Genomic DNA, 144,179 nt, shown 5'->3' on the forward strand with positions numbered 1-144,179 from the left:
GCATGTCATGTGCCTCCTTCTTCTTTTTGACCAGGGCCTCAATAGCCCAAGTCATCCAGGGTTCCCTACTCCCGCCAGCCTTGCCTTTCACTCCAAGAGGAATGTGCTTACCCTGGTTAACACACTTTTGAAAACATGATGCAATTCCATTAAATATTCAGCAAATAAGTCCCATTTTTCAATATTTTTGAAAGCACCATGGGATTTAATTCAATCCCAAAATAATCCACTAACTGTCTGGAGAGATTGGGTGCTTGGATACTGGATAATATTAATGGATGTATTAATTGACACTCAACTGCATGATGAGAAAATCGGCTGGTGCAAATAGCTGTTCAGTAACTCAGTCCAGTGAGAACTGTGCAGATAAAGTTAATCCTGTTTAGGGCTGTATGAAATGTAACATCTCCCTGAGAAAGAACTGCAAACAGATAGTTTAATATAGTTTTTTTAGTTCTACTTTATAATATGTGGTGGTAAAAGAACAATTAGCCTGATTAAAGAACAGTTGGGAAATATTTGTATAAATAAACACAATATGATACGAGGATTTATTTCACATGTGACTTGGTTCATTTTATAAGCTAGGAGAAATAACTTTAAGTGCTTTGACTAGGAATAGCTTGTTATTTTGGAAATCTATTGTACAAAATGGATCTGTGCAGCATGCATCTAAGAAAAAAGGATATCATGCCCCTATTAATTCAGTGTATTATTTAATATGATAAACAGATCAATGAACGTAGCTTAAATTGGGGAAATTTCTGTTGCATGGTAGATGAAGAATGACAGACTTTGTCACTGATAATCCAAAGGGGTTGTGTTAAAATGTCACAGTGTAAACAAACTATCGACAGAAGAAAAATAAGTTGCATCACCAAATATAGTCGCTTGCATAATCCTTATTTCTACAATTCTGATCATTCTTCCATCAAAGATTCAATCGAGCATGGTTTCAAGTATATTAACAATGCTTCACTCAGTAACCATTCAAACTCTGCGAGACGACATAGCAGGCATTGCAAATCTATTTGATTTTAGAAGGCCATTGCAGCCATTTATAATTCAGCCCACACCCAAAGTCCACATGCACTTCTTTTCAAAGATGACTTGTGGAATCAGCTATGGGAGCTCAGACTGATATTCTTTTCCTTTTGAAAGCAGTGGCGTTAAAGTGCATATTTCAGGGCTGCACTCAACTACAAAGAATTGGGCTGAAACATACAGAGATGTATTGTGGTCCTTCCCCCCAACATCCGTCCCCACCTCTCCCCAAACCCAACAATAAACTTAACCTACCCTCCCTGTGATCAGCTAATCCAGCTCAGACAGTTGACTCAGGGTGAAATCTACCAGGACTATGCAACTCATTGACCAGTTGGTGGAGTTGGAATTGGGTTCAGGAAAGAGAAATGTCTACTGTGGGGGCAATCAAATAGATTGATAATTTGATCATGTCGTAGAGGTTTACAGCCTGGAAACAGGCCCTTTGGCCCAACTTGTCCATGCCACCCAGTTTTTAACCACTAAGCTAGCCCCAGTTGCCGCTGTTTGGCCCATATCCACCTATACCAAGTTAACCCACGTAACTATCTATTTTTTTAAGATAAAATTGTACCTGTCTTTACTACTGCCTCTGGCAGCTCATTCCAGACACTCACCACCATTTGTGTGAAATAATTGCCTTTCTGGACCCTTTTGTATCTCTCCTCTCTCACCTTAAACCTATGCCCTCTAGTTTCAGACTCTCTTAACCTTTCTGAAAAAAACTCCCCTACCTTTGGAATTTGTTACTTTGAATATGGAAACAGGCCAACAGGCATGGCATGGTGGCACAGCAGTTAGCATTGATGTCTCACAGTGCCAGGGTCCTGGGTTCAATTCTAGACTTGGGTCAGTGCGCATTGTCCCTTGTTTGTGTGGGTTTTCTTTGGGTGCTCTGGTTTCACCTCCCACAATCCAAAGATGTGCTGGTTAGGTGGATTGGCCATGCAAATTGCCCCTTAGTGCCAGGGGTTCAAGCTGGGGTAAATGCATGGGGTTATGGGGATATGCCCTGTGTGGGATTATGTTTGGTGCAGACCCAATGGGCTGAATGGCCTCCTTCTGCACTGTATGATTTTTATTAGCCCAGAAAATCAATGCTAGTCTTTATGATCTACTTAAGCCTCCTCCCATTTTACTCCATTCTAGTTTATCAACTCATCCTTTCACTTATTTGTGCTTATCAAACTTCTCTTCAAATGTATCCATATCCCAGCCACTCCACTCTTCTCTGGAGCTTCTTATTGGATTTGTCAGTGACTGTTTTTTATTTATGGCCCCTGGTTTTAGATTTCCTCCCCACCAACGTAGAAACAGTTTAACTATGTTTATTCGATCCAACAGCTCCATCGTTTTAGAAAGCCTTATCAGATCACTATTTCCTATGCAAGAGGCCACAGCCAGTTCAGTCTTTCTGGGTAGTTATAGTCTTTCAGTTCTGGTATCATGCTTAGAAAACAAAGCATGCATTAAGTGTTTACGTGACAAATTTGTTAATTTCCAGGCCTTTTCATCTGCTTCCAAACAAGATTGGCTGAATTAAAATTGTTTCTTGTTAACTGCTTGGATGAACATTTCCAGAGAAAGAATATTTACTGTGAAAAACCATGTTTATCTTTCAGGAGAGACAGCCAGTTTCAAAAGTACATTGAAGATCTGATGGGGAAGATTCAGAAACTACAAAACCTTTACCAGAACAGCTCCAAGGATGAGATGTTTCAGTTATGTAGATACGGTAAGAAGTCTCACAACACTAGGTTAACGTCCAACAGGTTTAATTGGAGCCATGAACTTTCGGAGCGCTACTCCTTCATCAGGTTAGTGACTCACCTGATGAAGGAGCAGCGCTCCGAAGGCTCATGATTCCAAATAAACCTGTTGGACTTTAACCTGGTGTTGTGAAAATTCTTACTGTACCCAGTTCAGTGCTGGCATCTCCACATCATGGTTATGTAGATAGTTTGGAAAAACTGGAGCTGTTCTTCTTCAGAGAAGATTGAGAGGAGATTTGATAGATATGCTCAAAATCAGAAGGGTATTGGGCAGAGTAGCTATGGTCAAACTGTTCCCATTGGTGGAAGGATCCAGAATCAGAAGGCACATATTTAACATATATACATTCGGAGCAGAAGTAGTCCACTTGGCTCCTTGAGCTTGTTCTGCCATTCAAAAAGATCAGGGCTAATCTGATTGTAAAGACACAATCCTACCAGCCCCCAATAACCTTTCAACCCTTGCTGATCCAAAGTCTATCTAGCTGTTCCTGAAAAATATTCAAAGATTCTGCTTCCACTGCCTTTTGAGGAAGAAAATTCCAGAGAACAGCATTTTCTGGCTTTGAAAAGGGAATTGGATTAAGATCTGAAGAGGAAGAATGTGAAGGGCTTTACGGAAAAGGCAGTGGTGATGGACAGGGAGGGGGTTAGTAAAACGTAGCAAAAGGTGTAGGAGTAGGCCGTTCGGTCCTTTGAGCCTACACCACCATTTAATGTGATCATGGCTGATCACGCACTTTCAGTACCCCACTCTCACGTTCTGTCCATACCCCTTGATCCCTATTGCCACAAGGGCCACATCCAGCTCCCTCTTGAACAATTCTAATGAACTGGCTCTAACAGCTCTCTGTAGTAGAGAATTCCACAGGTTCACAACTGAGTGAAAAAATTCTTCCTAATCTCAGTCCTGCATGGCTTATCCCTTTTTATTAAACTGTGACCCCTAGTTCTGCACTTCCGCAACATTGGAAATATTCTTCCCGCATCTAGCCTGTCCAGTCCCATCAGGATTTTGTATATTTCTATGAGATCTACGGTGAGTACAAGTGGCGGCATCAGATGAATTGCTCCCTCAAAGAAACTGACAGGCGTGACTGAATGTATTTTAATTGTTTCAGTAAGAAAAGTGGAGCATGTTGGCAATCGGAAAGTAGCCAGCACACTATTTATCTTTAAAGCCCTCTGAACTTTGTGGGGTTAGATGTCTGGGTTTTAGCCAGGTCTCACATACACTCAATACAGCTAGGAGGAGGGAAATACTGATAGGGTCAGTCTTGCTTTGTAAAATCACTTCCTTCCCCTGGAGCTGGGTTCGGAACGCTGTTGGATCAGCAGGATTCCGCAGAGTGTCTGCAGCTTGGACACTGCAAACAGAAGATGGAAATCCAATTGTAACGATGATTGTTTTCTTCCCCACAGTTAATAAGAGTCAGAAACGAAGGGGGTGACTCTCCCAACTCTCTGCACTGCTTTAGCCACACAATGGGCTGGAAGACTCAAATGGAGACTGATTAGTGGGCTTCCCAATGGGCGCCATGGTCTCCATGCATCTCCAGGCACCGGATTACCGGCATCGCCAGCTCCGTGCCTGAAATAGGCATGGAGCTGCATAGATCATGTAGAACAAAGAACAAAGAACGACACAGCACGGGAAACAGGCCCTTCGGCCCAACGAGCCCATGCTGCCATTTTAACACTGTGAGTGCCCTCTTCTACCTATGACCTTTGTCTATGCCTATTGGACTCCACAATAAAGGAACAATAACCAGATTGAGGGACGACTAATTTAGGGACAATTTGTTAACACCAATCAGTCTAAGATGTAGATACTGCTTTCAATACAATTTGAATATTATTAGTGGGAATGGCACTGCAGTCTCTGGGCCCGCTAGCCTTCCCTCCCCCGCCCACCCACCACCCTTCCAGGAGTGCTTCATTTCAGCAGGGTTTACTTGCAGAGATCTAGCAGCCCAAACCCACTGAAGTGAAGGGAGAATACGGAGACTGCCCAGGAGGTCAGAGGTACGGGGATGCCCCCTTGACATTGCCAGCTTGGCATGTCAGCTTGGCCTGCTGCCCAAGGGTCAAAGTGATAATGCTCAGAGGGCATCTTGGCACTGCCCACCAGGCATCGGCCAGTGCCAAGGGGTGGGGCCAGAGGGGGCATAGCCTAATGGGAGTGGGGCCTATGGGTGGGGAGAGCGGTGGGAGTCCTCGCTCTCAGCCGTCAGTGTGTGTGGGGGGGAGGGGTGGGGGTCAGTTGCAGGGAGGGGCTGAGACTGCGGAGGAGGGGTTGTGATTGTGGGGGGGACTCAAGGGGTCAGGGCTGCCAGTGCGGGGAGGGAGGGGTGGATTGGGAGAGCAGGGCTGCCATGGGGGGCGGGGGATTGGGGGTGGGGGGGAGAGAATGAGATAGGCTGGGGATGGGTCAAGGCTGACATGTTCAAGGAGGCCAGTCCATCGGGCCATGGGGGTGGGGGGGGAGGGGGTTTGCATGGCCAGCGATGCCGGGTCACAGAACTGGTCAGCGATGAAGATGGGCAGCGATTAGGAGACCAGCAACGTGGGACTACTGTGCATGCGCCAGTCTCAGCACCGACAGATTGGTGCATGCGCAGTGGCCCACTCAGCGCTATGCTGCCGGCCTCTCCAGTGGGAACAGGCCTCACCCCCTCAATTTCCAGCGTGATTCACACTTAGCACAGAGTGTGGGAGATTCATTTTGAAAATCCAGCCGAAATAAAAGGCAGGATTTACTCCAGTTTTTACGTGAATTAGAATTTTTTGGGGGGAGAATCACCCCTCCCCCCCCAAATGTTGGAGGTGGGCCATTTATTTCTCTTAACAAACACACTGGAAGAATAGGTGGTCCCACCACTTTCCATAATGAAATCGTTTCTCGAGATGCAGAAGCTGCTTGGCATTTAGAATCGCTTTCACAAACCTCCCCACCTTTTTCGAGAGTGTGGTGAAAGAAATGTTGATGTTCAAACCGCCCCCACCTCCCCCTCTCTCACACACTGGAGCTGCTGTTTCAGGGTGTTTGCACTTCACAGCCACAGTGTGTACATTTCGCAGCGTGTACAATTCACATAGTGGACATTTCGCAGTGTGCACATTTCACAGCCTCAGCGTGTACATTTCAGCGTGTACATTTCAGTATATACATTTCAGAACCACAGCGTGTAGGTTTCATAGTGCGTACATTTCATAGTGTGCACATTTCACAGTGTGTACATTTCACAGCTACAGCGTGTACATTTCATAGTGTGTGTGTGTGCATTTCACAGCGTGTACATTTCAGTGTGTACATTTCACAGTGTGCACATTTCGCAGCGCGTACAATTCATGGCGCGCAGTTTTCATAGTGTGCACATTTCACAGCTACAGTGTGTACATTTCATAGTGTGTGCATTTCACAACGTGTAACATTTCAGTGTGTGCATGTCATAGTGAGCACATTTCACAGCGTGTACATTTCACTGTGTACCTTTCCTCTGAAGCAGTGTCCAAATATCTGGGTCTCTGGCGGGTTCCAAGAAAAACTTGCAACAAGTGAACTGCCCGAAGTGAAACCTGCCGCCTACATTCGGGAAGCTGAGGGTGGGACGAATGAAGTTGTTAAAAATCTCCATTCACAATCCGCAAAGCCGTTCATTCTTAAAATAAAAACAGCAGCAACAAAACAACGTGTGAAACATATCGGAGTGGTGGTGTGTGTGTATGTGTGCCGGGGGTGATTTCTGAATTCTCCGAACCAGAAAGCGAAATATTGCGGATGTGAGAGATCTGAATTAGAAACGGAAAGTGCTGGGAGATGATCGGAGAGGGAACTAATTGGCTTTTCCTCCAAGCTGCCAAATGAAGCCGAAGCTGGTCCGGGAGATGGATGCTGGTGACTGGGTTGAAGAACAGAAAGGACGACGTGAAATCTTAACCCTTTCCGCACTGGCTATAGCAAAACAGAAACGTTTAATCGCCCTCGGGAATGAGAGAGGGAGAAAATAAAACAACGCGAAAACTTGGCAGATTTTCCCTTCCGGAGCGTTACAATTCTCGTGGACGTTGTATCTGAGTCTCTGCCCCATCCCCATATGTGTAACCAAGACTAATTTCAGCAAATAAATTGTATTAAAGCAATAAAAAACGCTTGCATCTTATAGCAGTGCGTACATTTCATAGTGTGTACACTTCACAGTGTGTACTGTTTGTGGTATAGACATTTCATAGAATACACATTTCATAGCGTATACATTTCATGGTGTATATATATATTTCTCAGCGTGTACATTTCACAGTGTATACATTTATTCTGGTCCAGTCCCCTGCATACAGTGTGTCACTTTCGGATGAAAGGTACTTGTGTGTGTGTGTGGGGGCGAGGGGAGACCCAGGTATAAAAAGCGCTGCCTTCCCTCCACAACAGTCAGTGCGTCTTAGTGACTGGATCACACTGAGAGCTCAGCCTTGTCCAAGATTTCTCCCGACAGCCATCTCAAAGTAAATCTTTCTCTCTCTTAGAGGTAAAATGAGCCTTATCCTGAACTCCAGTTTGGAGAGGAGCGATGCTTTAACCGGGCTGTCTGCTGACAGTGGGCACGAATTTGCAGCCAGCAATCTCACCCACGGGGGGCTACCCGGCGCTGAGAGCGACCTGGACGTGAACACTGATGTTTATTCCAAGGTGGTGGTCACCCTCATCTACATCGGTCTCTTCCTCCTGGGCTCGCTGGGAAACTTCATCACCGTGCACACCCTGGTACAGAAGAAGTCCCTGCAGAACTTGCAGAGCACCGTGCATTACCACTTGGCCAGCCTGGCTCTCTCCGACCTCCTGATCCTGCTCCTGTGCATGCCCATCGAGCTGTACAACTTCATCTGGGTGCACCACCCCTGGGCGTTCGGGGACGCGGTGTGCCGGGGTTATTACTTCCTCCGGGACGCCTGCACCTACGCCACCGCTTTTAACATCGCCAGCCTGAGCATCGAGCGCTACCTGGCCATCTGCCACCCCTTCAAAGCCAAAACCTTGATGTCGACCAGCCGCACCAAGAAGCTGATCTCCCTCATCTGGATCCTCTCCTTCCTGCTGGCCACTCCCATGATATTCACCATGGGGGAAATGTACGCCAACACCATCCCCAACCCAGATGATCTGATCTGCACCACCATAGTGGAGGAACCGACTGTCAAAACTGTGGTCCAGGTGAGAAATTTGACTCTGTGCTTGTCTGTGCTGGAGGGGATTGAAGGGAAAACAAACCTGTTTTAATTCCGTCCAAACAGAGGAATGACAATCTTGCCCAGGCCCCACAGTGGTTAGCATTGCTGCCTCACAGCGCTAAAGACCCGTATTCAATTCCTCGGGTCACTGTCTGTGCGGAGTTTGCATGTTGTCTGTGTAGGTTTCCACCGAGTGCTCCGGTTTCCTCCCACAGTCTGAAAGACTTGCTGGTTAGGTGCATTGGCCACGCTAATTTCACAGTAACTTCATTGCAATGTTGATGTAAGGCTTACTTGTGACAAATAAATAAACTTTACACAGAACATAGAAAAGCTACAGCTCAAACAGGCCCTTCAGCCCACAAGTTGCCCCGATGATATCCATACCTACTAGGCTTACCTGTAACCCTCAATTTTATTAAGTTCCATGTACTCATCCTATCGAATTTGCCTCCACCACCACAATTCCACTCACCCACCACCCCCTGAGTGAAAAACTTAACCCCTGATATCTCCTGTGTACCTACTCCCCAGCACCTTAAACCTGTGCCCTCTCGTAGCAACCATTCCAGCCCTTGGAAAAAGCCTCTGAGAATCCACCTGATTTATACATCTCAACATCTTTTACTTTTAAAAAAAAATTCTCTCTGTGTACCTGAGCAGGTGCTCCAGTATGGCAACTAGTGGATTTTCACAGTGACTTCATTGCAGTGTTAATGTAAGCCCACTTGTGACTAATAAATAAACTTTATCTTTACTTTTATCCTAGCTAGTCCCCCTGACACTAAGGGTCAATTTAGCATGGCCAATCCATCTCACCTGTACATCTTTGGGCTGTGGGAGGAAACCAGAGCAGTCGGAGGAAACCCATGCAGACACAGGGAGAATGTGCAGACTCCACACAGACAAGTGACCGAAGGCCGGAATTGAACTCGGATCCCTGGGATCTGAGTTCTATCCCTGGCTTGGGTCACTGTGCAGAGTCTGCATGTTTTTCCCGTGTCTGTATGGGTTTCCTCCGAGTGCTCCAGTTTCCTCCCACAGTTCAAAAGATGTGCTGGTTAGGTGCATTGGCCATGCTAAATCCTCCCTCAGTGTACCCAGACAGACATCGTAGTGTGGCAACAGGATATTTTTACAGTAACTTCATTGCAGTGTTCATGTAAGCCTACTCATGACACTAATAAATAAATTTTAAACCTCCTCCCTACCACCAAAACAAAATGAATGAAATAGCTGACTGTAAAAGCTAGTGCTATGTAGAATATAGTCAACATTGCTCCTGCCACAGGATGTCATCATTCATTCTTTTGGACTTCCATTGTATTAAAAAAACTCAAGAACAGCAGCTTCCCTGCTGCCATCAGACTTTTGAATGGACCTACCATGTATTACGCTTTCTCTTCACCCTAGCTATGACTGTCATACTATATTCTGCACCCTCTCCTTTCCTTCTCCCCTATGTACACAATGATGGTATGCGTTGTCTGTACAGCATGCAACAAACAATATTTTTCACTGTATCCCAATACATGACAATAATAAACCAAAATTTAAAAAAAAACAATCGGTGTTGTTGGGGGTTTGAGAAATAATCAGCATTATATGGGATGAGTTATACTTTTGGATTTAGTATCAGACACTCCTAGGTACGGTAAAACCCATGGCTAAGGACGCTCTCTATTCTGTCTCAACAATGTATCTCAGCTCCCATTTCACAAGAATACCTCTCAGTATTCATCCCATTCTTTGCATGACCGACCCTTTTGCTTTCTAAGAATAAGTGAGATATTTTGCTGTAAATTTGGGCCACATTTTATATAGATTTATACTTTGAAATTTTCCAAGCAGTTTAGTGCTGTTATTCATACAACAGACACTCTGAAATAATTAGTAAACTTTAGAATAAATCTCCAAAATGTTCACCCTCAGGCTTTGAACCAGAGAGGAAGAAATCCTGCCTTTGTCAGTCCTTTTCAAATACACGAAATCTCACTGGCATTCGGAATTGAATGAGTCAACTCCTGTCCGTGAGCCTTAGCTCAATTGCACAGAACTGTGATCAGAGCAATGCCCTCAATACAACTCGGTTCTTCCTGTCTACATGGCTTTGAAAACACGTACATGTCTCAATCATTTTCAGTTCCAGTTACTTATAACAACTGTGCCATTTGCCACTCTAAGAAATATATAAGGTAAAAGTTAAATTGCTTAGCAATCAAGCAATTCAAAGAAAACTTAGCAAAATGAGAATTTTGTGCAGAAGATTTGAATTGTTAGAAATAATTTGAATGAGGCAACTTCGAAGTGCAAGAAATAGATTTTGAATATGCTCACCATATAACCATTGAATCATTGAGTCCCTATAATGCAGATATGGTCATTCAACCCATCGATTTTGCTCCGACTCTGACAGAGTATCTTACCCTCTCCTCCGCCTAACTCTGTAACCCTACACGTTTACTATGGCTAATCCATCTAACCTACACATCTTTGGACTGTGGGAGGAAACCGGAGCACCAGACAAAACCCATGCAGACACAGGGAGAATGTGCAAACTCCACAGTGACTCAAAGCTAGAATTAAACCCGGGTCGCTATGAGGCAGTAATGCCAACCACTGTGCCACCATGCTGCCCTATTGTTAAAGTTTATCCCTGATTGTGTTTTGTTTTCTTTAAGATGAATCTGAGTTTGTTTCCGACACTCAGTAACAGGAATAAATCACATTATTTTCATAATAAAGTACTTATATGTCTGTGAGGAGTATGCATCAGAATACAGGTCCTTTCGTTTCTACCAAAGAACCTTCCATCAAATGTATTCATAAATTATGCTGTTCTGGAGTGATTACTTCAAGTTTGCTTTCCTCTATTGAAATTGAATGTTTGATTAATAGATCTTGCTGAATCTTCAATAACTCTTTAGGAATATAACCTGCACAGCTAATTATGAAGATTGGTGAGGAGCATAAGAATGAAAGGTTGCATGAATAACTGAAGAGCTTTCTCTATTATACCTTTATACTGTTTTGGTCTTTGATCTTTGATGCTTAAAGATGAAATGGAATGAAAAGCAGGCAGATTCTGTAAAGGGCAGCCAGTCCACCCAACTGGGTTACTGTCCAGCTGACGAAGATTAAAAACAATCTACTACACAGAGTGCAATGTCCATAATAAAATGAACTGGAGAGATTAATGGTTTTGCCAATCTAGCTGAAAGTAGTCCAGGTGTCTCTCATCATCTGTGTGTACAGCCTTATCCCCTTTAGTTTTATGCCTGCATTTTCTCCTTTTATTTAGTTTTACTGACCAAATAGGATCGTAGAATCCTTAAAGTGCAGAAGGAGAATCTGCGCCAGCGACAATCCTACTCAGGCCCTAAGGGACAATTCAGCATGGCCAATCAACCTAATCTCCCCACATCTTTGGACTGTGGGAGGAAACCGGAGCACTTGGACAAAACCCGTGCAGACAGAGAGAGAACGCACAGTTACACAAGGCCAGAATCGAACCTGGGTCCCAGGCGCTCTGAGGCAGCAGCGCTAACTGCTATGCCACTGTCCCACCCACATACACCTTCTTTTCTCTCATATCCATTTCTTATGCAGTTTATTTAAGCACTTTCACAGCAAATGTGACCATCAAAACCCTAATTTAATTTTCTGTAAGCCTTTTATTCCATAGAACAAAGAAGGCAAATGCAGCAGGTTATATATTTTCGTCTTCCTTGGTGCAAAAGAAAGTTGATAATTGCAGAGTTAACTTGTGTTGTTGACAGACACCGATCAAGCTGCCTGTGCAGTGTAACTCAGAGATGGAGATAGATAACCGAGTAACTCTTCAGTTTTATATCTGCAATGCATTAGCTACTTGTCTTGTAATTAAGTTTAAGCAATTGCACTTGATTGATTGGGAATGGGGTGGAGTGGGAGGGTTGGGGGACGGTGGTGGCATGTACGATGCGAGGGGACAGGAGCTTGACATATGCTGAGTGTTTAGGATGGCCGTGATGCTTTGATCAATGCACATGACGTCATTAAGGAGATTGCTGAGACATTAATGCCTGATGTCATGATGCACTCATCAGAACATAAAGGGGATAAAAATGCTGCGCTCACTATTTGGGCACCATGAAACCCTTTAAGATGCTGAAATCTGTGATATGCATGCAAAAGTCCAATGCAAAATGCTTCAAGAGGCTCGCTTTTATGTGCCAAAAGTCTGTCAGAAATATGTAGTGCAGCAAATCATGATACCAGCCAGTGTGCAATGCTGATTTGACACCAGCACTGTCATTCTGCAGTTCTATACTCCAGTCTGTATTCTCCATTCTATCTGGATGTCTCAGAGCTGATGTGTTCAGTAGCATGAAGAACTCCCACACCCACCACCCACTGCATGACGTGGTATCATTTGTATGGAGTCAGTGTCATGTAAATACAGATTAAGTTAAATAGCGAAATACTGTGTATTCTGGAAATCTGAAATGGAAACTGAAAATGCCGGAAATGCTCAGCAGGTCAGTCAGCATCAGTGGAGAATGGAACAGAACTATCAGGAACATAAATGGCATTTATTAATAAGGAAAAAACACACAGCAGCATACCCCCTCCCCCCATATCAACAACAGCAGTAACATTTAAAGGAATGATCAACTACTGACAAATTGTTTTCTGATTTCTGACTGTTGCTCAATTTTGTGCCTTTTGGGTGCTTTTCCATACTTGTTAAAAGTTTTAACAGTCTATAGGGAAAGGTTTGGTTAGTGTGGAGAATATTTGTAGTAGGCTTACCTCCCCTCTTAAGAATCAAGCATGTCTGGGAGAGTGAACAGAGTCCTCTCTGAGGCAGAAGACATGTAGAAGGCATGTAGGGACTGGGAAGCCACTGGGCAGGTGGACAGCCCTCAGGCAGCCTGGGAATGTTGTTGGGGGATGGTAGGAGAGGAGGTTGCTGCTGCAGTGTTTTTATCATTATTACTAAATGCCTTTTATGTTACTGATGTGGAGAAGCCGGCGTTGGACTAAGGTGGACACAGTAAGAAGTCTCACAACATCAGGTTAAAATCCAACATGTTTACTTGGTACCATGAGCATTTGGAGCTCTGCTCCTTCATCAGGGTGACTGACTCACCCGATGAAGAAGCAGCACCCTGAAAGCTCGTGATCCAAAGTAAACCTGTTGCACTTTAACCTGGTGTTGTGAGACTTCTTACTTTATATTTCTGACAAAGGCTGTGATTGTGCATCATTTCATTGGCCACAGGGATGGCATAGATTATGGGAACACTGTCTGCGGCCCGACATGTGTGAGTATCCTGTTTTAATCAAAGTCTGAAGGAAAAGGATACTCACCCGAATGCCTGTCTTTGAATGAGATGCTGAGATATTGCCACACGCTGGGGGATAATGAGGAACAAATCTAAATTGGCTGCAGTCAGAGGTTTGGAAATATATACAAGGAGGATAAAAGAAAATAATACCTCAGAAGCATGAGCTGTGATTTTGAGTATAAAAAAAAGTTAAAATAAAAAAAAACAAAAAGTTGCTGCAAAGGTTTTTAGAAAGCACAGAGTACAGTATTTTAGGTGAAGAGGGAAGAATCCCTACAGTATGGAAGGAGGCCATTTGGCCTATTGAGTCTGTACCAACCACAACCACATCCCACCCAGGCCCTAGTCCCGTAACCCCACCGATTTATGTTGCTAAATCCCCTAACACTAAAGTCAATTCAGCACGCCAATCAACCTAATCCTGAGAGGAAAATGGAGCACCCAGAGGAAACCCACGCAGACACTGGAAGAACATGCAGACTCCACAAGGACAATTATCTGATGCTGTGAGGCAGCAGTGCTAACCACTATACCACTGTGCCACCCAAGTATCTCAGGGAATTGCAGGACCTGTCCCGAAATTGCAGGAAAATGAAGAGCCTGAGACTCTGGGCTTCCAATCAGAGCTTCCAATCCATGTTAGCAATCCTGGCACCGATAGACTGCGGGCAGCAAAATTCTGGAGCTTTAGTGAGAAACTAAAGTTCCCATTCTTTTTGAAAAAAAAGTTAACAAGTTTTTAAAATTTGTCCCTTAGACCTCGGGAATGTGGAATCTTGCAATGAAATCAACAAAAGAAATGGACACATCAAAAGCAGGGGGAAATGGACTCTCCAGATGGCCAGGAGGAAAGAAGAGCTGTGGGGACTGCTAGCAGGACTTTCTATCTTCTACCAGTAGAAGTGAAATTTTAAAAGTTTAAAAAATGCTTCAAGGAGTAGCAGTCAGGTTCACACCAAGTCTTCAAAGGCGCGAGGTAAACAGAGAGCTAGCAGCTGCTGACAGCATTAACAAACAAGATAACAGCCTGAAAGTGGTGATGCACTTAAATGCTAATACATTTAATGTGGCAATGCACTTAAAGCAGCATCCACAAGAAGATGCAAATGGCAATGGACAGAAAATTGGAGAAGACCCCATGATCAAGGGCAACTCTCAACAAAGGTCCATAAGCAACAAAGATATCAAGAAAGAGGCAAAGCTGGACCTGAGAGAAGGCAATGAAGTCCTCAAGGAAGAGGCAATGAAAGGTGTCAGAGATGAGACAATAGAAAGACCCCAGAAGGAGGGCACTGAAATTCCCCAAAAGGAGGGCAACAAAATACCCCAGGAGGCTTAAGAAAGGCCAAATGGAGGGCAATGAGAGAATTGTCGAATGGAAACAAGTCAATACTTCGTCAGGACAAAGCCAACCAACAGTGAAGGCAAAATGGTTTATCTGAAGTTCAGACAAGTAGAAATGAAAATTCAATTTGTGAAATATATATGTCAAGTAAGAACATGATGGATTCGCCTCGGAAGAAATGCAGAAGCTAAAGACTTAAGAAGAAACTAAGAATTATTGAACATACAGAGGAATCAGCAAAATGAATTAAAGCTCTAGAGAAGACATTCAAACGGGAGAAGGTCACCTCGCTGGAGGGAATAATTGGGACTGAGAGTGGGTAAACACCCCAGGGGAATGGAGTCTTTTCTCAGGCAGAAAGCAGCCTGGAAGCATGTAGAAGATGGACTGGGATAGCTGACGCTCTGCTCTAGGGCTGCCAGCCTCTGTGCAGTTTCCCTTTTTAATAAATACTCATTGTGTCCCTGACAAAGTCTGAGCGTGCATCATTGCGGTAACAGGTTGTTAAATTGCTGTGATATTTGGAAGACCCTCTGGACACCAGTACCCAGAGCCATGATGGCAGAACTCAGAGCTTTCACTGCAGAACTGAGACTTTGGGTGGCTGCTGCTTGCGCATTTTCTAAAGGCATCCAGCAGATGCTGCATCATGATTGCGTCCACAGATGTGCTGCAGGAGTTGGCCAGCTGTTCTCACTTGGAAAGGACAGGCTCCAAGCTTGGAAAAAAAACCTTTTCCAAGTTGGTGCTGACCTCCTGCAGGATTTCCTGGTAGGCTTCCCAATGCACCAAGGCTGAATGGATGCTAATCTGACCCAGTGTTAAAGCATCTGAAGAAACCAGACTCTGGAAATTATAATCTTGTCAGTTTCATGTCAATTGCAGTGAAGGTGCTGAGACACTATTGTAAAGTTGATGAATTGTGATTATTTGGAGAACTTCTCAATTCCGCCAGGTTAACTTTAGGAATCGGATGCACTGCTTTACTAACCCGATTGAATAATTTGATGGAATGACCAATTAATGAATGTTTATCGTCCAGTAGTTTTATATTATATCAGAAGGGAAAGTTGTTATAATCTCATAGATCAAAAGTTACTAATGTTTCTAAGTTATTCCAATCTATTTTACATCAAGCTCCGGTTGTATGTATATATATATATATATATATGGGCTGGGATTCTCCGGTTTCGCATGCCCCAAGACCACTGCCGTCAAGAACGGACAATTCGCCGCTCAGCCAAATCTCCAGTCACAGCAGCGAGACCGGAGAATTCCAGCCGCGGCAAGGTCGGAGAATCCTGGCAATGTCACAAAATTTATGGCAATGATTTTTGCCCTTATTGGTGTTTGCAGTGTTAAATTGCATGTTGTGGCATCATTTATGTGGAGTCAGTTTTGTGTAAATACAAATACTTGTAAGTTATATAGCAAAACGGTGTGTATTCTTGAAATCTGAAATGGAAACAGAAAATGCCAGAAATGCTCAACAGGTCAGTCAGTGTCTGTGGAGAATGGAACAGAACTTTCGTTTCTGTTCGATGACCTTCCATCGGACTGCTTTCTATGCTTTCAGAACTGGAAAACGTTGGAGATGTGACAAGTTTTAACAACTATGGAGGCAAGGAAAGAACAAAGACAGAAACAAACATAAAAGTTCTGTGATAAAGTAGAGGGCAAGAGATATCCAATGACAAAACAGATATTAGCTCGAGGCAGAAGTGAGGCAATTACTGGTGTAAATGAAATGTTGACATAAAATGTATCCTTGAAGGTTACTTGCTTATTAAAATCTGATTAAATAAAACAACATTTTCCGTGCATGAATATTAGTTCTCAATATCAAGAGACTTCTGTTTACCTCTGTCATTCACACACTTTATGTGTACTCATTTAATTCAGTATCCAATTGGTATTTCTTCAGCTTTGCCAGAGGCATGTCAATAAACTAAATTCAATAAAGTCCATTAAACTAAAAGGCTACGTTTAATGATCTGTTAGGTGTCCAGTAGAAAAGGTACAGAGACTAAAAAGGCTCTTTTGACAGCACCATGATTTTTACCATGTAGAGGAACAAGGGCAGTGGATGCATGAGTACACCATTGCCTCCAAGTCAAACATCATCCGAACTTGAAATTAGATCACTGGTCAGAATTTTCTAGTCCCCTGCGGAGGGTTTTCCTGCAGCAGAGGCGGCTCATCATTGGTTGGTTGTTGGTGGGATCTCCTGGTCCCTGTTGATGGCAAAGTTGAGGGCCTGTTTGCCCCACTGGTGGGGAACCTGTGGCGGGGGTCAACTTTGGCAGGAACTGAAGATCCCACTGGCAGCACAGAGACAACTATGCTGCCCAAAAGCAGGTCAGGGTTCTCACGGTCCAGGACCCCACAACAGGACATGGATGTCAGCATGCCTCCCCAACCTCAGCTGCAGATCCTGGGGAAGCACCTGGATGTACTGGGAGGGTGAGGAAGAGTAAGAAGTGATGGGCACCTAGTTGGCATGGGTGAAAAAAGGTACTAATGTAGAGAGATCACCACTGCATATCGTTACAAATAAGCAATCACTCTGTTCACTCACAGAGCCTCCACCATGTCATTTCATGCTGCCAAGCTCGGTGAACTCAAGCATACACCTAACACTGCATCCCTGTGGAGTGTGAGAATGGCTGTGCTATCTGTCTCCCATACTGAGGACTGAGAAAGGAAACTCTGTTCCAGGTAACATCACCCTCCCCTCCCCCCGCCAAACCCAATGTGGCCCAACCCCTGGCTGCCTTTCCCAAGACCTCTTTCATGAAAGGAGCAAACCATCGCCTCACCACCCCCCCTCCCCACCAGGACCAGAGCATTTCAACTTTACATCTCTTCACCTGAGCGGCAGTGGCCAAAGGACTGTCAAGGTGCTGATTGCTGGCCCACCTCAGGGGTAAGATGAACCACCACCACTCAGAGGGTGGTGGGTGAGTGGAATCGGCTGCCGTCGATGGTGGTGGGGTCTTTTTAAGAGACTTCTGGGTGAGTACATGGGACTTAATGGGATTGAGGGTTATAGATAGGCCTAGTAGGTCGGGATATGATCAGCGCAACTTGTGGGCCGTAGGGCCTGTTTGTGCTGCAGTGTTCTATGTTCTATGAAAGCGAAATCCTGGTCACATACTAAGAAGAGTTTGCAGTGCCAGAGACTCCAGTAATTCCAACTTTGATGAACCCCATGATGTGCCTGTTCATTGGCAGAGCACATACAGCTCTCTGTTAGGCAGCAGTCAGACATATCGCTGAGGATGAGAAAAGCATCGCTTTGTCCTCAGTACAAGTCATCATCATTCCCCTGTAGAGTCAGACCAATGGTTGCAGCCCTCTGCCGTTGAAAATATGCAACTAAACGCTTAGATAGTGGAGGCAGAAGAATGTTAGCTTGACCGTACATCCATTGTGGGAAACCTCACCACTTGCGACTCCTGTCCATCCCCGAAACGAGAGGCGATCAGGGCAGCCCTTGGTAGAAGGCAAATTCTGGCTCTGTCCAGTACCCAGCATTCCCCCTCCTCCTCCTCCTCCTCCTCCTCCTCCTCCTCCTCCTCAGTATTGTTAGGCCCACTGCCCTCTTCAATATCCACCTCTTGTGAGGAGACCTGGCACTCACCCATCTTCTCCAGGTCTAGCTTGTCTCTCTTCTGCAGCACTATGTGCGGAGAACAGACTACAATAATTCAGGACAGTGCTGACGTGAGCTCAAGCAGACAGACACCAGTTGAATATTGGGTGCGGGCTCATAATGCGGAGTGAGCGCTTGCAATGAGATGTAGATGCATTCAAATTAGGTTTGTGGCCTTCCCCGGCGCATTCCACATCACTCCGCCAGCGAGGGCAGCTCAAAATCTGAAAACACAATCCTTCTGGTAAGAATCATGCTTTTCCAACCTCTCCGCATTCTGAGCCAGTGGCTCAAGATCCTGCCCATTGTACATCTGTTCTGTTGGAGCGTGATTTGACTGTACATTGGCACACAGGCTACAGAATTCAGGCTACCAAATTATAAGCAGAGAGCAATGTTTAACAAACTGATATGATATTCTTGTCACCAACATTTTAATGGAGCAATTAGCTTGTTTGAAGTCAATAGTTTAGCACTGCTGTTATAATAACAGAGAAATTAGTTATGAACATGCATGCTTCTATGATAACATTATTTAACCAATTTCTGGTTGTACATAGCTTTCCGGGCTGAAAATGAATCCATTTTGAGCTGTTCTTTATTGCTCACTTTGAACGCATAACTCAGTTACAAATATGCAAATAAAATGTCTTGATGTAATTCCAGGAGCAGAGTAATTGGTGAGTAATTTTGTAATTGCATCCTTGCCACCAGATGGCATTATTTAAAATGGCATTGCTTACAACAGGGTTGTAAATTAGATTCCTCCGCCTTCAGATACCCTGCCTTAAGAGGATGTTAGTGACCACGGACTTCCATTGGATTGGTCAATAAAGGTGGCACGGTGGCCTATGCTGCTGCCTCACAGCACTAGGTATGTGAGTTCAGTCCCAGCCTTGGATCGCTGTCTGTGAGGAGTATGCACACTCTTCCCGTGTCTGTGTGGATTTCCTTCCTCTGGTTTCCTCACACAGGCTAAAGATGTGTAGGTTAGGCAGGTTGGCCATGCTAAATTGCCCTTTAGTGTTCCAAGGTCGGGGGGGGGATCAGTTGGGTAAATATGTGGGGATATGGGAATAGATCTGGGGTGATTTTGATTTGATTTGATCTATTATTGTCATATGTATACAGTGTATACATTATATTAATTATTGTCACATGTACACAGCGAAAAGTATTGTTTCTTGTGCACTATACAAAGCATACCATTCATAGAGAAGGAAAGAGGGTAGCATTACAGCCATAGCAAGGGTGGAGAGAAAGATCAACTTAATGCAAGGGTTTCAAAAGTCTAATGGCAGCTGATTGTGGGATGCTCTATCAGAGAATCAGTACAGACTTGATAGATCGAATTGCCTCCTTTTACACTGTAGGGTTTGTATGATGATTGATCTCCAATGGTGCTTAGCAAAGTACTGAGTACTAAGACCTTTCAGTTGTAGTAGACTGAGGAGCTGGACATTATATTGAGCCCCTCATGCTGCATCCTCACATTGAATGTATACAGTAAATAGTACATGCATCACGATTGTAGTGAAGGGCCTTGTAGTCTGACATAACCTATGTGGAAAATGTGAATAGCATTGTGCCTTTTCATGACCATTTTGAAATGCTTGTATAACGCTCATTTAGATATTTTATGAACAAAGTATATTTTTGCAAAAAGAAAATGTATGGCTTCTGCTCTTTGTCACCTGGCATTAGGCTCATTGGACAGATTTACTGATAATTAACCTGCTTGGCCCTCTCAGACACACACCTTCCGTAGCTATCAAGTCCTGAAGTGGAACTTGAATCTTGGAAATCCAGTCCAGAGTTAGGGGCTGTGCCCTCTGCACCACAAAACCTCCTTAAAAATTATAACTTTTCTAAATCAGGGAGCCACTGAAGTGAGATTTGATTGGTATTTCCAGAAAGGCTTTTAGAATGACGGTTCATACACGCTTTGATTTTTGACTTTTAGGTGTGATTTTCTAAATGTTGAATTTGCCTAAAAACTGGAATAAATCACACTTTTTTATGAGGGAGTTTCGAAATGAATCTCCCATACTCTCTGCACTGCAGAGTGCGCTAGCGTGAATCGCACTAAAATTCAGTGAGCAAGGCCTATTCCCACTGGAGAAGCCGGCAGCATAGCACTGAGTGCACCATTGCACATGCACCAATCTGTTAGCGCCGAGATCTGCGCATGCGCAATGGCCCCTGCCTGTTGGCCTTCTGATTGCTGGCTAGCTTGATTATTAGCCAGCCCCGTGATGCAGCAATGCTGGCCCCCCACGCCGCTGTCTACCTCCAAAAAAATGCCCAGGCCCTGCCTCAGCCCACCAACCCCCCCAACCACCCGCAGCCCCAGTCTCCCACACACCCTCCCGATCCCCATTGCAGCTCTGACCCCCTTCACCAAGCAGGCTGCCCAACCCCCCTCCCCACACCCTGATTGGCTAGCCCCTGGTGTTGTGAGACTTCTTATTGTTCTCATCTTGAGGATGTACAATTTGAGAGTTTGAGACAGCCAGGGTACTTGTGTTTGAATGAACCATTCAGCTGATAACATCCTTTTGAATTAGTTTGAAGAAAAGGCATCGATCAGTCTTGAATTTTATTCTTTTTGTTCCCTCTTGAGACAGGGGAGCGGATTCAATTGATAAAATAAGTCAAGTGACCTTTACAGCCTCAGTTTTAAAATATAAAAGTTAGTCTGAAAGTCAGAATATACTAGAGTACAACACTGTCAAAACCCTTGATGATTTTCAACACGTCCATAAAATCTCCTCTCACACACTCTGCTCTAAGGAGAGCGACCCTAGTTTTTCTCTTCAGTCTGCAGCACTCTGGTGTTTTTTTATTCCTGATGCCATTCCAAGAAAGTTCTATATCCTCTCTGAGGCATTGGCATCCTTCCTAAAGTGTGGTGCCCAGAATTGAACATTCATTTGCAAAGTTTAGCATAAATTCCACTGTTTGGTGTACTATATTTTATTATCCTCCTCAATATTTATTTCAGATTGAACATGGACCTTTATAAACCTCTATCATAAAAGGACGGCACGGCACGGTGGTTAGCATAGCTGGCTCACAGTGCCAGAGACCTGAGTTCGATTCTCGGCATGGGTCACTGTCTATGTGGAGTTTGCACATTCTCCCTGTGTCTGCGTGGGTTTCCTCTGGGTTCTCCGGTTTCCTCGCACAGTGCGAAAGACATGCTGGTTAGGTGCATTGGTAATGCTAAATTCTCCCTCACTGTACCCGAATGGGCACCGGAGTGTGGTGACTAGGGGATTTTCACAGTAACTTCATTGCAGTTTTCATGTAAGCTGACTTGTGAAACTAATAAGTAAACTTTAAAACAATGCAGCCATACAAAACAGTGAAAATAATGGCTTCCTAATCACAAACTGAGTGCTGGCTATGATCTGAGGAAGATGTAAGGAAGTTTACCTGCTGTGAGAAGTTGCTTAATTGCATTTGATGCTGTCAATTGTACTGCTAATCTGTCAAAGGGTATACCCACCCATTCAATTAGCTTTATAAGAATTGTTACTTCAGGATGTGTTGTTTGCTGTGGCCTAATGTTTGCTGTCAACTCCCATAGAATTACAACTGGGGGGAGCATGGAATGTTTTCAATTTTGGCTCCTTTTCACATGTTTCTTCATAAGGAACTCTTCAAATGCAGACAATAAAAGGGTAATCTGAGCAATATTCAAAGGGGCACTCATCAGCTGAAAGTGATAACAGTTCACCACTTTCCCGAGGAGCACAGGCCACGCCAATGGGAATGACTCCAATCAGGGGAAGAAGCCTGGACCCCAAAGTGGCAGGCACATCTTTCATAAAACAATATTTGGATCAGTCCCTTACACTTAGATCTCAGTGGAGAGCTCTTGAGACGAGGGTCTGGGTGCCGAGCAACTCCTCAGATGGCGTTCAGCTGTTAGATATGTACCCCAGTGGCAAGCGATGCACCCCAGGGCACATTCTCAGTCACTTGAGATCACCTAAAGCTCTGCTGCCTGTGTCTGAACTCTCAGAGTCCCATTCCCCGACCACTGCTGCACTCGCTGACCAACATTGATTCCCAGCCAAATTGATTTTAAAATTCTCATCCTTGTTTTCAAATCCCTCCACGCCCTCATCCCTCCCTACCTCCGTAACCATCTTTGACCCCACAAGTCTCTGATTTTCCTGCGCTCCCCTTGGGCGGCACGGTGGCACAGTGGTTAGCACTGCTGCCTCATAGCACCAGCAATCCAGGTTCGATTCCTGGCTTGGGTCACGGTCTGTGTGGAGTGTGCATGTCCTCCCTGTGTCTGCATGGGTTTACTCTGGGTGCTCCAGTTTCCTTCCACAATCCAAAAGATGTGCTGGTTAGGTGCATTGGTCATGTTAAATTCTCCCTCAGTGTACCCGGACAGGCACCGGAGTGTGGCAACTAGGAGATATTCACAGTAACTTCTTTGCAGTGTTAATGTATGCCTACTTGTGACACTAATAAAAATAATAATTCTGGCGGTTTGTACATTGCAAGTTGTAATTGGTCCATGATCGGCTGGCAGCCTTGCCTTCAGCTCCTTGAGCGCTCCAATTCCCTTCTTAAAGACCTCTGCCTGTCTACCTCGCTGAAGGGCACATCTTAAGACATGCCTGTAAGACTGGATGGTCACATGTATCAAATCCTATAGTGCCAAAGGAGGCCATTTGGCCCATCAGGTCTGTACTGACTACAATCACAACCAGGCCGTGTCCTCATAATTCCATGCTTTAACCCTAGCAAGTTGCCCTGACACTAAGGAGCAATTTAGCATGGCCAGTCCACCTAACCCACACATCTTTGGACTGTGGGAGGAACCTAGAGGACCCGGAGGAAACCCACGCAGACAGAGGGAGAATGTGCAAACTCCACACAGTCCCCGGGGGACTGTGCCATACTGACCTATACATGTACATCAGGATGACACGAACACAGTAAATGACCTGGCAGTAGCATGGGAACTCCCTTGCAAAACACGCAGAAAAACAGCTGGTAAAAGCTGTTCATATTCTTAAAGAAAACTACTGCTTGTGAGTCCCTTATTGCCAATCTATACAACCCAACAACATCTACACAGTGTCAGGAGCTGGCTGAGATGGCACAATGACTTCACCAGATCGACCCACGCATCTTTGATGAAAACATCGCAGATAACTAGATTAAATTTGAAAAAGAATGGGGCAGCTACTGTGATGCTGGCCTCTCTGATAAATCATACAAGGTACAAGCGCCCATGCTGTTAAACCCACTGCGTCCCAAGGCAGCTGAAAGATTTAAATCCTTTGCCTTCCATGGGGAAAATGAGAAAGAGAACCTGGAGGTATTATTAAATCAATTCAACCAGATATGTTTGCCAGTGAAAAGTATCATATTAGACAGACATGTGTTTAATAGAACTAACCAAAAACTTGATCCATTGACTCTGTCTACACTTCCTGCTGCCTCGGCAAAGCAGCCAGCATAATTAAGAACCCTACGCACCCCGGACATTCTCTCTTCCACCTTCTTCTGTCGGGAAAAAGATACAAAAGTCTAAGGTCACATACCAACTGACTCAAGAACAGCTTCTTCCTTGCTGCCATCAGATTTTTGAATGAACCTACTTCACCTTAAGTTGATCTTTCTCTACACCCTCGCTATGACTGTAACACTACATTCTGCACTCTCCCTTTTCCTTCTCTATGAACGGTTTGCTTTGCCTGTGTACCCGCAAGAAACAATACTTTTCACTGTCTGCTAATACCTGTGGCAGTGATAAATCAGATCAAATCAAATCATATGTTTACTGAAAGCTTGTAAGAGGTTGCATTGTCACAGAAAAGAAACCCTACAGTGCAGAAAGAGGCCATTTGGCCCATCATATCTGCACTGACCACAATCCTACCCAGGCCCTACCCCCATATCCCTACATATTTTACCCGCTAATCCCTCAAAGCTACCCATCTCAGGACACTAAGGGGCGTATTTAGCATGGCCAATCAACCTAACCCGCACATCTTTGGACTGTGTCTGTGGAACCCATAGCGATTACAGCGTAAACAGTCGTTTGAGAGAAAAGTCTATTGCTAGAGTTTACCATCAATATCTGCATGTTAATTAGCAATCAGAAAAAAAGCATTAAAGAGTTAAGGCCACAAAAAGAGGTTTTCACTGTACAGAACATGCCTTGCAGCAGCCATCACTCAGAACAGAAGTGCATACTTCACAACTGATAAGCACTGCAAAAAGTGCAGCAAGTGGAATCATTTTGCTGAATGATGCAGGTCCAGGTTGCAGCAACCTCTTTCTGCCACTAGTCATGGGTCAGCCGTTACTCACGCAGGATTCAGAACATGGACAAGGTGAATGAATGGCAGCTCAATCAGAGAAGCCAAGGCACTGAGTGTCTCCACACACTCCATTGCAAGAATGTCGACCCCCCCCCCCCCCCCCCCCCCCCCCCACCACCCCAACGGAAAAAGTGAAATCTTCGCCATGTTAAACATTGCCCTCAGCAATACGAAACTCAGAGTCAGGGCTGATATTGGAGCGAACTCAGATGTCTTACCCAAGCAGCTGGTATGGGACATTGACCCACACGCTGCACCAGATTCCACCACCAAGGTAAATCTTGCGGCATACAGCAGACAAACCATCCGTGCGGAAGGTGTGGCCACTCTCCATTACATGCAGGGTAAATTCCAGTTTCATGTGGTCAACCAAGATGTAAAGCCGTTGTTGGGTTTCCAGGACAGCATCTCACTAGGATTAATCCACCTTGGTATGGACGTACACACTCTGCAGCACCAGGCCCCAGAGATGCTAGAATACAAAGAGCAGTTTAATTGCAGCATCATTAGGAAGCTGCCCTTCATATTTTTGATTTGATTTGATTTATTATTATCACATGTATTAGTATACAGTGAAAGGTATTGCTTCTTGCATGTTTTACAAACAAAGCATACCGTTCATAGAGAAGGAAAGGAGAGAGTGCAGAATATAGTATTACAGTCATAGCTAGGGTGTAGAAAAAGATCAACTTAATGCAAGGTTGGTCCATTCAAAAGTTTGATGGCAGCTGGGAAGAAGCTGTTTTTGAGTCAGTTGGTACATGACCTCAGACTTTTGTACCTTTTTCCCAATGGAAGGAGGTGGAAGAAAGTAGATCCTGGGTGTGTGGGGTCCTTGATTATGCTGGCTGCATTTCCGAGGCAGCAGGAAGTGTCGAGAATGTCAATGGGTAGGAAGCTGGTTTGCGTGATGGATAGGGCTACATTCACAACCTTTTGGAGTATTTTTGCGGTCTTGGGCAGAGCAGAAGTCATGCCAAGCTGTGATGCAATCAGAAAGAATGCTTTCTATCTGTAAAAGTTAGTGAGAGTCATAATGGCATGCCAAATTTCCTGAGAAAGTAGAGGCATTGATGGGCTTTCTGAACTATAGTGTCGGCATGAGGGGACCAGGACAGGTTGTTGGTGATCTGGACATCTAAAAACTTGAAGTTCTCGACCATTTCTACTTTGTCCCCATTGATATAGAAAGGGGTATGCCCTCCACCACCCTACCTGAAGCCGATGATAATCTCCTCCATTTTGTTGACATTGAAGGAGAGATTATTGTCGTCACACCAATTCACCAGATTCGCTATCTCTTTCTTGTACTCGTCATTGTTTGAGATCCGACCCACTATGGTGGTGTTGTCAGCAAACTTGAAAATCAAGTTGGAGGGAAATTTGACCACGCAGTCACACATATATCATATGATGATTGGATAACTCAACAAAATCCACTGTCTGTGCTCCAAGAAGTGTCACTTGTGATAAAACAGAAAGTAGCCACTGAACTGGATTGGATGACAAGACTCGGTGTCATCGCCCCCATAGACAAAGCCACAGAGTGGGTTTCAGCAATGGTAGCTGCAGTAAAGAAAGACGTTGTGACGTTATTATGAAAGGCTGACCTGAGTCATCAGAAGAGCTTCCCCATGAACTCCACACCTTCTTCGCTTTGAGACAGGAGTCAACCATACGAGACGGACTGTAACTGAGTGGTCAACGATTCGTCACCCCCACCTCTCTGTAGGGGTACTACACTCAGCAACTCCACCAAGGACACCCAGGGTTAGGACGGGTAAGGTGGGGCAAAGAGATGCCAGTACTGGCCTTCCATGTATGCAGATATAGAGAGGGAAATGTCCAGGTGTGCATCATACAAACACGCCCAAGCTTCATCAAACCAAAGCACCACTGCACCTTCCTGAGCTCCCAGATTTGCCATGGTCACTGACGATCGAATACATATTTGAATGGAATGGAAGGCAATACTTGATCCAGACTGACTTGTACTCTGGTCGTTGTGAAATGGACTATCTGCCTAATCTGGAATGCAACACAGTCATCGGCAAACTGAAGAGACAGTTTGCCACACACAACATTCCCCAGAGGGTAAGGACGGACAGTGCTGTGCAGTTCATCCCCAGGGCTTTCAAGGAGTTTGAATACGGGGCTTTGAGCACATCACAAGAAGCCCCCCACTGCTCACAATGGACCAGTCTGTCACAACAGGGGACTCGCTCAGCAAAGCATCTCCTTGAGAAATGTAATGGAGATAAGATGGACTTTTATGCTGCACTACTTAATCTGGGAAACATGCTGAGACAGCACCTGCCTTTAGTGGCACAGAGAATGTTCTCCAACTGTACCAGAACCATGACCTCTGTCACAAAAGCTGTTCCACAACCAAAGGTGGAGACAAAGGTGGGTGTCACCCTCATGAAGCAGCGCCATAGAAGGAAAAGGCACTATGACTGCAATGCCTACAGACTCTGCAATCTAGAACCAGGCCAAATGGTCAGGATCCAAATCACATGTGACCATGGCAAACTGGTGGTGGTACCAGCCATGCCCCATAACCAAACAGCTACGTGGTTACCTTGGGCAGTGCTCTCTATGTCAGGATCTGCATCACCTGCTGCAGTTACCTGAACAAGCACCACCAACCACCACAAAGTGGAGGACCTTCCCAAAGCCAATGCAGCAAGCCTTGCAGTCACTGGGCACACCACAAGGACACCTGATACCATCCATACTAAGACAACAACCTGAGGACACCCCAGAGTCACAATCACACACTTAGGGCACCTGAGCATGTCAAATTTAAAGTTCAAGGACAATGTACTGATCTAGTTTACTGTGTTTCTTAAAAAAGGATGGGTAAGAGACGTGATGAACTGTGCACCAGGTTTTACAGCCCAAGTCAGAACTTTGTATCTTGCAAATAGTTTAAATTATGTTGCTCAAGTTTGCGCTCTGACATTGGAAATAATTTATAATGTTGTCATATGCTTGTATTATCAACTCTCCCAACTTAAAGGGGAAAGCTGTAAACCGGGTGGTCATGTGTTAATTGGGATGACATGAACACATGAAGTGACGTGTCAGTAGCGCAAGGGTTCTCCATGGGCAGACACACAGCAGACAGGAGTTGCTAAGATTGTTGAGTAAACCCTGCTGCTTGTTCGTTCCTTGTCGTCTGTCTACACAACCCAGCAACCTGTGCAATACCTCTTTAACCAAGCTTTTGGTCTTCTGACTTTAATATCTCCTTATGTGACTCAGTATCACAACTTGTTTTGTAATGTTTCTGTGAAGCATTCTGTGAAGCATGTTTCATTACACTGAAGGTGCCGTTTCAATATATAAGTGGTTGTATCTATTGTAATTGCAAGGAGCACAACCCAGGGATTTGCTGATAATTACAGCCATTTTTCTATTTTCTAATTGCACTCATTTGTCTTATTTGTAGGTGAATGCGTTTCTCTCCTTTGTTATACCCATGATAATCATTTCAGTCCTGAATACAATCATCGCCAATCAACTCATAGCGATGTTCAAGCAGGCAGCTCAAGACAGTCGGGTGTGCACGATTGAGGGACAGCAGACCACGCTGAGCATTTCAGTGGAGCCAAGCCGTATTCAGTCTCTCCGACACGGAGTCAAGGTCCTCAGTATGTATCACTCTTTACTTACATACAGAAAAGACTTTGTACAAGTGTCCATTTGTAGAAGTCAAGCATTCTTCCTTTATCAAAAACAAAAAATGCTGGAAAATCTCAGCAGGTCTGACAGCCCCTGTGGAGAGAGAATTGAGCCAACATTTACGCCGGAATTCTACTGCCCTGCCCGCCACAAAATCGGAGCGGGTGGGGGGCAGACAATGGAAATGTCCTTTGTCCTTGGGCAGGAATATCCAGTCTCGCTTGAGTGAGGCCATGAAATCCCACCCTTAGGGTTTGTATGACCCTGGGTAGCTCTATTCTCTTCCCACAGATGCTGTCAGACCTGCTGAGATTTTCCAGCGTTTTCTGTTTTTGTTTCAGAATCCAGCATGTGGAGTAATTTGCTTTTATCCTTCCTTTTATTTGGAGAGGCTTACCAGGATGCCACCTGGATTTGAGGGTATGAGCTATAAGGAGAGGCCGGACAAACTAGGGTTGTTTTTTCTGGAGCGGTAGAGGCTGAGGGGAGACCTGATAGAAGCCTATAAAATTGTGAGAGGCAGAGATAGGGTTGACAGTCTTTTTCCCAGAGTTGAGATTTCTGATACTGGGCCGCATGCACTTAAATGAGAGGGAGGGGGGGGGTGATGTTTAAAGGAGATGTGAGCGGCAAGGTTTTTACACAGAGAGTGGTGCGCATCTGGAATTTGCTGCCAGGGGAGGCGGTGGAGGCCTATACAATAGGGGCATTTAACGGGCTTTTATTTAAGCATATGAATATGCAAAGAATAAAGGGATATGGACCAAGGGCCGGCAGAAGGGATTAGTTTAATTTGGCGTCATTTTTGGCACAACATCATGGGTTAAAGGGCCTCTTTTGCACTGTTCTATATCACTCTGGCAGTTTCGTGGCCCATATGGTGTGTGTTTATATCTAGTTAATGTTAGCTATGTGCCACACTTACCAGATGGGACATTGGGATCTTCTCCTGTTTGGCTACTGTACATCAGAGCAGAGGTCAGTGGAATCTTCAGAAACACCGCATAAACCCAAGATACACCATCTGAACAGGTTTCCACCAATCCTCTGCTGAAGTTGTAACATCTGATTGGGGGAAACAGGAGAACTTCCTGCCAATGTAGAAATGAATAAAAATGGAAGACTCTTAAAAGCAGTGAACAAGAATTGAATTATTCCCTTAAAGCACAGTACAAACATAGATTGGAATGTGTAGCACTGTTGCCAATTCAAGTTTACAGAAGTGTCAGCTGAGTCAGTTTTGGGGAAAGAGCATAATCTAAATAGAGAGGGAGCCACAATCCTAAGAATTCTGTTAATAGTAGAAGCCGATTAACTTCTTTAATTAAGTGGAGAAAGTTATAGAATGGAGAAAAGCCCTGTTAGACAAAGGGCGGAATTTTCCCATCCCGCCCGCCATGGGAATCGTAGCGGGCAGGGCACGGACTGTGCAAATGTTCGTTGCCCTCGGGCGGGATTTTCTGGTCTTGGGGCAAGTGTGACCAGAAAATCCCACCCAAAGAGTGCAACATTCTCATGGTGACGGATGGAGCAGGCAAGTAGGGAAGCTGAGGGTGAAGTGGAAGATGAATATTTGGCAAGTTACTTGGACGATTTACTGTTAGGCCTCATTCAAACTGGGAACAAATTTAAAGCAGTGGATCAAGTTGGAATGCTTGCCATAAGAAAGAGGGAAACATAGATGACACTGAACTTCAAGTTCCTTAAACTGAAGTCATTATTTAAAATGTTACAATCATTTTTCAGCTGAAGAGCTAATTATAAAATATATTTGTATTTAACCTCCATTAGTAACAATGGGAGACATTTAAAGAAACAATTCAAAGTGTTCGACAAAAATACATTCCATTGACGAAAATGAAAACTCAGCAAGAAAGACCCACTTGTGGCTCCCTCAGGAAGTTAAGGATAGTATTAGATTGGGAGAAGAGGCTTACAATCTTCAAAAATAACAGTAAGTCTAAGGTTTGAGAGTGCTTTAGACACCAGCAAAGAGCCAGCAAAAAGTTGATAAATAGGGCAGAAAATAGAAACATAAAAACAGATTGTAAGAGGTTTTATAACTTTGTGAAATGGAAAAAGAGTGCTAGGGTAAACATTGGTCCCTTAAGAAGGAGAGGCAGGAAAAATTATCATGGAGAATGAGGAAATGGCGGAGTCATTGAATAAATATTTTGTATATGTCTTCACAATAGAAGATGCAAGTTTCATATCAGAAATTGATAATGACCTGGAGGCTAAAAAGAGCGAGGAAATTAATATCAATATTAATATGAATGCTGGGGCATGCCCCTTTAAGAGAATGGGTCAGGTGACCTGGCACTCAATTTCCATCCTGGGTGGAGTTTGACTAACTAGTCATGCGCTGACTGTGCTAGAGAATAGATGTATTAATAAATAGTCTCCATATTTAAGAAAAGATATACCTGCATTGGAAGTGGTATAGAAAATGTTCACTAAAGTGTTCCCTGGGATAAGGGGGTTGTGCTATAATGAGAGGCTGAGTAGCTTGGACTTATATTCTCTGGAATTCGGAAGAATGAAGGCAATATCATTCAGATATGCAACATTCTGAAAGGGCTTAATAGGTGAATGCTCAGATGTCTCAACTGGGCTAAAACCTGGGTGCACACTCTCAGGATAAAGAGGCCAATCATTTAGAATCATAGAATCCTACAGTGCAGAAAAAGACCATTCCGCCCATCGAATTTGCACTGATCACAGTCCCACCCAAGCCCTATCCACATAACCCCATGCATTTATCCTAGCTAGTCCACCTGACACTAAAGGGCAATTTAGCATGGCCAATCCACCTAACCTGCACACCTTTGGAGGAAATCAGAGCAGCCAGAGAATACCCACGCAGACATGGGGAGAATGTGCAAACTCTCAAGTTACCCGAGCAGGGAATCGAACCCAGATCTCTGGTGCTGTGAGGCAGCAATGCTTAGGACCAAGATGAAGTTAGGTTCCTTCAGTGAAAGGGTGCTGAGTCTCTGGAATTCCCTATCCCAGAGGATTGTGAGTGCTCCATCATTGAATACGGTTCAAGTCTCTAGGACGGGCAGATTTTTGGCCTCTCAGGGAATCAAGGAATGTCGGGGATGGGCCAGGAATGGAGCTGAAAGACAAGATCAGCCATGATTGTATTGACTGGTAGGACAGGCTCAATGGGCCATGCGGTCTACCCCTGCTTCTATTTCTAGTGTTCCCATGTTGATAGACTCCATTTGAAAACCCTGACCATTGGCTCAGCTATTATCACCTGATTTAAAAAAAATAATTCTGGGTCAACCTTACACCACTGAGTGTCAAGTCTTTAAACTGCTGCAGAATTTAATTAAATACCCACAAAAATACTTTGTTCTGAAACACTGGTCCCAATTGTAAGGTGACTCCTGGTTTGATATTTCTACCTAGTTCATGGAGGAAATGAAGGAGTCATTGAACAAATATTTTGTATATCCTTTTTAGTTCAATCTGTGAGCACATTCAGGCATCTGGACAGCACGTCTGTCTCTGTATTTCACTGATGCACAAGGGAAATGACTGACAATTTACTTATCAACAGAAATACTTCCATCACTTTTTCAGTGTGAAGAAGCAAAAACATGAGTGTGTCTTTAACAGGATTCACACATGCAGAGCTACATCGATAACACACAGCCTCCAAACAGTAACACCATTGCACATACAATTAGGAAAGGTTTTTGTTCCATTAATGTGTGGATGGCATCAGTCCACAAGAACAGAATTACGCGATGCACAGGAAGCTGCCAATCTATAGTGAAGGCTGTCAGCCAATTGGAGAGTCGACAGCACTTGAGTCTCAGCAGTGCCACAGGCAGCAATGGCCACCGCTGGCACTGCACCCAGCCAGGTGCAGTCACAATGGAGGAGGCCCTTGAATCCAGGTAAGTGTAACTCCACAGAGTTAGACACACAGGCCCCAGGAAGGTGGAAATGGGTGATGGGGGTCATTGCTGAGGCTGGGGGAGTGTTTCAGTGGGGCTAGCCCTTGCTGCAAAAGGAGGGGCGGGGAAGACCCCCATGGGCCACAAGGTGTCCGATTGTGTGGCAACCCTTGACCTGAGCACGAAAGAAGGCTGCCAGCCTTCACCAGGCAACCTCCCCACTTGGCAAAGAGCCACCCTGCCAAAGGTAGACAATCAGTGACAGTGGGATGATGCCCTTAATTGGCAACTTAAGGGCCTGAATTGGTCTAAGGATGACCTTTCCCATCCCTAACTTGATCACCAGGAAAATGATGGGTACTCCATCCTTCACATTCCCATCTGATCCTTCACATCTCCACCTGGCCTTTAGTCTCACCCAGAGTGTGAATCACGCACTATTGGTAAAGAGCCACTGCGTGCACAAAATGGCTGCCAGGTGCTTGTTTTAATACTGTAATTGCCTTTTACCTCAGGTACATGAGCTTTGGACTTTAATTCCAACCCACCCTGGCAAAGACTGAAACAGGCAAGAAGATGTTGTGATACCAGTCCTAAAACATATTTTATGATTATCCTGGCCTTCTCCCAAACCTGCCTTCACTGTCTTGAGATCATTCCACACCTTGAAGCTAATGCTTCTACTTAAGGTCTAATGGAACCTAGAACTGGAGCTTCTGATAAAAGCAAATTACTGCGGATGCTGGAATCTGAAACCGAAAGAGAAAATGCTGGAAAATCTCAGCAGGTCTGGCAGCATCTGTAAGGAGAGAAAAGAGCTGACATTTTGAGTCCAGATGACCCTTTGTCAAAGCTCTCATCTGAACTTGAAACGTCAGCTCTTTCCTCTCCTTACAGATCCTGCCAGATGTGCTGAATTTTTCCAGCATTTTCTCTTTTGGTTTCAGAGCTCTTGATGTTTGGATAATTGTGGAAGGAAAAGACAGTTCTACCACCCCGACAACATATCTGAAATGATTTATATTGTGCAAATTGGAGTCCTATTAAATAGTTGCATTAACATGAATGAGAGAAGCTGTACCTGGTATTGGTCCTGTGCATATGGCTATTTTTTCTCAGTTATTCATTCATGAGATGTGGGGATTGCTGGCAAGGCCAACATTTATTGCCCATATCCAATTGCCCTTGAACCAAGTGGTTTGCTAGGTCAGTTCAGAGGGCAATTAAGAGTCAACCACATTGCTGTAGATCTGGAATCACATGTAGGCCAGACCAGGGAGGAATGGCAGACTTCCTTCTCTCATGGGCATTAGTGAACTAGATGGGTTGTTATGACAATCAGTGAGGTTTGTCGTCAACATTACTCAGACAAGCTTCATATTCCAGATCTTTTAAATTGAATAAAATTCCAGCAGCTGTCATAGTGAGATTCAAGCTCACGTCCCCATTACCCTGGGCACTTGAATTCAGTGGCATTAGCCTGCCATCTCCCCTGCCATTTGCTTTATTGTGGATTACATATTTCCTAATCATTCTCACAGTCTCCGATGCAGGGAGTTCTTAAAATTCCCAAAGCACTGCATGAAGAACTCTACACATTAATGAAATCCACAGTTTAGACAGCTGTTAAGACAGAAGTGCGCAAAAACTCGATCGTGGTTGAAAAGGAATTTGTCCGCAATTGACTGCACATTTTCTGTGCTTGGCATGCTAGGTGCACGCACAATGGGCACTTGCTGCACTCTGCACGGGGTCGGCACGTGCACCGTGCACACTTGCTGTGTATTCATTCTCTGTGGAAAAAGCAAGAGTAGCCTTTACATAATTACACTATAGAAATATAAAGTGTATATGATGGTGCAATAGCAACTAAATTAGATATTTAACTGTTTTGCCCAGGCTGATGAAATGTAACTCCCTGCCTTAAGATAAGGATCCAAGTATCTGGCAGCAAAGGGAACAACTGATTGTCATAAAAACCCATCTGGTTCACTAATGTTCTTTAGGGAAGGAAATCCTTACCTGGTCCAGATCCATCTATTTCTACACATTGTTGCTGCTCTTACCCTGCCACCTTTTTAAAAATTCATTCATGGGATGTGGGCGTCATTGGCTACACCACTATTTATTGCCATTCCTAATTGCCCTTGAGAGGGTGAATTGCCTTTTTGAACCGCTGCAGTTCATGTGGTGTAGGTACACCCACACTGCTGTTAAAGACTCATTGTTGAGAACTCCCTCCTGACTGTATGCCATTGTGCCACCACCTCTACTGATGATGGTGGTGGCTGGGACATTGTGAGGTACGATTCCATCAGTATGACTATGCTATGCTATTGCTTGGTTCTCCAGGTTTTGGCACAAGCTCGCTGATGTTAATAAGGAGGACTTTGCAGGGTCAATAGGGCAGAGTTTGCAGTTGCCATTTCTAGTGCCTATGCTTGGTGGTCTGTCCAGTTTCATTCCTTTTTAGAGGCTTGATAGTGGTTTGATAGGTCAGTTCAGCAGGGATTTAAGAGTCAACCACATTGCTGTGGCTCTGGAGTCACATGTAGGCCAGATCAGGTCAGGACAACAGATTTCCTTCCTTAAAGGGCATCAATGAACCAAGTGTGTTTTGATAACTATTGACAATGATCACATGAGTTTAATTCCAGACATTTTATTAATTTCACACTCCACCATGTGCCATGGTGGGATTCAAAGCCAAATCCCCAGAGAATTACCCTGCGTCTCTGGATGACTAGCCTTGTGACAATACCACAATGACATCACCTTCCCCTGAGCTTCCTTCTCCTCATGTGTAAAGTGTTCTTTCCTGAAACTTTATGTTTTCACCGAGGAGAAATGATCAGATCCACCTTGGAAGATATGCAGATGCACTTGCACATGTTTATGTGTGTGTATGTTTGTGTGCATGCACATGTGTGTCTGTGTGTGTGTGTGTGTGTGTGTGTGTGTGTGCACGTGTGTTCTTATCTTTAGTGGCAGTAATTTAGTTCATAAAGCCCAATAAATAAAGGTGAATGGAGCTCAACATGCTAAATGCTTATTTTTTTCTGGATGTTGTTGCAATGTCAATAAACTATGTGACACCTTCCTGCAGGGAGGACAGGTGTCATGGAAGTTATCAAAAAGGTAATTTTGGAAAGGAAGAGATAGGGCTGTCACTGCACTATTCTGCTCCACCTGGCTTTTACCATCAAAACTACATGAAGAGCTACTGTCTTCCTGTCAGTTCACAATTCAAGGATTGTCAAACATGTCACCATTACAGCTTCTTTCTCTGCGACTGAGTGAAATTTCTCCACTATCTCCTTCTTGAAACCATTCAATGATTCAGACTCCGCTGTGCTATGGGGCAGCGAGTTGCACAAATTCATCTCTGTCTGCAAGAAGTAGTTCCTCCCCATCCCAATTTTAAATCTGCCGCCTCTCAAACTATACCTGTGACCTCTTGTTCTAGATTTCCCCACAAGAGGAAACATTTTACTTTATCGATCCCTTTTAAAGATGTTATTTATCTTGATCAGATGCCCTCTCATTCTTCTAAACTTCAGCGAGTACAAGTCCAAACTGTTTAATCTGTCCTCATATGTCAACCTTTCATCTCTGGAATCATTCTGGTGAACCTCCTCTGAACTGCCTCCAATGCTACCACATCCTCCCTCAGATAAGGAGTCTGCAATGCTCCAAATGTGGTCTCACCAACACCTTACACAATTGCAACAACACTTCTGTACTTTTATATTCCAGTTCTTTTGTAATTAATGCCAACATCTCATTTGCCTTTTTTATTACATGCTGTACCTGCATACCGACTTTCTTCAATTCATGAAAAAAGACACCCAGATCCCTCTGCCTGGATGCATTTTGATCTAATTGGATGATTAATTGGACATACGTACTAAACAATTATACCAAGACTAATGACCAATTTACGATTGTCAGCCGGGCTCACAGTGTGGCTCACTTATATGTATTGCAAGTTATATATATTGACACACACAGCCCTGTCCTTTAGAGAAAGAAGGTGTCCACATAGTGTGCCTTTTTTAACTAAACAAAAGTTTGACAGACATCTATTTACTGATTCATTCCTCATGACAATGCATTGCCATTCACAGTGGTTTGAATTTAAATGAAGGCATTCCAGTTGACTGCTCGGTGGTGAATTCGCCATGGTAATGCCTCTACCAATCAGAATCCACTTTGTAACCAATTAGCACTCCATTCTCATGCTGTATAAATTATTGTTCCCTCTGAGGAATGTGGCCTCGGGGGCATGGCCTCAAAATAAGGGGGTGCAAATTTAGGACTGAGTTGAGGGGGCACTTCTTCTCCCAAAGGGTTGTGAATCTGTGGAATTCCCTGCCCAATGAAGGCTACCTCGTTGAATGATTTTAAGGCAACGATAGATAGATTTTTGAACAGTAAAGGAATTAGGAGTTATGGTGAGTGGGCAGGTGAATGAAGCTGAGATCACAAAAAGATCAGCCATGATGTTATTGAATGGTGGAGCAGGCTGAAGGGCCAGATGGCCTATTCCTGCTCCTAGTTCTTATGTTATTGTGTTCTTATGTTGAGATTTGGTGTTCTTGTGTTACTGTCTTGAGGAGTGCAAGACGAAAAGCTTCAACAGCATGCCTTTTGTTTTATTGAATATCAATAAGCCACTATGATGGGCATTTGTTAGGCTCAATCCATTCACTTTCCAACACTAGACAAACTATTAATCGTTGTTAGCAGTAGTGGGATTCCTTTTGCACCCTCCCTGGCTCAGATTTGCTAAAGCTGCTATACTGTCGCTGTTGCCACCCTGGAAGGTATGTGTCTGTATGGGGAGCATCCAATTATATAAAAGGAAGAAGGCATGAAAAATATCAAACCGGAAAGATGTCAGAATGTTTTGCAGGCTGTGGGATGTGACTTTTCAGCTGGTTGCTATGAGGGAGATGTTTGAAATTCCAAATAAGGGTTGAATGCGTGAGGAGTGGGGTGAGAGGGACAATGAACGTTGATATCCATGCTGTACTGGAATAATTTCTCCAATTATTTTGTGTGCGCGATTGCGATGAAAAGAAGGCCACGTCATAATACCGCCTGCATTGTTGCATTCTGCCTTGATCTAAGTTCAAAGTAGATTAAAAATGAAGAGTTTTTAGAGACTTTAGCCATGGGAATCCTTTCATCCAGGCGCTTGCTGGACTACTAGTAATTGTTGCTTTGCATTAACAAAGCAGAGAAAGGACAAAGGGTGGTGATCACTCGTGTAGGCCAAGCCTTTGAAACCGAAGCAGATCATGCATTATTGATGCTTAAGGCTACTGGCAAGTACAAATGACTTTTCACCTGACTTCTTAGTGCCCGTTGTCTTGTCCAGTGGGCTGAATGACATTAATTCTAATGTGAGGTTTTTATCCTGGCTGAAGCTGATGGCTTTTAAAAATCACTAGTGTATTTCCTGCTGTGTTCCTCACAGTAATTCAGAAGATGAGCCATTTCGTAATGACAGAAGCAATATGGCACGTGACGCACAGCCCCTCACACAAGGAGCACATTCATTGAAGTGGCTGCTGCGAATGTGTTATTTTGCATCTTTTAGTCTCGCTCTGTGCTTTCCCACTTCTCAGTAGTCTCTGCAGGGCCACTCAACAAATAGTCATGAAGACACATGGCATCAGCCTCCCTCCCTCGCATTTTAGTCCTCCCTCTGTAGGGATGACTGCCCATGCTTGCCGGCAGTCGTAGTAACAGAGTACAACTGTGAGTCTCACCATTTAGGGAATTGTGAATGTAAACCTACCAAATGACACCGTTGGGAGTTCCAGCACTATTCCATAAGGCTTACAGATAGCACTCTCTGCATTGCCAATGTTTAAAATGTTTATCTTGATACTAAACTAGCTCTTATTTCAAAGGTCTACAATAAATTGAATTTCTGTCCTCAGCATTCACGTGACTTTATTTATATGTGTAGTTGAATTCGAAAATACACCATCTCGCGTTAAACGGACGGAATTGATTGCGGCAGATATTAAATTTGTATGAATTTGAATGCTGGATTTTCTCGAGTAGTTAATGATGGAAACATAGGAATATATGGGGTCAGAAAAGTTCACTGTAACCATCTAACTGGATCCTATACGCTATCAAATCTTTTTCTTTGACAGATTTATACGCAGTAACCCTAATCAGCCTGTACCATCTGCCTTAAGAGTCTGTTCCAGACATTTCCCACACTTGTTAAAGCAATCAAATTTAAAACTGTTTTCAACATTATCTCAATGATAATATCTCTATCAGAGATTGACAGGTTATCCTCTTCCTGTGGAAGTATTACAACAGTATATCATTAATTTTACTGTGGGTACCACTGTGACACAGTGGTTAGCACTGCTGCCTCACAGCACCAGGGACCCGGGCATGATTCCCAGCTTAGTCTCTGTCTGTGCAGAGTTTGATCCCTATGATCATGTGGGTTTCCTCTTGGCGCTCCAGGTTCCTCCCACACTCTAAAGATGTGCGGGTTAGGTTGATTGGCCAAGCTAAATCATCCCTTAGCGCCAAGTAGATTAGCATGTTAAATACATGGGATTACGGTGATAGGGCCTGGGTGGGATTGTTGTCGGTGCAAACTCGATGGGCCAAATGGCCTCCTTCTGCAATGTAGGGATTCTATAATTCTATGGCTAAGAGCAGATCTTTAGCATTTGCTGTCGGAAACAGCATCTGCAATCTTGCTTCAACGGTCAGGCAGCAGACAGCGGGGGCCTTGTTTCGACTTCCATTTAATGAAAGTCGCAGGGAGATATAGGAAGGGACTTTCAGAGCTCAAGATCTAGACAGCTGAAAACACAGACTCAGCGAGGTAGCAATTAAACTCAGCAACAATCAAAAAGTGAGAAATCAAAGGGAAAATTCTCCAATCCCACATTTGTGGCTAGGAATACGGCTCAAATGGAGTGTGCTTAAGGGAATCACTGTTGTCGATCCCTCTATAGCTCACGATCTCTTAGGTATTTTAATGGAATGTAAATATTTGTAAGTGTGTGCAACTATGACAGATGATCAATAAATATTTATGTGCGATCTATTCTCTGGCAATGAGGTGGTGGTTTTTGTTAGGTAATTGGTTTTGGTTGCAATTGGACATCTGTTGTGTTTCAAGATCCTGTAATACACTCTGCTTTTCACATGATGGTGACCGAATGAAAAAGATGGTCATGCGCCATGTTCATTGGGCTACAAATCAATAGTCTTTTGCTTCAAGGAGATATCTTCCTTTAGAAATAGGTGGTTCTACACAGGACCAGAGTCAGTTCACAGTTAGATTCCCTACAGTGCAGAAGGAAGTCATTCAGCCCATCAAGTCTGCAACGACCATACCCCTCCCAGGCCCTATCCCCATAACCCCATGCATTTACTCTAGCTAGTCCCCCTGACACTAAGGGGCAATTTAGCATGGCCAATCCACATAACCTGCACAGCTTTGGACTGTGGGAGGAAACCCACACAGAGAACGTGCAGGCTCTGCACAATCAGTGACCCAAGCCGGGAATCGAACCCTGTCCTGGCACTGAGAAACAGCAGTGGTAACCACTGTGATACCGTGCCACCTGGTTCTACGTTAGGTAAAAACAGGAAGTGTTGGTAGAACTCAGCAGGCTTTGCAGCATCAATGGTGAAAGGAACAGTGGGGTGGGATTTTCCGGCCACACTCACCCCAAAACTGGAAAATCCCACCCGAGATCAATGGACCTTTGCATGGACCATCTCCTGCCCACTACGATTCCTGTGGCAGGTGGGAAAGGGATGTTCCGGTGAGAGTTGGAGTCCAATATTCTTTCACAGGACGTGGATGCCACTGGCAAGGTCAGCATTTGGTGCCCATCGCTAATTGCCCTTGAACTGAGTGCCTCACTCAGCCATTTCAGAGGGTAGTTGAGAGTCAACCACATTGCCATGGGCCTGGAGTCACATGTAGGCCAGGCCAGGGCGTTAACGAACCAGATGGATTTTTATAACAATCGATGGTAATTTCATGGTCACCATTCCCGAGAGAGTGCTCAGTTCCCGATCTTGTTAATGGAATTTAAATTCCACCAGCTGCCATTCTGGGGATTTGAACACATTTCTCCAAAGCATTAGCCCGGGCCTCTCTAACAATACTACCACTACACCAACATCACCCCATAGACATGACTCTTCTTCCATATCAGGGTCCGTTCCCTGTGTTGTGGTCCCAACACTGAACCCTGTGGAACACCACTAGTCACCAGTTGCCATCCCCATTCTCCACCTTCTGTCATCAGCCAATCTTCAATCATGCCACTACCTTGCCTCTAACACCTTTGCCTCATAGCTTATTTGGCAACCTCCCGAAAGGCACCTTGTCAGATGCTTTCTGGAAATCCAGACACATCACATCTACTGGATCACCTTGTCTAATTTCTTTGTTACCTCCTCAAAGCATTCCAACAGCTTTGTCAGACCACCCTTTGACGAAGCCATGCTGACTCAGCCCTATTTTGTTGTGCATTTTCAAGTACTCTGCAATTTCATCATTAATAATGGACTCCAAGGTCTTAGCCACAACTGAGGTCAGGCTATAATTTTCCATCTTCTGCTTCCCTCCTTTCTTAAACAAGGGTGTTACATTAGCCTTTTTCCAGTCCTCTGGGACCTTTCTTGAAAGATCATCACCAATGCCTCTCCTTCAGAACCCTGGGGTGTAGTCCTTCCATTCATTCATTCACGTGAGATATCAGGGTTTCACCTGGGTCCATGGAACCATATCAAATCCTCAGAATAGGATTGTTACAGCACAGTAGGAGGCCACTTTCCCTCGAAGAACAGGAGAGAAAGTGACTAAGACAATACTGTGATACCTCTACAAGATATGCTGGTTAGGTGCATTGGCCATGCAAAATTCTTCCTCAGTGTACCCAAACAGGTGCCAGAGTGTGGCAACTAGGGGATTTTCACAGTAACTTCATTGCAGTGTTAATGTAAGTCGATTTGTGACACTACTAAAACAAATTAAACTAAACTACAGGGCAACATTCCTTCTCTCTGCTATGTTACATACAGTTAACATGTTAGTTATGGAAAGAAAGAACGTCTGGTATTTATACAGGGCCTTCCATTATCTCAAGACATCCCAAAGTGGTTTGCAACCAAACATGTACTCTAAAGTGTTCTCCCTCCTGTAACGTAGGGACTGTATTATTCAGTTTGTGCATAACAATGGTCCACAAGCATCATTGGAATAATGATGAGGTAATCTGTTTTACTGATATTGACTGAAGAATCAATATAGGTCAGGAGGTGGAGAAGAATCCACTTTCTCTTCTTCAAAATAGTGAATGGAATCTTTTACTCCCATACCAGGGTTTACCAGGCTGATTCCTGGGAAGACAGGCCTGTCATATGAGGACAGACTAAGTCGCTTAGGATTATATTCACTGGAGTTTCGAAGAATGAGAGGGGATCTCATGGAAACTTACAAAATTCTAACAGGGTTAGATCAGGTAGATTCAGAAAAATGTTTCCAATGGTGGGGGAGTCCAGAACGAGAGATCATAATTTGAGGATAAGGGGTAGACCTTTTAGAACTGAGATGAGGAGAAATTTCTTCATCCAGAGAGTGGGGAATGTGTGGAATTCACTACCACCAAATGTAGTTGAAGCCAAAAAGTTATCTGATTTCAAGAAATTAGATATAGTTCTTGGAATTAAAGGGATCGAAGGGTATTGGGGGGGAAAGGGGGATTAGGATATTGAATTTGATGATCAGTCATGATCAAAATGAATGGTGGAGCAGGCTCGTAGGGCCTGATGTCCTACTCCTGCTTCTAGTTTCTATGTTTCTATCTCAAAGGGTGTCTGGAGTCTTGGTTTAAGGTGTCATCCAAAAGATGGCACCCCAGAAGGTGGCATCAATCTCTTTAAGAAACGATATAATAAAGCAAACCCTCCACTGCTTCTGGAAAAGAAGATCCGAGGGGTTTTGGACCATGTAATTAAACTGCAGTAAAGTTGGTTGCACAAGCTGACTAAAGACCAGCTAGTTTATATTCAATACCTTGTGTGAGATCTTCTCCATCTCAAAAAGATATGATCATAAGGAATCTAATATTTCATGTCTCATTGGGATATTGCAGGAAACACAACAGAAAATCAATAAGATGACTGTACTTCAGAAAGCAAGATCAATTCAGTCAGGAAAGTGCAGATAATGTCAGCAAAACTTATGATGACACATATTTTAATTGCTTGTCTAATCCTCTGGAACAAGTGCAGTAAATTACACTGATTAAGCACAAAGTAAGCAACATAATCAGCTGGATTTGTGGTCCTCACAATCATTTCAATAATCAACAGCACTTCTGTTTTACAAACTTGAGTATCTATTGCTTTCAAAGCACAAAGAAAATTACAGCATAGGAACAAGCCCTTGCGAGTTCCAAGCACCCACCACCTTGTGTAAAAAACTTGCCTCGTACATCTCTTTTAAACCTTGCCCCTCGCACCTCAAACCTACGCTGTCTAGTAATTGCCTCTTCCATCCTGGGAAAAAGCTTCTGACTATCCAGAAAAGCTTCTTACTATCCAGCAGGATACTGAAGTAATATAACAATACAAACTCTTCTTAAATCAAGACCCCTTTTAAACTGGTGACTTTCTAATGAGCTGGATATTAAGATACATAGTAGAGAGCATCAGAAAACATGAATCTATTATCCAAGTTATATAAAAGTTCTAAATCCTTCAGAGTTTGGTTGTGTAATTTGGTCTATATGCTCTGTTGGTATTATCAGAGAAGCACTGGAGATTTTAGTTACGAGAGCTTCAAATCAATCCATTTTTGGTATTCTAAAATCCTTTTGTTTAGAACACATTCAGAGAATCTGCAAATATCAGCTGTCTCTTTTCAAAAGATCTTTATTTATTTATTGGTGTCACAAGTAGGCTTACATTAACACTACAATGAAGTTACTGTGAAAATCGCCTAGTTGCCACACTCCGGTGCCAGTTCGGGTACACCAAGGGAAAATTTAGCATGACCAATGCCCCTTAACCTACACAACTTTCCGACTGTGGGAGGAAACCGGAGGAAACCCACGCCAATACAGGGAGAAGGTACAGACTCCGTACAGTGTCCAAAGCCAAGAGTCGAACTCTGGTCCCTGGTGCTGTGAGGCAGCAATGTTAATCAATATGCCACCGTGCCGCCTTATCGTATTCGAATACAACTTCCTGAAACAACCATAATCTGTTCACTTAATCATGTTAAATCATTCAAACATGGACGATTAGCAAAACTGCTTTTGTACAAGCAACCCATAGTAAAAATAATTAGAATCATAGAATCCCTACAATGTAGAAGGAGGCCATTCAGCCCATCGATTCTGCGTCGGCCACAAACCCACCCAGGCCCTATTCCCATAACCTCGCATATTTACCCTGCTAATCCCCCTGCCACTAGGGTCAATTTATCATGACCAATCAATTGATTAAAACATTCTAATATTGTGAAAGTTGTCAATCAGGAAACTTCATAAGCGAATCAGAATCTTCAAACATTTTTCCAACTACCTTCTGAGATATACTTTATGCAATTTATAACATACAAAATACAGGACACAAAGGCTGGGATTTTTCAGCCACACTCACCCTGAAACTGGGAAATCCCACCTGAGGTCAATGGTCCTTTCCATGGTCTGCCGTTCGCGTGCTACGATTCCCGTGGCGGGTGGCATGGGAAAATCTGCCCCCCAAATCTTTAAGATGCTCACCTGCTGTTAAAATCAATCCAATAAATTTGTCCTAGAGACCCACATATTCCCACAGAGGCTTATGGTTTGAGTTATGCTTCTTTCTTCACATTTGCTTTCTCCTGTGGGGGCCTCTGTACAACCAATCCCTTGTATTTCCTTGCCTGCCCCAATTTCTCTCTTATTTGGTCCACTTGAGTTTGACCCTCTGTATTCCCCTGGTCATCCTAGATCAGTACCCATTACTTATCCATCCTGCGTGATTCACCCAATCCCACATTCTCTTCAATTCACACCAGCCCTGGATTCAAGTGTTCCTTGTCTGTTCCTATCCTTGTCAACAGATCTGCTCTGTCAGCCTTTCAGCACTTCTGTATTCCTTCAGAATATTAACTTCTGAGTCCGATTTTCTTATCTCCTTGATCAGGTATTCCTGCCTCTGACATTCTAACTCAAAAGCAGCACCACAAGAATCCTTGAATTTTGTGCAGTCACATCCTCTGGCTGTCAGATAATCTTAATTGTTGTCAAAACAAAAGACCAGTTAACCCATGAAGCCTGTGCCAGCTCTCTCGAAAGAACAATCTAGTTAGTATAACTCCCCCCACTGTTTGCCTTGCAATTTTTGATCCATTTATCCAAATCCATTTGAAGGCTACTTTAGCATTTTCAATCAGACAGTCTGTCCCAAATCTAACCACTGTTTAAAATAGTTTTTCCTCATATTGCCCCTGGCTTGATTACCAATCACATTAAATGTGTACATTCTGGCTATTGGCCCTTCAAATATTGGAAACAGTTACTCTTTATTTATTTACTTCTGTCTGAATTCATCACATCTTTCAACACAATTAATTCTCCCTTCATCCTTCCCTGCTCTTGGAATAATCCAGGCTTCTTCAGTCTATCCACGTCACTGTAATCCCTCATCCCTGCATACTTTCTGGGAAATCTCTCCTGCACCCTCTCCAAAGTCTTAGCTTCCTTCCTGAAGTGCAGTGCCCAAGACTGAACATATTAAAATCACCTGGGACTGAACTAGTAATTTACAACTGTTTAACATCACTCCTTGAAGCCCCGCAACGCCAGGTTAAAGTCCAATAGGTTTATTTATCGCACGAGCACTCTGAAAGCTGCCCCTTCATCAGGTGAGTGCAACCTGCACTCACCTGAGGAAGGGGCAGCAGTCTGAAAGCTTGTGCTATCAAATAAACCTGTTGAACTTTAATCTGGTGTTGTGAGACTTCTTACTGTGCCTACCCCAGTCCAATGCTGGCATCTCCACATCATAGTATCACTTCTGTAAGAGTAACTTTCCAGAGTATCCTTCTGGGAGGGTCTTGTACTCAACTGAACTCCACCAATACAGCGACCACGAAAGACAACATGTAGTTTAAGAGCTAAAAGAAGTTTATTGCTAATGCATGCATCAGGAGAAAGGAGAGAGACAGCAAGCACCAGCTACCCTTTCTGACATGACAGTAAAAGTGTGAGATTGATATACTCTTCTGAACACTTCGATTTCCCACCCAGTTGTCACCCAAACTGAAGGGTCCAATTACAATATTACACATTACTACCTTAATAAGAACATAAGAAATAGGAGCAGGAGTAGGCCATATAGCCCTTCGAGCCTGCCCCGCCATTCAATAAGATCATGGCTGATCTGTCGTGGCTCAGTTCCACATTCCCGCCCTCTCCCCATAACCCTTAATCCCCTCTCTTATCAAAAACCCATCAACCCGCGTCTTAAAAATATTTAGCGAGGTAGCCTCCACCACTTCAACGGGCAGAGAATTCCAGAGATTCACCACCCTTTGAGTGAAGAAGTTCCTCCTGAACTCCGTTCTAAACCGCCCCCCCTTTATCTTGAGGCCGTGCCCCCTAATCCTACTATCCTTTCTGAGCGGGAAGAGTCTCTCCACCTCTATCCTATCCATCCCATTCATCATCTTATACGTCTCAATGAGATCTCCCCTCATTCTTCTAAACTCTAACGAGTACAAGCCTAGTTTATTCAGCCTCTCCTCATAGCTCAACCCCCTCAACTCTGGCATCAGCCTAGTAAACCTCCTCTGCACTCCCTCCAAGGTCAAAATATCCTTGCGTAAGTACGGCGCCCAAAACTGCACCTTAACCAATAACATTCTTCCTGTCAGCAGGGTTAGGAGCTCATTAGTCCATTGCACCTGAAAGTTCTTCCCTCATTACTAGAAAATCTAACTATGTAAATCCAGTAGACTCAAGGATATTGCTGTCAGCTGCAAATTCTAATTAGTAAGGAGAGTCATTTCCTTGTCTGTGTTCAGTCCCATTATCAGCATGAGAAACAGTAACAACCTTGTTAACAATGATCTAATGAACTCCCATACATTCCAGCTACCTCCCATACTTGCAGCTACTTTACTCAAGCTGATAAGGAGAACTGCTCTCTCTGTACTCCTTTGTCTCAAAAGAATTTGGCCTGTCTACTACTGTCTATTTCCCATCATGCTGAGCAGTTAGATGACCTATTGGCCAAGGTTTATAAAACCTTTTAATTAATGCAGTTTAATTTCATAATACTTGATTAAATTTTGGTTATACAGACAATACCTTTGCATTTTGCATTAGGCACGTGGTGAATCCCTATTCTAATTATAAGGCACCTTGTAATCTTTACCTTAACCTAGTCTCCTTATTATTACCCTCCCTTATTACTATCTTTCAACTTCCTAACTTTTGTATTCTATGGAGGTGATCTTACCATCGCACCCCACCGGCCAATGGGCAGGGCGAGCCCATAAGATCGCAGGAGAGGTGAGAAATCAGGTTCGCGCCCAATTTCTCGCCTCTCGCAATTTTACTGGCACCGGATATCTGCTGTAATCAGCCTCACACCCATTTGCAGATGCTGAATACATTATTTAATAATTACTTAATAAATTATTGATATAAAAAGTTTATTTAAATGGAATTAGTGAGCCCGAGACTCAATCTTCAGGGTCCACTTGTCTCTGTGGTCTCGCCCGGAGAAGTTCTCCCTGTTGAGAATCATAGCTGGTCCCCAGCAATGGTGACTAAACACGATGGCCTCACCGGTAGACCTGCACATGCACAATGGTGCCCTGTGCTGCTCTCAGTCAGCATTTTGGTGATATAAGCCCGACTCCCTTCTGGTGAGAAATGGGCTTTAAGGGGTGTTATTTGTTCTAACTGCATAAGATCGCAGATTTCAATTTGCCCAAAACACGGATCAGAAACACTCCAGTTCTCATGTTCATTCTGAACTCAGAATTCTTTTCATAAGATTGTCCCCCTATGCCTCTATTTAAAAGTTCAGGACCCCATACACTTTATTAACTACTCTATTAACCTCTCTTGTCACCTTCAAGGATTTGTGCACAAATGGCCACATGTCTCGCTGCCTTTGCAACAGCTTTAAAATTGTACTATTAGTCAGACCATGGCTCTGTGTGCAGTAACATTTCCATTCTGTTGTATTCTACGATGAAGCCAAGCATCCCATAGCCATCCTGATCATTTTTAAACCTAGCTTCAATAGTTTATGTACTTGAGTGCCTAAATCTCTGTTCACTGACCCTTCAGCATTTACTCAGTTAATGATATTCCCTTCTGCTATTCTTAAATACCTCGCAAAGCGTTCCAAATTGTGCAACCCTCAACTTCTAAACTCTAAAAACCCGACCTGGGCAGCAGATTGGGATCCAAAACACTTGAAAATTCTTATTCTTGACTAGAAGAGATGGACTGCTTCTAAGAACAACAATGCATAAATGGAATCTACTAACAGGGGGAATTCACATGTGACTGCAGCCAAATTCCCCTCCAATTCGATTTTCAAGTTTGCTGACGATACCACCGTAGTACATCGGATCTCAAACAATAACAAGACAGAGTACAGTAATGACAAAGAGAATCAAGTGAACTGGTGCGGCAACAATAATCTCTCCCTCAATGTCAACGAAATGGAGGAGATTGACATCGTCTTCAGGAAGCGTAAAGGAGGACATGCCCCTGTCAACATCAATGGGGATGAAGTAGAAAGAGTCGAGAGCTTCAAGTTTTTAAGTGTCCAGATCACCAACAACCTGTCATCGTCCCCCCATGCTGACACTATAGTTAAGGAAGCCTACCAACGCCTCTGTTCTCTCAGAAGACTAAGGAAATTTGGCATGTCAGCTTTGACTCTCCCCAGTTTTTAGAGATGCACCATAGAAAGCATTCTTTCTGGTTGTATCACAACTTGGTATGGCTCCTGATCTGCCCAAGACCACACAGGACTACAAAAGGTCATGAATATAGCCCAATCCATCATGCAAACTCACCTCACATCCATTGATTCTATCAATATTTCCTGCTGCCTCAGCAAAGCAGCCACCATAATTAAGGATCCCACGCACCCACAACATTCTCTCTTCCACCTCCTTCCTTCGGGAAAAAGATACAAAAGTCTGTGGTCATGTACCAACCAACTCAAGAACAGCTTCTTCCCTGCTGCTGCCAGACAGTTGAATGGACTTATCTTGCATTGTTGATCTTTCTCTAAACCTTAGCCATGACTATAACACTACATTCTGCACTCTCCCATTTCCTTCTCTATGAATGGCATGTTTTGTCTGCACAGCACATAAGAAGCAATACTTTTTACTGTATGTTAATACAGGTGACAATAATAAATCAAATCAAATCGAATTAAATTTTAAATACACACATTTTGGAATTTTATTGCCCTAGTGCTAAAGCTAAACATTTAATCAGTCACAGTCTCCTATCAAGACATGCAGTCTAGCAGCATAGACATAAATAAAAGCTCACCATCTTAGTAAAACAGTCAGCACATTTCTATCTGAAATTTAACTCTGTTTCTGCCTTTGTAGATGCTTCCTGCTCTGGAGTAGTCCCAGAATTCTGTATTTATTTCAGATTTCAGGTGCCTGTAGTACTTTGCCTTTGTTGTAAGTAATTTACAGTACCGCTTTCCACTGATCCATTGCAGTCTTATTATGATCCAGGTCCAAGGATGCTTTATACATAATTTTCTGACTCATTTAATGGGGTCATTGAGTTTGCACAATGCAGCATTCCAAGGTTAACCTTCCATGATTTTTTCATTCATTCATGGGACATGGACATCGTTGGCTGGTCACCATTTATTGCCCACCCCGAGTTGCCCTTGGAGGGCAGTTGAGAATCATCCACATTGCTGTGGCTCTGGAGCCACACATAGGCCAGACCAGATAAGAATGGCAGATTTCCTTTCCTAAAGGACATTCGTGAACCAGATTACGACAGTCAACAATGGTTTCACGGTCATCAGCAGATTCGTAATTCAGATTTATTGAATTCGAATTTCACCCATCTGCCATGGCAGGATTCAAACTGTGTCCCCAGAACATTAGCTGAGTTTCTGGATCATTAGACTAATGATACTACCACTCGGCCATTGCCTTCCCTATAATTATGCTTGAGAGGTTTTCTGTTCCATCTCAAAAAGTTTCTGATTCCCTACAATCTGGAGGGGCTGAAGAAGTCTGCATAGACCCTGGGGCATTCATCACATTTTCAAGAGACTCACACTGAAAGCAAACAGCTTGGGCAAGCATCTGTTTAGCAAATCACTTATTTGAGCACAGTTGTGAGGGGCTTGGGATTCTTGCAGAATTGTCTCATGTCTGAATTTATATCGTACATTTTAATAGCTAACTTCAAATTTTGCAAGTTTGTGAGTTAAAGTAACTTGAAAGTGGACTTATCTACTTACCATACTGGAGGAAAAATTATACCCAGGACTTTACAGTTGAGCTTCTGCATCGATGATGTTAGCTCGACTGTGATGCTTATCAATGTCATCTTAAAGTTGTTGACTGGATTACCAACTCATAACGAGTAACAAATTGTTACTCGTGTGAATCAGCAGACAATATCTTTTCACAATGAATGTTTATTGTGGCAGAATTCCTCAATTTCCTTTATTTTCTCACTGAAGATTAATTTGCTTTGATTTATTATTGTCACATCCATTGGTATATCGTGACGGGTATTGTTTCTAGTGCGCTATACGGGCAAAGCATATTACCCATAGTGTGCATGGGGAGAAGAAAGGAGAGGGTGCTGAATATAGTGTTACAGTCGTAGCTAGGGTGTAGAGAAAGAGCAATGTTGCCTGCCGCACAGTCTGTTTTAACCCTTATACGGTGGACAAATAACTTTGAGTAGACGTCTTATTAGTACAAACAATATTTATTTAAACCCACACAATCAATAATCACCCACCCGACCAACAATAAGTTATCTTACAGAAAATACTAGAATTCAAGTCCAATACAAGACCTTGACTTAACTTTGCCTGACTGGCAAGTACCCAAGCAGATATTGGCCTTTATCTGTGCGTCAGTCTTGGTAGTCGTCTGCGTAGTCTGGTCCTTTGGTCTGGTCTGGTACTCTGTCTCTGGTCTTTCTTCCTTCCTTCTCAGGTGTGGTGGCTCTCCACTTGCTGGCGATGTTCACCATTGTGTTGTAGCTTGTTCGTGGGGTCAGAGAGAGAGAGATTCCTGGTTGTGTCGTACCCTTTATACCTCATTTGGTTTCATGCCCCTTTTTGGCCATTGCCAATCAATTAATCAGGACTTGATCACCCCGATCGATAAGAGTCCAATCAGGTGCTACCACACTGATCTCTGAGTGTGTCCCCAGCAGCCATGTCTGTAGGTATTGGAGACACATAGGTCACATACCTCCCTCCTAAACAAGGGTTCACGGTGCCCTTATGTCTGGTACACAACCCAGTGTGACCAGAAAGTCTCTTTCATCCTGGAGATGAAACAAGCCAGTGTGACTGTAAAGTCCCTTTCATCCTGGAGATGACCCATATCCTGTTTATTCACTCATCAGGGTTGCAGCCTGTTTGTCTCTGTCTTTAACCTGCAGCCTGTCGGTTTAGTTTCTTGCCCAATTTTCCCAGAGTGCTTTACAAAACGCCATTTTAGATGGCCAGTTTGGCTACAGCAACATAATATAAGGTAGGTCCATTCAAAAGTCTGATGGCAACAGGGAAGAACCTGTTCTTGAGTTGGCTGGTCTATGATCTCAGACTTTTGCACCTTTTTCCCAACGGGAAAAGGTGGAAAAGAGCATGTCCGGGGTGAGCGGGGTCCTTGATTATGCTGGCCTCTTTCCCAAAGTAGTGAAAAGTGTAGACAGTGTCAATGGATGTGAGGCTGGTTTGCATGGTGGATTGGGCTATGTTCATAACTCTTTATAATTTCTTGCAGTCTTGGTCAGAGCAGGAGCCATACCAAGCTGTGATACATCCAGAAAGGATACTTCCAATGGTGCATCTGTAAATATTGGTGAGAGTTGTAGAGGACACATCAAACTTACTTAGCCTCCTGAGGAAGTAAAGGCAGTGGTGGGCTTTCTTAACCATAGTGTCGGCATGGAGGGGTCAGGACAGGTTGTTGATGATCTGGACACTTAGTCAATTCACCAGTAAAGCACAGTAAGATAACATTTATGATAAGAGTTAAAGGTTTGTGTCTTTTTTTTTGCAGGAGCTGTGGTGATTGCCTTTGTTGTCTGCTGGCTTCCTTACCACATTCGGCGACTTATGTTCTGTTATGTCCCTAAACATCTCTGGACAGAGTGAGTGTGTCGCGATTGACTAGAGTTCTAATTTGATGATTTTCTTTTTTAATATTGAATAAAGAAAACAAAAGATTTTGTTTTATATACGTATTTGGCTACGGGTTACACAGCGCGGCATGGTGGCACAGAGGTTATTACTGCCTTACAGTGCCAAGGATCCAGGTCCAATTCCAGCCTTGGGTGACTGTGTGGAGTTTGCATGCTCTCTTTGTGTCTAAATGGGTTTCCTCTGGCTGCTGTAGCTTCCTCCCACACTCTAAAAGATGTGTGAGTTAAGTTGGTTGCCCATGCTAAAGTGGCCCTTAGTGTTAGGGAGATTAGCAGGGTGAATACATGGGGTTACGGGGATAGGGCCTGAGAGGATTATTGTCAGTGTAGACTTGATGGACAAATGGCCTCTTTCCACACTGCAGGGATCCTACGATTCAATGACGTTACTCACTTTACGAATGAACTGACTGAACAAAATTACAGTGGTTTCTATGTTGGGTTTATTGACGCAAATTGAGTTCAACTTCCCAAGCTTCATATTCATCCATAAAGCACAATGTTCTAAATTAGAAACAAGTCAGTAGCAGACTGCATAGCAAAGAGCTGGGACAGGCATGTTTGGCCAAATGGCCTCCTCCTGTGTTTTGCAATTCGATGCAACTGGACTAATGATCGGTTCACTACCCCAAAGCACTGACTGCACACATATCATTTCAGCTGTGTTTTGGTTTCATTTTCAAGAAAAACAAGATGGTTTAGTTTCAAAATGGTTTCATGTACGTGGATGCAGGAAATATTGTGCTTATAATATCACCACAACACATAGCCAGCAAAATGGTGCGTTATCAGGCTGTGCTCAGAAACTAAAACCCTTACACACTGCTTCTCACCATAATCAATGAATGCAAAAAATGCTGGTGGGGGAGGAATCTTACCAAAAAAAATCGCAAAGTGTCATTTCCAGTCTGAAAACCAGCCTGACTGACTACCAAAGGAAATAAAGGGGGCATATTTTGTACCTTCATGTAGGGACCAGCACCCCAACCATAACAGGAATAACCCCCTCCCCTCCCCATCCCACCCCCAGCCCACCACAGAGATCTCAGTGGCTTCCCTCCTGACCTACAATTGTAGGCACTTCTCTCCCCCCACAGCCTGATCATCAGCCCCTTACCCTCCCCTTGATCATCAACCCCTCCACCCCAATCATCATCACCCTCCCCTCCCATCCCCAAGCATCGGCCCCTTCACATCCCACACTATTCCCTCGATCACCAGCTCCTCCTCCTGCCCACAGTCGAAGCTGGCACACACAACCACCCCTACCCCCACCCCCAAAGCCCATTGCCGGTATTCTCTGCTCCTGCAAAGCTCCCTGCCCAAATATGAATGAATCTCCCCACCCCTACACCTTTCCACGAGGCTCCCACTGGGCCCACCCCCATCGCAGCCTCCCCATGACAGATTCACGTCCAGGTGAACCTGTTGTGAATGACTCCAGCGTAGTGTCACGCCGGCCACCGCAGAATATCCAGTGAGGGTGGAAGTCCCGGAGAGAGTTCTTGCTAATGTATTAAAATGAGCTTCATGGATCCCGCGGCATCTTTTACTCTACTCTGTCAGCGAGGGGGCTGGAAGGGTGGAACTCGGAAACACGCCGGCATGAATTGCACTTTCCGAGCCTCTCCAGAGTTTGAGTATGCTGTCATTCCCACAGCATTGACTTAATAACTTAGTCTATCATCTGTGTCATTCGTTGATTTGCGAACTTCAGTTTTCCAAAACTTAGAACTCCTTGCTTGGTGCCTTGAATTTAATTCATTTTAAGTACTTACAGAAAATGCTGTATGTTATGAAATAATATAATTCAGCTCCTTTCAGAAACTGGGTACAGTAAGAAGTCTCACAACACCAGGTTAAAGGCCAATAGGTTTGTTTGGTGAGTCACCTGATGAAGGAGCAGCGCTCCAAAAGCTCGTGATTCCAAATAAACCTGTTGGACTTTAGCCTGGCATTGTAAGGCTTCTTACTGTGCCCACCCTAGTCCAACGCCGGCATCTCCACACCACAGAAACTGGGGACCATAGAGTCGTTTCCTATTTGAGATTTAGGCATGACAAAAAGGAAGGAAGCCTATATGAAGCCATTTGTGGATGGTTATTAGTTAATACGATCCACAGCAAAAAATCCGCACAGTGCCTGCCAAAAAATATTTGCCAGCTGGAAATATATTCTAATCTTTAGCACTTACCAGATCCAATAACGCTTCTGTGAACTGTCTTGCAATGCTTTATTATGTTAAAGATGACAGTGAAAACTCTTGTTATTGTATACCTTTAGTGATCAAAATACAATTTGATGCCTGACTGGGCGAGTTAGAACGCTGAAGAGATGAGCTCGCTTTGAGCAAATGGCCCTGTCCTCTCTTTGACTGAATTCAAGTGAAATGATTTTTGTGAAGTATGTTGTATCTGCCAGAATTGTCTCTTTGACATTACTGAAGTTATTCTCATGTTGATCTGAGTCCTAAATCCTGTAAACTCTTTTGAGACGGCTCACTGACATTCCGTCAAAATTTCAAAGCGATATTTATTCACACAATTAGGCACACTTGTTAATATTCTGGATAACCTGTTAGCTGTGAGTTATTGGAGCATAAGATTGGGAATCTTAATTTTTCACGATTTAACAGGTGGAAAATCTTATCTGAATCTCTGTCTGATGGTTGACTTCCAAGATTGACACATCATTTTACTTCCACTCATAGTTATGATAAATAATTTTTTCTCATGGAAATAACTAATCATGTTCCGCTTTTGTAATTGGGGGACAAAAAATGCTGGAATTTGAATGGGCTATGTGGTTTTATTCATTTTTTTATTCATTCATGGGACATGGGTGTCACGGGCTGGGCCAGCATATTGTTGCCCACTCCTACTACCCTTGAACTGAACGATTTGTTCGGCCATTTCAGCAGGCAGTTGAGAGTCAACCGCATTGCTGCGGCTCTGGAGTCACATGTAGGCCAGACCAGGTAAGGATGGCAGATTTCCTTCCCTGAAGGACATTAGGTTGTTGTATAATGGGATGGAATACTGAAGCCGGTATCAGATTGTGCAAGGATACTGTTTTACCTTGTGTGGGCAGCATGATGGGCCAGTGGTTAGCACTGCTGCCTCACAGCGCCAGGAACTTGGGTTCGATTCCGGCTTGAGATATTGTCTGGGTGGAGTTTGCACATTCTCCCCATGTCTGCATGGGTTTTCTCCGAGTGCTCCTGTTTCCTCCCACAGTCTGAACGACGTGCTGGTTAGGTGCATTGACCCGAGTAGATGCTGGGGTGTGACAACTAGAGGAATTTCACAGTAACTTAATTGCAGTGTTAATATACTTGTGACTAATAAATAAATTAACTTTAATTTTCTTTCAATGTGTTAACTATTCGCACATTCTTTTGAATACATAAGATCCTCCTGATGGAATTTTTTCTGTATATGTAATCTAGTACATCTGTTTTACTGTTAGGAAATATGCAGGTGAACTTTAAATCCTTGTAGTTGCTGCATCGTGTTTATTTTTCCTTTAACATTGTTGTTGATTTTGTTTTATTTTTCAATTTCAGTGAAAGTTTCTGTCAGTGTTTCCCTCGCCTTTATCTTACTGTATAATTTTCCTTATCTTTCTGATGACTTCTAACCATTTGCAGCCTGAGATTAGCATTTTCCAACCTGCAGATTAATGTGAATCAAAGCGTACGAATATTTTGACCTCATTTTTCCTTAAATACCAATGTTTCAGATGAGAATAGATTTAAATGTCAAACCATTCATCCATGGGCATGCAGAATTATTCTGCAATTTTGGAGGCTACATTTCCAGCCCCACAATCACTCAGAAGTAACGTGCGATAAACAAAGCTGGGTCTTAAATTTCTGCTGTTCCTAAGTGAAGCATCTTCTGGGTGGGTGGAGAATGGGAGAAGCCAAATTCTCCGCTGTTTCATAGGATAGAATAGAATCGTAAAATACCTACACTGCAGAAAAAGGCCATTCGGCCCATCGAACATTTATCGACAACAATCCCACCCTGGCCCTATCCCCATAACCCTATGTAGTTACCCTGATACTAAGGGGCAATGTAGCATGGCCAATCAACCTAACCCTCACATCTTTGGAGTGTGGGAGGAAACCGGAGCACGTGGAGGAAATCCGCGCAGACACGGGGAGAATGTGCAAACTGCACACAGACAGTGATCCAAGCCGGGAATCAAACCTGGGTCCCTGGCACTGTGAGGCACCAGTGCTAACCATTGTACCACCATGCCGTCCCTTTGCCATCTCTGTGTGTCTTAAGAGTGTCTTAAAGATGGAATAGAGAGGAAGAGAACTGGAGAGATTTAGAGAGGGAATTCCAGTTCAGAGGGCCTTGGGAGCTAAAGGCATCATTGGTGAAAGACTTGCAATTGGAATGCTCAAGAGGCCAGAATTAGAGGAGCACAGAGGCTGAAGAAAATTCCCGAGAAAGTGAGGGGCAAGGCCACAGGCGGGATTTGAAAACAAGGTTGAGAATTTTAAAATCAAGACAATGCTTAACTAACAGGCGTCAGGGGTCATGGGTGAATAGGACAAATTGGAGCAGAGGAAGCAGAGTCCTGGATGACATCAAGTTTACTTATGAGGCGCTGACCAGGAGTGCATTGAAATAGTCACGATAACAGGGGAATAAATACAGGTTTCAACAGCAGATGATGTGAGACAGGGGAAAAGTCAGGTAGCGTTATGGAGTTGGAAATAGTCCTGGTAATCAGAGAATCATAGAATCAACTATGATGCAGAAGGGGGCCTTTCGGGCCTGCACCGACAATAATCCCAGCCAGCCCTATCCCTGGAACTCCACAAATTTACCCCGCTAGTCCCCCTGACACCCAGGGGCAATTTTAGCATGACCAATCCACCTAACCCACACATCTTTGGACTATGGGAAGAAACTGGAGCTTTAGAATGGGTGCATGGCTGGAAGCTCATCCCGGGATCAAATCAAACACCAAGGTTGCAAATAGTCTAGACGATGGCCAGAATTCTCCATTGTTCGGGCTATGACCTGGAAGCATGTGAAATCACGCAGTAAGACATTGGGCGCACATCCCAATGTCACACGCACTCAATAAATATCTTGGTTGCCAAGCCACGTGACATTCAGTACTGGACAAGTTGAAATCTCCTACAAGTAAATACCCAGAAGGCCCATGCAACTGGTCTGAACTTTCCATCTGTTGGGTGTGTGCACTCGGCAGGACTGGAAGTGGGAGCAAAACACACTTCCGACCGGGGTCAGCCCCAGAACACGATTGCACGCTGGCCAACCAATTAATGCCCACCTACAATCAGGCAGGCAATTTATTCCAATAAGGACCAATTGGATCCATCTGCTTATAGGGCTGGCGGGTGGGCCAAATGGCCAGGCAGCCTTTTATGCTTTATCTTCAACCCCAATCCAAGGCGGGATGAAGTGTCAGGGCTGAAATAAAATTTTAAAAAGTGTCCGGGTTTGTGCTCAAATGTGTCTCCTAGATACCCTTTGCATAGTTGTTCCATCGCGATTGATTTTTGACAGATCTGCTGCTCCCTCAGCCAGCTCCTCAGCAGCTGTCCCCCTGAGGGAGTAGATTAGAAATCATAGAATCTTACACTGCAGGAGGAGGCCATTCGGCTCATCAAGTCTGAACTGACCACAATCCCACCCAGGCCCTATCCCCATAACCCCAAGCACTTAACCTGGCTAGTCCCCCTGACACTAAGGGGCAATTTAGCATGGCCAGGCTACCTAACCCACACATCTGTAAGAGGAAACTGGACAAAACCCATGCAAACACAGAGAGAACGTGCAAACTCCACACAGACAGTGACCCAAACCGGGAATCAAACTGTATCCCTGATGCTGTGAGGCAGCAGTGCTAACCACTGTGCCAGGCTGCACCCTCCCTTAGCACTCACCCTCTTCCTGCCCTACACGGTAGCACTCAGCCTTTTCCAGTGTGTCGGATGCCCATGAATTGGCCGACCATTGTGAAATCATGTTCTGAGGCCATCCCCGGTCGGAGGTGTGTTTTGCTCCTGCTTCCAGTCCCGCCAAATGCGTACACCAACAGATGGAAAATTCAGGCCAATGGCTTGGGCCTTCTGAATATTTCCTTGTAGGAAATTTCAGCTTGTCCAGTACTGATGTTAGTCTGGTAATTTAAAGACAAGCACTACAGATAATAAAGTATCACATCTTAGTTCATGCACATCAATAAATTCTATGGGGAAGCCAGTGGATATTTGGATAAATGTAGGAATCTTGGTTCCAGTAGCAAGCAGAGGTCATCAAATGCTCTGATGTGACACTATATATCATTTTTCTGGGTTGACTTATAACAAATGGGAATCCTGCTATATTTTGAGTCTCTTAAGGACCATGAGGAAATTTCACTGATATTTTCTACTCCATACTGTTAAACTGAGGTTAGTCACTTTACGCAGGAGTTAAGCTTTGAGAAAAGAGCCAGCACACTTAAAATGGCACAGCTGTACCGTGGTTAGCAGTGCTGCCTCACAGCGCTAGGGACCTGGGTTCAATTTCTGGCTTGGGTTACTGTGTGTGTGGAGTCTACGCATTCTCCCCTCGTCTGTGTGGGTTTGCTCCGGTTTCTTCCCACAGTCCGAAAGACATGCTGGTTAGCTGCATTGGCTATGCTAAATTCTCCCTCAGTGTATCTAAACAGGCGCGGGAGTGTGGCGACTTGGGGATTTTCATAGTAACTTCATTGCAGTGTTAATGTAAGTCAACTTGTGCCACTAATAAATAAATGTTATCATATATTTCAGGAACTCTCTCAATAAGAGTGATTCTTGCATCCACAAAATGGGCGACATGGTGGCATAGTAGTTAGCATTACTGCCTCACAGCGCCAGGGACCCAGATTCAATTCCGGCCACAGGTTATTATCCGTATAGAGTTTTCACGTTGTCCCTGTGTCTGCTTGGGTTTCCTTCGAGTACTCCCCCCTGAGTGCAAAGATGTGGATTATAGCTCCTTAGTGTCAGGGAGATCAGCAGAGTAAAATGTGGGGTTGCGGGGATAGGGGCTGGGTGGGATTGTTGTCGGTGCAGACTCGATGGGCCAAGTGGCCTCCTTCTGCACTGTAGGGATTCTGTGATTCTATGAAAATGCTGGATGGTATATCCTCAATCAACGTCGATGGCTCTGCTGAATATCCCCAGCATGTCGTGTTATTTTTTATTTCTTAATCTATGCTTGTGATTAGTTTTGCTGCCTTTTGTATTCCTAATCACTCTTATTACTTCTTCCAGTTTTCTCTACGATTTCTATCATTACTTCTACATGGTGACCAATGTCCTCTTCTACGTCAGCTCAACTGTCAACCCGATCCTGTACAACCTGGTCTCTGCAAACTTCAGGCAGGACTTCCTCTCAACGCTTAGCTCTTTGTGTCTTCTCGGGCGACAAAAGGCAAAGACTCCTCCACTTAGCAGAAAGTCAAACAGCATTTCCAGCAATCATACCTACATTAGTAATGCCACCAGGGAAACCATGTATTAGTGGATTCCTATTGGGTGCCAAAGAGTTGGAATAGAAGGGAGAGGTGGGGCGGGGAGCGGGGAAGAAACAAGTAATTGCTGTCTTGAATTTTGTAGACAGTCACAATAGTGAGGAGTTTAGTGACTCACTGGGAGTTTAAAAAATAAATAATTACATGGAGGAGCTTTGTAAAAGTAGGAAGGTGGCAGACTGGAGATTTCATTAGAACCATAGAACATTACAGCACAGAAACAGGCCTTTTGGCCCTTTTTGGGACATTTTTCTGCCTAGTCCCACTGACCTGCACCTATAGGACCATAGAACATTACAGCACGGAAACAGAAATTCGATTGTGTTGTTTTTCTCTGAGTGCAGGTGAACAGGGGAAAGGGTTTCCGTTGCAAATTACATCCAACACAAATTGAGATTCTGTGATATTTTATGCTAGCTCATAAAATATCGCAAAGAAAAAGCCAACCCAATTCAACAAAATCAGCCTTGCCCCCAACTTAAATTTTCACTACCTGTGCTCATCTGCGGGTTTTCAAGAAGGTACCTAAAATTGCACCTTTAATTTGGGTGCAAAGGCACTAATGGGTCCATTTTAAAAGCTGCTGTATGTGCATAATGATTTCATTTAATCAGAAGCTGACTACAATTTCATTTTGAGTTATTTTGGTGATAAATTCATTCCGAGCAGCATCGATCTAATGGCACCAAATTACCATTGCAAAAATAATATCAAGGAATGTAGCTTAAGGCCTGATTCTGCTGGGTTGATGGCAGATTTTATATTCTTGATATGCAAATAAGTTTCAGCAGACATTTAGGGGGGAAAAAATCTCCTCAGAACTGGATCCAGATCCCAAACTGGAAACTCTACCCCTGTACCATCTTCTGTGTAACTTCTTTTGCGATGCCATTAGAAAGGATACGCTCAGAATGTAACACAATAATAGTCCCAGTATCGATGCCTAGACTTGCTTCAATTTGCACTTTCACAGTAAATTCCTCATGAGCTCAGATACATTCTTGTCCTCGAATCAAATATCATTACCCATTGGTTGACTGATTTTCAATGTATAATTTAGGACACATAAAAAGCCAAAAGAAAAATTAATTTTTTTTGATCAAAGTGAATGCAATCTCGTTTGATGTTTGATAACAAGTGGCAGTGTGTGAAAATATTGCTTTGCTTTCAACGCACGTGAGTCTTTGAAATTTCTCTTTGATAACCTCTAAAGAAAAATGGGACTTCTTAGTTTCTTAGCCAGGAAGTCTAATCGTGGTTCTTCAGCATTGACTTAAATGATAAAAGCAAATTATTGCGGGTAATCTGAAACCACAAGAGAAAATACTGGAAAATCTCAGCCAGTCTGGCAACATCAGCAAGGAGAGAACAGGACTGACGTTTCAAGTCCAGATGACTCTTCATCAAAGCTTTGACAAAGGGTCATCTGGAGTTGCGAGTTCAGCTCTTTTCTGTCCTCACAGATGCTGCCAGACGTTCTGAGATTTTCCAGCGTTTTCTCCTTTGATTTAAATGATATTACAGATTAACTTTTTATAATCCTGACTTTTCATGCGCACCACATCTTTTAACTGACCAACTAGCGCCTAAAGGCACAACCTTTACTCACGAACCACAAGGTTATTTAAATCTAACCACGGCAATTTGAAAAAAAAACAACTCCAAATGGGTTTGAAAATATTAAAGTGGAAGGAAACACAAGACTGGGCCAAATCTGTCTGCTTTCCTTCGTCGCAAGACTGGTCAGGCTGAATGAATTTCTTACGCTGAAACAAACACAAACAAAGGTGTTCCTGGGATGAGGCCACACTCAGGATTCACGTGGAGAATCCAATGAAATATATCCCAGGAGCAACTGCAGGTCTTAAGAAGAAAAGTGAATGGGAAAACTTGATAGCATCTGTCAGAGCCAAATAACTTGATACAGATTGCACTGAGCATTATTCCAGTTTGATTTTATTTTCTCAGGATTGAAAACAATCAAAATCGTTATTGAAAGCAGTTGTATTAGTTCCTCCTGCCCAGTATGGTGGCACAGTGGTTATATTATGCCTCTTTTATTATTATTCTCAATAATTATTTCAGATTGAACTTGGACCTTCATAAATCTCTATCATCGAAGGGCAGCATGATGGCACAGTGGTTAGAATGGCTGCCTCACAGTGCCAGGGACCCAGGTTCAGTTCCTGGCTTGGATCACTGTTTGTGCAGAGTCTGCACATTCTCCTTGTGTCTGCGTGGGTTTCCTCTGGGTGCTCCAGTTTCCTCCCACAGTCTGAAAGATGTGCTGGTTCGGTGCATTGGTGGCCATGCTAAATTTTCCCTCACTGTACCTGAACAGGTGCCAGAGTGTGGCGACTAAGGGATTTTCACAGTAACTTCATTGCAGTGTTAATAGAAGAATACTTGTGACACTAATAAGTACACTTTAAGCTTTAAGTTGAAATGGATAATGCAGAATAAGAAACATCAGACCATATTTTCGAAATGAAGGAGATGCTCTCCATCGTGACAAAAATAATGGACATGCCTGAAAATTGGATATACTGCTCTCGCACATTTTTCCATGTGTTTCAGATGTGTGCAGTTTATAGAGACATCTCATCATTTAAATCACCCACTGAAATGGGATTTTGGTAGACCAGGAGTGTGAAACCTGAGGTGTGCAGATTAGAACAGGTCAGAGCAGGTATGAGCTTTGTGGATTTATTTGGATATTCAGGGTACTCCTTTGGTACCCTTATCGATCTACTCCAGAACACTTTCGGGGGAGGTATGATGACAATCGGTGTAGGTCAGGTGCTCTTTGTAATGTTTAAAAGTAGGCATGACTGTGCCAAAAAAGAACATACACATATTACCGTCAAACTCATTGGAACTGTTAACAGACCTGACAAAAACATCAGAAGCACCTGTTAAAGGGAACAGCCATAGGTCAGGCCGTTTTAATGTCCAGCCTTTAAACCTTGAAAAACAATAGGTGGGATCTTCCCCCCACCCTTCCCACCTTCCTCTACCTCACCCCCCACCCCACCCCGACCCCACCACTTCCCCACCACTCTCGCAGCCTGTTTTCCAGCAATGGGGGCAGCTTGCGTTTACTACTGGCGGGATCTTCTGGTCCTGCCAATGTCTACACCATTTTGCATGGCTCACCCATTCCACTGCCGGAAAACCTATCACCTGGATCACCTTTGGCGGGATTGGAAGATCCCACCAGCAGGAAAGACCGGAATGTCCTGCTCAATATCTGGAATGTTAAAAGAATGATCGATTGCTATTTCACTCTGTCTAGTGACAGAAATCTAAAGTTCTCCATGACTGAGTTAGTGCTGCATGATCTGTTATCACAGCTGAGGGCCTTGCAGTTCACAATTTGATTGTAAGCTACATGTTGTTAAATTCTCTTTGATGTGGGACTATGAATTCCAGTGCTTGTTGTTAAAAGGAGCTGTGCACCTGAATAAAATGTTCGTTATTATAAATTTTAATTTAGTGAAGGAATGCAAATATAGTTGGTGGGTGATCTGGGCTTTTGGAAAATGGGTTTCTGAGTGCTTTTCTTTCAATGTAGTGAAGTGTACAATAGACAGTTCAAACTTTATTTTATGAACTTTTTTTTGTCTCACCTCTGCCTGGGTTTCGAGGTCTGTTTTTGGTTTTTGATTGGGTAAGTTGGCATGGGAGACGTAAGGGTGAAGGGTGATGGATGGAGGGCACGTGTTGACACTAAGTTGGCAAAAGAGCTTATAAGGATTATGGGGTGGTACAGGGTCATAGGGTGTACTAAGTGCCATGGGATTAGGTACAGGGCATGAGGTGACATGGGTTTATATGAATGGTGCATTTGGAGTATGAGAAGGGGTGAGGGCTGGAGAGATGTTTAATGTTTTCATTTTAATTTAATGTCGGAGTACCGAGGCAGGCCTCCACCTTTCCGACATCCACACACCTAGCAGCCTGTTCACTTACTTTGAGGTCACCTGTCCCAACCACTATTCAAGCCCACACTCTACCCCTTCCCCACCCTGTCCCATACTCTCCCCAGAATGAAAGCACAATGCCTGGACAGCCACTTTTGAAGGTTGGGTTTATAGAGGCAGCATTCTCTTCGCTCTGCACACCCAGTCCAGGAGCACCAATCCAGCCCATCATGTTTAACTGAAAAAAAAGAAATTTTTTTCATGGAAACAATAATTTCTTGCAAAAAAAATCCATCACCTTTTGTGAAATCTGTTTTTGATAGTGGGTCTGTTCCAAACAGGCAATCACAACACAACTCTAATGACAATCCTTCTATTCGTCTCAAATTGCTAAGGTGCCACTTACTTGGAAAAACTGAGGCAGTGCATGGTAATCCAGCATGTGCACGATGGCTGCCTTATTGGACTTACAACCCAAAGCAATTTGAAAATATAAGGACTGGACAAAATTGCTTTGCAAAAAAAAATTTATACATTTACCAGGAATAATGTAATTTAAAGAGAAAAAATTCTCATCTACCCATAAATCTACCTGTAATGAGAATAATGTAACCTGATATAATTTAATAATAGAACTCATGAGTCAGAATTTTCCCATCCACGGGAATCATAGCCGGCTGCACTTGGACTGTGCAAATGTTTGTTGACCTTGGGTGAGATTTCTATTCTTGGGGAAATCCCACTCATGGTCATCAATGAGCCTAATTCTTATTTGGCCTTTTGAAGGAAAATCTATTACCATTTAGCTTCACCAAGAAAATATTTAAACATCAATAATGTAAATAACTTTGTTCTGTTGTGAATTCCTGTTACTCAGATTTAGCACATGGCTGGTTTTCTTCAAAGCTTTTGATCCGAAGGGCCATTATTCCTCATAGGTCAGTTGGATTTCAATTTTAATTGGAGCTCAGTTTATGGTTGAGGAATTTTGTTTTCAGTTCAGAAGTCACCCATTCAGAGGTTTATTCTGTAAAGACAAAATGGCTTTTAATGCCCGGGCCTCATTTAAAGGCTGACTCTTTATTCCTTCCCAGTCCGAATCTGGGCATAATCACATGATTGGACACTGTCTTCCTGTAGATAGGTCCACGAGATTGGCTGCCAAGCCATCAAGCTGGGATATCCACAATCAGGAGGGGGAAGGTGAGATTATCTCAGGGACAGCCTCTGAGTATCTGTGGGGCATGATGGATTATTTTCGAGCCTCATGGTCCCTCAAGGAAACGGAGGCATTTTTGCCTCTCCTGCACCCCACCCTTTTCCATGTTGGTTTAACCTGGTAGGAATGTGACAGAATTATTTCAATTAGACCTCAAAATATTGTTGGGATTTGGACTCAATCGTAAACCCCAGAGTAATAAAGTACCCGCTGGGGTATAAACTTATTGGCAAAATTGGCAATCACTAATATAGAGTGGAAACTAACAAGGTTTATTGAACAACTAAGATTAATACCTAACATTCCACTAATCGTGGCACAGCACAATACACTTCCGGCGTCTTCTTCTTGTTGCTTGATCTTGGTCTTCTGACTCATGACACCCTTCAGAGGTTTCGGCCCTGATTTTACCAACTAGCAGAACGACATTCTCCATTGGCCTTGCGCACAATTTTCCAAACCTCGGGCAAGCATGCCAGTAAAATTTCAGCCTTGGTCAGCTCAACCCCAACATACATACAAACGCCTTTGCAGCTTTAACACTTCGGTTGTAGTTTCCCGGTCTTCTCTAACTGCTGTAGTTGCCTATTTCACAGCTACTCGCTGAATGTTTTTCTCACTGTCTCTCTCTCCCTCTTTCTCTCTCAAGCTGGAAGCAGCTTCCTGACAAAGGGTGGGATTTTCCGGTCGTTCCTATTCCCGCCGGTGCGCGTTCCTTGGAGGCGGAGGGGGCAAACAACAGAAAACCCCATTGAAAGCGGCAGGACTGGAAGATCGCACCACCAACCAATGGTGGGTTGCCTCTGCTACCGCAAAACACGCCATTGGGTTGGGGGGGGGGGAAATCCCATCCCACCCAAAGACTTGACTTATTCTTAAGAAAGCTCATTAAGCTGTGATATTGCATTTTAATGCTGGATTCTTATGGCAATCCACAAGTTGGGGTCAAAACGTTAGCAACTTCTGAATTCCTGTGGAAATCCCCAGCCTATAGCAGTTTGGTTAATGGGATTCCTATGGTAACCTCCCAACTGTGACAATTACCCATCCATTGGCAATGTCCTCTGCAAATCCTAATTTCCTAGAAGTCCCCTAAATTTCTCTCATAACAAGAGCCCCCTTAGCAAGTCATGTGACAAATTCTATCCCCTGGAAAGAGCCAAGATCTCTGGCAAATGTCCTATTTTTATAACCTTTTTGTTAGTAGCTTTTGCAACATTCAGACCAAGTTGTGCAACTGCATCAACACAACTAATAGCTTCAGCCAAACATTGCAATTCTTGACCAATTGGGAAGGCTGCTTCTGGTTTCTCTCTCCTCCCCACCCAGAACAACCCCCACCGATCCATTATGACTATCGCCCTCGGCTGACCAAATATCCCACCCCGTCGGACCCAACTACCCAGTGGACCAATCCCAATTACTCCCAGACCATCCAATGACCCCGACCCAATCTCCACCCAGACCAAATGCTACCCCACTACAACTACCCCAGATCTGGCTACTGCCTGACTACCTAACAGCTCACCCACCTGCTGCCTAACCCACCTGCCGCCGCACCCAACTCTCACCGCACCCACCTCTGAACCCATCTCACCCATCTACATGCCTCAGCCCTCGACCCACCTTTTATCACCCAACCCATTCACTCATCATCCCCTTGCTAATTGGACACATAGGCTGGGATTTTCCTCCCCCCTCCATGGCGTGTTTTGCAGTAGCAGGAGGCAGCTTGCCCTTCACTGGCGGTGGGATCTTCCGTTTCCCACCATTATCACATACCTCTCTCCATGGAGAAACCCACGGTGGCTTTGCGGAGTAAGTGGGACCATGAGATCCCACTCGTGCAAACAACAGCAAATGTGGCTACTGCCGTGAAAAGATGACATGCCATCCCTCCCTCCCCGCCCCCACCCCCCCACACTGCACCCTCCCCCTTGATTCCATTTCACTTTGACAGAACTCCCTGAGAGACACTGGAAAAGCCAGGCTCGGAAGGGCCTGGAAGAAATGTGGCACAAGCCGGAATTTTCTGGCATAGTGGCAATCGGATAATGATTGCCGTTTCTCGAGGCCATCGCTTCAGCTCTGGATCCCAGCTGTTTTCACAGCTTGTTTACTCTTGGTTGAGTCCACACCCGTCCGCAAATCAGAGTGAGCATCAGTGGTAAGCAATCTCACATAATCAAACACAGGACAGCCATAATACTAAAGTGGAGACATTGCAGTAAAACAGTGTTCTTCCATCAAATTAGTATATTGCCCCTGATGTGGTAGTCTCTACACTGGGAGATGAGATGACTAATTTGCACAACACTTCTATTCCGTCTGCAAGAATGACCCTGAGCTTCTAGTTGCTTGTTATTTCAATAAGCCACCTTCTTCCTACTATGACTTCCCTTCCTTGGCCTGCTGTTGTGTTCCAATGAAGCAATGATGGCAAGCACCTAAATTTCACTCAGCACTCTGCAGCCTTCTGGGCTCAACACTGAGTCCAATAATCTTAAGAGTATAATCTCTGACTCTGTTTTTTTCTCTTGAGTGTTCATTTTCTCCTATCCTCCACTTTGCCAGCTGGCTGCCCAGTCATTTTAGCAGCTGTTAATTGGCTTGGGGTTGGCCTGCCCCCCACTTGGAGAGGAAATCCCTCCTACAAGAACGTTCGGTCAATCCAATAGCTGGCAGCTCTTTGGTCCCAGCAGTGTCACCAGGAGAAGCGCCCAGTGCAACCAGTCCCGAAGAAGGCATGCTGCAATGGAACCCGGACTTTATAGAAAGTTTGGGGTTTCACCAGGATTAGGCTGGCGGGCTGCTGGTGAGGGTGGCAAAGAAGGTGGACAGGGCAGGGGTAGAGGAAAGGCACAGGGGTGGGAAGAGCTTTGGGTAGTTAGGTGGGGGGGGGGGTGAGGGGAGGCCCTTTGATGGACATAAGGGGGTCTATAAAGAAGGCATCTCTCCCATTGGTTACTGACCCAATAGCCCATGTGATCTGCTCCTACTCCAAGGCTCATCGGTCCGCCTTGTTGTCCAACAAGGGGCATACACATGGTGGGTCGTGCGAGGGTTGCTCTTGGATGTTGCTTCGAGAGTTGCCTAGTGCTTCACGTCGTTAGTGCACGCTTAAACTGAACCATCTGACGGGCAACACGACAGCTCAGTGACTATCACTGTTTGCTGTGCAGATACATGGATTTGGGCCAGTGTCTGTGGGAGTTTGCACATTCTCCCTGTGCTTGCGTGGGTTTACTCCCACACCCCAAAAATGTGCTCTTAGGCTGATTGGTGTAACAAATTATCCCTAAATTAGTCTTTCTTCAATCTTCCCCAGTAGGCATAGACAAAGGTCATAGGTAGAGGAGGGCACTCATAATGTTAAAATGGCAGCGTGGGCTCGTTGGGCTGAAGGACCTGTTTCCCGTGCTGTGTTGTTCTTTGTTCTTTGTTATTAGTGACACTTAATTGCATATTTAGGGACCTTAATTGGCCCATGGAGAGATGGGCCACCTGCCATAGGTAATATTGTGGCGAGTAAGTGGTGCAGCAATGGCCATGTAGGATGGCACCTATGGCATGGTTCCTTCCCCCACCCCCCCTACCACCACCACCCTACCTCCCAACCTAACCCCAAGGACAGCTGGAAAATCCAATGCTTTATTTCCTAACTCTACTCATCGCCGCTCCCTTCAGCTTTTGCCCCCTGAAAACTTTTGTCATTTATTTTCCACAAAATTGCACCCCATCACAAACCTCCCCTTCGTTTCTCTCACTCCCCCCTCCCCCACTGCACCCCTCCCCCCCCAACACCCACTTTCAAAACTAAACTATTGCCTTTTTATTTCCCCTCAGTTCTGAGGAAAGGTCACTGACCCAAAACCTTAAACCCTCTTTCTCTCTCCACAGATGCTGCCTGACCTGATGAGTATTTACAGCATTTTCTGTTTTTATTTAACCACTTCCCTGGATCTTGGGGGACGTCATTATGTGTGCTGCAAAAGGGATGAAAATATGTGATTCAAACCAGGTGAAAAATAAAAAATATCAAATATGGTCAGGAAAATCTGGAAGATTCTCTCTGTCCCTCAGGTGCACACACATAGGCACGTACATCGGACACACTTGCATGTACATACAAGTACATATGCACTTGTATGATATTATTTATATATATTATAATATATATATAGGCAGAATGCCTTAGGTTATGTAATTCAAAATAACAGAGTGATCCTGCCAGTGATTCACTGCAATTCATACAGTGCACAAGGAGGCCATTCAGCCCATTGAGTCTGCACCGACCACAATCCCACCCAGGCTCTATCTCCGTAGCCCCATGCATTTGCCCTAGCTACTCCCCCTGACACTAAATGGGCAATTTAGCATGGCCAATTCACCTAACCCGCACATCTTTGGACTATGGGAGGAAACCAGAGCACCCGGAGGAAACCCATGCAGACATGGGGAGAATGTGCAAACGCCACACAGATGGTGACCCAAGCCAGGAATCGAATCCGGGTCCCTGGCAGTGTGAGGCAGCAATGCTAACCATTGTGCCTCTGGTGAATTCCTTCACTCTGATTGCTGCAGGGACTGTCGGACCACCCAAACTACCCTAATGTATGAAAAGGATACAGGTAGATGGCACAGGACACACATAGCAAAGACAATTATTGGTATGTGACAAATGTTACATTCTGCACCGTAACCCCATTCCAATGCATTCCATAATTGCACATCAATTCAAAAATATGCAACATAGTCTATCTATTTTCTTAAAATGTAACTTCCAGTGTTTCAATGAGGAGTCACAGCCTGCTCTGTAATTATGTTAATATTCAATGAATCAGGGAAAGCGATGTATGCAGAGTCCCTGAATTATTGGGCAGATTGGAACATGTGATGGTATCATTCAGATATGCTGATTACACATCGCACCTAATGAATAGCAGTCTGAGGGTGTTCTCTCCATTAAATACCTCCCTTACTCCTTATGGGGGAACAGGATATAAATCAAATAAGTGCATATTATTTAACAATTTTTACAAATTAAGAGTTAGAAGCTGGCGTAGGCCACTTGGCCCCTTCAATCTGCTCTGCCATTCAATTCATCTGATTGTAACTCCAACCCCACATTCCCCCAGTAATCTTTCACTCCCCTCACCTTGTTAATCAAAAATTTATCCAGCTCAGCTTTCAAAATATTCAAAGACTCTGCTTCCACTACCTTTTGAGGAAGAGGGTTTCAGAGACTTAAACATTTCTCTTCATTTCCCTCTTAAATGGGCGACCCCTTATTTTTAAACAGTGACCCCTGGTTCTAGATTCTCCAACGAGAGGAAACATCCTCTCCACATTCACCCTGTCAATACCCCTCAGGATCTTAAAGATTTTGATCAAATCGCTTCTTACTCTTCTAAACTTTAGCGGATATAAATCTAACCTCTCCAATCTTTCCTCATAACACAACTTGCCTTGCCATTCCTGGTATTAATCTAGTAAACAGTCTTTGAACTGTTTCTAACGCATTTGCATCTTGCCTTAGGTAATGAGACCAATACTGTATACAATACTCTGTGTGTGGTCTCACCAATGCCCTGTACAACTGAAACATAAGCTCCCTATTTTTGTGATTATTCCCCTCGCAATAAACAATAGCATTCTTTTAACTTTCCTAATTACTTGCTGTACCTGTATACCAGCCTTTAGTGATTCAGGCACCCAAATTCCTCTGCACCACAGAGCTCTGCAATCTCTCACCATTTGGATAATTATCATCTTTCTTATTCTTCCTGCCAAATGGACAATTTCACATTTGCCCACATTATACTCCATTTGTCAGAATTTAGCCCACTGATTTAACCTACCTCTGTCCCCTCATAGCCTCCTTAAATCCTCTTCACAATTTATTTTCTTTGTGTCGTCAGCAAATTTAGCAACCATACCTTCAGTCCCTTCATCCAAGTCATAGAATCATAGAATCCCTACAGTGTAGAAGGGGACCATTCAGTCCAATGAGTCTGTACTAAAAATAATCCCACCCCAGACCCTATCCCCACAACCTCACACATTTACCTTGCTAGTCCCTCTAACCTACACGTCCTGGGTCACGAAGGGGCAATTTAGCATGGTCAGTCAACCTAATCTGCACATCTTTAGACTTCATAAGTCCAAAATCATTTATATAAATTGTAAAAAGTTAAGATACTGATCCCTGTGGCACACCGCTCATCATGTCCTGCCGATCAAAGAAGGACTCATTTATGCCAACTCTCAGTTTCCTTTTTGCTAGCCAATCTTCAATCCTTGCCAATATGTTACCCATCACACCATGAGCTTCTACTTTCTGCAATAACTTTTGATGTAGCTCCTTATCAAATGCCTTCTGGAAACCTAAGTACAGTACATCCAACAATTCTCCTTTATCCACAGCACATGTGACTCATTCAGAGAACCCCAATAAATTGGTTCAATGTGATTTCTGAGAAAGGTTCTGTAAAGAATAATGCTACAGTGCAAATTAAATCATTGCATTGCTTTGCTGAATAACATTGTTAAAATTATCCCAGTGCTTTTCTCTTGATGGATGGACCCATTTAAACCTGCATGACAGATATTCGCGATATAGTAGCAGATCATCTCCGTAAGTTGCTTTTTTTGGGAGCATTCAAAAAGCTTTTTGAAAGCGAGTGCGTGCTTTTACCAGTTACATGCACAGTTCCTTATGTTTGCAAAGACATTTTCAGGTTCCGAATAGCTAAAGCAGAATGTTAGCTTTCGAATGTGTCTGTTATATTTGATATCAGAGTGCAATATATTGTAAGTATTACTTAACTATGTTGTTAAAAAAAATGTGTTTAATGATGTCCAGTGCACTGAGTGTGTTAGAGTATAGATGTTCAGTCTAACAAATTAAATTATCTCTGTATTTTTTTAGATTGATGTTTATCTGAGAATATCTAAGTTTTGTAATAGCTTATAGTGGTAACCATCATTCAAATGATAATGTCGTGAACAAATTTCTATGGATGTATTTATGATTATCAGTATGTGAATTTCTGCTCCTTGTATTCATTGATGACACTGTTAACCTTTTAAATTCACAAGACATTCTGATCCCTTACAAAGAACTAAGTGTACAAAATTCTGACTTATAAGTTGCTCACTTGTAATATTGATTATCAATGATGTGACTTTTGAGTAAATTTTAAAAAGATTTAAAGTTGAAAAAGGGGAAATTCATTTGATTCAACTCAGAAGCCAAAGATCCCTGGATCTTAATTTTCTGTTAATTGCTGTAAAACTTGGGGATCAAAGGGTTCAGACAATCCACAACCAATGTAATTGCTGCCTGTACATCGATATCTATTGTCAAATGCTTTGTCCTTGTCTGGATATGTCTATTAATCTGTTGGGCACTGAAATATAACTATAGCTTCAAAAATGTGCAGCTGTTTCTCTCCTACTTCTGAAAAGTGAGGTTTTTATAGCCCAAGAGTATAATTTAAGAATGCACAGATTTAAAGAACATTGTTGACTGCACATGTTTGTGGAATAAACTGATTGATTTTTGCCATGATTTCACTGTCTTAATTCACTTTGATGCTGGAGTTGGTTAACAGGCAACATTACAATACAACCTGTTGTGTTTCCTAACCAATTATTTTACAAAGCAAATTGTTGAGAAAAAGAGCTTAGGTTTTATATGTACTAAAACGCATCAGCAAAAGGACATAGAACATAGAATGTGACAGCACAGTACATGCCCTTCGGCCCTCAATGTTGTGCCGAGCTATATCCAATCCCAAGATCAAGCTATCCCCTCCCTATCATTCTGGTGTGCTCCATGTGCCTATCCAATAACCACTTGAAAGTTCCTAAAGTGTCCGACTCCACTATCACCGCAGGCAGTCTATTCCACACCCCAACTACTCTCTGAATAAAGAATCTACCTCGGACATCCCTCCTATATCTCCCACCATGAACCTTATAGTTATGCCCCCTAATAACAGCTACATCCACCCAAGGAAATAGTCTCTGCATGTCCACTCTATCAATCCCTCGCATTATCTTATAAACCTCTATTAAGTCGCCTCTCATCCTCCTCCGCTCCAAAGAGAAAAGCCCCAACTCCCTCAACCTTTCCTCATAAGACCTACCCTCCAAACCAGGCAGCATCCTGGTAAATCTCCTCTGCACTCTCTCCAATGCTTCCACATCCTCATATCCACACATGTAGTCCTGACTTTATTATTAAAAGCAAATTACTGCGGATGCTGGAATCTGAAACCAAAAGAGAAAATACTGGAAATTCTCAGTACATCCAGCAGCATCGGTCAGGAGAGAAAAGAGCTAACGTTTTGAGTTAAGATGACCCTTTGTCAAAGCTTGTCAATGCTTTGACAAAGGGTCTTGTGGACTTGAAACATCAGCTCTTTTCTCTCCTTACAGATGCTGCCAAACCTGTTGAGATTTTCTGGCATTTTCTCTTTTGGGTGACTTTATTATTAGCTAGAAACTACATAACACTGTTTTCACTTATTTGAAATGCCGCTAAGTGCTTTTGGATTCTCCTGGGGTCCTTGTGCATGAGTCGCAAAAACCCAGCTTGCAGGTGCAGCAGGTGATCAGGAAGGCGAATGGGATGCTGGCCTTCATAGCGAGGGGGATTGAATATAAAAGTAGGGAGGTCTTGTTGCAGCTGTATAGGGCATTGGTGAGGCCGCAGCTGGAGTACTGTGTGCAGTTTTGGGCGCCTTACTTATGCAAGGATATTTTAGCCTTGGAGGGAGTGCAGAGGAGGTTTACTAGGCTGATGCCGGAGTTGAGGGGGTTGAGCTATGAGGAGAGGCTGAATAAACTGGGCTTGTACTCGTTAGAGTTTAGAAGAATGAGGGGAGATCTCATTGAGACGTATAAGATGATGAATGGGATGGATAGGATAGAGGTGGAAAGACTCTTCCGCTCAAAAAAGACAGTAGGACTAGGGGGCACAGCCTCAAGATAAAAGGGGGGCGGTTTAGAACGGATTTGAGGAGGAACTTCTTCACTCAAAGGGTGGTGAATCTCTGGAATTCTCTGCCCGTTGAAATGGTGGAGGCTGCCTCGCTAAATATTTTTAAGACGCGGGTTGATGGGTTTTTGATAGGAGAGGGGATTAAGGGTTATGGGGAGAGGGCGGGAAAGTGGAACTGAGCAGCGACAGATCAGCCATGATCTTATTGAATGGCGGGGCAGGCTCGAGGGGCTAGATGGCCTACTCCTGCTCCTATTTCTTATGTTCTTATGTTCTTATGTTAGATCCTCTCTTCCTACATTTTTCCTTACACTTCTTCCTTCGTGGTCAATCAGAAAGGAGAACCAGGCCTGTTTTTGTTATGATCTTCCCAGGGAACCAGGCTGGACCAAATTTAAAGTTCCAGACGAATATTACCTCAAATTTACCTCAAATGACCCATCGCCCTTAACAGAAATGTGATACCACTTCTGTATACCTTGTTTCATTTCCATCTGCCCCACTAAATTTGGAAACACCAAGTCAAGTCTGGTCCGAAGGCACTCCCCCATTACTAGCCTTGCAGTAACGTATGCTGTCCTTCTGTAAATGAGGAGGAATCTCACAAGCTTCAATGGTAATGGAGCGCCAGCTACTTTTTCATTGTTGACTAGAACATGTTGGACAGCTCTTTCTGCTAAGCCATTCGAGGCTGGGTGATGGAATGCTGAGCACACATGTTTTATTCCATCATTTTGCATAATTTACTGAAACTCTGCTCCTCTAAAGGCAGTGCCATTGTCACAGACCAAAACTTCTGGCAGGCTATGCGTAGCAAAGGTTTGTTGTAGTTTTTCAATCACTGCAGGTAACGTTGTTGTTTGCATTTCATGAATATCAAGCCACTTTGAATGGCCCCATCAACGATTTGATTTACCAGAGGAGATTTACCAGGATGCTGCCTGGTATGGAAGGGCTGTCTTACGAGGAAAGATTGAACGAACTTGGGCTGTTTTCCCTTGAGAGACGTCGGCTGAGGGGGGATCTAATAGAGGTTTATAAGATTATGAAGGGGATAGATAGAATAAATGGTGGTAAGCTTTTTCCGCTATTAGAAATGGATAGAACGAGGGGTCACGGGCTTAGGGTGAGGGGGGCTAGGTATAAGACAAATATTAGAGGGCAGTTTTTCACGCAAAGGGTAGTGGGGGTGTGGAATGCACTGCCGAGTAAGGTGGTGGAAGCAGGCACGCTAGGGTTGTTTAAGAGTCACTTAGACAGCCACATGAGTGGTCTACATATAGGGGGATATAGCAGGCCTTACTAAACATTGTAGGCTTGGGATTCCGTTTTTGCCTCAGGGATGTTACAGTCTTTGCCTGTTTAATAATGAATTTTTTGTCTCCACAGGCATTTAACCTTGTTGACCAGCAAGGGGCATGCATGCGGCAGGTTGTAGTGGGCTGCTCTTGGACGTTGCTTCGGGAGTTGCCTATTGCTTCATGTCGTTAGTGTGCTTAAACTGGACCATCTCAAGGGCAACATGACAGCTCAGAGACTATATCTGTTGCTGTGCGGACACATGGATTTGGGCCTGTGTCTGTGGGAGTTTGCACGTTCTCCCTGTGGTTGCGTGGGTTTCCTCCGGGTGCTCCGGTTTCCTCCCACATCCCAAAGATGTGCTTTTAGGCTGATTGATTGGGTAACAAATTGTCCCTATATTGGACCTCCCTGATCCTCGCACATTAGGCGTAGACTAAAATCATGAATAGGTCACTGAGACAATGGGACGGCGGCGTGGGCTCGTTGGGCCGAAGGGCCTGTTTCCCGTGCTGTGTTGTTCTTTGTTCTTTGATAATTAGAAATATAAGTGCCCGTGAAAGGACCAGTGAAATCCATGTGTAAACTTGCCCAAGGTTAGGCAGGCCACTCCCACGGGTGCAAATAGGTAAAGGAGGCTGTTTGATATAATCCACCAGTCTTTGGGACATACAGTCTACATACCTGCTGTCACACTAGCACTGCAATTTATGTAAAATATCACTCATTTGTGTGATAGGCAGTACATCTTTTTGGCTTGATGGTAGAACCCTATTAGTGGCAAGTGTTATTCACGTTGCTATTGCATGAAACAGCTAGTTTAACCTGGGTAATCGAGGGTAAGCTATGTTTCTTCAGATGGTACTCTTCAAATGCAGACAATAACAATATAACAAAACTTGCTCAAACTTGTAAATCAAAGAAAGGGTTTAATCGAGAAACTTTATTACTCCAAACTTGGGGCCTCGCCCTGGGCCACTCAAAGCTCCACACAATTCCGAACAGGTTCTTACTTATCGTGAGTCAGCCGGTCAGATGACCATCACATCATTCTGTAAATGGTTCCATGGTTTACTGGGTCAGCTGACCCTTACAGCTTTTACTAATGGTCACATTACTTCCAATACAAAGTTGGCAATGGTTATATTCTAACAAGCTAGGCATTATTGAGATCCAGAAATTGTGCCACTTTCATGAGTTTGCATGATATACACCATGAAATGATCTAATCAGCGTAGCCGTTATTCCACAGGATGCCTTTGATGAGCTCCATTTCACCATTAAGCTTGCATGATGAGCAAAAGGCTCAGGCCCTATCCACAAATTTACTGGCAAGACCAATCTTATAGCATGTGGAACTGTAAGGATCCCAATATGCATATTGACTAAAGAAGGTAGGTTAGCGATTGGGAACCCCAATCAGATTTCTCAATTAGTATATCAAGGGAGGGGAGTTTGTCTGACTGCTGCATTTCAAAGTTGAAGTTGAATGCCTGCTGAGATCGAATTTAATACTCAGTTTGCGATTGGGAAAGTTGGGTTGGGAGAAATTGTGTTTAACTTAAATAAAAAGAATTACAATGAAATGAGGATAGTGTTAGCTAAAGTGGACTGGGTGAATAGCAAGAAAGACAGCAAACAAGCAGTGGCAGGCATTTAAGGACTTAATTCATGACTCTCATCAAAAATATATCACAATAAGGAGGAAAGATTCTAAGAGAGAGATGAAGCAATTATGGCTAATCAAGGAAGCTAATGAGAATCATACCTAACTACAGAGTTAGCTCTGCCTGACTCTTTATGGACTCTCATTCAACAATTCTTCCTTTAATTTGTCTCACTTCTTCCATGTAAATGTGTGGCTATGGGTACCTGTATGAGTTCTACAGGTACCCATAGCCTGTTTCTTTATGGGGTATGTGAAATATTCCTTGTTCCAGTCTTATTCCAGCCCCATCCCACAATTCTTTTACCAGTACATTGATAATTATTTTAGTGCCACTTCATCCTCTCATTTGGAGCTGAAAAAATTTATCGATTTTGCTTCTGATTTCACCCCTCTATCATCTTCACATTTCCAATACTTCCCTTCCCTGCTGTGACCTCTCTGTCTCCAAAGACTATCTACCAGTATCCATTAATAGTCCACCAATTCCGCCAGCCACCTCGATTTCAGCTCATCACACCAATGTCATGTAAGGATTCATCTCATTCTCTCAGTTCCTTCATCTTCGTTGCATCTGTTCCAATGATGCCACTACCAAAATGATGTTGCTGATATGTCTTCTTCCTTAATCATGGTTTTCCACCCACTCTGATTGACAGGGGTCTGAATTATGTCCACCCATTCCCCACACCTCATTCTCACTCTCTTCCCTCCCTCCCAGAACTCGGATAGGGTCCCCTTGTCCTCACTTTTCATCCCACCAGTCTCTGCATTCAAAGACTCATCGTCTTGAATTTCCACCAATACCAGCATGATGCCACCACTCAACACTTCTTCCCCACACTCCCCCGGCATTATTCTGCAGGGACCATTCCCTTCAGGATACCTTGGTCCCTCATCCAGCTCACCCCCTGCCCACGGCACTTTCCCATGCAATTGGTGCAACACCAACGTGCAACATCTGCCCCTTTACCACCATCCAAAGGCCTAAAAACTCACTTCAAGTGAAGCAGCGCTTCACATGCACCTCCTCTAATCTGGCCAATTGCATTAGCTGCTCCCTATGCGTTCTAGTCTACAACAGGGAGACCAAACGGAGACTGGGTTTTCGGAACTCCACACTTTGTCTCTGTGTTGGGCAATCCCATGACATCACACCCTGCCCCTTGGTGACATGGTGCTCCACCCTGGTGATGCCAAGGCCTGCCCACCAGTGATGTCACAGTCCACTCCAAATGACAGCAAAGCCCACCCTCGAATGGCATCACTGCTTTCCTGACCACGTCCATCCTCAGCTCACACAGTGCAAGCCACAGAAATACAGAAAAGTGCACAGATCACTACTTCAATGCTCTTAAACAAGCATGTAATTGATGAGTTTAAATCCATAACGCAAGACACAGGAACCCAGAGAATTACAAGTAGACAAATTACTGATCACTGCTTCAGTGCTTTGTAACTGATGAAAATCAGACTATAATTGATGAATTACAAGCTGCAAAAATACAAAAACAACCACAAATGACAAATCACCGTTTAATGACTTTAGTGCTTTTTAAACTATGAAAACAAGCCAGTAAATTGATCAATTGAAATCTGAGTGTACCTATTGTCAACATGACAATGGAAAAGGTCAATATTGTGATCTATGTATCATGGAACTGGCCAATGAACAACGAGATGCAAAAATCAGCCAATGATCTGCCTGCAGCACAGCACAGGCCAGTGCAGGACAGAATGAGCCAGAAAAAGCCTAGTGCACGAGCAAATACTCCAATTAGGGGAGGCGATGGCTGAGTGGTATTATCGCTAGTTATCGCTCGGCTAATTTTCTGGAGACCAGGGTTCAAATCCCATCACTGCAGACGATGGAATTTGAATTCAATAAAAAAAAGTCTGGAATTAAGAATCTACTGATGACCATGAAACCATTGTTGATTGTTGGAAAAACCCATCTGGTCCACTAATATCGTTTAGGGAAGGAGATCTGCTTACCTGGTCTGGCCTACATGTGACTCCAAAGCCACAGCAATGTGGTTGGGCAGCATGGTGGCAACAGTGATTAGAACTGCTGCCTCACAGCGCCAGGGACCTGGGTTCGATTCCTGGCTTGAGTTACTGCCTGTGTGGAGCCTGTACGTTTTCCCTGTGTCTGTGTGGGTTTCCTCTGGGTGCTCTAGTTTCCTCCCACAGTCCACAAGATTGGTTAGGTGCATTGGCTACGCTAAATTCTCCCTCAGTGCACTTGAACAGGTGCTGGAGTGTGGTGACTGGGGGATTTTCAGAGTAACGTCATTGCTGTGTTAATGTAAGCCTACTTGTGACACTAATAAATAAACTTTAAACTCAATTGCCTTTCAAGAGTAACAAGGGATGGGCAATAAATGCTGGCCAGCCTGAGACGCTCATGTCGCACGAATTAATAGAATGTGATGTCCAGTGAGTCCAAGTCCAATATCAGTGGCTTTGCTGGCAGGTGTCTGGCAGGATCCCATTCTCCCAAAGAGATTTTCTGAAGGCCAATATTGAGATCGATGCAGAATTGAGGTTACTCCTGGTTATAACTGTCTGCAACTGATACCCATGAAAATAGGCCAGCAAATGGTAGTCCCATTTGAAAACAGAATTGAAATAAGAGGATATGGAAGAGGGACATATTTATTACTTCATCAGCTGTTCGCAACCCATGGCAGTTTAGGTAAGTTTTATTCTGCACTTTTCCGCCACAAAACCATCAATAACATCATCCTCGGTAAAATCTTGGCAGGATGCATTTTCAGTTGCCTGTACTGCTGAACCTGTCAAATGTTCCTGACTCATCTCACTTCGCAGATAATTTGTAATTTTTTTCAATACTGAGAAACAATGTTCACCGGAAGCAATTGTGAGAGGTATTGTTAAAAATATTTTCAGAATGGTTTCCACATTTGGAAAGATTGCCTGGAAACCATCATGTACAATTCTGTACAAATCAGTGGTGCTTTCAAAGCACAGAGTTCACCATTATCGATGAAATGAATGAATGTTTGACTTCATCTTCCAGAAGACTCATGTCTATGTCCTCCCATTAGAATTCACTTAATTTCTTATTGCAGCAGCTCTTGGCATTCTCATCCAAACTTTCTGTCAAAAAGCACACAAAATAATCAACAGCTTTCTTTAGAGATTCACTTCTACTCTGCAATTGCACCATTAATGTGCCAGAAATAACATTTGACAGTTTCAATGCTGATTGTCTCTTTCCCTTTTAAAGTGTTTTCATTGGGGGGCAATTTTTCCATCCTGTCCACCGAAGGAATTGTAGTGGTCGGGGGCGGGGGAGGGGGGGGGTGCGGTGGACCATGCAAAGGCGCATAGAATCCCTACAGTTCAGAAGGAGGCCATTCAGTCCATCGAGTCTGCACCAACCACCATCCCACCCAGGCCCTCGTCCCATAACCCCGCACATTTACCCTGTTAATCCCCTTGACACTTTGGATCAATTTAGCCTATCAAGCTAACCCGCACATCTTTCGGACTGTGGGAGGAAACCGGAGCACCCCAGAGGAAACCCATGGGGAGAATGTACAAACTTGACACCGATGGCGACGCAAGGCCAGAATTGAACCCGGGTCCCTGGTGCTATGAGGCAGCAGTGCTAATCACTGTACCACCATGACATCCATAAGTTCAATAACTTTGGCAACATTTTCCTGTTGGGGGGGTTTGGGGTGGTTGCAGCTGCAAATCCCACTAATGGTCACTGGTTTCATCAAGAAATAACTTTGTACATCCTGTATGTTTCTCATCATCAAAGGACCTGTATTTTTCCACTGAGATATTGTTATTTTGAACTTTCATGACAAAATTTCTAACTGATGCTAATAATTGTGAAGCCTTCAATAAAGTTGTATCAACATTTTGCAATGATTTGCTGATGTCTTTTTTTCTTTTAAGTAAACAGTTCTACCAAACAGTGAAAACTGCAACATCATAGCTTTCAAACTTCCCTTGGCTTCAGCTTTCACATGTGGTTTCCACAAATTTAATGTGGCTGTGTCTGATAAGCATTTCTTTAATAGGCAAAGTTCAGTTTCAAAGCCAAAATAGCATCTGCACGAGCGGACCACTGGTGTCACGAATTCTTTTGACCGTCAAATATTTTCACCGTGCCTGCTCCAAGCGTGATTGCAGCATCTTCCACCAATGTATGGAAACCGAAAAGTAGGCATATAAGTTTTGAACAAAGTCAGAATGATGTATGCCTGTGTCACATGATTCGGCTACTGCAGTGCAGATTAAATTCAAGGAGTGACTGGACCATGGGATGAATAATACACAGGGGCTTGCATTGTTCAGTTTTTGTTTGTAGAGCTGAATATTTCCTGCCTTATTTGCAGCATTATCAAAGCTCTGCTCATGACAACTTTTGATGCCCTTACATAAACTGGCAATGATTTCTGAAATAGCTGGTATGGGATTGTAGGGGGACAAAACAGGGAAATCTCTCTACAGTGTCACCATCGCAGGCCAGGTTTCTTAAAATCAGTATTAATTGGTCCGCATGACTCACATCTGGTGCTAAATCAGCCATTAAGGCAGTGTATTTAACACCTTTAACTTCTTTAGTGAATTAGTTTCTGAGTTGGTCTCCCATTATAATGATTATATGATAAACATTGGCTTCATGCATTAAAAAGATGGTCTCCCTGAGCCACAAACTTTTAGCTTTTCAAATGCCCTGTGAAAAGCTCAACAAATTCACAGAGATATTCAAGGCCGGCTAAAATATTACCTCTTTTACTTATAGCTGGCGTAGCGGTTAGCACTGCTGCCTAACAGCGCCAGGAATCCCAGTTCGATTCCCGGCTCGGGTCACAGTCTGTGCGGTATCTGTACGTTCTCCCCATGTCTGCATGGGTTTCCTCCAGGTGCTCCGGTTTCCTCCCACAGCCTGAAAGACATGCTGTTTCGGTGCATTGGCCATGCTAAATTCTCTCTGTGTACTTGAACAGATGCCAGAGTGTGGCGAGTAGGGGATTTTCACAGAAACTTCATTTAAGTGTTAATGTAAGCCTACTTGTCACACTAATAAATAAACTAAAAAAACACATGCAATGAGTGAACTTTTTAAAAACTTATGTCATAAATATTAGTGAATGAATGCTTATATTTTGTTAGTTTTACCATTGGTCAATGCCTTGTGCCTAGGAGTGATGTGTTCCGTTGTATGGGGCAGCATGATGGCACAGCAGTTAGCACTGCTGCCTGTCAGTGCAAGGGACCTGGGTTTGATTCTCGGCTTGGTTAACTGTGTGGAGTCTGCATGTTCTCCTGTGTCTGCGTGGATTTCCTTCGGATGCTCTGGTTTCCTCCCACAGTCCAAAAGACATGCTGGTTAGGCGCATTGACCCAAACAGGCGCCAGAGTGTGGTGACTGGGGGAACTTCATAGTAACTTCATTGCAGTGTTAATGTAAGCCTTATTTGTGACTAATAAATAAACTTTAACTTTTAACATCTGCCTCTGCTGTTTAGGCCCTTTGATCTGACATTGAAGTTAAATGATACTTGCAATTCAATGTTAAATACAACTACAAGGATATTAGGTTTGGAGAAAGATATTTAAGTTTCCCTCAGCTTACCAACCTTCCACACCCCATTTGAGGTCACACATTGTGTTGGTCACACAGAGAATGTCTCACAAGATTTGACTTCTATCAGATTCGGTCAAACTATGTCAGAAAATTCAAAATCTTAACTACCAAGTGTTAGGTCTTAACCATGTATTTGAACAGGAATTGCGTAAATTAATGAACAAAAAGCTTGGATTTGGGGTGAAAATACATACTATCCATTATAGGTATTTCCAAGTTGAAAAAATTTAATAAAACCAAGTTTGGTTAATGTTTTGATTTATTTTCCTCAGTAAGTTCAATTATCTTCAGAAAGCATGGAATGAGAAAGGTTATTTACTCCATTACAAGCTCACGTCTTCTTCTTTCAGATGATAAGAAAGTGAGTCCACTTCTCGCCAGAGAGAAAATTAAAAGTAATTCCAGCATAATAGCTATCTGCAGATCTCCACAAGCTAACTGCCAACACCAGGCAGCACTACATCGCCTTGGATATAACTGAAACCAAGTATTACGTGCAGAATGGAGAAAGAAGCTGCCTCATCTGAGAAAAAACAGTTAATGCATGGGCATCAACATTTTCTCTAAGTGTGCTTTTCATATAGCATATATTTCCATGTAGTAGCCATCGAGTATATAATATATTTCATATATGTATCATAATTCATACCTCTACTGCAGTGCTTGAAGACTGTGGTCTCATGAGGTCTGTTTATAAAAGGCAATTGCTATCTCAATACAATTATCTTTTTAAAATGAATTCTAAGGATTTAAGCGTCGCAAGGCTGACATTTATTGACAATCATTTACTGTCCAGTTGCTGGGTCTATGCAATTGTGAATGAGTGATTGTCTGCATTGCATGTAATAGCTCCTCAAGCTCTTGTAGCAGAGCTCTCAATCACCAATCCTATGTCAGGCTGCAAGTAGGTGTCCTTTGCAAAATGACTCTGGCATTTTCAATTCAGTTCCATGGGGCTACAACAGCAAATTGCCCTTAATCTGGCTCAAACTGGCAAAGACAAAAAACACTGCCGTCAGTAATTTCTGCCCTTGTAAATGTCATGAACTCCGACAATTTATCTTTTCTTCCATCCAGGTTTTAGTGATCCATTGCTCTGAAAACATTTTCTTCCCAATGAGTCCACCTATATCAAGAGCTTGGAGGAAGATGCGAAAAAGATGATTGAAAAGATGTTGGCATTATTAGGTTGCAAGGTTAACATCTGCTTAAACATCTGCGGGGGTGAGCACCCTGACTTTGGCTGCCAATTAGCACAAGTGAAATTCGAAGGGATGGGAAAACTCTGACAAAGTCTTAGGTCCGTTTACACAATTATCTCATATTCTGTAGAAAATGTTTTAACTTATTTAGTCCAAAGATGTGCAGGTTAGATTGATTAGACATGTTAAAATAACCCTTATTGTACCGGGATGTGATAGGTTAACCAGCCAATAGCCTCAATCTGTGTAAAGGCTTTCTGTCGCCTCAGAAGCACACCAATGTCATCACACTTTGCAGAAATTGCATTAAAGGGAAAATGACAGTGGAAAGAGACAGCAAGATACCGTGGTACAGAGAGACCTGGGTGACCTGGTACATGAATCTTAAAATGTTAGAAAACAAGCAATCAATTGGGAAGGGAAATGGAATGTTGTTGTTCAATGCAAGGGGAATGGAATACAAAAGTATGATCTTTTGCTACAGTTGTACAGGATGTTGGTGAGACCACATCGAGAGTATTGTATGCACTCTTCATTTCCTTATTTAATTCCATAGTTCAGAGAAGGCACATTTAATTGATTCCAGGGATGAGGGGATTACCTTCTGGAGAAAGGTTGAACAGGTTGTGGCTGTATCAGATGGAGTTTAGTGGGCTGAGAGGTGATTTGTTTGAAACAAAGCTCACATCCCATTATACCTCGAGGCAAAGTCATAAAATGCATCTGAAACACCTTTATAAATCCAAAATACATTTTTAAAGCTTTTAACTAGTTGTATGTGTTTCTATACATTCAGTACTTTCTGTAACATATTTCAGGCAGTCTGTGATTCTAATCCAAAGTTAATCCATTCAATTTTTCATAGTCTTTATTAATGTTTTAAATCCTAGAATATGTTGAAATTCTCCAGCATGCAGTAGCAGGAATATTTTGTCCACGGGAGAGTTAACCCCAAAGGTAAACATTATATTGTGGAAGTAGTTCCTTACTGATGATTCCATGCAGACCTGTTGTCAGCACATGTGGTTCCAGGTCCAACCAATTATAGGCAACTTAGATCAGTAAAGCTTTATGGAGGGTTTTTTTTGTCAAATTATTAAGTGGGTAGTTCATTGCACCATGAGGAATAGTGGTCACATCAAATTGTTTCTATTGTGAATTATAAAAAAAAATCTCTTTTGCCAACAGCAAAATGTACCTATGGAGCTATAAGGATGGAGCACCATTAATATTCAAAGACATGGACCAATAAGGGGTAATTTTTGACCTTGCCGGTGGTACCCAAAGTAGACAATTGGATCAGACACTTGTTAGGCAATTATTTAAAGTTTTATTCCCATTGGAGTTTGGAAATGAAAATCAAAAGAGATGTATAAAAGATAATTGATCTGATGTTGCCTGGTTCGCACCATTACTGAAGACATTAATCTACCTTCAGTTAACTGAAAGGACAATACTTGAGAAGAATAATGCAAAGATGGAGGGAGAAAGAGATGTATCTGTTAGCTATGAATGTGAGAGTTCAAGTTACCTGCATAGCTCAAAACACTGGGATGTGTGTGGGATCACTGTACAATGAATCATAGAATCTTAGAATCCCTATAGCACGGAAGGAGGCCATTCAGCCCATCGAGTCTGCACAGACACCAATCCCACCCAGGCCCTATCCCCACTTAGTTACCCTGCTAATCCTTCTTACCTATCACATCTCGGAACAATAAGGGTTATTTTATCATGTCTCATCAACCTAACCTGCACATATTTGGACTAAATAACTTAAAACTTATTCTACGGAATATGAGGTAATTGTGTAAATGGACCTAAGACTTCATCTTCTGATTAAGGCAATGATGAAATGTGTGAAATGCACTTATCTGTGTCTTTATTGGCCTGAAGCAGTCACTGGTGTTTTTGTAATAAAATCGAGTGGTCCATATAACCATTATAACAGAACAATTCGAAGAGATTGAGGCAAGTAAGGTTCATCACGCTGTCTTGAAATTGTTATTCTGATGTTACTTTTCTCTGTCTTTGATTTATTATGAATCCGTGGTAGTACGAATGAAATTTGAGATCAAATGTAAACTTAATGGCTGGAATTCTCCAGCCGTTCACAATGGTGGGATTCTCTGGTCCCGCCAGCAGCACATGTCTGCTTGCGGATTTCCCACCAGCATGGGGTGACATCAGTGGGAATTCCCATTAACAGCAGCAGGAGCAGAGAATCCCACCGCTAGCAAACAATGCGCCACCTCCTACTGGCGGGAAACACACGGCTGAGAGGCCGGAGAAACTCGCCCAATGAGCTGCGAGTGATGCAGTGTTGTACACATATTGGAGAATGGTGCACCTTAGTGCTCATATCAGGTCATGTAATATGAGCTTATTAAACGTCCATATGCATGTACTGGAAGTATGTAGTGTGATGAACCTGGGTGCTGATGCTAGATTGCACAGTGTCCAGGTGCACTGGTTTCCTCCCACAGTCCGAAGATGTGTGGCTTAGGTGGATTAACTGTGGTATATGGTTACTGGGACAGGGCAGAAGGGAGAGATTGGGTGGGACTCTTTCGGAGAGTTGGTGTAGACTCAATGGACCGGATGGCCTCCTTCTGCAACTGTCGGGAATCTGTGGTTAGATGGAACCAGTTTGCTGATATTGGATTAAGTCATGTGATGAACCTCGGTGCTGATGCAAGATTGTGCAGTGTGATTTAAGAACATAAAACATAAGAACTCAGAGCAGGAGTAGGACATCTGTCCCCCTGAACCAGTCAATAAAAGCATGACTGATCTTTTTGTGGACTCAGCTCCACTTACCTGTCAGCTGACCATATCCCTTGATTCTTTTACTGCTCAAACATTTATCTATCCTTGCCTTAAAAGCATTCAATGAGGTAGCATCAACTACTTCACTAGACAGGGAATTCCACAGATTCACAATCCTTTGAGTAAATACGTTCCTCCTCAACTCAGTCCTAAATCTGCTCCCCCTTATTTTGAGGCCATGCACCATTGTTCTAGTTTCATCTGCCAATGGAAAAACCTTCCTACTTCTGTCTTAACTATTCCTTTCATAATCTTATATGTTTCTATAAGATCTCCCCTTATTCTTCTGAATTCCAATGAGTATAGTCCCAGTCTGGTCAGTCTCTCCTCATAAATCAACCCTCTCAACTCCGGAATCAACCTAGTGAATCTTCTCTGCACCTGTGAGCGATGTACCCATACACCACTCATAACAATGCAGAATCAGTTCTCAGGAACTAATTTTTCATTGTTATGAGTGATGTCTGGGTACTTCAGTGCTTAAAGTAATAAAATATATTCGAACAAGAAAGCGGTCCCAACACAAGTGACCTTACTTAAAAGACTTTAAAACAAAATAATCACAATATCTGATTAAGCTTTGCTCTTGTTTCATTTTTTAGTGTTTTAAACGTCCTTTTCAATGAAATTCAAACATCAATTGTACTCAATACTACTCAAAAGGTAAGAGGGTTATAACTCATGCAGTGCTGAGAGATCAAAAGGTGGAGAGCAACTAAAACAATACCCACTGTATAATATTAGTCCCAAGACTATGGACATGAGAAAATTATTAAATACTTTATTTAAGCATAAAACTGAGTGAATATACTTCTCATAGTCAAAGAGTTTTCAGAAGAATATGATCAAACAATAATCCAAATTATAAGCTTATTTATTAGTGTCACAAGTAGGCTTACATTAACACTGCAATAAAGTTACTGTGAAAGCCCTCTTGTCGCCACACTCCTGTAAGCTTTGGGAGCACTGAGGTAGAATTTAGAGTGGCCAGCATACCTTTCGAACTGTGGGAGGAAACCAGAGCACCTGGAGAAAACCCACGCAGACAGGAGAGAATATGCAGACTCCACACAGATAGTGGCCCAAACCGGGAATCAAACCCAGGTCTCTGGCACTGTGAGGCAACAGTGCTAACCACTGGGCCACTGTGCCTGTCCATTGTTATAAAAAGGAGCAATCAGAGTGATAAACAAACAGGGATCTTTTTGCATCTACTCACGTAATTGGACAAGGCTTGAAAATGTGAAGTTGTATGTTAATGTAAATGTAATGAAGATATCTTAATGGTCATACTGTGATAACAGATGAATATACACAAACCAACAGCCAATAAATACCAATCTTTCCAAAACCGAAGATCAAATATTCAGGAAACTGGATGATACAATGGGCACAACCATCTAACCTGTGGGGTTTTTGTATGAATCAAGCCTAGAAAAATGGAATAATCTTTCACTTTCTATCCTCTATGAAGCCCATGAGTCAGTTCCTGTATTAAAGGTGTTGTACAAATGCAAGTTGCTATTACAAGGTTGCAGCCTATAAGGGCGGCACAGTGACACAGTGGTTAGCACTTCTGTCTCACAGCACCAGGGACCCAGGTTCAAATCCGGTCTCGGGTGACTGTCTGTGTGGAGTTTGTACATTCTCCATGTGTCTGTGTGGGTTTCCTCCGGGTGCTCCAGTTTTGTCCCACAATCCAAAGATTAAGTTGATTGGCCATGTTAAATTGCCCCTTAGTGTCAGGGGGATTAGCAGGGTAAATATGTGGTGTTATGGGGATGGAGCCTGGGTGGGATTGTGATTGGTGCGAGCTCAATGGGGAATGACCTCCATCCGCATTGTCAGGATTCTATGAATTCTAGAAAGTTCTTTTTAATCAAAGGTCCTGTGTATAAGATTAATGCCAGTGTGATGTCAATTGTTCGAGGATTGATGGCTTCATCAGATGGATCTTAATGATAGCTCATGCAGAAAAAAGGTTACATTGATGGAGAGAAAGAGTGCATTTGTGGCATATGATTAATTTTTCTTGCCTGAGCACTCTCAGCATAATACACTTTCTGTGTTAGAAGTGCATAATGGAACTTAGTCACATTCCCATTCACGGGCCCATGGTTTGCTTCCATTAAAATGGACTGAGAGAAAATCATGAGATAACAAACTTGACGTGTCTGAATTCCATGCATTCAATGTTCTGCCAGGGATTGTCCTAACTTCAGTGGGTACGAAAGTACATTTAACACAAGTAACCTTCCGCAGCCTTCCACGTACTTTGGATTTCTCAATCTTAAAATGAGTAATTAAGGGAATTAAACTATTGTATAGCTGAATGCTTTGCAATCCTGTAGAGACTGTATCAAAATAAATCCTCTTGGCTTGCATTGTAAAAGATTGAGTAGATTTCATCTCGTCCGTATGACGGTGTTGCTTTCTGGACAAGAGACATATTCTATCACGAGAGAACAGGCAATGAGCATCAGAAAGAAAACTAAAAGCAGGATATATAAGTCCAAAGATGTGTGAGTTATGTTGATTGGACATGCTAAATTGCTCCTTAATGGCAAGGGAACTAGTGAGGTAAATGTGTGGGGTTACGGGGATTGGGCTTTGGTGGGATTGGTGTCAGTGCAGATTCAAAGGGCCGAATGGCCTCCTTCTGTGCTTTGTGGTGCTGTGATAATTCCTGATCAATTGAAAGTAGCTGAAGAGAACGGCAATGTTCTGATGAAGAGTTACATGAGCTTATTTTTCGCTGCCAAATATGCTAATACCCTAATATATATCATAGATAAAATATACTAGTCAGCCTGCTATACTTTTCCAGCTTATCATACAATCGTAGAATCCCTGCTGTGCAAAAGGAGGCCAGTTAGCCCATCATGAATGGTACGCTTTGTCTGTACAGTGCGCAAGAAACAATTCTTTTCATGATATGCTAATACAATTATAAATCAAATCAAATGCCTATGCCAGCACTTTGAAAGAGTGATCCGATTTGTCCCGCCTCTCTGCTATTTCCCAATAACCCTGCAGCATCATCTTTTTCAAGTATACATTGAATTCGCTTTTGAAAATCACCAGTGAGTCTGCCTCCATCACACAGTTCAGATCACAACTTACTGCAAAAATTGTTCTCTATTTCTCACCAGATTTTCACTTAATCCTTCTTTCATTAAACTTTCTTCAAATTATTGATCCTCCAAATGAACAATCATTACCAATTTTAAAATTGCATTTACAAAATGTGAATAGCAGATGCCAGTACATATATATATGGTGCATGTTGCCTACAAGAAATCTCCATAATGTTTTTTATATTCATGAAGTTCTGCAATATTATTACTACAAGCTTCAATCAATCCACGTAAGCATGCTCTTACATCAATGGCAAAGAGTGTATCTGCAGTTATTTTTACTGTTAGCATTCAAATTGTACCACAGTGAATAAAGAAACCTCATAAAATTCATCTAACAGCAATAATGAAAAGCATATGGGAGTGACAAAGGTTATAAACTGACCTGGGTTGTGATGGAAATAGTTCAAATGTTAACTCTTATAGTTCCTGATGTCATGTTGACAGTAAAATTAGGTTACAGCCTTGGAATCACTTCCCACTGCACTTTCCAAAGTGTTATCAGGTATAGTTTTATGAGTAGAGGAATGTTACACCATTTTCGTTGTTTTCTTTAGCAGGGCATCTAACGGCGCCTGTCATTAATCAGGCTTACTCTGAGAGGTTTCATTTTAAATGGTTTTTGCGTGGCAAATTGCTGAAAGTACAAGCTGATGACAGCACAGTGAGGAAAATAGGGCAACTGGGATTTGAGTGAACGAGGCAGCCAACAAGCAAATTTCCTTAAGAAATCAGAATGAAGTCAGAGAAGATCAAAGAATAGCATTGCAACTAAAACAAAATATAAATTGGAGTGGTGCATTCAATATGATATCAGATACAGAACAAAAACCTTTACTCTCCAACAACAGTCAAAACCTTGAGGGAATGAAAAGTTAAAAAAAAGTTTTATTTATTAGTCACAAGTAGGTTTACATTAACAAGTAGATTTACATTCAGAAGCTGATATGTAACTTATGCAATGTTAACTGCCCATCCACATGATTCCCACTGGGTAGGACTAGGGGGCACAGCCTCAAGATAAAGGGGGGGTGGTTTAGAATGGAGTTGAGGAGGAACTTCTTCACTCAAAGGGTGGTGAATCTCTGGAATTCTCTGCCTGTTGAGGTGGTGGAGGCTGCCTCGCTAAATATTTTTAAGACACGGGTTGATGGGTTTTTGATAAGCGAGGGGATTAAGGTTTATGGGGAGAGGGCGGGAATGTGGAACTGAGCCACGACAGATCAGCCATGATCTTATTGAATGGTGGGGCAGGCTCGAAGGGCTAGATGGCCTACTCCTGCTCCTATTTCTTATGTTCTTATGTAAGAAGGGTTAACTCCCCTCCATAAACAGCACCTTCAGAATACATAATGACATATATAATAATGCTTTGGATGGCACGGGGGTGCAGTGGTTAGCACTGCTGCCTCACAGCGCCAGGGACATGGGTTTGATTCCCGGCTTGGGTCACTATCTGTGTGTGGAGTTTGCACATTGTCACCATTTCTGCGTGGTGTGCTCTGGCTTCCTCCCACACTCTGAAAGATGTCCTGATTAGGTGCATTGGCCATGCTAAATTCCCCCTCAGTGTACCTGAACAGGTGCCGGAGTGTGGCAACTACGGGATTTTCACAGTAACTTCATTGCAGTGTTAATATAAGCCTAGCTGTGACTAATAAATAAAACTTTAATTTTTTCAACAGCATTTTAATCAACAATATACATGCTGCTTTCCTCTGTAACAACATGCTACTAAACTTCATTGAATAGGAGCCCATTTCACTGACTGAAATTGAGTGTTGTGGCAAAACAGTTATTTTAGTTTTGTTCTGATCCTACCCACCTAGGATGTGAAGGAATCTCAAGTGTACAATTCAAATGATATGAATGACTTTGCCTGGAAGGAACCATTTTACCTAAGACACGATATTTATTAAAACACAACAGAATCAGGTTGACAGTCTTCATTGCTAAACCAGTTCAGTTTGGATCAATAGCTCACTCTATGTGTCCTCTCAGTGGAAGCACGAGGCCTAGAGATTAGCTGTACCTGCAGCAGACCAAGTGTTAATTACATTCCACAGCATGCGCAATATAGATTTCAACAGTTATATAAGGCACAAGCAACTCTTATGTATGTGGACTCTTGGGTTAATGTAACAACCCAGGCATTGTGTAGCTGCCTTGCAAATGAACACGATGTGAATTGTCATCACTAAGTTTTTCTCTCCGCTGGATTCTTAAATTTATCATTGTATTCCAATAAATTAGGATACTATGTACAGGATAGATTACATGCTGCACTGATGTTTGTAGGCTTCTATTCCTCTTTCAGTTTGAAGAGGAACCTCAACTCATTGTCATGTGCAGCACCAATGTAAGGGAGATGGTTACAAGTATAAAATTGGACAGCAATACACTGGCACTGGTATATCAGAGTTGGTCAAAGGTCACTGATTGACTCAAACGTTCGTATTACATTTCCCTATCTGTTTTGAATTAGTTTGTAGATCTAGTTTTGCAATCTCACGCTCACAGGTAACATGGACCAGAGAATTGCAACGTTACATGTAGCCAAGCTTGCATGTTTAAATTTTTAAGATTATTTATTTATTCACAAGTAGGCTTATATTAACACCGCAATGAAGTGACTGTGAAAATTCACTAGTCGCCACATTTCGGTGCCTGTTCAGGTACACTGAGGGAGAATTTAGCATGGCCAATGCACCTAACCAGCACATTTTTTTTGAATTGTGGGAAGAAACTGGAAAACACGGAGGCAATCCACGCAGACACAGGGAGAACATGCATCTCCGCACAGGCAGTGACCCAAGCTGGATATCTAAGCGGGGTCCCTGGAGCTGTGAGACAGCAACCACTGTGCCACCGTGTCACCATCTGGCTACCAGCAGACCAGGTAAGTATTTTTAATGCTATTGATCCACATTGAACTGATTCTAGTTACTAGAAGAGGAGTAAAGAGGAAACTAGATCTATCACTGACATTGTGTCATTTCCAGATTAATGCCTAACCAATATTACTTTGCTTCATTTACCTTCTGCCAAACAGGATAACCAGTATAGTGTCCAGATATCATCCTATCATTATCTCTGCCTATATCGAAATACTTTAACACTGGTGTCCATGAAAACATGGTTATTACTCAGTTGCACAGAATGGAATGACTCAAGTTATGAATTTAAGCAGGAAACAATTTGCAACTCCTGACCGTGTGGTGATTAATTTCAGTAAAATGAGTAACAGCTTCGTAATCATAACTAGAAACATTCGTTTTAGTTAGTAAAGCCTTCGCAATGATTTATTGTTAAAATCTGACAGTATTATGAATACGGCAATCATGCATTCCAGAAGAATTTTAACTTTGGTGGGAGATACATCAAACAGAATTTAGAGATGATATGGAAAGGCAAAAAAGTTGAAATAAACGCTCATCTCTTTATTCATGGTTTTAGAATTTTATTTTATCTATTATGAATGTGCTCAAGTTCTGGCATTATTACCACACATACGAATTAGGGGCAGTAGTAGGCCATTCGGCCCCTCAAGCCTGCTCAACCATTTGATAAGATCTTGGCTGATCTGATTGTGACCTCAACTCCATTTTCCTGCTTGCCCCTCTTTCCTCCGCCTCTGACTCCCTTGTCAGTCAAGAATCGATCTAGCTCAATCTTAAAAATATTCAATAGCTCAGCTTCCACGGTTCTCTTGAGAAGAGAATTCCACCAACCCAATGACCTTCCAAGAGAAACAAAATTCTCCTCATCTCCGTCTTAAATGGGGAGCCCCCTGATTTGTAAACAATGTCCCATAGTGCTACTCTCTCCCACAAGGGGAAGCATCCTTTCAGCAAGGGATGGGGTGTGACTTGGAAAGGAACTTGTAGGTGATGGTGTTGCCCATGCACCAACTATCCTGGCCCTTCAAGGTGGCAGCCTCGAACAACCATGTTCACACAGTTAAATAGAAAAATTGCTCTCTGAGTTGTCCAGCTCCTCAAGAAGCTGAACGATAACAGTTTGTTGCTGTGAGACTTGCCATTGAAATGCGTGAAATTGCTGTATTCATGTGAGAAATGCCATTAAGCACAGAGGTTTTGTGGTGCAGTGAGGATCACCCTCACCACTGAGGCAGAGGCTTTGGGTTCACAGCCCACCCAGAATATGATGGCCCCAACAGGTTAAGTGTCAACCTGCAAAATTCTTCCAATACACCCATGGCTGACAGTAAGAGTGGGAGGGACTCCTGGTAAGTTCTTCCCCCTCATCCTGTCAAACTCCCATTTAAAATTATTTGTAAAATCAGCTCCCACCACCAGCTAGACAGCTCCATGTTCCATCTAGATCTTTGTGCAATTAATTAAAATCTATGACCTCTGGTTATTGACCCTCTGGCTGGGCACAGGGGGGGAGTGGGGGAGTAGTTTTTCTCCATCCACTCTGTCCAAACTTCTCATCCTCTTGAAAACCTCTGCTGAGGTCACTCACTTTATGACTTTCTCTGCTCCATGGCAAGAAGCCATGACTTTTCTGAGTTCTCCCCAGGCCTGAAGTCCCTCATCCCAGGAAATGTTCTGCTAATCCGCCCCTACCCTTCTCAGGCCTTTATATCTTTCTTGATGCGTGGTGCCCAGAATTGTGCACAATTCTCCAGCTAAAGTCCAATCAATGATTTATAAAGTTCCTGCATAATCATTTCTTGTTGCTTTTCAATTCTCTGCTTCTATTTTTAAATCCAAGTAAGCAAAATATCTGTCAAAGATTTGTGGACATGGATACTTGCTCATGTAGAATTTTCAAAATCATGACATTTAATATAACATTGCTCCTTACACCTGAACCTGGATCACTTGTAAAGTTTCAAAAAAGCAATGGACCAAAAACAGATTCCACCCATCCCCCACCCCTCTGGGGGAGGCACCTCTGCAAATCACTCATAATCTGAAAAACATCTCTCCACCACAGCCTCTGCTTCCTGTCGCTAAACCAATTCCATATCCATACTGCTATGTTCCCCTTAATTCTTTTAGATTCTTTATAACTAACAGAGTGTGAGCTAAACATCTCCACAATGCCCAAAAACTCCATTTAAGATCTTGTTGCAATCTATTCAATAGTTTACAGCAGGCTTGTCCAACCTGTGGGTCACTACTCAAACAACCAGTCCTCTCTACCCAGCCCACCAGGGCTCTCTACCCTGCTCGTGGGTCACTACTTAAGCAACTAGGCCTCTCTATCCTGCCCATGGGTCACTACCCAGGCGGCCAGGACTCTCTATCTGGCCCACAGATCCATGTCCAAATGTCAGCAAGAGAAGGAAGTGATTATCAGGCAGAGGGAGGAGATAGAGTGCTGGTGGGGGTGGGGGACAAAAACTGGCTGATGATGGAGGGTGAAGAAGAGATTGGCTGCTGGTATGTGTGAGATGTGTGTATGTGTGTGTGTGTGAGATGTGTGTATGTGTGAGGGGGGGGGGTGGTGATGTGATTCAGACAGAGAGTTTGCGTATGTGAGAGAGAATGTGTGTTGTGAGTGAGAGGGAGTGTGCATGCTGTGAGCATGTTTTTAGAAGTTTATTTATTAGTAGGCTTACATTAACACTGCAATTAAGTTACTGTTAAAATCCCCTGGTTGCCACACTCCGGCGCCTGTTTGGGTACACTGAGGGAGAATTTAGTATGGCCAATCCACCTCACCCGCACATCTTTTCGACTGTGGGAGGAAACTGCAGCACCCAGAGGAAACCCACGCAGATACAGGGAGAATGTGCAGACTCCGCACAGACAGTGACCAAAGCCGGGAATCGAACCCAGATCCCTGGCGCTGTGAGGCAGCAGTGCTAACCACCGTGCCACCTTGCCACCCATGTGTACGCGTGTGCGTGCGTGCAGAAGAGAAAGTCTTATTCACTTCCACTCTCAGGCCCACACTCACCCTCACCACCATTCACCAACAAGCTCATACTAATTCACACTGTGGGTGAGAGCATGTGAACAAATCCCTGACAGTGAATCGGGAAAACACATTTTGCCCCTCTCACACTCTCATGATCATCTTTATTAACTACTCATCCTTACATTTTTGCTCAGAAGATTGTCTCTTTTCATCAAGCCTCGATGTTTTATTAAAATTCATGTTTAATGTTGTGCCAAAGGTCATCTTTCCAAAGTTTGCTCATTGGGCTTTGGAGTGAAGAAAAATTGAAATGTGTCCCTTTGCACAAAAAAGATTGCACAAGTCTGGTTTAGAGTATCATGAGGTATGTAGAGAAGGTACTTAACCTTTTTATAATTCATTTATTCTGTCTGCCTTCAGTTTTTCCTCCTATAATATTCTCTTTTATATCTGAAACCAGGAAACATTTACCAGACCAAACACAAAAGTGTGTGATACAAATATATTCGATTAAGATCGATTCTGCACTCAGCCCATGCAGTTAACTTCACTTCAGACCTAAGGGTAGCATTTTCCATCTGCATTTAGCACTATTCATTTGGATAAGAATGGAACATTGAGCAGTGCCCTGGACTGTTGGTTCCCTGGCCCATTTTACATTCCAATAAATTGCCCGTCATCAGAATTAAATTTTAATAATGAAGTGATTCCAAATGTCACTTTTTCTATCAGAAACACCTGTTCAAAACTTGTTTTAGGAACTCCAAGTCAGGAAATGTTCCCAGTACTGCTAGATGATGCTTGGAGTATCAGAACCTTCAGCTATCCAGAGGCAATCAGTGAAATCAGGGGAGACAGCATCATTGAAGGTCTGTAATTGTTGCCACTTTATCAGCCATTATGGCAATGGAAGCCATTCAGCCCATTGGGTGCATGCTAACTCTCTTTAAGCAACCCAATCTGTCCCATTCCCCAACTCTATTCCTGTAACCCTCTAAGTTTATCTCCCTCAAATGGCCTATCCAATTTTCTTTTGAACTCATTCATCATCTCTGTTTCCATTGCCTTTGTAGGTAGTGAGTACCAGGTCATTGCTACTCGCTGTGTAAAAATTCCTCCTCACATCCCCCTTGCATCCAAAGATGTGCAATTGAGTGGTTTGGCCATGCTAAATTGCCCCTTAGTGTCCCAAGATGTGTAAATTAGACGTGTTAGCCATGGTAAATGTGTAGGGTTAAAGGGAGTGGCCTGATAAGATGGTCAGTGCAGACTTGATGGCCTGTTCTGCACTGTAGGGACTCTATCTTCTCTCACCCGAAGACTGTGACCCCCTAGTCCTTGCACAATCAGCTAATAGGAACAGCTTTTCCTTGTCCAATATTATGTGAACCTCTCATAATCTTGTACGTCTCTGTCCAATCTCTCCTCAATCTCCTTTGGTCCAAAGAGAACAACCCCAGCTTCTCCAACCTAACCCTATAGCTAGCTTCTTTAATCCCCAGACTACTCTGGTTTGCTTTCTCAAGGACCCTTGCAACCTTCCTGAGGTGTGGTGGCTAGAACTGGACAGAATACCCTTTAGTTTTGGCCTAACAAAAGTTTTATAAAAATTCAGCTTAACCTCCTTGCTTTAGTACTTAGTACCTCTACTTTGTGACACTACTGTGCTGTTAAGAAATGTATTTTAACAATGTTTCTCTGATTTTTTTTAAGCAGGCCTGGCCTTCTTGTTATTGCTGTCGTACTGTCTTTACCGATATCTTTTATTGTTGCTGAAGCAGGATAATTGAAGCAATGTTTATTGTTAATGCACTGTCCTGGAGTTTTATGACCCTTTTTTGGGATTGCTGCCTGGGGTTTGATTTGTGAATAAATGGCAGGTCAAGTGGTACCTTGAGACATTTTCTTTTCACAAGAGAAGTCCAAGGGTTTTAGTTTCAGTTTGTCAGAAGATGTTTGGACTGCAGACTGAAAGCAGTGTATGTTTTGTCTCTCTCCCTGGTACTGGGAACTCTGCTGTCAGTGGCTGGCTCGCTAGAAGCTACAGGCAGGTAGTGTCGCTGTCTCTTGAAGTGTACTGAAAGTTCCAAGGCCAGGAAGCCTTCAGTTTCACATCCAAAGGACTGATCACAGCGGGTGTTACAAAGCTACAAAGTCCAGCATCATGTGAGCACTTGCTTCCTGTGCTCAGCCTAGAGTGGGGTATTTGTTTGTAGGGTTTGTGTGATTAGGAACAGTACATTTAGCTGTTAAGGTGTATACAATGTTTTTGTTGTGTTTTTGTAGTTGGTAAAAGCTATTGCTGATTTTTCATATGATAATGTGGATGGCACAGTGGTTAGCACTGCTGCCTCACAGCGTCAGGGACCTGTGTTCAATTCCGGCCTCGGATCACTGACTGTGAGGAGTTTGCACATTCTCCCCGTGTCTGCGTGGGTTTTTTCTAGTGCTCCAGTTTCTCCCACAGTCCAAAGATGTGCGGGATAGGTGGGTTGGCCATCTTAAATTGACTCTAGTGTCAGGGGGATTAGCAGGGTAAATATTTGGGACTACCAGAATAGGGCCTGGGTGGGATTGTGATTGGTGCAGACTCGATGGGCCAAATGGCCTCCTTCTGCACTGCAGGGATTCTATGATAGTTCAACTGTATTCTTAAATAAACATTGTTTGATAAAAGCTCCCGTACTGAGTCACTTCAATCATAGCTGGAGTGAACCATCATATGCTCACCCTTGCCAAATTTAAAGTGCAAAACTTACATTCTGGGCTGACTTCATAAAAAGCCTTGGAGTTTCTGACCCAGATTAAAACAATTTATGAAGCCCAAACCCTGGAAATTTTGCTAACTATTCTCTTAATAGGCACTGCCACTTAAAGGGTCTATGCATGCACTTTCTCTTAAGATTGTGCCATGAAGTCTTTCCCTATCCCTCTGCCAACACCACTCAGTATTTAATTCCATCTCCTACTTGCCCATCCATTCTGGGAGTTTATCTATGTCCTATGTTGAATTTTATCATCTTCAATGTTTGAAACGCCTCCGAGTTTGGCACTATCGACAAATTTTGAAAGTTTGCTCTGTGTTCCAGTATTCAAGCAGCTTATACATAAATTAGTTCTGAACCCTTAAGGGACACCACTATCTACCATCCAGCAGTCTGAGAAACAGCCATTTACCATTACTCGCTGTGTCCTGTCATTAAGCCAATTTTTCATCCATGCTGACTCTAACCCTTCTATTCTGCTAGACTCAGTTGAAGACTGTAATTTGTTTCCCAGGATGTCTGTCCCTTTAAGCTGTTGCAGACAGTTGATTCCAACAGCAGCAGTCATTTTTCATGTTCCCCAGTGATGTTACATTATGAGAGTGCTGAGAGGGAAAAGCTGTTATGTTACTGCTCAGTTCTTGTCGCAGAAGAAGCAGATATCTGTAACCAAAAGAGAAAATGCTGGAAAATCTCAGCAGGCCTGGTGGCATCTGTAAGGAGAGAAAAGAGCTGATGTTTCAAGTCCAGATGACCCTTAAAGGGATTTTCCCACATTTTCTCTTTCGGTTTGGGATTCCAGCCTCCGCAATAGTTTGCTTTTAAGCAAATATTTGTAGTTGGTGTTGGTTTTTAAGGGGAAAGGATATTCATTTCATCAATGTGCTTATTTGTCTATAGTTAACTTTTTCGAAAAGATGTGTGAGAATTAGTTCACCATTTTAGTTAAGAGCACCTGATAAAGGAACATCTTTTGTCAAATCCAATAGCTAAGAGGACTGAATGGTCCAGGTCGTTAGAGATCTGAAGTACAACTGAAGATGTGTGCCAGGTCCCTGAGGTAGTCCTGATGCAGGGACCAATTTGGGAATTGCCTGGAAATTTCCTGATGGGAAATTCCCTGTTCCCTTGGAGCCTCCATGCACATCTTTGACTTGGAGTTAGAGCCAGAGACTTTGCACAATTCTGGATAATTACCCAGGAAATGTTAAGATCAAAACCCAGTCTAACATCAGGATGAATACATAACTAACCTCCATCCTGCCCACACACCAATCACTCCCATTGATCCCCTTGATCCCCAACCACGCCCCCCGACTTGATCCAACAATCCCTCAACCACCCGATTACCATCTCACCCACCTACCGCCTCACCCATCTGCAAATGTTCCCTCACCTACTCATTACCCACTTACTCATAACATCCACCCTACCCACTCAATCTACACACCTCACCCAATAATACACATGACCTATCAATCTAACCTGTCCTTCTACACAATTGCCTCACTCACCCTACTCACTTATCTCATCCACCTACCCACCATATCCATTCACTTGTTCATCCACTCACACTTTCACCCATTCACCTCTTCACTACCATTTAAACTGGACATTTAAACTTGCCACATAGCAGCAGGTGACACTGAAAGGGGGCATGTTCTGTCTTCCACCGAACTCTAGTCCACTTTGTTGGGGTCTTTCAAGGGAAACTGAGCTGGTGTTGCAGTACATGTCTGCATTCAGATGCAGCACTCACAAAGCTGTGTCAGTGTAGTCAGTGCCACCTTGCACCATAAAGAAGTCTGTTACCCTGGCAATGCCAAGGTCACATTCTGTCTGCTTCTCTCTAGTCAGAGAGAGATCACAATTTACTCCTTGTCTCCTGGCGAAATAGAGCATCCTGTTATAATCCCAACTGATTTATCACTGGACAGTCAGGTCCAGAGTGGAACTCAGTTCAAACGACCCTCATTTTTATTTGTTTGGTTTGGAGACTTGGATGAACAGAGTCACGGGACTGCCCATTAACTTTGGACAAAACATTTATTAAACAAGAAAAGATTAATTATAATCCATGACTCCATCACCCCAGCTGAACCTCTCCAGATATATACAGATTTATTAGGATATTGCAAATTATAAACTATACTTGTACTTTAATGTTCTCAATAAGTAGACAGTCCATGTAAACAGATAGGGGAAATGTGGCCAGACATATCACATTCAGAAAGCAAATGGCTGATGTCACCCAAACTACTTCTGTGGTTTCTCACCCCTAGATGTTTGTCACATTGTGAGTCAATTGGTTTCACTGGAACACTGACTTTTACACTTCGGTTTCAAAATATGCTTTGTAATCTTCTCCGACACAGGGCTTTCTCTCCGTGCCTTCACCAAAGATACACATCCAGAGCTTTAACCTTTCTTTTCAGTATTGCACTTCTCACAGTCACTGCATCCCTTCATGCTTCCACACAATCTCTCAGGAACCCAGACATGCCCATAGAACACTATTACTTCACAGACTCTTTAAGATGTCACCAATCATAGAATAATAGAAAATAATAGAAATAGTACAGAAAGAGGCCATCGGCCCATCGTGTCTGCACCGACCACATTTCCAGACCCTACCCCCATATCTTTACATATTTTACCCACTAATCCCTCAAACCAACGCATTTCAGGGCACTAAGGGACAATTTAGCATGGCCAATCAACCTAACCCGCACATCTTTGGACTGTGGGAGGAAACCCATGCAGACGCGAGGAGAATCTCCCACGGTCTAAAGATGTGTGGGTTAGGTTGATTGGCCATGCTAAGAAATTGCCCCTTTGTGTCTAGGGATGTGTAGGTTAGAGGGATTAGCAGGTATAATATGTAGGGATATGGGGGTAGAGCCTGGGTGGGATTGTGTTCGGTGCGGACTCGATGGGCCGAAGGGCCTCTTTCTGCACTTTAGGATTCTATGATTCTGCTATGAAAGAATATGCAAACTCCACACAGACAGTGACCCAAGCTGGGAATCAAACCCAGGTCTCTGAGCTGTGAAGCAGCAGTGCTAACGACTGTGTTACTGTGCCACCCCTTAGGATGAAGGGCTGCATGAGGGTTGCTTCATCAACTTTAGGATGACTTCAGATGTCTGGTTTCTCACTAGCCAACATCTCCAGGTCTGTACCTTGAGATCCTGCCTTTAACTGGGAGCCTCTTTCTGTCCCTCTCTTTAACTCCACTGAACAGTACCTTATTCAGATTCCGATTTTTTGCCCCTTTGTCTTTAGTCTTCCTGGGGCTCCTGGAACTTTATATTCTTTAGCTTCTGGGATATGCTTTCTGATTGTTACCTTATTGCCACGCCTATACTGGTAGCTCCTATGAAAGATATCTTGCTTCTGGGAAACATGGTTTCAGACTGAACTCACATCTTGTTCTTTTCAGTGTGGGCCTCTGATTGCGAAGTTTATCTTTTACCCCTATAATTGTTTTTGCATTTTAAAACCTTAATGACAATGCAGGCAAAGTTTAAAGTGAAACTAAACCTATAGACTTGTTAGCATTGTTGTTTAATAGGAAGTTAATTGAATCTTTAATCTTTAACAGAATCACAAATTAAGCATAAACATATGCTTTATTTCCTAACAAGCAGTAAGCCCCCACCCCACCACACACACACACACACACACACATGCACACACACTTAGAGATATCACCTGTCAGAGCCTGAGTTGAAGAAATTTAGGCCATGGTCAACTTCAATGTCAATGCCATCTTTACCATGTTCTGAGGCTGCAGATTTTCTCATGAAAGATAGCAGAACTCACAGCACTTTGATAAAGTCAGGTAGAACCAGGAGAAATCAATCAATAACTAACTTGAAATAATTAATGTTTCCTTTAAATAGCACTGATCTCGGGGTCCTTCCTGCTGCTGTACCCATGTTCCTCTGGCTGTGTTGAAGAGAGAATGTTTGCCGGAGTACAGAATCATACAATCTCTTCTGTGCAGAAAGCGGCTATTCAGTCCATTGAGCCTGCACTGCCAACAATCCTACCCAGGCCCTATTTATTAACCCAAGTATTTACCCTGCTAATCCCCTTGACACTAAGGGGCAATTTATCATGGCCAATCAACCTAACCTGTACATCTCTGTCCTGTGGGAGGAAACTGGAGAACTGAGATGAAACCCACATAGACACAAGCTCCACACAGACAATAACTCGAGCCTGGAATAGAACCCAAGTCCCTCACGATGTGAGACAGCGGTGCTATTTCAAATTAGGAAAGATTTACCCACATATCATAATCTGTCTACACTGCACTTATCCGGCATATACTCCTAATGTCCGAGCTAACACATTCACTAAAGTGCCATCTTGCGCACTGTACACGGAATTGCCCATGCACAGTGTGGACACAATTCAGTATCAAAATAGCAGCCATTGCAATGAGATGATGGGCATTCAGGAGTCGAATTCTGTAGCATTGATATTTGAAAGTCCCTGCAGTTGATCAAAAGATTCGCATCACCTAGGGTACTTGTCATTATTAAAATATAATCCCAGATCTGATCATCACAGTAAGGGTTGATTCTGAGGTTGTGGGTTCAGAGACTTAAAGCAATGTCGCTTTGATGTCTCAGACAAAAGCACAGCATATCATGTATTGAATTAACAATTAAGAATTCAATGTTCTGCTTTTTTCCTCCAGGAAACTTAATGCTCCCCAGACCAGCTCAATGGAAGAAGTCAGAGCTTCACAAAAGTACAATATTATTTCAAGTGATTCGTATGCAGTTTGTGGGTCTGATAATACACGTTTCTGTGTAAACTGAAATCAACCTGGATGGTGGAGCTGATGAGTGCACATCTTTGCAGAAAGTCATATCAATTTAAAAATAACATATCGACCATTAAGGTCAATGATGAAATATACAGTCTGGGTGCCGAATAATTTTGACACCATGGCCGGGATTCTCCCAAAAAAATTCAAAGTTCCCAGTTTGTGGAAAAATGGGAGTAACACCCGTTTATTTTGTCAGCCTGATTTCTGGAACAAATCTCCGATACTCTGTGCATTGCGGAGTGCCTCAGTGGGATCCTCTTTGAAAATTAGGGTACGAGATCACTTCCTTTTCAAGAGGCCAGCAACATAGCGCTGAGCGGGCCACTGTGCATGTGCCGATTGGTCAGTGCCGAGATTGGCGCATGTGCAGTGGTCTAGAATTTCCAGCCTCCTGATCGCTGGCCAGCCCAATCGCTGGCCTTCTCTGGAAGCCCCACCCCAATCACTGGCCTTCAGATCCCTTGCCCAACCTCTGGTCTCTGGCCTCCAGGACCGCCCCGGGGAAGCCCCAATGCCCCCCCCAAGCCCCAACAGTCCCTATCGCCTGATCTCCCCCACCCCCGACTCCGCAGCCCCGCTACCCAACCCCTGCAGCTTGGACCCTCCCCACTCAAATGGCTGGCTCCAATCACTATCTTCTCTCCCTTTGCCAGCGATCCCAATGCAGTCTGGCAGCGGGACCCCCCTCCCACCCCCACCAATTATCCCCAGGCCCTGGACCCCTTCTGGCCTCACCCACTTGGGTGCTGCCCAATGCCTGGTGGGCAGTGCCAGGGCTCCAGTCTGGCACTGCCAGGCTGGCACTGCCCAAGGGGAACCCCCCTTACCCCTGACCTCCTAGAGAAGGTCTCAATGGTCACTGTTCCCTCCAGCAGGGTCCGGCTACCTGTTCCTTGTTAGTGGTAAGCAGGAGTACACCCCGTTGGATGAACCATTCTGGCAGGGGGGAAGACACTAAGGATATAAGAACATAAAAACCAGGAGCAGGAGTAGGCCATCTGGCCCCTCAACCTGCTCTGTAACTCAATAGGATCATGGCTGACCTTTTTGCGGAATTAGCTTCACTTACTCACCCACTCACCATAACTCTTAATTCCTTTACTATTCAAAAATCTATTTTTCTTTACCTTAAAAACATCGAACGAGGTAGCCTCAACTGCTTCACTGGGCAAGGAATTCCAAAGATCCACAACCATTTGGGTAAAAAAGTTCCTCCTCAACTCAGTCCTAAATCTGCTGCCCCTTATTTTGAGATTATGCCCCCTGGTTCCAGCTTCACCCATGATGTAGAGATGCTGACGTTGGACTGGGGTAAACCTTCCACATGCCTGACGAAGGGACTCTGTTTCCGAAAGCTTGTGGGATTGCTATCAAATAAACTGGTTGAACTTTAACCTGGTGTTTTGAGACTTCTTACTCTATCTTTACCCACCAGTGGGAACAACCTCCCTGCTTCCATTTTATCCATTCCCTTCATAATTTTAAATGTTCATATGAGAGACTTCGGTCTCGGGTCTGCTAAAGAAATGGAAATGAAGATTTCCATATGCTAATTAGCTCCGTGCCAATTTATGGCATGGGGCTGATGACGCTGGGAATCTTTGGCTGGGAGATCTGAGGAGGCCATGGAGCCCAGCAGGAAACCTGTGAACTGACCTCCACTGATGTCTGCCAGCCCGCTGCGCTGCTGGGAGAATCATTCCCCATATCTAAGGGAAATCACATCTCAATAATAATAATAAAAGCATTGTTGCATTTTTGTGAAATTTCACTTTCTGCCACATCGGGTCCAGCAAGGTTTTATTTTGAGATTCTTTGCAGTGCATGAGTTTTAACTCGACAGCAGGCAAGGAAGGCTAAAATTCTCCATTTCCTATCTGAAACTCCAGCACACTCTACTCCACACCTACATAACCCATCCCTGTTCATACTGAGGCCAATATCTCACATCAGTCTGTGACAATCATTAAAATGAATCGCACAGACTAGCGCAACGTTAATGCTTTTGGTAAAACAGTGGATGGATACATTTCCCACAAGTTCACTAAAGCATATGAAATTAATATTGCAAAGTGTTCTAACCCTACAATTATTAATAGCTGTATAAAGAAGCGCTGAAGCTACTTCTCATTCCATTTGTTAATAAATCCAAGCATTAAAATTCAACCTTTCATTTCAGCTATGTTGTCAGTTTTAAAACAATCTTGCTGCAATAACTCTGTTCTGACTTGTTCTGACCATAATCTTGTTTTCCCCGCTTCTTCTATGGTCTTTCAATGAGATACAGAAAGACAAATTCAGCCGCATTACTCATGAATTAATCTTTAAAATTTAAAATAGTTTTTAATATTTTATGTATCCAAGCTAGTTAACGGTTTTGCAGGCATGTTGTACAATCCTGTCGTCCATTACCCCTGAGAATTCAAAGGGAAAGGGGCAACTGATGATTGTGTGATGGTGTGTAATGCTACTGTTGCAATTAAATGTACAGCCTTGAAATTAGGCTATTGGACAATAGTGTACAAAAATTTAATATATTCAGATAAAATTCTTCTCTGCAGAATGATAGCAGGAGCTCTAATCAATTAGTTATAACCAGATTATTGTCTCCAGTAATATAAATGAGAGACTAAATAAAGGATACACTGAACATATTTACAACCAATCATTTTTTGCCTCTTTCCTCCAATGCCAATCATTTTCCTCCATCTTCCCACTTCCTTTCATTGCTAATCACATCCTTCCTCCTTCCTTCCCTCCTGAAATCTTCTCTCTTTAATGCCATACCTTCTTCCTTCAGTAATGCTTCCACCAGAGCTCTGTCTTCCAGACAGGCAGTGGTGTAGTGGTATTGTCGCTGGGCTAGAGACCCAGAGTAATGTTTTGGGGATCCAGGTTCGAATCCCACCACTGCAGGTGGTAACATTTGAACTCAATAAAAATCTGGAATTCTAAATCTAATGATGATCATGAAACCATTGCCGATTGTTCCAAAAACCCATCTGGTTCACTAATGTCCAGTAAGGAAGGAAATCTGCTGTCCTTACCCAGTCTCGCCTACAAGTGACTCCAGATCCACAGCAATGTGGTTGACTCTTAACTGCCTCGAAGGTTTGGCAACAATTACTGGCCCAGCCAGCAACGTCCATATCCCGTCAATGAATAAGTAAAAAGATTTGATTCTGGCCACTGAAAACTACAACACAAGTGGTAATTCTTGTACTGGTGAGAATTCCCATCCACAGATTGTAGAGTGGAACCACCTCTATAATGGCATACAGTCTGAGAAACATCTTTTGCTTGCAACAGCCTTCTGTATCATTCTGACCATTTCAGAATAAATTCTGTGTTACCGCAGCAACAAGTTCCATTCCCTCAGAGATATGAAGCAGGTTATCTCAGAAGTGATGCTAGCAGTGTTTAATCTCAAACTGTAGAAAACAAAATTATATGAAGGAAACTGAGGGCCTGAGAAAAAATTTGGATGAACATCCCAGGGAGGATTGACAATGTCTCAGTGAATCTTCTGTTTGTGTGCAGATACAGAAATTACCCAATTCCTTCTCCCTGGAACAATATGAAATGAGAGATTGTGCAAGAACTAGTTATTCTCTTGGTTTCACAATCCTTAAAGTCGGAAATTCCATGAGGAAAACTAGTCTCCTCTTAATCAGGACACAAATGTGTTTGAATAACAGAGAACAACTCATTGCTGCCATTGGGGCTAGATAGTTCATATGGTCTTAAGACCAGCACATAACACATTTTGATTTAATTTGTTATTGTCATGTGTATTAGCGTACAGTGAGAAGTATTGTTTCTTACACGCTATACAGACAAAGCATAGAAAAGGGAACAAGAGATCTTCTTCTGGGTGGCACGGTAGCACAGTGGGGTGGCACGGTAGCACAGTGGGGCGGCACAGTAGCACAGTAGTTAGCACTGCTGCTTCACAGCTCCAGGGACCTGGGTTCGATTCCCAGCTCGGGTCACTGCCTGTGTGGAGTTTGCACATTCTCCTTGTGTCTGCGTGGGTTTCCTCCGGGTACTCCGGTTTCCTCCCACAGTCCAAAGATGTGCGGGTTAGGTTGATTGGACATGCTAAAATTGCCCCTTAGTGTACTAGGATGCTTAGGTTAGCGGGATTAGTGGGTAAAATATATAGGGATATGGGGGTAGGGCCTGGGTGAGATTGTGGTCAGTGCAGACTTGATGGGCCAAAGGGCCCCTTTCTGCACTGTAGGGTTCTATGATTCTATGAAGAGTGCAGAATGTAGTGTTAAAGTCATAGCTAGGGTGTAGAGAAAGATCAACTTAATGCAAGGGAGGTCCACTCAAAAGTCTGCTGACAGCAGGGAAGAAGCTGTTCTTGAGTCAGTTGATACGTGAGCTCAAACTGTGATATCTTTTTCCCGATGGAAGAAGGTGGAAGAGAGAATGTGTGGGGTGTGTAGAGTCCTTAATTATGCTGGCTGCTTTGCCAAGGCAGCGGGAAGTGTAGACAGAGTCAAACATGTGACGGTTTAAGAGATCACACTAAGTTCTTGAAATGATCAATTTGAAAGTGAAATGGCAAATGTACTCACAGTGTTTTTAATCGACATTGTAATTATTCAAGTTCATTCAAGTAGTTGCTTTGCTTTTCTTTTGTTCAGCTTGGCAATTGAACTGACTGCTTGAAGGCAAAGCACCCATCATGAAATGACAGGCATGGGTTTTTATTTGTGTTTGTAATGCTGAATATAAAGCACTTAATAAAATCAAATAAGTGTTGTTTACCCTGATGATAGATTATGTCTGCCCAAGGTAACTGATTACTCCTGCAGGCTGTAAATGTTCACCTTTTTTTGAAGTCCTTCTTGGGATGTGGGTATCGCAGGCCAGGACAGCATTTAGTGCCCATCCCTAATTTCCCTTCAGAGGGCAGTTGAGTGTCAACCGCCTTGTAGTAAGACAGACCAGGTAAGGATGGCAGATTTCCTTCATCAGTGAGCCAGGCTGGGTGGTACAATCAACAATGGTTTCAGAGTCATCATTGGATTTTTAATTGAATACAAATGGCACCTTGGTAGAATTCAAACCCGGGTCCCCAGAGCATTACGCTGGGTCTCTGGATTACTAGTCCAGTAAAAATGCCACCATGCCACTGCCTCCCTTAAGGCGATGGTTTCTCCAAGATTGTGCCTGCACTGCTGAGTATTTCCGGCATTTTCTTCTTTTTATAGATTCATTGTGACTTTGAATCGTTGAACATTTGTCATGCGGTGCTTGGAAATTTGAGTCTCACCTCTACAATAATTTTCTGAGTTCTCACTGCCAGCTGAAAGCCTTGTCCATCAGTTCTGCTTATGGAAAACTCAAGGACAATGCACTCATGGTGAGAGGCAGGCAAGCAAGATTCCTGCCCGTAAATTGAACTTGGAAAATTAGCCCTTTTTTATAACTGGAGAGATTCAATGGCTTGATTGATAACTTATCTATGACAAATAGAAAGAAAAATAACCACAAATAATGAAGAATGCTACAAATACACAGCAGATCTCTCAGCTCTAAAAAAAGATTAAGGAAGATTAATAGAATGTCCATAATACAGAAGGAGGCCATTCTGCCTATTGAGGCTGAGCCAATAACAATCGCACCCAATCTCTACCTTCGTAACCCGCCCGACAATAAGGGACAATTTTTTAGCATGGCCAATCGACCTATCCTATCCATCTTTGGAGTGTGGGAGGAAACCAGAGCACCCAGAGAAAACCCACGCAGATACAGGGAGAATGTACAAACCCCACACACAGTCACCCAAAGCCAAAATCGAACCCGGTTCTCCGGTGCTGTGAGGCAGCAGTGCGAACCACTGTGCCACCCCTGCCATATTTTGACTCAACACCCTTCATAAAAATGTGAACTTATCTTTCAGTTTCTGAGATGCCGACAGGATTGCTACTTACGTTTATCGACTTCTGCTTTTACAATCAATATTTTAACTAAAAATACTTCCAAAAGTAAATTATTTTTACTTGAGTTCCTGGTGCCCTGGAAGTTCATTTATGGCAGGAATAGAAGTGGTTCCACCCTACTACGACTTTGAATTCTCATGATAGGTTTTACAGTGCTGGTGCAACACCTGAACAAGTCCTTTGTTTTATTCTTATCTGGGACGTGGGACATCATTGGCTAGGCCTGCAATTTTGTCAGCATCCCTAGCTGTTCTTGAGAAGGTGATGGTGAGATACCTTCTTGAACCACTACAGACCACATGATGCAGGTACACTCACAGTGCTGTTAGGGTGGGAGCTTTGACCCAGCAACAGTGAAGGAACAGCCAAATATTTCCAAGTCAGGATCATGTGTGGCTCAGAGAGAAATTTGCAGATAATAGTGTTCCTTGTGTCTGCTGCCCTTGTCCATCTGGCTGGAGATGGCCATGGGTTTGGAAGAGTCTCATAGATCATAGATCGCGGAACCCTATAGTGCAGAAAGAGGCCCTTCAGCCCATCGAGTTTGCACCGAACACAATCCCACCCAGGGCCTGCCCCCATATCCCTACGTATTATATGCACTAATCCCTCTAACCTCCGCTACCCTGGACACTAAGGGGCAATTTCTTAGCATGGCCAATCAACCTAACCCGCACATCTTTGGACTATCTGAGGAGACTTGGTGAGTTCCGCAGCGTCTCTTGTAGATGGTTCATACCACTGCTACAGTGCCGACAAGAGAGGAACTGGATGGTGGAGGTGGTGGATGGGATCGCAATCAAGTGGGCTGCTTTGTCCCGGATGGTGTTGCGCTTCTTGAGTGTTGATGGAATTACACTTGTGGAAGCAAGGGTCCTTTGGTCATGGATGTTTGCTAGTGAGTAGGGTCAAATGATAAAGGCTGTTTGGATGTGTTACAACTGGAGTATGAGCACAGTGTTGGAAACACTCCCACTTCATTATGGTTACTACTGAGTTGCTGTCATTAGTGCAGAAATGCTGTCAGTCATATGCAGTCATATAGGAAATATCATTCTTACAACAGAACAATGCAGTATGGAGTTTAGCTTTTCATCTATGTAACAATTCCTGTGCACAGTGAATGACAAAATGATCCCTTAGCCCCAGGGGCCAAATAGATCTGATCCATGTTTCTCATAAAAGCTGAGAACAATCAAACCTGACAAATGGCCAATACCCTAATTCATTCTAAGAGAAGTTGCAATATTGCATCTACTGGATTACCTGCCATGCGTAAAGAGAGTTAATTTATTTGTTTAAAGCAATTTGTTCAATAAACAAGCTGTTACATTGTCCAATTAAATGTGCTATTTCCAATAAAGATCCATATGTTACTATTATATAACATCCAGTACATAACTTCTGCACATCCTCATATCACTTTTACATGTCACTGGGAGGATCCTTCCTCTTCTGGCATCTGTGGGATTTTTTGCATTTACGTGACAGAAAAAAATCAGTTTCCCAATATTGGGAATCAGAGATGGGATTTTCCAGCCGCGCTCGCCCCACAACCAGAAAATCCTGCCTGAGGTCAACAGACCTTTCCCTCACCCACTACAATTCCCATGGCAGGCAGAACAGGAAAGTTCATTCCCCCCCCCCAACCCCCCCTCTCGATCTCCCTCTCTTATACATGGTGGGTTGATGACAGATCAAGTCTCTCGCTGAAACTCTGCAGAAAACCATTCTGAATGGCATGAATGCTCATTACAACCCTCAGAGACTGTAATCACGCACTCGCGTCAAGCATTCCACCCACCAGCAGGAATTTACACACCTTTCTGCTATCCTACTGCACGTGTGGGGAGTGTAGGACACATATTATAGTTGGGTGAAAGACACAAAGGGAGGGTTGAATGGAAGACACAATCTGGGGGTGACCAGAGAAGAAGAAAGAGGAGGCTGGATGAGAAAGAGCAGAAGCAGATGAGAAGAAGATGGTGGCAGTATGATGAAAAGAAGAAGGTGGGGATGGCTAGGTGAGAAGAGGAGGCCGGTTGAGGATCTGGATGGAGTGGGGGGGTGAGGGATGAGAGGTGGGGGTTAACGGAAGACATGAATGGGAAGGAAGGGGAGAATGGCTGGGTGAGAAGAGGGGGCTGGGTCAGGATATGGAGGGAATAGGGGGTGGGGGAGTGAGCGGTAGCGGGAAATGGAATACATGAATGGAAAGGGAGAGGGAGGAGGGGTGGATGCGGGGTGAGAAAAGGAGGTCAGGTGAGGATGTGGGTGGACCAGAGGAGAGGAGAGGAATGGAAGACATGAATGGGAAGGGAGAGGGAGGAGGGGTGAGCGGGTGGGCCCAGGCTATTTCAGAGGGAGATCAGTTGAGTAATATTGGAACTTTTTGGGGAGACTGCTGGTGATAGGCAGGAATGGTGAAAGGGGAAGGTGGGATTTGGTTGATTGGTAGGATCAGAGTTCAGATATGGTGGGCATAAGTCTCATTCGGTGGGGGGGGTCACTGAGAGGGACAAGGATGGTGACATATATGAATTACAGGAGTGGAGAGAATCAGAGTGGGTATAGGAATGGAGACTCCTGTTAGCTCAGCGGGGAGGGGAGGCATGTCCAAGTTCACTCACCTGATGAAGGAGCGGCGTTCCAAAAGCTTGTGCTACTAAATAAATCTGTTGGACTTTAACCTGGTGTTGTGAGACTCCTTACTGTGCTCACCCCAGTCCAATGCTGGCAATTCCACATCAGGTTCACTGTGATAGGGTCCAAGGATTTGGTGGTTGGATCAGAGTTTATTGAGGTGATAATAAAGGCGACGTTTTGGGGGTTGACAGTGATGGGGGGGAGTTAATGGATGACATGGGCTGGGTAAAAAATGGCTGTCTGATATGAGACATGCACTATCCTGAGACAGAGGCAGCTCAAAACCAAGCCAATGCTCTTGAAGTCCAACTGCAAAACATTGAGGTGGGGGAGGTTCTTCTTGGATGGGTTGAGCACAACTGGACAACCAAATGGAAATGCTAATAATCATGGAGAAACTATATAAGAGCTTTTTTGCTTTGAAAATCCTCACTGTCTGGTGACGGTCACACAGCAGCAAGTCTGGTTCAAAGGGTTCTCACTACAACACGGTCCCAGAAATGCGTAGAGCTGCCATTCACTCTGAGCCATTTGTCATCAGTTCCAGGCAGAGTTCGGGAAGCAAGGGGGGAGGGGGGGAAGAGGGTGCCTACAAGGGGCATGCAGGTTAAACCTTAACTACAAACATCCATCCTCCCACGGGAATGGACCTGCCTGACAGGGGCTTCATGTGATTAGTCTCTCCATTGTGACAATGCCGCTCCGTGGATACTCAAGGGCAGTGGACGCAAATGAGATTGAGCGACGGGGAGGCCTCTTACACATGGCAAGCAGCAGCCTTGTCAAAGAGCGATATCTCCGTACGCAGCCATGTATGAAGGGGGAAGATCATTCACCCTTGGTCTCCATCCACCCCCCTCACAAGAAAGAGTGAAGGGCGCATAACCATTAAAACAACCAACAGCAAGAATGAATCCAGGAGACTTCCAATAAGTGCAAGATAACATTCATTTCGAAGTGGCAAAACTAAACAATGATTGTACGACCATGCCATTACAATTCATTCAATACTTCTTCATTTTACTAACTCTGCATCTAGGTGCATCCCCAATAGCGGCAGCAGAGGTGGAGGCAGCCCTGTTTTTTGTGATGACTTTGGTGGGTCCTCTCTATGGGTCCAAGGCCTGGTAGGCCCCAACCTACTCTGGATCTCCTGCTCTGAGAGTCAGGGGCATCCTTCTCAGCTGAAGCAGCTGGAGCCTGTAGAGTCACAGATAGAGAGGATTGGAGGTTAGGACAGGAAGGGAAGATTCTACCCACAATAAGCAACTTTGCAATTGAATTTCCAAAAGCGCTTTTAAAAAATCAATTTATTATAACGTAGTTACAATGCAAATTGCTCACTTCATTTCCCTTATTTCTGATGGGTTTTTTTTTCAATAATTCTGTTTTCAATAATTTCTGCTGATTCCTTAATCAGGAAATTAACTTGAAGGTTATTGAACCCGACAGTGAGGAAAAGAATTAACATTAAACATCAGTGCAGCAACAGTAGATTGATTCTCTGGGTTAATAAAGTCACAATCAGCAGCTCATTGTTCGCAGTTAAAAAAAAACACAAATATAAAATGAAAACAGCTCAATGGTGGAAAACTGAAATTAAAAATAGAACTCAAAAATTTATCAGCATCTGCAAAAAATATATCTTCGCATTTCAAGTGTAGACATTCAGAAGTTATCTCAGATTGTATTTATCCTTGATGCAAGTCCAAAGCTACTTGTTATTCAGGGCCTTACAAAGCACACTGAGATGTCTCTTTGGATTTAACTTGTGTTGAAGGAACGCGAGTTGTTGCTTCATTCAGCCAGCTCCTTCTTAAAGAAGTGTTAACTGACACAGCACTGACAGTTTAACAGTTTGAGGATTCGAGTACAGTTCTTGCTTCACTCCAAAGTAGTTTCTGGAGTGACACAGCGGGAGTCATTTTGGACAAACTTTCAAGGGCTCTGAAAGAGATGGCTCAGGAGGGTTTTTTTTTCGGTGAGGCAAAAACAGGAGGAACATCCTGTCAGGCTGTCTCCTAACATTCCTGCCTCCACATGATCCAGCAGAAGGGGGAGTGTTGGTGAGAAAGGTTATCCAACCATCTGCAGTGAACAGTGAGTTCATTAAAGGTTCAATACAAGGTGCTTTCTGAACACCACCTGTATTTTCCAGTTGGTGTACAGGGTACACATCAAGCCAAAGATGTTGGGAGGCTTCCTACGGCTGGTCAGATAGTTATCAGAGCTGGAAATTCCATTCAATTCCTATGCTCGTTCCTGTCAGTGTGCGCAATCTTCTTGGAGATCCTCTCCACTTGGAGCCGACAGTTTGTGGTGTTGATGGTAGCCAGGATGTGGAGATGCTATGTGGAGGTGGGCATCTCTACATCATCATTCCTGTCAGGACTGGGGAGTGGTGGGCGAGGGTGAATGCCTTTCCCACTTCTGTCTGACAGCGTTAGCCCTAATGGCCCTTTGTTAGATTCCTTCTTATCTTTCTCAACATTGTCTGTTTCAGGCTTTATTATCCCTTTTTATTCTTGCAGGTCTGTTAGGATGTGGTAGAGGAGCCCTTGGGCACAGTTTAGAGCAATACTTACTTTCTCGCCTCCCACTTCGAGTCAACGGCACCTGATCCTCACTGGGCAGAACCAGGTGCATGCTGGGCTTCCCGTTGGGGCAGAGAGACGAGGACATAGTAGGAGGCCCGAGGACCTGGCCTCAGACCCGCGGTACTAAACTCAGGAGTGATTAGGGTCCCGCCCACTCTGAGTGAAAACTTCATTGGGCAAGGCGCAATAAGCCAGGAGACTTGCAATGGGTTTGATGCCCAGTGAGGATCTAGATTTTAGCCCCTTTGTCCAAATCAACGGGCGATCGCAAATCCCCATTGGGGCCGGTGGTACTGCAGAAGCACCCCCAAGAAATAGTCGATTTTCTTTCAATTTGGTGTATTGCATTCACTGCTCCCAATGTGGTCTCCTCTATATCAGAGAAACCAAGTGTAGACTTGGTGATCGCTTTGCTGAGCAAGTTTGGTCTGTGCGTAATCAGGACGCTGACTTTCCAGTTGCTTGTCATTTTTACACATGATCCTGCTCCCATGCCCACGTGTCTGTCCTTGGCCTGCTGCAATGTTCCAGTGAAGCTCAACACAAACTGGAGGAACAGCATCTCATCTTCCGACTAGGCATGTTACAGCCTTCTGGGTCTCAACATTGAATTCAACAGCTTCAGATGATTTAATCTATACCACCTCAGCCCCTTTTGTTTTCATTCTATTTTATAATTTTTTTACTATCCTCTACCTTTTATTTCTTTATTGTCTTTCTTCATCTTTCACCTCTTGTTCTTTCCCCCACTTTATCCCTCTTCCCTTACCTTTTCTCAACCCCGCTTCCCCTTTTCTACACTCTACTTCTGTCCCATCTTTATCCCCCTCCCCCCACCCCTCACATCTCTTCATCTGTCACAGCTTACAGCTTCACTGCCGTTTGGTCATTTGCACATTTTATTCTCTCTGTGGACTGCCATTAGCAGTCTTTTCCCCTGGATTCTATGTCTCTGACTTATCTTTCATTCCCTCACCCTACAAAATAAATATCTCCCACTTTCTATGCCTTTTAGCTTTGACAAAGTATCATCTGGACATGAAACATCAGCTCTTTTCTCTCCTTACAGATGCTGCCAGACCTCCTGAGATTTTTAAGGCATTTTCTGTTTTGGTTTTATTTAAATAGTAGGTTTGCCTCAAACGTCCTCCAGTATCACATTGTTTCCCAGTTGTGTTATTGTTTCCCAGATGAGGATGGCGAGGATAAGTTCCTCTGTTGATCGGTAACTCACAGTGTGCTTTGGCACAGTTTTAAATGTTTTAAAATATCTAAACTATAGATTTGACCGAGTAGGGCGTGGTCTGCAAATGCTTCTATGTGATGATGTGGAGATGCCAGCGTTGGACTGGGGTGGGCACAGTAAGAAGTCTCACAACACCAGGTTAAAATCCAACAGGTTTATTTGTGACAACAAGTTTTCAGAGCACTGTCCCTTCTATGTGAGACAGCAAAGGAAATTGAACTGTCAGAGAAGAACTATTAAACACACTTGCTCAAATAAAGCAAGGTGTTTGCTCAAGATAAGCATGGCTCTTAGTGATTTTAAATGATATATATGGGTTTATAGTGAGTGTGGTGGGTCAATTACTCATAAGCCAACAGTATCAGCGATATGCAGGTCTACTGCATACCACTGGGGATTATAAGAGTGATCTGAATGGTCAGCATGAAGCTGTTATCACCAAAACGTATTAACAGACAGGGATGCTTCCCTAAGCTACTGGGATCTGAGACAAAACACTTATCCTGACTTGATACACTTTAAATCACTAGTCAGACTACATTTTTTGCATTGTATTTGAGCTACAGAGACTATGGTAGGAATTGACTGTCCTATCCAGAGGTGAGTTTAGCAGCAGAGGTTTATAATGGTCAGCACAGTGGCACTGTGGGTTAATTAGCACTGCTATCTCACGGCGCCAGGGACCCAGGTTCAATCCTGGCTTGGGTCAATGTCTGTGTAGAGTTTGCACATTCTCCCCATGTCTGCGTGGGTTCCTTCCGGGTGCTCAGTTTCCTCCCACAGTCTGAATGACATGCTGGTTAGGTGCATTGACCTAATGCTGGAGTGTGGCAACTAGGGGAATTTCACAGTAACTTCATTGCAGTGTTAATGAAAGCCTTACTTGTGACTAATAAATAAACTTCTTTTAACTTTACTTTAAGTGGGGGAAGGATGGTAAGTGAGACTCTGCCACCTTCCTTCCTCTGGCTAATTTAGCATAGGACATGAAGAATGGCCTTCCCACTGCCAAATCAGGCTTTTAAAAGGGCAATTAATGTCCACTTAAGGCCTCATCCCACGGGCGCTGGTATTCACCCAGTAGTTGGTGGTGGGATGGGGATTGCCATGTGGGAAGCCCAAAAAACAAAATCTGTCAGGTTTGCTTGTGGGGGATTCCCTGTTCAGAGAGACTCAGTGCCTGATCAATGGATCCAACATCAGGAAGATGGGGATCAGCTGAAGGGAGAGTGGGGAATGAAAACCATTGCTGGATGATAGAATGGGGGCAGAGGAGAATGCTGATGCTTTAGCAGCACTGCACCCAAATTCAGGCAGATGACCCCATATCTGCTGACCCCTTCCTCATTTTCAGTCTAGGCTTTCTTAGTCTTGCAGGTCAATTCTCCTCTTTCCAATTCTTGGGAAGAAGACCTCGCACCTTCCCCTTACAGCCAGGAGAAGACCCTGCATGGAGCCCATGATTAACCATGGGGCCATCTGATGTCTTCTTTCTGTTATGGAATTATAACTAAGTCAACGATTTATAAGAGAAACAATTGAAATAGCTTGTATGTTTGGATGTACAAATTTATCTCAATTGTTTTTCTTATAAATCGTTGACTTAGTTATAATTCCATAACAGAAGGAAGACGTCAGATAGCCCCATGGTTAATCAAACTTGTATGTTTGGATGTACAAATTTATGAACAACAGTAGGCCATTCATCCCCTCTAGCCTGCTGTACCATTCAATAAGATCATGGCTGATCTGATTGTATTCTCAGCTCCACATTCCTGCCTACCCCCAATAACATTTGACTCTTTCGTTAGTCAAGAATCTATCTACTTTTACTAAAACATTCAATGACGCTGTTTCTACTGTTCTCTGGGGAAGGAAGTTCTACAGATTTTCTCCTCATCTCCATCTTAAATGAGAGACCTTTGATTTTTAAACTGTCTCCTTTAATTCTGGTTTCTCCCACAAGGAAAAACATCCTTTCAGCAGCCACTTTGTTGTGTCCACTCAGGATTTTATGTTTCAAAAAGATCATTTCTCATTTTTCTAAACTCCAATCGATACAGGCCCAACTTGTCCAACTATTCCTCATTACATAATCGCTCATTCCAGAAATCAGTTGAGTGAATATTCTCTGAATCTCTTCCAATTCAATTCTGTCTTTCTTTAAATAAGGAGACTAAAACTGTATATATTGTTCTTGCTATGATCTCAGCAATGCGCCAAACAACTGCAATAAAACATCCTTACTTTTTGATTCCATTCCCCGGCAATAAATGTCAACCTTGTACTTCAAGAACAGCTTCTTCCCTACTGCCATCAGACTTTTGAATGGACTTACCTTATACTAAGTTAATCTTTAGCTACACCCTATCTTTAAGTGCAGCACCCCATCTTTTCCTGCTCCCCTGTGTAATTTATGAACATTATGCTTTAAACCATAAGACCATAAGACATAGGAGCAGAATTAGGCCACTCAGCCCATTGAGTTTGCTCTGCCATTCAATCGTGGCTGATATTTTTCTCATATCCATACTCCTGCCTTTTCCCCATAACCCTTGATCCCGTTATTAATCAAGAACTATCTATCTCTGTCTTAAAGAAACGCAATGATCTGGCCTCCACAGCCTCCTGCGGCAAAGAGTTCTATAGATTCACCGCTCTCTGGATGAAGAAATTCCTCCTCATCTCTGTTTTAAAGAATCGTCCCTTTAGCCTGAGATTGTGCTTTCTGGTTTTAGCTCTTCCTACTATGGAAATGTCCTCTCCACGTCCATTCTGTCCAGGTCTCGCAGTATCCTGTAAGTTTCAATAAGATCCCTCCTCATGCTTCTAAACTCCAATGAGTGCAAGCCCAGAGTCTTAAACTGTTTCTCACACGCAAGCTGTTCATGCCAGGGATCATTCTTGTGGACTTCCTTTGGGTCCTTTCCAAGGCAAGCACACCCTTCCTTAGATATGGGGCCCAAAACTGCTCACAATACTCCACATGGGTTCTGACCAGAGCCTTATAAAGCGTCAGAAGTACATCCCTGCTCTTGTATTCTAGTTTTGTCTGTATAGAACACAAGAAGCCATACTTTTCATTGTGACAATATATGTGACAATAACAAATCAAGTCAATTTTTTGAATGGATAACCAAGAAGGTAGGTGAGGGCAGTGCAATTGATGATGTCTACAAGGACTTTAGCAAGCCCTTTGACAAGAGACCGCATGATAAGTTGTTGCATAACATTAAATCTCATGGGATCCAGGGTGAGGTATCTAAATGGACACAAAATTGGCTCCTTGATAGAAGCCAGAGGGCAATTGTAGAGGGTTGTTTTTCAAACTGGAGGCCTGTGACCAGCGGTGTGCATCCAGAAACTTCCACACACCTGACGAAGAAACAGTGTTTCCGAAAGTTTGTGGGTTTACTATCAAATAAATGGGTTGGACTTTAGCCTGGTGTTGTGCCTCAGGGATCAGTGCTGGGTCCACTGTTTTTTGTCATTTATATTAATGATTTGGATGAGAATATAGGAGGCATGGTTAGTAAGTTTGCAGATGACACTGAGAGGGGCAATTTTTTCACACAGAGGGTGATGAGTGTCTGGAACAAACTGCCAGAGGTAGTAGTAGAGGCAGGTATAATATTATCTTTTAAAAAGCATTTAGATAGTTACATGGGTACAATGGGTATAGAAGGATATTGGCCAAATGCAGGCAATTGGGACTAACTTAGGGGTTTTAAAAAAGAGTAGCACGGACAAGTTGAGCCGAAGAGTCTGTTTCCATGCTGTAAACCTCTATGACTCTAAATCATTTCCTGTACCTGCATACTAACATTTTCTGATTCCTATCAACATACAGCTCCTTCCTCCTCTACAAGCTTAGGCATCTCTCTTCCTCTGGACCTCCTCATCCAGGAACCTGAGAACCTTCTCCCTCTTACTCTTGAATCATCCTGAAATGCACCATTGTGTTTCAAAGAGTGCGCTCCAGACCTTCAGTGGAAGTGTACTTGTGGAGACTACATATACAAAGACTGCTTCCAATCAGCAATTGAGTGATAAACCTGCAGGACCTCTTTTAGCTCCTCCAGGCACATTCAAATCGGGCGGCAAGGTGGCACAGTGGTTAACCCTGTTGATTTACAGCTTAGTCATTGTCTCCCCATGTCTGTGTGGCTTTCCTTCGGGTGCTCTAGTTTCTCCCAAAAGACTGGTTTGGTGCATTGGCCATGCTAAATTCTCCCTCAGTGTACTCAAACAAGTGCAGGAGGGTGGCGACTAGGGGATTTTCACAGTAACTTCATTGCAGTGTTAATGTAAGCCTACTGTGACACTAATAAATAAACTTAAACTTAAATCATGATATTGTCAATTAGTCCAACACTGTCGGCTAAAACCAGATATTCAAGAAAGTTTGTCTTCCTAGCACATGATCCAATTAGAACCTGCACCCTTTCACCGAAACAGTTTAAACAATCCTCTCAAGGTAACTATTTCATCTTTATATGGTTGCATTTTCTTGTCTTTTTTCCCTGTAGCACCTGGGGTTATGTGCCATCATGTGGTTTCCTCCATGAAACACTCTATTTACATCCTACACTAAGGCCTGGGAGCAGACAGAGTACATAAAGATTCATTGAGCTCACTAGCACTAGGAGATCAGTTCTTAGCCCTACAGCTGAGGTACCATTCAATACATTGGGATGGATCACTATGAGTCCATGCCTAGAGCTCTTCTGAGGCTTTCTACTCCTGAAAAAATGACTAGGAAAAGAGAAAGGAAGCAGATACACATGCTTTGCTTTTTAGCATATGATTTAAGCCATAAGTAATGTACTCATCATAATGTGAATACAGCAACTGATGTTTACAACACTGTAAATAGTGAGTTTAGCAAAGGAGGTTGCTTTGAATTTTTATCTCAGAGTATTTTCAGACATCCTCAGGGATACAAATGGAGTCAGACGCTTTGTTTGACTTCTGAAAATCTGAAAATTTTTCTGTATGGTGAAAGAATGATAGACTGAGAGATATCTGAAAAAAAGTGAATTACTTTCATTACGCTCTCAATGTCTGTGGTGCGCGTGTTTAATCTCTTCTGTCCACATTTTGTCGTAGCTCAGACATATGTAAAGTAACATATGTATATATGTAATAATTCCATATATACATATAGTATATTTATATATATAATATATACTGTCCTCTTATCTCAGAGAATAGCACCAATGGAAAACAAGATAGATACGACTAACATAGACTGATGTGGATCAGTGCCAGAGATCACCTTTACAGACTCATTCCCTCAAGAATTGATAGATACTGCCACTTGAGCAGAGCTACATGATTGCACAACTGCCACTTCTCCTTAATATCATCCAGTTGCTTGTGCACTACTTCATGCCTTGGTGAAGCAGTGGCCCTGTTCTGAGCGTACATAACACAGTGATAATATATAAGGATTCTTAATTCGTACCTGGCGATTAACTATGGAGAGGTCATTTTCAGTTGTGCTCACGGCACGGTGGCACAGTGGTTAGCACTGGTGCCTCATAGTGCCAAGGACCCGGGTTCAATTCCTGGCTTGGGTCACCATCTGTGCGGAGTCTACATGTTCTCCCTATGTCTGCATGGGTTTCCTCCAGGTGCTCTGGTTTCCTCCCACAGTCCGAAAGACATGCTGGTTAGGTGCATTGGCCATGCTAAATTCTCCCTCAGTGTAGCTGAACAGGCGCCAGAGTGTGGCAACTAGGGGATTTTCACTGTAACTTCATTGCAGCATTGATGTAAGCCTATCTATGACAATAATAAATAAACAACAACAACGGTAACCATAATGTGGAGATGCTGGCATTGGACTGGGATGGGCACGGTAAGAAGTCTCTCAATACCAGGTTAAAGTCCAACAGGTTTATTTGGAATCATGAGCTTTCTGAACACTGCTCCTTCATCAGGTGATCAAAGCTTGTGGTTCCAAATAGACCTGTTGGACTTTAACCTGATGTTGCGAGACTTCTTACTGTGCAATAACAATGGTTAGCTTTATGTTGGGAGTACAGGTGTGAACTGTCTATTAATTTAAATGGTTGTGGAAATCATATAAAGCAAAGGCCCAAATTTTTCAAGAAGCATCCAGGATAGATCTCCTGGCAAAAGACTGAAGTTGGAAAATTAAGTTTTCTCTTAGCATTCACTGCATCTAAAGCTTTAGACCCAAGTACTCCAAAGCAGAAGTGAAGTCGCCCTACTATACAGATGACCTGTGTAAGCGAAATTGGCAGTCTGGTAGTAAACTAGATGATTGAAATCTTTACACCTTCCAGTGTTTGTTAAATGGTTGCAACACTATTTAAACTCCCCATACAACTCATTATATGTAATCAGCATGCTAGCCTTTGACATAAGCCAACTGGTATTAAGGACCAGATCAGAAACTCCAAGTATATTGTGAAGTTAGCCTAGACCCCAACTTTTTTTTTATTTTTGGTATTAGTGTGAGCATAAGATGTTTGGCTCTAGGGACGGTTCGATTGACCTACTAGGAAGCTTTTATTAAAACAAACTTTATTTAACAATACAGTTAAAATATAATAAAAAGAATTAGCATAACTTTTACCAATTGAAATAGTTAAACATGATGAGGTATAATTCTTAACAGCTAGCTATCTCTATAGTTCCAATGTAAGCAATATCCCCACAAACATAAATCCTTATTCAGTTAATACGAAAACAGATATGCTCACATGGGTGCTACATTTCCAGCCTTTTAACCCTCTGGACAGATGTAGAAAGACGCCTGTCTTCCAATTTCCATATAGCATCTTCCAGAGAAAAATACATTCCCTGGCAGATCCCTGTCTCCAAATCCAGAGAGAAGAAAGAGAAGCACTTTTCTCTAATAATTCCAAGCAACAACTGAGCTTATTTCTCTGTGGAAGATTAGCCCCATCCAGTCACATGATTTTTCCTGACAATCAACCTAATCAAGCTTTACTCTGAAAAAACCCAGGGGAAAACACTAAAATAACAGAACAGCAGTAGTCCAGATTGAAACAAACACATTAGCAATTAAGATCAATTATGCTGCTGCAATTTCAACAAGGGCTGCTGGTTACAGACACAGCGGCATCAGTAAATAGAACTTCCTCAAGTCCCTCTGGGCAATCCTCATTGTAACACCTTCATGTCAAGACAGGATGCCAACATATGCCACATGTGCCCCTCCAGCCTAATCCCTGGACTTGCCAGCAATCAGGCTTTCAATCATCCTCTTTTGTCCCCACAGGAGAAGATAGCCCGCAATAAAAGGGAGTAGGGAGAAGGCTGGCAGCGGAATTCCTTAGTTGCATAGGTATTGAATGGGTTAAAATTGGGCCCATTTATAATTCAGAAATACCTCATTAACTGTGAAGCACTTGAGAACATCTTGATATTGTAAATGGTGATGGATAAAACGCAATACTTTTTTATCAGTTGTCCTGATTGATTGAAATAAATGTTGAAGTTAATTGTAATACATGGATTGACATTCTTTTGAGAGTAACCTGAATTCAAATTTGTGAAGCACTTCTAATTGAGATACACGTAGTACCAGGAGCTGATGAGAAAATGTCTACTTCAGATGTTGTCAAGAAAATAAGGGAGATGTATGCTTATTTCGTTTAAAGATGTGCAAGATGAGAAGCGAGTTGCTGCAGTAAAGTTGTCAGTTAAACAGTCATTAGGATGCATGATGCATTTCACATGATTGCACATCACGGTCGACTTAGATTTTAAAGCACTGAGTGTGCTTTCCCATTGATGTGTCCAGCATTGCTGAACTCTCAATCGGGTATTGAACAATGGAAAAGTGATTGCATCGGTGGAACGAATAAATTAATTTCTCCGGGACATTGCTTGTTACATCTCTCTTCACATGGTATCCTTGTTGTCTGAGGGTTGTTCATTTTGGCTCATGCCTCTCTGGGGCAAGGTGAGGAGGCAGTACTCAGGAACTACCTCAGTGGTACACAGATTGAACCCACGCTGTTGGCATTAACCAAGGTAATTGATGCACTCCTCCTCCGTCTTCAACATACGTAGCTTCAATTCATGTGCAACTTTACATAGAATTTACAACACAGAAATAGGCCATTTCAACCACCTCTTCTGGCCTCCTCACATCACTCCTCATCCAATCCTATTAGCATATCCTTTTATTCCTTTACCCCGTCATGTGCCTGACTGTCTTCCCCTTAAATTCATTTTTAATATTCACTTCAACTATTCCCTGAGGGAGCAAGTTCCATTTTCTTACCAGTATCTGGCAAAAAAGTTTCTCCAGAATTCCTTACTGGATTGAGACTACCTTGAATTTATGTCTCCCCTTTCACCAATCGGATGCTGAATTTGGAGGCAATTCTCCCAAAAGTTCTGAAATGTGGGAGACTGTTCTACACCACAACTGTTTTCTCAGTTCAACTTCTCACTCAGACCTTCCCACTCTGTGGACTCAGAGGTCACAATTGTAATTATTATTAAAAACCCAGGGGAGACTGGGCCTATTCATATTGGAGTCTGACAGTTCTGGAACTTTGCACATGCTCAATGATCCCAATCTGTCAGTGTCCCCGTTTGCTGGCCAGCTCGATCGCTGGCCAGCCCGGGACCCCCAGTGTGCTGCCTCTGCAGTTACCCCAAAGCCCAATCATGGCCCCCACAACAATTCCTGGGCCAACCTTGACCTCCCTCCCACCCCAGAATGGCCCGATGTCCAGCCCACCCTGCCCCCCCTAGCAGTGGTGATCCCCCATGCGCCCCTCAACCCAGCAGACCCCCTCCCTCCCCTGCTGATCACCCCAGCATCAGAGCCCCCCAGGAGGCAGCCCGCACCCCTCCCCCCCCCCACCCCCGCACCCTGGCAGACCACACCGCCTCAGCCCACCCCAATCACTGCCCTCTCTCCATCCCAGACTGATCGCCATGCAAAGTGGCAGCAGGACCCTCCACCCCCAGCGATTGCCCCTCGGCCCTGCCCACAATAGGCCTCGATCCTTTGGCACTGCCTGAGCCTTCTCCCAATCTTCTGGAATTCCTTCTCTGCCTTGTGAAGCAATCAAAGCATCATTGACATATTGTAGAATGGTGGTTCCTCCACATTTAATCGGCTCGATTGTTTGCGTCATGTGTTTGTGAAAAATGGTTGGACTATTGTGACATCTTTGTGGTAGATGAGTCCAAGTGTATTGTTGATTTCCCACTGTGAAGACAAGTTTGTACTAATACTCTTTTACTATTGGAACAGACCAAAATCCATTGGCCAATCTAATACAGTAAAAATCATTTGATCTGTCCCAGTTGTGTTTAGATCGCTAACTGGATTTACAACTATTGAATGTGCCCATGTTGCATATCTGATTAGAAATGTGTATTCCACAGTTAACCTATAACTTCCATCAATTTTTTTTTTAATTGGCCATATAAGTGAATTAGTAGAAGACGTGTCTTTGTCACTACTCCTTGTTTTTCCAACTGCGTGATAATGCATCTAATAGATTGTACTTCTCCCAGAATCTTTTCTAGTGGGACATTTAAACGTCCACGATCTTGTTTATTTCCAGCCCAAATTCAAGGGTATTGTGCAGCCATTTTTTTTCCAGATTGATCTCTTTTCCCAATCTGTTTGAAATGCTGCTATCCTAGAAATGCTACAACATTTCTTTTGCCCTATTTATTCTGTTTGAATATATGGTGGCATTTGATGTTTCCTACTCTGACATCAATTATCATCCCTAACTAGACAGTAACTCTATCCCCAGAATGCTTCCTTCTTTATTTTGACACATCCAGATTTGAATGTGTTTTTTTAATTGTTGGTATACAGAGCAGTGGGAATTTAACTCCCCCAATAACTCCATGTTATCCTATTGTTTGATCAATGGTTGGTAAATTTAAGTTTGTTAGTAATATAGTTGTCCTCATATCAATTAACTTGATACAACTCTGTCCTTTTAGCACTATCTCTATATATACATCCGGAAATCCATATCACCGTCAGACTCTAGGGGCACCAATTGTCATTTTATAGTTAACAATTTATGAAGTTTCTCTGCTGTGAAACTGGCTCCCACAACATAATAGAATCTTTGAAATGGAAATCGAACCTTTCAGTTTGATTCCAGGTCGTAACTTATTTTGATTATTCATTCTTCATCCCAAACAACATCATTATATTAAAGTAGTTTGCTTTAACAGATTCTTCCTATGGGCTTTCTAATTGTCAATTAATCACTCTGTTTATTTCCTTTTATGTTTATTTATTCTGCTGAATTAATTCTCCTTTGAGCCCATTTTATATCTAAATGTACTCTGTGTTTTGGACTACTTATCTCATTCTCCAGATTCGTTTGCTGATTTTAAATTTACACTCCTCACAACCTAATCACAATGCTGTTGGGTCACTGCCATTGTTGAATAGCCCTGATTTGGTTGGCGCTGTTATCACAAAATATCCAAAAGGGGCAAATGTAAACTTCACACTTCCCCACCCACGCTATTTTGTGTAATTTCCACTAGACATTCTCCCCTGTTCCTATTTTATTTTGATTTGGATTAACAATTCATATTAATTGCTACAAATTTTAAAACACAAAAATTCATCCTGTTTAGGACTGAACAGGTTAACTTTCTGCTCGTCTCAAACTTGGCGTATTTACAGAAATCTTTGGCAATGTGCCATTTTTACACAGAAAGCATTTTTTGACCTTGGAGCTGTACCTTTTTTAATCCATTTTTTTAAAAAATGACGTCTTTTTAGTTATAATCCTTTTTTACAAGTTCTGCATTGTTAAATTACCGTGCAATTCTTATTTCCTTATTCTTTAAGTTGTATCTTCTACATTTTATTCGTCTTTTGACTACAATTTAATCCTCCAGCATTTGTAAATGGTCTATTTTAACTAATAAGAGAGCGGCATTGTTGCACTGTTGTCTCAGCAAAACTAACTCCCTTTATCTTACTTTCCTGCTTTATGCACCCTTTACTACTATATAATCAATGAGTTCTTGCAGAATCTGCTGTATGTGGGTAAGTTGTCATCCTTACCCCCACTTTTGCGCTGATAAACCTTTTTCAAAACAATTTTTTTTTGTGACCCACAAGGGGCCTGGATGTCTGACAGATCCAGTGATTCAGAGTGCTTCCCCCTCTACTAAAAAAGACGAGCAATATTAAGTATGCACACACCAGTCCAGGGGAAGTGTTCACCAGGCCATCGACTCCAAGATCATCTCATATCATCGCGAAATTGATGTGGGAAATTCTTTTAGACGGCCTGATTAATTTAAAGATTGAATCTTTTCATTAAACATTTCGTTTTGCAAAGGCAAAAAAAAGTTTATTCAGTTCAATGAAGTTCTTAAACTAGTTTTACTAAAACATTGAAATGCTAAAATCATAAAATAATACAAATTAACAATATTCAGACAAACATACAATTAGGATAAGATAAATCTCATTTTGGCCAAAATGGGAGATCAATGGTTCGACCTACACAGCTAATGCGCTAACAGGGTTTCATAAAAGATCTCAGATTTCATGCCAAAGAGCAGAATTGGTTATAGTTTTTCTTATCAGATTACACAGCCCAGTACTTAATTAAAAGCAATTTCATTCATTCATTATATCATCATTCTAACAATTGCAAGTTCTTCAATTAATCATATTTTGACATCTTCAAGCATTGATCTGTCCATTTTATGGAAGTTCTCTCCCAAAAATGGCTTCTTATGATTCAATGTTTCTCTAACCAGTTTAAACCCCAGTTCTAACACCAAAAGACACCTTTATCTTTTGGTATTATCACCCAGCCTGGGTAATTTACTTTGTTACATAATTTATGCCTGACTTGATACTGATACCTTTCATGAATACACCTTTCATTTTACTGGCATGGTACAAATTCATTTCTTGGAGATATTATTGAGATATTACTTAAATATTTTGTATTATTCTCAAACCACATATTAAAACATGAGCTGCTAATTATCCTCATGTTGGGTATTTAGAATTAATCAGAATTCTCAATGACACTCCCACAGTCCAAAAGGTGCCAGAGTGTGGTGATGAGGGGAGTAAGTTCATTGCAGTCTTACTTGTGACACTAATAAATAAACTGAAACTTAACACTAAGCAATTGATAACGAGAGTAAGGGCATGTTCTGTGGTGGCAGATGTCCAACCAATGTCTATGGTCCTTTGCGTGGCTTGCCCTGTCCCACTGCCAGGGCATTGCCTTCAGCAGGGCCGGAAAATCCCGCCAGCGCGAAGGGCAGGAAAAGCCACCCCAAATATATTCCAGTAACTCAATTATTGGAACATATCCATAAGGAAAGACTAGAAAGGAAGCTATGGCTTTTGGATTGGAGTTTGGTTTGACCAAAGTGTTGTGAAGTTAGGTAGAGTAATTGTAGATTGGGAGATAGGAAGTTGTGTGATCCCATTAAAAGATGGTGCTTTTTTGTGCTTAGAGATTTAAAATGCAAGCACACAGAGAGTCCAAACTGAAACATTTGTATTGAAAAGCCAAGCAGCAGTTTTTATCAAAGACTTTTGAATTTGAATTTGGCCGATCAAATTGAACCGATTAAATTTAAATCTGATCGTTTTGACAACCGAGAACCAATCCTCCTGTGGGAAATATTGATGTGCCATCACGGATATAGAAGAAGGGGCAGTGGGACAAAGAGGGTAGAGCAACTGCCGCCTGCCAGAAATCACAGCTCTCAGCTCTCAAGAGAGAGAGAGAATCGTTGGTTCTCATAGCTTCACCTATGTCTTAGAGAAAGCACCATCTAGCTAGAAAAGGTACCAAAGAAGAAAGAAGTTCCAGACAGAAGAATCAACAGAGAAGGCCCAGAATATTCCAGAAGGCACAAAATCTGGTTGTGATTGAGAGAGTGACTAAATTCAATTTTGTTAACGAGTGGGAATTGTATTCATCTGAACAGCAAACCATTAGAATCCTGTTTTATTCAGGAATGGTTAATAGTTAGAAGGGATTTATTCAGGTTTGTTAACAGTTTAGTTAATTTGTTCAATGTCAATTAGATGAATAAATTGTTACGTGTTGCTTTTAGTGTGAGTGTGAAGGATTTATTTTGTATTTAACCACTAGAAGTTGCTGAAGTGCATGTCACACCACTTCACACACACTTCTTACAGATGAGAAGGTGAGGGACTCCTCTTTGGGTGTTTTGGTGTTAGTTCTCAGAGAGGGGATCAACCTCCGCTTTATAACAAAAGTGACTGCTGTGAAATCTTTGAGAGGAAAAACCAGTACGCTAAAATATCTGAAATCGTGATAGGCATAAAATCAGATTGTTGTGAACATGACACCATTGATCACACTTTGAGAAAGAATCCTCCATTACAGATTTGGCTAAAGTTTCATTCATCTGGAAAATCACAACACAATCATTCAGTAAACTTAACACTTCACGAAACGAAATGTCTGGCCTAGAAACTCAAGTGTGCAACAGGCAACTCTTGAGTGATAACTGCCTACTAACATCACAATATGGCACGTAGGAAGTGGCCATGCACATTTCCAGTACTGTCCTGGTTAAAGTATGTATTGATAGTGGGAGCACACATCTGCAACAATTAAAGACCTAGAATTAATCATTAAAATTAGGAAATGAGCTTGGACAATGTGATTGTCATCGCCAGAATAGTCGATAATCAGTGTGTGAGATGTGAGATGTGCATAAGCGAAGGCTATAATTGTAAAGTGTGGGCCAATGATTGGAAAAGGAAGTGAAGAAGGGAAGGTTTGTAAGTGCTGCGGTCAGGAGTATGGGTGGAATCATTTACTTCCTTTGGAAATTACAAGCATTGAGATTTTTTTGACATCCTGATCTCATAGGGGTCAGAAGCGCACCAACAGGTTGGCTGCCTCTACATTTGCCATCCAATTAAAGTATGTTCCCAAGGCAGGAGGTCCAATGAAAGATGCGGAAATACTGAATGGGCAGCAGGTCACAGGAAGAGGCGGTCACTGTTAAGGCAGGTAAGAGACCGTGAGGGCACTCCAGATGGAAGTACCCTGGGAAGCTTGCTAAAGATTTTTTTTAGTTGTTTGTGGGACATGGGCATCGCTGGCTGGCTAGAATTTATTGTCCATCCTTAGTTGGCCTTGGGTGGTGAGCTGCCTTCTTGAATCACTGCAGTCCATGTTCTGTGGGTTGACTCACAACGCCATTAGGGAGGGAATTCCAGGATTTTGACCCAGCGACTGCAAAGGAATGGAGATATATTTCCAAGTCAGGATGGTAAGTGGCTTGGAGGGGTACTTGCAGATGGTGGTCCTCCCATTTATCCCTTGATATTCTAAATGGAAGTGGTTGTGCAAGGTGCTGTATAAGGATCTTTGGTGATTTAAAATAGAAGAAATGCCCCCCAGTCTTTAGTGTAGAGAGTAAATAGGGTTTCTATGGCCAAAGCTGTGGCCTATGGATTCATGTAGCTCAGTACTGGGGTCAGTGAAATGAGGAACCGCTGGCCTACTACTGGGGCTCTGCCTTTTAACACGGAAGGAGCAAATCAGGCATTAGCAAAATCCTGGCAGCATTTGTACCCTGGCTCTGAGTGGGATCTTAATTGACCCTAATTGGCTGGGGACCCTGGGGCTGCCTTTGGTAAAAGTGCACAGAGGCAGGAACACATTGGAAAAGTGAGCATTTGTGGATCTTTAAACATTTACTCCCAGCACCTCCTCCAAAGCCACATCCACAGGACTAGGAAGATTCTGCCTTATGAGAACAACTCAAATTAAATTGTCAGGTAGGATTTTGTGGGGTCCTTGATGGGCATATTATCAGCAGGGTGTGTCATATAAAGTATATCAGTTGGCTAGCCCACTGCCTTCCTGCCAGCCTTTGACATGGTCGTCATCATATAAGAGGGTGAGTAATTAGCTGCCCTTTTATTGAAGACCTTAAGTATCCAATTGTTGCCAACTTGATGTCCTCAATCTGCCCCCTCCGCATACACCGGGTAGTAGAAGGCAGGCAAAAGAAAAAGGATGTTTTTTCGCCCAAGTTGGTAAAAAGCAGGAACGAGGAAGGAAGGTAGGAGGCGGGTACATCCTTCGATGGGTTGCATTGTGCGCAGTAAGCCGGGGACCCCCTTTTTGCCTCCCTACTTGTCCTCTAGAACCCATTCACTCACCCTCGTTCCTGTGGGTGCCCCATTTCTCCCACACAAAAAGCCCAGGACTTACCTTTCCCCATCACCCATGACATTTCTTCCTGGCCCTTTGCAGCCTCAGCCATGCTCACCACTGAGTTCTGGTGCTGTTGGGACTGCGAGGGCTGCCGGTCAATCCTTTTGGCTGGTAACTCTCGAGGGCGGAGCTTCCTCACACTGAGGGGTAGCAGTCGACCCTCAGCACATCGACAGTAAGTTATCACAGCAGGGTGATCTTTCTTTAAGCCAGGGACATGAACAGAATGCCCTCCACTGCAAAATGCAGCCTATTATGTTAGCTGCAGCTTACAGCCACGTCCAGGATGCAATTCACTAATCTTTGACATGCTCTGCAATTTCTACTCTGTGTCACCAGAGTCTGGAGTGCTTTCCATCTATAACAACACCCACACCCCATTTTCTCCTGCCCACAGCAGGCCTTCCAAGGTAGCATCACGAAGCCTCAAACCCTTCTGGAATTATTTTTCAATCAGAAATATTTCCTACGGCCAGACTATACCTCCTCTTTAAGAGAATAAGGCTGTCTTAAAGTTACACCATAGCTAGCCCTCACTATAGCCATGAAGCCAATGAGTAGCGCAGATAATGTGGGCTGCATACCTGCATAGCTCATGCTGTCTAAGTCACTTACAGCAGACATGCATAATGCTCACTTCACCTTCTGCAAGGCAGATTCCCAAAGCAGTAAGTAAGAATTTTACAAATGTAAACTAATTTGCGAAAGAGCTGGCTATCAGTGTTTGATTCCAATAGTTTATGGTTTTGAAAGTGTACGTTTGAAAGTCATTAACTCACACCTCTCGGAAATTCATCTTACTCTTTTAAATTCCTGCAGTGAAACGGCAATAAATATTAACTGGAAGGAAATAGATTAGTGTCATATTTCATAGTAAAACTGAACCGCCTGCTTTAAGTGGTAGATTTGTTAACGATTAATACTAGGCTCGGAATGATGTCGATGTGGAAAGACTTTAGATTCTGAAACATTTTCCGCTAGAGTCGAGAGGCTGAAGAGAAGTTTTACATTGATACAGCAGAGAAGTTACACACAAGAGCAAGCCATTGGACCCTATCCACCCATGTCCATGCCCTCTAAACAGGCAAACATTTCTACAGGGGTTGAAAATTGATGAGGTGTTTTGATAGAGGGAACATTTAAAGCTTTTTTTTCCTATATTTGGTCAGTAGAAATTCATAAATTTAATACTGTCACCCAGAAAGTGTAGAGAGGGACAGAAAAGAATTTTACACAGGGTGTTTAGCTCATTTATTAGTGTCACAGGTAGGCTTACATTAACACTGAGGTTACTGTGAAAATCCCCCAGTCGCCACACTCCGGCACCTGTTCGGGTACACTGAAGGGGAATTGAGTATGGCCAATGCACCTAACCAACACGTCTTTTGGACTGTGGAAGGAAACCAGGGCACCCAGACGAAACCCAAGCAGATACATGAAGAACATGCAGACTCCGCATAGACAGTGACCCAAACTGGGAATCAAACCCAGGTGCCTGGCGTTGTGAGATATTAGTCCTAACCACTGTGCCACAGTGCTTTCCTGCAGTAGGACCCATTCTTTGAAGCAGTGGGAAAGATGCAGGGGACCAGGGCAGTGGAATTAGTTAAGGATTGCTTTAGCGAAGAGCCAGCATAGATATGATGAGCTATTTGGATTCATTCTGTGCTGTAAATGTCTGTGGTTTTGAAATTGTTAAGCATTTCAATTTTCAACATAGAATAACAGGCCTGGAACTTGCCATCGTCTGCTCTGAAATCTGACCCCGACCCATCCCCTCAACACATCGTAAGATGAAGAAACAAAAGTGCTCACTCTTATCACTATTAAAAATTGCACAGAGACCACAGTGGTTAGCACTGCTGCCTCACAGTGCCAGGGACCCAGGTTTGATTCCTGGCTAGGGTCACTGTCTGTGCAGAGTCTGCATGTTCTCTTCGTGTCTGCGCGGGTTTCCTCCGGCTGCTCTGGTTTCCTCCCACATTCCAAAAGACGTGTTGGTTGGGTGCATTGGCCAAGCTAAATTCTCCCTCAGTGTTGCCTGGGGGAGAACAGATGCCGGAGTGTGACAACTAAGATTTTTACAGTAACTTCATCGCAGTGTTAATACTTGTGACAATAATAAATAAACTTAAACTTTAAAACTAGCAGCAAATTCTGATGCCCACACTGGCAAAGTAGCTGTGAGCAATGCCCTGCTCTACCACAGGTTGAGCTGTTGCAGTTTTTACAGATACAATCAATGTTGAATCAGTGATGTGGCATGAACTTCAACTTTCTTTGTACAATGCTGACTATAACTAACAATGAGAAAGCTAAGCCTTGTTCAGCCTGGAGGGTTTTAATGATGTACATGGAAGGATGAAAAGCTGTTGAAAAATCTTTCTGGTCCTGTCAAGTTATTTTGCAATTGTGGAGTCTCATTGATTACGTGGTTTGACAGGTTGATATTCAGCTCAGGAATCCTTCCACCACTTCCTCACTAATCTCCAAAAAGAGAAAAACAGTGTGAGTGGAATTCTCTGACCGTTCACACAAACAGGATTCCCTGGTCCCACTGCTGAGTGCCAGGCTCTGTCTACCAGGGGTTTGGGGGGAGTGGTGTAAAGATAGGCAACGAAAACATTTTTCAGAAACACATTTAAAAATCACTTGATTTTGAAAATGACAAAAAAATAACTTTTTATTTTACAGACTGCTTATGCAATAAACTTTTCCCTTAATCCTACGTGTATGTCGCAGTTCCTAATTCATTTTCTGCACAATGCTTATAATGGAGCCACCCCCCACCCTGACAATCCCACCCACCCCTCCCAAACATGCCCTTTACCTTTCTGGGAAGAAGCTACACTTCTCTTACCAAAAGCAAATCACAGTGAAAATGAGCTATTAGATGCTGCTGCAGATACTTTCTCAGGTGACAACTGTGGCTTGCTGTCAGTCCATGTAGGAGTTGACTAGGACTCCTTAAAATCCACTCGTATAAAGGCATAATCCAAGAAATATAACAACATGCTCTTTCTATATGCAAACTGGATACTGTGTTTTTCACAAGCGCACTCAGATGTGCTGCTTCAGACTTCCCTAAGGCGGCCAAGAGATAAATTGTGAAAAATGAGACGAGGTACAAAAGTATTAAATGACTTGATATTTTCACAGGCAGTGACTGAGCATATAAAACAAAAGCTTTGCTCAGGCTCATTTAACTTAATCAGTAACAACTTATCTTGCATATCGGTGAACATGCTACACTTTCCTGGGTTAGTGGGGCATCTTGCCTTGCAGTTATTAATGCGGCGACAGTTCTGCATTGGGAACCTGGTGAAAGCTTCCTCTTACAGCATTCAGTTTAGAAAGCTGAATGGGATGTCTCTAACATGGCAGACACAGAGAGCACTAACATTTCTAGTTGATATTATACCACCGCCATATTGTGAAAGGGGAGATAAGACCTCTTTACCGGCAATGGCATAGTGGTATTATCACTGGTCAAGTTACACAGAGCGGGATCTGGGTTCAAATCCCACCATGGCAGACAGTGAAATCTGAATTCAATTTAAAGAAGAACTCTGGAATTTGAAATTAAAAATTATCTAATTAAAAATTGGATAACAATTGCCGATTATCGTCAAAGCCCATCTGGTTCACTAATGTCCTTTAGGGAAGGAAATCTGCTGTCTTTACCTGGTCTGGTCTATATGTGACTCCAGATTCATGGCAATGTGGTTGACTCTTAAACGCCCTCTGAAATGGAGTTACGAATGGGCAATAAATTCTGACAGAGGCAGTGATGCCCACATCCCACAAAATGAATAAAAACATGAAATTGCCTTTTGCGTATCAAAACAAAGCATCTAATCCCTTGAGACCCCTCACATTAAGATTGATTTGCCTTCAGGCAGCACCACACCAGAGCTAGAACTGCGTTGGACATTCATTGGATTTTTCTCCCAAAGTTCATTAAACAATTTACTGCTTGTAGGTTGTGGGTCAAAGAGCACTCGTATTTTTACTCAAAACTACTTTTCCAATACTCCATTAACACTCTTATGAAAGGGGATTTAGCCTGTGGTAACTTGTTAATGTAGGCATCTTATGGCAGTTTCAGGAATGGAATAGGTTTTCCTTTCCGCCCAAATCCAGGTGTTTGTTCAGAGAGTACTCTGCACTTATCTCTGTTACACAAAATGCAACTATGCATAATCAGACTTTAGTTTGTTGGTGTTTACTTCTCATGCTTTTCCGTTTTCTTTTGATTACATTAAATCTAATTTTGCTACTTTCTGCTCTTCTTTCGTTAAGAAAGGAAAAACTAGGGATAAAGAAAAAGGTGTTCCACTGGGGTCAGTCTTGGAACCACAATTTTTCACCATATACATTAATGATCTGGAAGATGGAACTGAGGGCATGGTTGCTAAATTTGCAAATGATACAAAGATATGTAATGGCTCAGGTATGTGAGGAAGTGGGGAAGCTGCAGAATGCCTACGACGGGCTAGGAGAGTGGGCAAAGAGTGGAATACAATGTGGGAACATATGAGGTTATGTACTTTGATCGGAAGAATAGAGGTGTAGACTATTTTCTAAATGAGGAAAGGCTTTGGAAAACTGAAGCACAAAGGGAGTCCTTGGGAGTCCTGGTTCAGGAGTCTCTTCAGGTTAACATACAGGTTCAGTTTTTTAAAGTAAAGTTAATTTATTAGTCACAAGTAAGGTTTATGTGAGGTGGTCCACTTTGGTAGGAATAATGGTAGGAAGGGCTATTACTTACGTGGCGAAAAACTGCAGCAGGCGACGGTGCAGAGGGACCTCGGGGTCCTTGTGCATGAGTCGCAAAAACCCAGCTTGCAGGTGCAGCAGGTGGTCAGGAAGGCGAATGGGATGCTGGCCTTCATAGCGAGGGGGATTGAATATAAAAGTAGGGAGGTCTTGCTGCAGCTGTATAGGGCACTGGTGAGGCCGCAGCTGGAGTACTGTGTGCAGTTTTGGGCGCCGCACCTGCGCAAAGATATTTTGGCCTTGGAGGGAGTGCAGAGGAGGTTTACTAGGCTGATGCCGGAGTTGAGGGGGTTGAGCTATGAGGAGAGGCTGAATAAACTAGGCTTGTACTCGTTGGAGTTTAGAAGAATGAGGGGAGATCTCATTGAGACGTATAAGATGATGAATGGGATGGATACGATAGAGGTGGAGAGACTCTTCCCGCTCAAAAAAGACAGTAGGACTAGGGAGCACAGCCTCAAGATAAAGGGGGGGCGGTTTAGAATGGAGTTGAGGAGGAACTTCTTCACTCAAAGGGTGGTGAATCTCTGGAATTCTCTGCCCGTTGAAGTGGTGGAGGATGCCTCGCTAAATATTTTTAAGACGCGGGTTGATGGGTTTTTGATAAGTGAGGGGATTAAGGGTTATGGGGAGAGGGCGGGAAGGTGGAACTGAGCCACAACAGATCAGCCATGATCTTATTGAATGGCGGGGCAGGCTCGAAGGGCTATATGGCCTACTCCTGCTCCTATTTCTTATGTTTTTATGTTCTTATGTTAACACTGCAATGAAGTTTCTGTGAAATTTCCCTAGTCGCCATAGTCCGACACCTGTTCAGGTCAATGCACCGAACCAGCTCATCTTTTAGAATGTGGGAGGAAACTGCAGCACCCAGAGGACGCCCATGCAGGCACAGGGAGAACATGTAAACTCCGCACAGACAGTGGCCCAAGCCAGGAAACAAATTTAGGTCCCTGGTGCTGTAAAACAGCAGTGCTAACCATGTATTATTGTGCCGCCCCAGTTGGCAGCTGGGAAGGCAAATTTGATGTTAGCTTCCATTTCTAGAGGGCTAGAATACAAGAGCAGGGATGTACTTCTCAGGCTGTATGAAGCGCTGGTCAGATTCATTTGGAATATTGTGAGCAGTTTTGGGCCCCATACCTAAGGAAGGACGTGCTGGCCTTGGAGGGAGTCGAGGAGATTTACAAGAATGATCCCAGGAATGAAGGGTTTGTCATATGAGGAGCGGCTGAGCTTTCTGGGGCTATGCTTGATGGAGTTTAGAGTGATGAGAGGGGATCTAATTGAAACTTACAGAATATTGAGAGGCCCTGATAGAGAGGACATGGAGAGGATGTTTTCGCTAATGAGAAAGACTAGAACTCGAGGGCACAACCTCAGATTAAAGGGACAGTCCTTTCAAACTGAGATGAGGAGGAATTTCTTCAGCCAGAGGGTGGTGAATCTGTGGAACTCATTGCTACAGAGGGGTGTGGAGGCCAGGTCATTGACAGTCTTTAAGACAGAGATAGGTAGGGTCTTGATCAATAAAGGGACCAAGGGTCACTAGGAGAAGACAGGAGAATAAGGATGAGAATCATATCAGCCATGATTAAATGGCAGAGCAGACTCAATGGGCCGAATGGCCTAATTTTACTCTTATATCTTATGGTCTTATGATCTTACAGTTTATTAATAAAGCAATATTGAGCAGAATGAATACTTCATCTTTTATTGCCCTTGAAGTATTTCTACTCACTGCAGTGTCTGTTAAGCAATCCACTTATGCATGCTAATATACAGTTACCTATTAATGATATATCACAAATTTGCATTAAAAACATGCATAAACTAAACAAATATATGGGCCAGAATTTTACGCACTTTTCAAACCCATGACATCTATCAGCTAGAAGGACAAGGACACGGAAACACCACTCTACTCACTGACTTGAGCTATGGCACAATTCTTTCTCTCGTGGGATTTAAATCCTGGAACTCTCTTCCTAACAGCACTTAATGTACCACACAAGGACTGCAGCAGTTCAAGTGGGTGGCTCACTACCACCTCCTCAAAAGCAATAAGGGATGGGCAACAACTGCTGGCTTTGTCACTGATGGCACCTAATAGATGGATAAAAGAAAATCCTGGTATAACTGGCGGGATTTTCCATCCGTGCTCGCCCCAAGACCGGAAAAGCCTGCCGGAGGTCAATGGAACTTTGCATGGTCCATGACCCACCCACTACGATTCCTGTGGCGGGCAGTTCAGGAAAATTCCACCCAACATTTCTGTTTCTGATGAATGCACTTTTTCACAGGGACTATAATACTATTTAAAAGCATTTGAATGTGAGGCATACAAAGGAATATCGGAAAGCAAAATTAGAGTGGATAGTTCAAAAAAAGAATAGCAGTGAAATGGGCCAAATGACCTCCTTCTGCCATGTAGTTTCTTTGATTTATTGGATGTATTGGCCTATGTAAATATTACAGGGATCAGTCAGTAGAGGGAATTTTGCCTTCAGGCGTCTTGACGAAATATGGTATATTAACACCTATGCGCAATAAATTCTTTCTTCTCAGTCATTCTAAGGAATAGACTCAGTACAAGTTTAGTGCAAACTATCCCCCATTTCCCCCTCACTGGGTACCAAAAATTCAGACTGCCAAAGTGGACTTCTGACTGAGATGGACTGTGGACATGTGTTTTTCCTTCCCCAAGTGGCTTCATTTCATGGCCCCACGGTGTGGCATTGGGAGAGTATAAAAAAACCTAACAAGTTCCGGGGCACCAAAATCCTGCCAAAGTTAATAGCAGGCCTCTGATTTCATTAACCCATCCATTTCCTGGTCGGCTGCTCACCAAAATTAACAATGGGACTACATCGATTAAGAGACAGAGAACAAGCAGCAGGAGGTCACAACTACAGATTCTGGAGCTTTGACAAAGGATCTTGAAACGTCAGCTCTTTTCTCTCCTTATAGATGCTGCCAGACCTGCTGAGATTTTTCAGCATTTTCTCTATTGGTTTCAGATTCCAGCATCCACAGTAATTTGCTTTTATGTAGATTCTGGGGATTAGTCCCTGGCAATTAGAATGAAGAAACCTAGATAATCGCAGTGGCGGGGTGAGATCAGATCTCACTGTCAAGGGTGACTGGGGTGGAGTTTGATACTGTGGGGGGGTCGGGGAGAGATAGCTGGCAATTGGAAGGGACAGGAACAGCCATGATCACCAAGAGGGAGACAAAATGCTTTCTTGAAAGTGAAGAGGGAGCACCTTTGGTCCACTAGGGGTGCTGATGAGGCACTATGCTTGTCGAGCTGACATCTCCTCTGCCTACATTTCAATGTCAGTTTTCCTGAGGCCAGAGGAACATTGGCTGCACCAATTTCAAATCAGCCTCCCAAGTGCAAATTGGGGAACCCAATTTAAATATGTTTATGAAATGCCCAACTGTAAAAACAGGCACATATCTGGCGAACAGCTGACAGGCAGGCACAGTGGCACAGTGGTTAGCACTGCTGTCTCACAGTGCCAGGGACCCAGGTTCAATTCCAGCTTTAGGTGACTGTGGAGTTTTATGTTCTCCCCGTGTCTGCGTGGGTTTCCTCCAAAAGTTCCAGTTTCCTCACACTGTCAAAAGATGTGCAGGCTGGGTGGAATGGCCATGGTAAATGGCCTCTTCATGTCAGGGAGATTAGCAGAGTAAATATGAGGGGTTAAGGTCTGGGTGGGATTATTGTTGGTGTTGGAATGATGGATCAAATGGCCTCTTTCTGCACTGTAGGTTCTATGATTCTATGAAATAGGGTGACATTTCACGCATTTAACAGCTTAACCTCTACCCAACTCTCTTCCCACTGCCCCTCCACTCAACATCATGGGTGGATTAACATTGAGGGCTATGGATCAGAAAGCAACATTAATGGTAAACCTGAGGCAGTTATATTCTGTGATTCTTCAACCGACAATCATCAACCAACAACTGGACTCGGCCACACGCATCATGTGCACGAGGACCCTGTAACAATCACGGAGAAAAAAGACCTTTACCTTCACTATCAACTGGAAATGAAAGGGAATTGCTTAAGCACATTGCACTGTTAATTGAACATTTTTCAAAATACCAACAAGCCATTGAAAAAAACAGATGATGTTAGAAACATACAGCTTAATCTGGCAGCATCTGGCAGGTTTATTTGGTAGCACAAGCCACTAGATTTTGGAGCGCTGCTCCTTCATCAGGTAGGTGCAGTGCTCCGAAAGCTAATGACTGTTGCTACCAAATAAACCTGTTGGACTTTAACCTGATGTTGTGAGACTTCTTACTGTGTTTACCCCAGTCCAACGCCAGCATCTCCACAGCATCTGGCAGTCCAGAGATGTGCAAGTTAGATTGATTGGCCATGATAAATTGCCCCTTAGTTGTCGTGGGGATTAGTGGGTAAATACGTGGGGTATAGAGACTGGGTAGGATAGTTGTCCGTGCAGACTTGAAGGGCTGAACGGCCTCCTTCTACAATATAGAGTTTCTATGATTTGGTGATCTACGGAGAAAAGATGCAAGAACATTTTAGGTATAAATTTTTCATCAGAACAAACACCCTTCGAATTTGCATTGCAATATTTGTGATAAACACTTGCGCTCCACATCGAATCCACGTGAGCCTTATTTATGCTGAGGCCTAATTATTTATCGTCCTGTGTTATCTCCAGCAGCATATTATGGCGATTCAAATTGTCTTGTATTGGATATGTTTTTGTGTATAGTCAGAGAAAATGCTTGTGCTCAGTCTATCTGAGACTACCTTGAGATTTACCCTTGCAAAGATGACTCCACACATGCACAGAAAAGGAACTTGCTCAATGGGCCATTTCTCAATGTAGCTGCTGGATGTCCACCTGCCCTTGGGGCAGGAGTTACAAGAAAAAGAGGCTGGTGTTTTTTATGAATACATTAAAAGATTTATTCCATAATCTGGTTTCTCAAGAGAGAGGAATGAATTCAATTTCTGTTTCCTTCCCCCGGTTTTATTTCTTTATTTTCTTTTGTCTCGTTAAGGCTTTTGATTATGTTTTCCTGTCAGGCGTTGCCTTACAAGCTGCAGTAGAATCATGTCAGATGTAACGTCCAGGCTAGTTACTCCTGCTGTCTATGGTTTCACAATTACAGGCTGCTCATTCAGCAGCAGCTTTTCATAGATGAGCATCATTAGTGAACAGCACAAAGCTGTCTGACTGTGGAGGCATCGCAGCTGAACCCACTCTTTGTTTCACCAAATCTGGCCACAAGTAGTCTTCCCAGCTGAGGTCACTGAACCGTGATCACTCCAGTGTGGGAACCCTGACTGATTCCTAAGTAATAGAATGTTGGGTCCAATTCCTGGCAATCTCATACCAAGATCTCTGCTCTTTTTAATGCACTGTATGAGGTTGATTGAAAAGGAATGTGCCTATTTATCTGGAGAAATTGTGTTACTAGTTAAGGTTTGAGGATGGATTCTCTATATCATTCCTGATTTCATCCTGTTGTCTGTTATTCAATCCCTGCTAATCATAGAATCCCTACAGTGCAGAAGGAGGCCAGTCAGTCCATCAAGTCCGCGCTACCTATTTGACAGAGTGTCATTCCCAGGCTTAACCCCTCCCAATCACTGTAACCTCATGTATTAGCCCTGCTAATCCCTCTAACCTACACATCTGGGGACACTATGGGCAGCATGGTGGCACAGTGGTTAGCAGTGCTGCCTCACAGCGCCAGGGACTTGGCTTGGCTCACGGTCTGTGTGGAGTTTGCACATTCTCCTGATGTCGGCATGGGTTTCCTCCAGGTGCTCCGATTTCCTCCCACAGTTTGAAGGACGTGCTGGCTAGGTGTATTGACCCGAACAGGCGCCGGAGTGAGGCGACTCGGGGAATTTAACAGTAACTTCATTGCAGTGTTAATGTAAGCCTTACTTGTGACTAATAAATAAACTTTATTTTAAGGAACAAGCATGGCCAATCCACCTAACCCGCACATCTTTGGACTGTGGGAGGAAATCAGAGCACTCGGTGGAAACCCACACTGTCACAGGGAGAACATGCAAACTCTACACAGTCACCCAAATCCGGAATCGAACACAGGTCCCTGGCACTGTGAGGCAGCAGTGCTAACCATTGTGCTACCAATGTGGCATACAAGTAGTCAACATCATTATTTTCATCAAATTGTCACAGCTTTACCTAAAGCTAAAATGTGTGTTTTTAAGTAAGAAAATGAATGTTAATCTCTAGTATTGTCTCTCCTTACAGACTTATGTGATTACTCAAGGGTTCAGATTAACTGGCTAAATGTGTCGTCCTCATTTAATGCTTTCTCTTCATAATTCATTTTTTGATTACTTTTACCCACCTTTAACCATTTTAGCTATGTGGGAAGATTCCCTCTGCTCCGTTCAATGTTGTGTGTGGTGTACATAACCCAGAGAATGAGCCACTAATGCATCAGTGCGATTTCTATTTCCCACACCACTCTGGGTGAAACTTTCCATTTAGCTTAATTAAGACAAACCTTTGTGCTGTGAACTTGTGCCCAGTGGCTACTGTACTGTGCCTTTTATTCCCTTATTCTGGGAAAGATTTCAAACTGAGACGATGGCATGACAGAAAAAACTCAATTATGAGATTAAACACGGCAACGATTTGTGTGCCTGTGCGCACATTCTCTGAGTGGGTTTCTTCCAGGTGCTCTGGTTTCTTCCCACAGCCTGAAAGATGTGCTGGTTGGGTAGATTAGCCATGGTAAATTGCCCTAGCGCCCAAACGTTGTAGTTGAGGCGGATTAGCCATCTTAAATGTGCAGGCTTGTGAGGATAGGTTGAGGGGATGGGCCTGGGTCAGATTTCAGAGCAGACTCAATGGGCCAAAGGGCCTCTTTCTATAATGCAGAGAATTCTATGTTTTAGCTCCATCTGCTGGTCATAATCTGCTTGTTAAATCAACCACCTGTAACATGTTGAATTGAATGCTATATGTAAAACACACAAACAGCTTCCCCTGGTGTACAACGTTATAATTAATTGCACTAGCTTCTTATGGAATAGTTAAAGAACATACGTTGAGAAACAACATTTATATTGCTGGAATTTTATTTGAAATTGTCTGTAAACTGTGCATTTATCTCATTATTTTATGTCATGAAGGCTAGCAACTGTCACTGAGCAAGTGACAATCCGTATATAAGTGAAAAACGCTGGTGATGATTGCTAGATTACTCCAGAAAATTGTCTCCAAACCATTCGATAAAATTAATTTTTATGAATGATAAAGTAGTCAGGTGCAATGTTAAGTCCAATGCGATGGCGACATCTTATTTATTTATTAGCATCACATTTTTTATTATTAGCTTTCATTAGCACTGCAATGAAGTTACTGTGAAAATCTCCTAGTCGCCATACTCTGGTACTTGTTCGGGTACATTGATAGTAAATTTTACGGGGCCAATGCACCGAATCAGCACACCTTTCCGACTGTGGGAGGAAACCGGAGTACCTGGAGGAAACACATGCAGACACGGGGAGAACATGCAGATTCCGCACAGACAGTGACCCAAGCCAGGAATCGAATCCAAGTCCTTGATATTGTGAGACAGCAGTGCGAACCACTGTGCCACCATGCCACCCTTACCAATAATATGATCCAAAAAATAAATCTTCATTTTTTTTGCAGTTATTGGCAAGTCTTCTTTATAAATACAGGACGGGACTTTATGGTTTCGCGATCAGCGAGCCTATCAATGAACCTTTCCGCCCTCCCAGATCTGATTCCTGGATAAGATTCTGGCCACTGTTTTTTTGTAGCCTTTGTTTTCCATTTGTTTCTTTTTTATTGCAACTACTTTGTTCTGCTTTACTGAATCCATGGATCTGATGTTAATGCACTCCTGCTGCAGTGATGGCTGGACTTGCCATTTAAAAGTAATGTCAGTCCCTAACAGGGAGCATTCCAACAGTGTTCATAAAAGGGGCTTCCACGTACATTGCTTCCCCAAGGTCTCAACAAGACATTCTCCTTGACATTATTTGCAAATTTTTAGTCAACACTTACATTTGTTGTGGCATTTCATTGTTATTTATTACAAGAGTTATTGCAATCCACAGTCATGTAACGAGGGAAAAGATTTTAAATTCTTAATCCAGTTTCAAAAATTAATTTTGCTTCTGGAACCATTTCTAATCCCGTGTATATTTAGGATTTGAGATGGAATTGCCAGTTCGAGAAATAACAAAGGTTCTGGATGTGGGTCTCAGCAGCAGACAAGATGAGTCAAAGATAGATTCAAGCAAAGTTACAGAGATGGACGTAGCTGATGTTGATGATGGAGTAGAAATGAGGTTGTTAGCTAATCCCAGGGACAAATACACTGCCAGGTCTGCAAGCATTCTGGTTAAAGTTGCCAAAGTGAGAGACAGTTTCTCCCTGTCACAAACTCAATTACTGCTGCTACAACCAGTAACATTGGTTAAGGAATTGAGTTTGTGACACAGACGAAAGGCAATGGTTTCTCATGCAGTATTCCCTGACAACAAGCAGCCTGGCCATTTAGAAGGAGTGGAGGTGGGGAGAATGGTGGTGGGGGTGTGAAGGGAAGTGGTGATTGGATGCAGAGAGATGGTGATGAAGCAGAGAGAGAGATTATGAGCTGGAGGGAGACATGGAGTGATATTTGCTCGTGGTTGAGATCATGTTGGATGTCATTTGTGATTTTGATAAAGGGTCAATAGGGCAGGGGGGAACATGATTGGAGTAATTCCATTGTGGCAAATTTGGGAAGTGACAACATATTCAAGACCACTGAAGAATGCAAGGGAAGTGGGAGATGAGGTGATAGTTTACAGGGACAGAGGGGTCAAAGATAAGATTTGAAGAGATGGGGACA

At 43.2% G+C, this 144,179-nt stretch overlaps 1 protein-coding gene across 1 annotated transcript; it reads left to right on the forward strand.

The window, feature by feature from the left end:
• Positions 1-7,347: 7,347 nt before the first annotated feature.
• Positions 7,348-59,354, forward strand: ntsr1 (neurotensin receptor 1 (high affinity)). Its single transcript, XM_080204404.1, has 4 exons — positions 7,348-8,025; positions 28,189-28,390; positions 51,669-51,759; positions 59,105-59,354. The coding sequence occupies exons 1-4, from the start codon at positions 7,348-7,350 to the stop codon at positions 59,352-59,354; spliced, it is 1,221 nt and encodes a 406-aa protein (XP_080060530.1).
• The last annotated feature ends 84,825 nt before the right edge of the window (positions 59,355-144,179 follow it).

This window comes from Carcharhinus amblyrhynchos, chromosome 16, assembly GCF_965287045.1.
Source record: "Carcharhinus amblyrhynchos chromosome 16, sCarAmb.v2.hapA, whole genome shotgun sequence".
Lineage (NCBI taxonomy): Eukaryota > Metazoa > Chordata > Chondrichthyes > Carcharhiniformes > Carcharhinidae > Carcharhinus > Carcharhinus amblyrhynchos.

Bases quoted from the DNA above. Each gene is read 5' to 3' on its own strand.
- ntsr1 (XM_080204404.1), top strand. From the start codon at position 7,348: ATGAGCCTTATCCTGAACTCCAGTTTGGAGAGGAGCGATGCTTTAACC. The intron at 8,026-28,188 runs GTGAGAAATTTG...TCTTATTTGTAG, and splicing joins CTGTCAAAACTGTGGTCCAG to GTGAATGCGTTTCTCTCCTT. The intron at 51,760-59,104 runs GTGAGTGTGTCG...TACTTCTTCCAG, and splicing joins CCTAAACATCTCTGGACAGA to TTTTCTCTACGATTTCTATC.